Source organism: Danio rerio, chromosome 5 (genome assembly GCF_049306965.1).
Source record: "Danio rerio strain Tuebingen ecotype United States chromosome 5, GRCz12tu, whole genome shotgun sequence".
Taxonomy (NCBI): Eukaryota; Metazoa; Chordata; class Actinopteri; order Cypriniformes; family Danionidae; genus Danio; species Danio rerio.
The window spans coordinates 59,868,939-60,013,117 of record NC_133180.1 but is presented as its reverse complement, the minus strand read 5'-3'; the positions used below and the strand labels follow the sequence as shown (position 1 = coordinate 60,013,117).

Below are 144,179 nucleotides of genomic sequence, written 5' to 3'. Positions count from 1 at the left end.
ATATTCAGCAAGCCAAGTAAGTTATGGTGCACAGTACATTACACCTTAAATTGAGTATACTGTTACTTATGCAATTACAATTACTTATTTAATTTATCAGACTTTTTCCCTGTGCAGATGATAAAAGAGAGAACGATGGGCTTTTTATTTGAACCAGTAAGCCATCACCTAGCAACCACCCAGAGTCAACTGCATAGCAGCACAAAAAGAGTTTATCAACCACATAGCAACATCTTTGCTGAGTATCACTCCATTGTACGTGATTAACCATGGGTAACTAGGGTGGTTTGGTAAAGCGGTTGTGTGAAAAAATGTGAATTGATTATGAGTAGTTCCAAATCCTTCATTTGGGGGAAAGATAGTGAAGTTTTTAGATCAAAATGTTGCGTCGAATTGATTTTTCAAATGACATAATGATATGTGCAGTCATGGATATATTGTTAAATCGTGGCTTGCATCATTAACTGCAATCCATGTATATAAACACAGATGTTTGGCACCTCTTGCTCAATTTAAGTGAGATGTGGCAAATTATTGGTAAATTTAACCTTTTTATATTAAAGAAACACTCCACCTTTTTAGAAGTAGGATTTTCACAACTCCCCTGCAGTTTTACCATTTTTGAATCCATTCAATTCAACAACAGACATGTCACCTATCAGATCGGGCTACCAGTGTAAATCTTGATGTCAAGTGGTGTGATATTAGGCTGTAGTATCACCCTTACACATCCCAGTCATTAACCCCAACCTTGTATCTATTCAAATACTGTGTTGGTAGCATAGTCTGACGAGTTGGCCATGCTACTAACGTCTGCTCTCTAAAATAAAATCTGACAAGTGCCTTTCACATATAAAAGATATAACGTATTATTTCATCCATTCATCTATTTTCTTTTCGGCTTAGTCCCTTATTAATAAGGGGTCGCCACAGCGGAATGAACCACCAACTTATCCAGCATATGTTTTACACAGCGCATGCCCTTCCAGTTGCAACTTATCACTGGGAAAGTCCCATACATTCTCATTTACACACATACACTACAGACAATTTAGCTTACCCTAATCACCTGTATTGCATGTCTTTGGACTGTGGGGGAAAACCGGAGCACCCAGTGGAAACCCAAGAAGACACGGGGGAAACATGCAAATTCCATACAGAATTGCCAACTGACCCAGGCTTGAACCAGCAACTTCCTTGCTGTGAGGCAAGAGCACTACCCACTGTGCCACCCCGTCACCCATATATTTTTTTTTAACATAAGATCGTGGGTGTTTACAGGAGTTTGATGGATAAATATGAATTTGTAATTAAATTGTTAGCAGTGCCAAACAGCATTTCCTGTTGTTTACATTGTTTACATCCTTGCTACAACAAACCATTAACGCTAGACACTGTGCATGTAATAGATCAACTTTAACAAATAAAATTACTCACAGGTTGTGGTTCAAATTTCACAGGTTTGTCTATTATGGTTGAAGCTGCTCCTTCTTTGAGGAGTTTTTAGCCAAATCCAGCACTGAACTGGGAGAGATTCTGGAAGTTCTCCTTTGTCAAATGCTAGCTATATAATTTTTTTTTTTTTTACAAAATCTCTGGAACATAATTAAAATTTTAATTGTAAGCACTTCTTTCTTTGTATAATGTCCTTTGGAAGCAGAAATACAGAAACAGGAAATGGAAAAACTCCATTGTTTAAGTATAGATGACTTTTTTTATCTTTTATGCTACCACAGTGGTGAAGAAACATTTGCTTCTGCTGTTTTATCATGGCAAGAATCACAGAGAATAACTAAAGGCAACAACTCAAACAATAAGCTATCAAAATCAACAAAAGACCAATATGTGACTGCCATGACAAGACCCTGTTGGTCTACACTAGCAAGTATGTGTGTGTGTGTGTGTGTGTGTGTGTGTGTGTGTGTGTGCGTGCGTGCGTGCGTGCGTGTGTGTGTGTGTGTGTGTGTGTGTGTGTGTGTGTGTGTGTATGTATATATATATATATATATATATATATATATATATATATATATATATATATATATATATATATATATATGGACACAGGTTTTGTATATAAAAAATAATTGTAAAATAAAAGAGTGGAAATGTGAAAAGTAAAAAAAGTTATAATTATTATTGATCCAATGAATAAACAGTCATATATTTTCAGAAATAAGCAAGAAGCTAGTGTCGACACAGTAAATTAACTCTAAAGGTCATTCGGTCAGTTCTGCCCTCACTCAGGTCACAAATCTTACAATCTCAACTTCAGATTGATATCAAAATTTTCATTCATTATATATCAATGAGTGCGATGTCTAAGCAGCCAGCACGAATGATGGAATCCTTCATCCTTCAGTCCTTTGTGAATTGATATTTCAGAAGGGCACAACCTCACAAGATTTATAAAACCCAATCCCAAAATGATTCCCATAAAAAATTGCCTTTTCTCTTACAGTGTATTTTGTTCCTATATGTTGTCTTATATTTAAGACTAAAATGTCTTGTAACCTGATGCCGGAGCTCCTCCCATTCATCATCAGCAATGTTTCATTAAAGCAGCTCAAATATTACAGCAAACTCAAAAGATCATGTCAACCAGCTGAGCAATGGGTGCTAATTCAATTCAGTTATCCCCCAGCCTTGACTTCCTTTCCAAAAATGACTTGTTTCCCCTCACACATCCACACCCACCCACACACACACGCACAAAGCAGCACTTATTGATTGGATTCAGTCAATAAAGCCTAGTTTCCTCTACTCTGATCCTAATGCACTTAGGGAGAAGGTCCCTGCCTGCATGACTGCTGCCAGGTTATAACAGAGCTGAATGCAAAACACATCAATTATTCAGGAACTGTGCTTCTGCTTCCATTAATGATGTCACCCAACCCCGTGGAGCCAGACATTGTCCCATGGGAAGTTATGCTTAGCAATGGTGGGGGTGCTGGTCTATAGTACCCCATGCCTATTCTTGTATATAGCTTTTCTACACGAAGGAACATAAAGAAATCAAATACAATCTTTTGAACTTTTAAATATTTAAAAAAATATTTCTGTTTAGAGTTTCTCCTAGGAATTAGAATTAGTATTTCTAATCAGAATCAATTTCTAATCACATGGCAGCAACTCAATGCATTTAGGCATGTAGACATGGCCAAGACGATCTGTTGCAGTTCAAAGCAAGCATTGAAATGGGGAAGAAAGATGGATTTAAGTGACTTTGAACATGGCATGGTTTTTACCAGATGGGTTGGTCTGAGTATTTCAGAAACTGCTGATCTACTGGGATTTTCACACACAACCATCTTAAGGGTTTACAGAGAATGGTTAAAAAAAAAAAGAAAATATCCAGTGAACGAGCGGCAGTTCTGTAGGTGCAAATGCCTTGTTGATGCCAGAGAGAATGGCCAGACTGGTTCCAGCTGATAGAAAGGCAACAGTAACTCAAATAACCATTCATTACAACCGAGGTATGCAGAAGAACATCTCTAAAAGCACAGCACATCCTATAACCTAGTGGTTAGCACACCAACATATGGTGCAGTAGCACGTCAGGGTGTTCTCAGTTCAAATACCACACATTTCCTTATCCCTCCCCCCCACCCCCAACTATGCTTCCGGTCTCAATACTGTCCTATCTAAGAAAGACATAAAGGTAAAAAATAATCTTAGAAAAAAATTAATTGAGCACCTTTAGGATGTAGTGGAACAGGAGATTTGCATGCTATCACTTAATTTGGACCAAAATCTCTAAGAAATATTTCCAGTTCCTTGTTGAATCTATGCCTCGAAGGGTTAAGGCAGTTCTGAGGGCAAAAGGGGTCCAACCCTGTACTAGTAAGGTGTACCTAATAAAGTGGCCAGTGAGTTAGTACATATTATTTTTTCTAGTTATATTGTAAGATACAATATGGTTGATTAGGCAAGTCATTGAACAACAGTCATTTGTTCTGTAGCATTAAAAGTAGTACAAATTACATCTGTAGGTCTGTCATGCTCAGAGTTCTGGGAAGTCAGCTGAAAGTATTCTTCCTGGACATGGAAAATCAACACTGAAAGAAAAAATATTTAGCCTGGAGATTTTGCCACTGAATCAGAGAGCCCCTGGATTGCCAGGCAGACATTAAGGGCTCATAACCTCCAAATTATTGGTTTAACCAGTGAACCATGTTCTTGTTTATTATCAGCAGGAAACCCTGGAACACTTTTTTGGTTTTATTTTATGTGACATCCCACATGGACTGTTTATATGTACACATCATTTTCTTTCACACCATCTAAACTGATTAAATTGTAACTTGCAGATGGAATTTCAGAAATGTCTCAAAACTTCAAAGGAAATGTTCACACTGTACACAGGTTACTACCCATTTCATTCATGCCATGTGGATTTAAAAAAAAGCTACAAATGAATACTTTTCATAACGCATGCTATGAAATTTGCCTAAATAATTTGAACATGAAATGTAAGAAATAAATTCAGACTTGCCCTTTACTGTGGAGTTTGTTGCCTTGTACTGTGCTTAGTAAGCTCAAGTGAAGTTGTTTTGATGGAATTGTTTACTAAATAATGCATCGATATTATTACAAAAAAGCTTTTTTAACAAAAAAAAGTAGTAATAAAAATTCGGTTTTCTGAAAATTTGTAATTTTGTTGTTTTTATACTGAAAACACACAAGTTCATTCATTCATTCATTTACTTGTTGGCTTAGTCCCTTTATTAATCCAGGGTCGCCACAGCGGAATGAACCGTCAACTTATCCAGCAAGTGGATGCCCTTCCAGCCGCAACCAATCTCTGGGAAAAAACACACAAGTTGTACTGTATTTTACATTATAAAAGAATGTTTAGTCAGCATATCAGAGCATTATCAGGAATTTTCTGTTAAACAGCTGTAAGCTGATGAATACTAATAATAAGTTATTGCTTTGGTCTCAGGCCATCGCAATTAGAATCATTTGTACTTAGTATTCACTTAACATTAGCCAGATTTGAACAATTGTTTATTATTACTTTCCTAGAAAGCTCGACATTTTCCTTCAAGGAGACAGATGAATAACAGAAGAATAAAATGTTTCCAGATGTCAGATTTTCTTTTTAAACCGTAAAAAGGGTATAATTACTTACAAAAATGTAAGGCCTTTTCCAATGTAATTTTCAGTCATTTTACATGCCCTGGTGTTTAAGTTATCTCAATACTCAAACTTGTGCTGTGATGGCATTTTTGCAAATCGTTAATTCAGCTTTCAAACTCAATTTATTTACTTATTTTAATGTGCATCTCGAATTTTCAGGTTTCTCTTTAGAGATCTAAGAATTTACACCTAACCAACTAAACATTAATCCTGATATTTAAAACAGCTCCAGTTATCACAAAGTCACCTCAAAATAATAAAGTGATAAATGCTGAAGTCACATACTGGCAAGAAAGGGTTTTTCATGTTTGCTGTTTATCAGTGTAGTGGAAATTTGTAAATCGTTACAAAGGTACAAAGAATTTCCAAGGAAACAATACAATTATAGACTTGCAATTGGTTTCTGCACAATAAGGTGCAAATTGGGTTTGCAGCTGACTGCACCTGAAATTATTATTAAAAACACCCCTTAATCCTCATTGCACAGTGCTCTATAAACAACTGTTCATTAGTATGCCCGGTGTTAGTATTTCTATCCTCACCCTCCACTGTGATTTAGTCACACACAAGAATAGAGCTACCCAACCATGTATTTTACCTTGATAATCAAAGGTAATCAAATTCAGATTTTTGGTTGTTATTACTCACAGCTTGATTTTCAAAGAGAGAGAGAGAGAGAGTGTGTGTGTGTGTGTGTGTGTGTGTGTGTGTGTGTGTGTGTGTGTGTGTGTGTGTGTGTGTGTGTGTGTGTGTGTGTGTGTGTGTGTGTGTGTGTGTGTGTGTGTGTGTGTGTGTGTGTGTGTGTGTGTGTGTGTGTCTGTGTGTCTGTGTGTCTGTGCATAATACAGCACCTGAGGAACGAGACAGGAAGGTGCAGGAAACTAAACAGACTCTTGGACTTTTTTTGGACTCTTTTTTTTTTCTTCACTTTTTTAGATTCCCTTAACATTAATAGGACTGCTTTCCCAATACTGTCAAGTGAATGGTTAAGGTTATCATATTTTAAAATATGTTGTGGAATATTTAGCAGTGTTTATTATAAAATACTATTGTTAGTGAAATTTAGCAATTATTTTCAATAATTCTTTGAAGATCATTACTGTAGCACATTAATGTTATTATGCAAATAATAAAACAGAAACTTGTAGTAAAAATCTTTTTAATCCCTATTTTTTACATTTATGGGTCTTCTTCCTCTGTTTTGTAGCCTTCTTTTCTCATACTCAGGAACAACAAACAATAGCTTGATTTTTAGAAGTGGCTTAAATGAAAGGCAAAGGCCTATAGATGACGCTTATTTTACTAAAATAAAATATCTTCATGCCTTGATTTTAAATTATTTAATTAGGACAGTAAGGTTTGAATTTGCTTAGACAAAAGTCTTGTCACTTACAGAAATAATTTAGAATATCGAAAATAAAGTCATGTTGCAGTGGAAAAAGAATTAATATTGTGTATGACTCCCATGAGCTTGAAGGACTGCATTCATGACTCAAATAACTCACCAAATAATGAATAAAGTCATCTGGAATGGCAAAGAAAGTGTTCTTGCAGGACTCCCAGAGTTTGTCAAGATTCTTTGGATTCATCTTCAATGCCTCCTTCTTCATTTTACCCCAGACAAGCTCAATAATGTTCATATCTGGTGACGGGGCTGTCCAATCCTGAAGCACCTTGATCTTCTTTACTTTAAGAAACTTTGATGTGGAGGCTGTAATATGAAAAGAAATGCTATCATTCTAAGAATCTCTTCTGTGGTTTGTGATGTATTGGCCATGCAGCACAAATGCAGTATGTATGATATTTGGGATGCAGTTCAACAGATCACTCGCATACCCCAATACTGAATGTAACCCCAAACCATGATTTTTCCTTTATCAAAACTGACTCATTTCTATGAGAATCTTGGGTCCATGCGGGTTCCAATAGTTCTTTTGCAGTATTTGTGATAATTAGGATGCAGATTCATTTGAAAACATTCTGCCACTTTTCCAAATGATCAACTAGAAGTCAAGTCATTATTTGTTGCTCTTACAACCTGGATCAATAACAAGACTTTTGACAGCTAGTGTACATACACACACATTTCTGTCACGATTATCAGCTACAGTGCCTAGGTGACCCACTAGAGGGCACTCCATCTGTGTTCATCTTACATACCACCTCTACCACACCTCCCACAATCCCTTGCTCTCATTACACATGCACACCTGAGACTAAAGATCTAGCCTTTGATTACACCTCACAGCTGCAGGAAATGAATTTTATGTGCAGACACACATAAAAGCACCACACACACACACACCATTTCTTAATAATTTCTGTTTATGATTTCCCCCGTCCATGTTTGCGACCTTGCAATCTTCATAGTTTATGATTGTTTGCTGCCTGACCTGACGTCTTTGCTTGTCTTGTGGATTAACCCTTATGTTACTTGTTTGCTCCCGCTTGAGTCCAACCCTTGCCTGTTTTGACCAATCTTTAAAATAAATCGAACAGGAAAATCATTAAAGTCAGAATTATTAAACTTCCTTTTTAGCCCCCTGTTTAATTCATCACACAATTTCTGTTTAATGGATAGAAGATTTCTTTAACACGTTTCTAAACATAATAGTTTTAATACCTAATTTCTAATAATTGGTTTATTTTATCTTTGCCATGATGACAGTCAATAATTTTTGACTAGATGTTTTTCAAGACACTTCTACAAAGCTTAAAGTGACATTTAAAGGCCTAAATAGGTAGGCAGGTTAGGGTAATTTGGCAAGTTTTTGTAAAATGATGGTTTGTTGGTTCTGTTAATGGTTTGTTCTTCACAGGGGCTAATAATATTGACCTTAAAATGTTCAATGTAAAAATTAAAAACTGTTTTTTTGTTGTTGTTTTTTTAGCCGAAAATAAAACAAATAAGAATTTCTCCAGAAAAAAAAAACATTATCAGACATACTAATAATTAATATCCTAATACTAAAACTAATATCCTAATAGTTATGATTTCAACAGTATAATTTAAACTTTTGTCTGGCTGACCCTTCATATCATATATGCTCGATATAGTCAGCTCAAACTTTGTTTATGCCTGTCATTAAGTCTCAAATGCACCTGACAATTTTTTTTTACTACTTTCTACTTTACAACTAGATCCACACAGGTGATTTGGACAAACCACCCTGACCGAAACGAAAAAAAAAATCCACAAGAAAACAGCTGTTGGAACTTTGTCCTGGTTAGCTTCACTTTACACTTTACTCTGCAGGCTCTCAAAATAAGTAAAGTATCGGCTCAATGATCACTGCAGACTGTATCAAATCTATATTTAATTTATTGATGTACATAATGCAAATTGCCAACATAAGATTTGTAGCAGAAAGAGGTAAATCCTCATAACAATGATTTTCTCTCTCTCTCTCATCATTCTAAAACACTATCAAGGTTGGGTGTCTTCTTTTACTGCCTGCATTTGACAGGATTAGCATTTCAACACAACACGCACATAAGGATGGCTATCCCCTGACCGTTGCAGACATTTTAATTAGAAAAATGTACAAGGTTAATTCCCCTCTAGGTAGCCTCCCTCAAGGTCACACACAATTAACTGTGATAAAAGGCTTTGAAAGTCTTAACTATGAAAGGCTCTTAAATATGTACTGTTTACAGTCATTTTTAAATCTAACAGCGTTTCTTCATAAAATCTGTTGGCTATTGATTAAAAAATATCATTGTATTGGAAAAAGGTAACATGAAAACACACCGAAATTCAGAATGGACAAGAGAAATCAGAAATTAGTAAATTATTAGGGCTATTTTTATACAAACCAAACTCCTATCACATCACTGCTCCTGGAATTTTGAAAAGAAAAGTTATAGACCACTCAAGGGTGGGGGTCAGGAGGGTCAGTTGTCTTACACAATATGTCTCCTTTGCATAATGTCGATCAGATCATTGTGGCCTGTGGAATGTTCGTTGTCCATAGCATACATCTGCCCATACCATAACCCTGCCTCCACCATGAAACACTCAATGTTGACATCAGAAGACCGCTCACACATATGACTCCATACATGCTGTCTGTACAGTGCAACTCACGATTCATCCATGAAGAGAACACTTCTCCAAAGTGCCAGAATCCGTCATATGTGAGCTTTTGCCCACTCAAGTTAATTATGGTGATGAACTGCAGTCAGATCAAGACCCCTACAGCTCTATTAAACATTTCTGCAGTCAGCATGCCAATTGTGCTCTCCCCTTAATATTTTCAACATTGTGCTGAGTGAGAAAACTGCATATTTTAGAGTACCCTTTTATAGCCAACCTAAAGCACACATGTACAATAACCATGCTGTCTTATCAGCAAGAAGTGAATAGTGTTTTGTGTACATAGAAATGATTAAGTTCTTTGAATTAAAAAAATATATAATAATTAAACAGAAAACATAAGTGTTGCATTTATATTTTTGATGAGTGTATGTTGTGTATTACGCCAACTTGTTGCAGCTAAACATCAGCTTCAATATAAACAGCCCTGGGAGTAAGTAAGAATGTTGTGTATTAATAAATATATATGATATATTCTTATAGAAAAATGTATAACACATGCTTAAAAGTACATTGATATTGCTATAAAGGTATAGTTCATACGTCACACAAGTGTCTAAATATCCTGTACACATTTATATTATGTGTGGCAAAATGCAAATTGTTACGGTTAGCTGGAGTACCCACCTATTTACCAATTCCATTCACCTGGACTACACATCCCGTTGTGCTTTGCATCTCACAGCTGAAACAGTTTCCTAATCTAGACACTGACACATACACAGCTGCTGATCAGTGACACATTACATACAGCATTACAAACACCACACTCACTGCTTTATTGTGGGATATTGTGTATTTCTTTCATGGACTCCTAGTGTTTCTTATTTTCTAGCCACTTTGATCCTTGAACTATTTCTGGTTTTATGATTGTTTGCTTGCTGCCCTGACCTTTGCCTGTTCTGTAGATTATACTTTGATTAACTTTAATGTATTGTTTTGCTCCTGTTGTAAGCCCTGCCTGCTGACCATTTTTTATAATAAAAGCTGCACATGTAACTTCATCTTTGCTGCCAAGCTTCATTACATCACATCTTTATATGCAATTTTCATTTTAAAAACTCTCCATTCCTTACAATTTAGAAGACAATATTAAAGTTAGATCTGTCAATATCCTTTACTATTTGAACACTGTTTGTGTTTTGACCAGAAAAACAATATATATTCTTTGGGACTTTATTGCAAAATTGCACAGCATCACTGAAACATGTAAAAAGCCTTTACTAATATTATATTAGTTGTTGTTGTTCATATTTAATCTGCCTTTGTTGTTATCATTTATTAAACATAAACTGCTAGTAACAGAGGTAATCAAAGGAGACATAATATTCCTCACTGTTGTGTTTGACCGCTAACCAATGACAGGAGACAGGAAGCACAAATTAAATGGGTCACATATCAACTAAACAGTTGAGAGGGCGGAAGGAAAAGTAATTGGAGGGACAGAAGTGTGGCACTAATCAAAGCCATAAGGTTAAAGCAGTTAGCTAAGAGCTTGTGAGGGAAGGGAAAGGCGGAACAAATGCTGCCAGTAAGAATAATACATTCCTGTTAATGAAGTATGAAGGGGCACTGGCAAAGGTTAATTTTGTTTTTGTTGTATGGAATAAGATGTACTCACAGAGAGAGTGCTCATTGTTTTCTTATACATTGTTGTTGATTTCTTTTTAGGTTATATGTGAAAAGTTTTGCAATTTGAAACACTGTGTAAATTCAATTCACTTATTGCCACAAACTTGGACTTACATTTTCCTTCAAAGTGTAATCATAACGTAAACTGACTTCTCTGCTTGATTGTAGATTAAATAGAGACATGTATGGCTCTCAACTGAATGAGTCAAATGTGGTCATCTTTGGCCAAACAATTCATTTTAAGAGCTTAGATTATACACTGACCAAAGTCTTGTCGTCAATTACTGTTGTAAAAGCAACAAATAATAACTTGACTTTAAGTTGATCATTTGGAAAAATAGCAGAAGATAAATTTTTTCCAATGAATCTGCATCCCAATCATCACAAATACTGCAAAAGACTTATTGGATCCCGCATCAAGATTCTCATAGAAATTAGTCAATTTTAGTGAAGAAAAAAATCATGGTTTGGGGTTACATTCAATATTGGGGTATGCAAGTGATCTGCATCTTTGATAGCAGCATCTACAGCTTGAGGTATCAAGACATTTGTGCTGCCCATTACATTACATTACTTCAGCAGGATAGCGCTCCTTCTCATACTTCAGCCTCCACATCAAAGTTTCTGAGAGCAAAGAAGGTCAAGGTGCTCTAGGATTCGCCAGTCCAGTCACCAGACTTGAACGTTATTGATCATTTCTGGGGTAAGATGAAGAAGGAGACATTGGTAATGAATCAAAAGAGTCTTGATGAATTCTGGGAGTCCTGCAAGAACACTTTCTTTGCCATTCCAGATGACTTTATTATATGAGTTTTATTTATGAGTTTTTTTGAGTCGTTGCGCCACAGATATATGGATGCAGTCCTCCAAGCTAAAACTTGAATAGGACGACAAGACCTTTGTCAGGTAGTGTATATTATGTATTATATATTTTACTAGTGTTTCTCAACCACGTACCTGGAAGACCACTAATACTAGATGTTTTAGATATCTGCTGTGTCTGTCCCATTACAGGTCTTTCTGTCTCTGCTAATGAGCTGATGATCTGAATCAGGTATGTTTGGTTAAGGAGACATGGAATATGTGCAGAGCTGCGGCCCTCCAGGAATTGAGTTTGAGACCATAATGTAATTCATATAATTCAGTAATGTAACTATATTAATTGACAAATAAACTTTGCATTTAAATACAAAATAAATATGCATGAGCTATAATGCTTTTAAAATCAATGAGACAATGCCTATTGATTTATTCTTAGTGAACTTTTATCATTTTTTTTAATTTAGTTGATTCATTGGCAGTGATATACTGTAGATAGATATCTTATGTCATAACTACAGTTATGTTTTTTTTTTTTTTTAGTCACTTTATTAATCCGGGGTCTTAACAGCGGAATAAACCGGCAACTTATCCAGCACGTTTTTACGCAGTGGATGCCATTCCAGTCACAACCCATCTCTGGGAAACATCCACACACACACACTACATAACATTCATACTCATACACATCCACATGTCTTTATACTATGGGTAAACGGAGCACCCGGAGGAAAGGCAGGGAGAACATGCAAAGTCCACACAGAAACGCCAACTGACCCAGCCAAGACTTGAACCAGCGACCTTGAACCACCTCACCTTGCTTTTAGGTGACAGCACCACCTTCTGCGCCACTGCATCACCCCACTTCCAATTCACACCTGCTTGATAGTTTCTAATAGTAGAACACCTTGATTATTTTTATCAGCTGTGTTTGATTAGGGTTGGAGCAAAACTATACAAAGAGTTCAGATTCAAAAACCTCTAAATGCCATCTGAAATTTCTTTCAAAAACAAGCATTTTTCTCAACCTCCTGTGTTTATGTTCAGTTTTTTCACTTTACAGCAATGGAAATAGCCTATTTATCAACATATGAAATATCAACATATGAAATTACTAAACTTACACACAAGAGTATCGGAAAAATGCTAATTTTAAGAGAAATTTTTAGATGGCATTTAAATGTTTTTGCATCTGAACTCTTTATATAGTTTTGCTCCAACCCTTATCAAACACAGCTCATCAAAATAAAAAAAGGCGTTCAAGATTACTAGAAACTATTAAGCATTTGTGAGTTGGAAACGGTTGTAGCTAAGCTATATATATATAATAGCCATCTAAACGTAGAATGTTAGGCTTAAACAAAGCTAAATTTGGGCTGTCAGTGAAAATCGACATCTAAGAATAGCTTAAAACTAGACTAGTCGTCAAATATACAGATTAGACATACTTTATATGTGTAGTCATTCATTTCTGTTTATTTGATGACTAGTCTAGTTTTGGCCTTTTCTTAGATGTCTACTAGATTTTCACTGACAGCCCAAATTTAGCCTTGTTTTAGCTAACATGACTATGTTTAGACGTCTATAAGACATCAATTAGACATCTTTTAAAAAACAAAAAATAAATAAATAAATACTTGCTGGGTACTGTTCAATGACTTGCCTTATTAACCTAACTTGTCAAGTTAAACTAATTAACCTAATTAAACCTTTAAGCTGAAAAGTAAATAACTAGTAAAATGGTATGTACTGTATGTCATCTTGGTAAAGACAAAAGAAATTAAACTATTATATTTTTTAGAAGTGTTGAAAAGCTCTTTTCTCCATTAAACAGCACTTGGATACTATTTTAAAAAGAATAAAAAATCATTCCCCTTAAAACTGTACACTGGAACTGCACACTCAATACTGTAATATGCACCACAATTTCATTAAAGTGTTTATCTAAAGTTTCAACTGTTTTCACTAAACACAAATTATTGTCTAAAGTTAATATTTTTACATGGCTCAAGACCATGAAAATAAAATGAAATGAAAATAGCTATGAACTATGGCAATTTAGCATACAGGCACACTTATGGTTCTTTCTGCATAAATCAAACATTTTAAAAAAAAAACTATTTTATGTTTAATTAAACATTAGCCAAAACTATTTATTGCTTTTACCTGTAGTCAGAAATGTGTGCTATATGAGCATTGAGCATAACCTCAGATCACATTATTAAATGTTTGAAAATCTGAAAGAAATGCTGACAACAGAACAGAACATGAACAGACCCGTGTACTTTAGAATAATGTTTTCAACATTTAATTGCAAGATAGAATTCAGATAAACAGCATCAAGTTGTATATTTTGTCTGAGTAACACTGGATAAGAAACAAAGAATCGTCAACCGCTTCCATGTCTTCCCAGAAGTCCTACACCTCCCAGCATGGCCGATACACTCTTCCCACCATGCACCTCATGGTGTCCCTTCTGATGATGGCAAAATTCGGACTCAGGTCTGAACCAACTTCTCTGCGCTCTGTGCTGAGAAGGCTTTCGGGTGCGTTGAGATGAGGGACTCCTCTGTTCAGAGATGTCAGGGTCCTCAGGAGATTGGAGTCAGCCACCACGATGATCCTGGAGCCACCTGGTGTAGATCTCAGAGAGTTCTCTTCCAAGGACTCGCTAAAGCTTTGCAGATCTGGCTCGATTTCCTCAGATTTGGTCATCGGAATAGCAGCTGTTTTAAAGTAGCACTCAGACAAAAGTGCAACGGTGATGAGGACGGTCCCAGCAGAAAGCTTCATTCTTGATCTTGAGCGTTTGCTTTAGCGGTTTGGCTGCTGTTTCCTGTCTTGTCTTGCTTGCTAGACTGATGTTTTTGGTGCTTCGGTTCATTTTTATAGGCCTACCAGTAGTGGTCTTTGTGCCACGTTACCTCAGATTCATCATTGTGAGGCTATTAATAAAAACACAAACACTCATTCAGAACCCAACAAGACCACTGACAGAGCTTAAGGGTTTTGTTTGGTGCAACACTGATTAAGATTTCCTTCAGCGTGGCTTGTGATCAGTGTGCAGACCCCAGGGTTCCTCTGAATGGCCATTTCAAGAGGGAATGTAATTTCAGAATCCACACACTTTGAAACAATATGAGAGGATGTAACACCTGCTGAAGAGTCCAAGTGAAAAACATCTGCTTAAATTGTGAATCATAAGGCAAAGCCATCTAAAGAGACTCAAACCCTGGACGCCCAAAATGAAGATTAACACCCAGCAGGAGGTTATATCATTTCATTTAGAAATGCTCTGCTCTTTGTTGACAGTGCCAGCACTTCACTTTGTATCAAGCGTCATGTTAACACAGCTGAAATGATGCTCCTACTGATAAATGCTTCTTGATGTAGGAAAAATCTGTACATTCGTCATACTCTGAATAGCCCACGGAAATGGGTGACATTAGTTTTATATTACATTCAATAACTCTATGGCAAAGGTGATGTCTGATGCTTATGTTGTTTATTTTTACCTCATACTGCATAAAGTCGTTATATCCTTAAACCTAGAGGTTCTGCTAACCAGAACTGCTTGAAGATCAGGTTATGCACAATTGATGTGCACAAAATGGTAGACAGATTGGTTAAGCAAATCTCCTCAAGATAGCTTGACAGATGATGAACAAATATACAATATAATTTTACAGAATACTTAAGTATAATGACTCTTGTTAAAGGGATAGCACACACTAAAGCCATTTAACATTTTACCATCCACTTGTACATCCTTTTGAGCTTCTTTTTTTCTTTTTAAACTGAATATATATATATATATTGATTTTACAGATTTTTAAGTGCTGGTACCTACTAAACTTTTTTTCTGCTGTGGATATCAGAGGCTACTGGTTTCCAGCATTTTTTTAAATATCTTGTTTTGTATAAGATAAAAACATGAAACAAGTCAAGGGTAAAGAAAGGGTGAGTCATTTTTATTTATTTATTTATTTGTTTGTTTGTTTGTTTATATTTGTCATCATATCCCATTGCTATTTTTTATTGTCTTTACATAGAACATTTATGGAGGTTTTATTTTCTTTTAAGAAATAATCAACAACTATTTTAAGTTGAACAGGTCTTATTTCAGAGAAATTGGATGCTTATTGGCTCTAACCTACTTTGTGTATGTCCATTTATAGACAGAATTATTATTAGTTAGCTATTAATACGCTATATGGCAGTACAAACGGTACAGCAAAATGTGTCAGTGGATAACATATATAACTTATAAAGTTGAATTTGATGTGAACTACTGTAGTATTCCTGCACTGCACACTTGCTCTCTCTCTCTCTCTCTCTCTCTCTCTCTCTCTCTCTCTCTCTCTCTCTGTGTGTGTGTGTGTCTGTGTGTGTGTGTGTGTGTGTGTCTGTGTGTGTGTGTGTGTGTGTGTGTGTGTGTGTGTGTGTGTGTGTGTGTGTGTGTGTGTGTGTGTGGTTTGATTATTTACCAAATAATCTTTCCTCTAAGGTGAGCACAGAAAGCGATAGAGACACAATAATGGGGTTAGAGACAATGGAAATACAGCAGTCGTGGCTAGTTTAAAGAAAAAGAGAACTAAATTGGAAAAGCATTCTGGGCTGTTTTAGTAATATGCAAACAAGCTCATCTGGTGAATGTTATATATCCAGGAACAAGGTGGGTGGATTTTACTGCTGTATGGTCTGTGGGCTCTGAATGTTCTTTCCTCTTGTTTTTAAGAAGTTTGAACAAGGCTGAACTGTGTCACCACATTTCCCTTCTATTGGTTTCTGAGAATAGGAATATGATAAATGAATTATGCCTCTATATAAATAAATAAGTATATGCAGTCAAAAATTGGAAACAAAGCTACAAACAATTGAATATATCAAAGACGTAAAAAAAATATTTAGTTAGAAAGACTTGTATACATTTTACACTCTTAGATATAAAGATACATGAGCTTGGTGGAACCTTTTCAAAAGGTACACATTTGTACTTAAAGGGTCCATATTTGTATCTCAAAAGTATATATTAGTGCCTAACATATTTAGGAGGAACACATTTGTACTTTTTAGGTATACCGTTGAGGTATTGAAATGGACCTTTTAGGTACAAATTTGCACCTTTAGGTACCACCCCAGTGACAGCTCACATACTTTTATTTCTGAGAGTTTAGTATGCTTCTTGTTGAATCAAAAATGGATATTATAACAATGAGCAATTATAATAACAAATTTCATTGTCGTTTACAGACTACTTAATAAACTATATATATATATATATATATATATATATATATATATATATATATATATATATATATATATATATATATATATATATATATATATATACACACACACACACACACAGTTGAAGTCAGAATTATTAATTCATTCATTTTCCTTCAGCTTAGTTAATTTATTTATCAGGGGTTACAACAGCGGAATGAATCGCCAGCTTATCCAGCATATGTTTAACACAGTGGATTGTAAGAATAATATATTGAGGTTTATTATATTATCTTTGGACACATGCATAAATGCAACCTCCCATCAATAAAAAAAATGTGGCAACCCTCTACAATACCATAGTAGTCACATTTCAACACCATAGCAATGACCCTAACATGATTTGTTTTGCATGGGGCAAACACTTCACATTTCTTTCCAAAATGTAATAATCTCGTTCAAATAGCTCATTTGTCTGATAGATTTGTTGGTTGTAGAGGTTTACAGGTACTGACCCCCGTGTATCAAGACATGCTATGGTTACTGTTGTCACAACAACACTCAGTATGTTTAGGTTTTTAGTGTGTGTGTGTGTGTGTGTCTTGGGCAGGTGCTTGTGAGTCGGTTTCTGGTTATTTAAGGACAGCTGCAGGCCATATGCTCATAACAGAGCTGTTTCTACAACTATAAATTGAGGATGGAACAGTTGAAGAATTTTAACCATGCTCCGTTTGTCTATCTCCAACTGGACTGTAACCGTTTCCCTGTTGAACAAGACTGAAAGCAGGTCAATGCAAAAATATTGCAATACCGAATGTGATGTTGATTTTAATTAGTGGTTTTCAACCCTGGTCCTGAGGAATCACAGCAGGACGCATTTTGTATGTCTCACCTATTAAACACCTGTTCATGGTGGGTATTGAAAGGTTGCACACATCATGAAAGTAACCCACAGACATTTTTTGCTGTTGTTTCAAATTAGACAAATACTAGTTTGTCTTTCTCAGTTGTTTTTTGTATTTGCTCTCCTTGGCACCCCAAGCACTGTACGCAGCAGAAGATGTTTGTGTGTTGTTGAATAGCCCATTAACAAACTTACCTCTACACCTCACCATCCCAACATGAGAAAAGGGTTCCCGAGGTTGTAGACTCCTCTCTGAAATGTGCACACCAGCTGACCATACCAGTAGTTGCCAAGCAAAACATTAAACCCTGGCTCAGGGGCCAGAGGAAAGGCAACTTAGCCTCACTTGGAGAGAAGACAGTGCTTCTCACATAACCTGAGCCACCACTTGGGCCGAGGCAGCAGAACTTTGTTTAAAAAACCTGAAGAAGCGGGCTGCACCGTCGTCCGAGCTAAAGTGTTATTCTACCTAGTTAAATAATAGAGCTCTCTTCTTTGTGTAATGAATTGACATATTAACAGCCACAAATTCAATTATGTTCTTGGAATCCATATGCAGCAGTTGACTAAAAGCCAATAAGGACTGAATTCAGTCTTTTAAGTGTTTATTTCACTATATTTCTGATCATATCTGAAAACACAATAAGCAACAGAATATAGTGGAATCCAGTTCCTCTAAAATAACTAAAACTAAATATCCCCCCCCCCCCCCAAATGGATATTCTCATTTTACATAATGTTTGAATTCAAGATTATTTCATTATTATTTTTTTTTATTTTGTACAGCAGATATATCATATGTATTAATGTAAATGATTGGTTTTAAAGATGCACAGATCTTGTATATGTTAACATTTTAAATATTGTCACTGTTGCATCAAGTTTTACTGGCAAGTCCCTGGCTTTATTCTTGGTCTGAATGATTGAGGCTGTGTAAATAAACCATCATTTGAGCCGAAATGAAGTTTGTTTGTTTTTTGTCAGTATTAAGAAAAGCTCCAAATACATGCACACGCTCTGTGCTTTCATCCTGAGACTTAAAAAGCACAGAGTGGACATATTCACACAAGCCACAAAAAGTGTATGCGTTGTTGTAGCCCTTGAGGCCATGTTCCATGTCCGAATGTTCCAAGACCATGAATATTTCTCAAGACAGACTACAAGATCCTTTAAAATGCAGCATCAAAAGAACTAACGCCTTATAAAATATGTGTCAAAGCAGCTTACAAACATTAAAAAAAATAAAATAAAATCAGCGGTTATGAAACAAACTAATGCTGACAGTAAAGCAGCATTACAAAACACAATATTTAGTGTTAGTGTCAAATTAGTTTTATGCTAATTACAATCAAATAATTAAGACTGTCAATGTTACAATGTGAGTGTCATCATCCAGCTTAAGTCTAAAATATGCACTTGTCCAATGACATTAATAATAAGCTTAATTAATAATATTTTTTTATTATTAATTCTATTGTAAACTCAGACTGAGCTAGTGTTGGGGAATGTTACTTTTGAAAGAAATGCATTCAAATATTTAGTTACTCCTCAAAAAAAAACTAGTTACATTGATTAGTTACTTTTTTCCAGAAAGTAACGGTTTATGTTCGGCACGGTGACTTAGTGGTTAGCACTGTTGTCTCACAACAAGGGGGTCACTGGTTCGAGTCCTAGCTCAGTCAGTTGGCATTTCTCTGTGGAGTTTTTATGTTCTCCCCGTGGTGGTGTGGGTTTCCTTTGAGTGCTTCGTTTTCCCACACAATCCAGAGACTTGCGCTATAGGTGAAGTGAATAAATTAAATTGACCGTAGTGTATGAGTGTGTGAGAGAGTGTATGGATGCTTTCCAGTACTGTGTTGCAGCTGGAAGGACATCCACGGTGTAAAACATATGCTGGATAAGTTGGCGGTTCATTCCACTGTGGCGACCCCTGATTGATAAAGGGGCTAAGCCTAAAAGAAAATGAATGAATGATTAATGTCAAGTTTTAAAAAGGCATGTAAAGCATACAGCTGCGGCCGGAAGTAATTACTTGTATTATTTATTAAATTACCCATAAATCCAACCATCATAGGAATGTATAAACACTAATTATACAGAATATTAATATTATTATATAATATACGAAACTTTTGCATTACTATTTCTTACCTTTACCAAGGTTTGTGTTCTTTCAGAACTTTGAGGATTTTTTTTCTTCTTTTTTTAAATAGAGGAGCTCTTTAAATAGAGTTACCTTTAAAAAAAAAAAAAACATTAAATAATAATAATAATGTAAAGCCCAGAGGTCAACATGCCATATAGAGATTAATGAAATGTAAAAGCAATGTGTTTGAGGCTTTCGTACTTTTTGTCTTATTAGTGAAGTAAAATGAGCATTGAGGCAATCTCCTTTTACTTTGCTTCCATGCGTTTAGAATAATGAGAAAACGTGCAGTGCAGAAATGTAAGGATCTACCATCATGGTTTCTGTTTGTTTCTGCAGGGAGAAAATTCTCTCATTAATTTCGGGATTCAATGTTAATTTTTTTATTCAGCAATTTATTTTTTTAGAAGCAAATGAATTAAAAACTTGCATTACATTTTTTATAAATTAACAAATATTATGACTTAATATTTTAATAAATGCATTACTTTACTCGTTACTTGGAAAAGTGATATTATTACATAACTAATTATTATTGAACTGAGCAAGCTAAAGGCTTTATGTGTAAAACTAATTGCTTACATCAACTGTTCATAAAAATTAATGCAGCTTTATTTCCAAACATTTATTAATATTGCTTGCTTATTCTCTGGCACACTATAAAACATATTGTGATGCATTATAGTGATGCATTTTGTGTGGTTCTCAAATCTTCAGAAAGTGAATTCATTTAAATTAATCTGTATTTCTATAGTGCTTTTACAATGTAAATTGTGTTGAAGCAGCTTTACACAGCAGTTCTAGTGAATTGAAACTGTGTCAGTCCAGTGTTTAGATGTGAAGTTCTGTTTAGTTTAGTTTAGTTTCTTGTTATAACATGTGTTTTTTCAAAAGAGGATTAGCCCCTGTTGTAGCCGCTGGTCAAAATAATTACAACCAGCAAGACATTCGTTATTAAGCAGTGCACGTTGTGAATGTATTTGTGTGTGTGTGTGTGTGTGTGTGTGTGTGTGTGTGTGTGTGTGTGTGTGTGTGTGTGTGTGTGTGTGTGTGTGTGTGTGTGTGTGTGTGTGTGTGTGTGTGTGTGTGTGTGTGTGCAAAAACAGAGTACAACAAGGCATGGAAAAAGGGGGTCTGGTGATGAGTCTTTGACTTGTCTTTCTATAAGCAAGAATTAATTAAAGTTGAGTAAATTTGATCCTCAACCAAGTCCTGCCAGCGTGAATGACTACACATAAGACATATGTGAACTCTGGGTGGGGAAATGTTGTTTTAAGCCGCTGGAGCAATGAGTGTTAGTGATGGTGCAGTTTGAGAAGCTCTTGCTATTTTTAAACACAGGTGAACAGTAAAAGCGTTGAAACCTCACTGTTTTTGGAGGAAGAAGCTAGCAAGAGATTTATTGACAGGTTTGAGAACTTGGCTTGAGAGTACTTGAAAAGTTTTATTAAAGTTAAATTGTTCTACTGTAGATGCTATGTGATAGAAAAAGTTCAACTTTCCTGAGACAATGCCATGTTTGACAAGTCATGAAATTCCATCAATACACACAGCCACTAAAAATACCAAGAGACATGGATCTGCCAAGACATTAAGTCAAGCAAAAATGTGGAAAAACTAAATAAAAAAGTGTAGAGCCATCAGAAATAGTTTTAACATGGGCTGTTTAATACTATTCTCTCTGTTCAGGAGTTACAAATCAGCTTCTTCACTTTGCACACACTCTCGAATTAGTCCTCTTTCCCTTACGAAAATTTCAGATTTTTAGCAGACATTGCATTAACTACAAATTTGTAATGTAATGCCTGATTTTTAGTTAAACCCATCAAAGTGAATGATGTTAATTGTGTGTCTGTGTAGATAATTTAATTCATGTTTTTGGTGCTAATGCTTTAGCTGTTACTGTAAATTGAGCAAATTCATTGCTATAAGACTCTGGATAAGTTGTAACGGCAATAGTCTGAGTCAGTTATAACAAACAAAACTCATAGTTAGTTGTAAACACCAGTGATGCTACAACGAACCCCAAGCAAATTATTTGTACTTGCATATTTAAATTTCAGTATAGGTAATAAAAGTGAAAGACCTCAAAGCCAAAGAAGTTTGGCACACACACAATAAGCCTTCAAATTACATAACGTTAAACAATTACATAACATAAAATGTTGCATTTCACCCCTAACACTGACTATGGGATGAATTGTTACATTTCATTCCTCCTTTTTGAACTAAACTGTGAATTTTTCTGTTTGTGGTGCAAAGATAACATGCAGTTTAATAGCAGACACCTTTAACTAATTTGAATCACATTTTGAACACACTGGCTTAAAAGATCTTTAAGATATATAAAGGAAAATGCAAAGCATATTACAACGATTGCCCATCAACCCATATTGTTTTATTCAGGCCTTTAATTTTCATAACGTTTTTAGGGTGCGATATTAGGAAACAAAATATATATTTGTACATGATTCAATGTTTATACTCAAATAAAACAATGACATCTTCAGAGTGAGAGATTTGAAGAAATTTCTGATCACTACAAGTGACTAAGGTAGAAATGTCAGGATCATTGCTGTGCTTTGATTTGGTGGCTTTGTTTGGTGTCTTAAGTTTCGTGAATGTTCTGATTGCTTAGTTAGGACCATATAAATGACTTCCCACAATCTTTATAAAAGCTTTAAGTTATTCAAGTGAGGTTAAATGAGGACACGTTTGTTTTTTGGTATCTTGACCATAAGACCTTCTCAAAAAACAATACTGTTTCCTCCAGCTGGTAAACATATTTCTAACATTCCTCAAATGCATGTTAGGAGATTTCAGCAGGACTTCTGCAATAAGTCTCTCTTTGGTACAGTCTCTTTAGTGAGCAATAGCTTGTCAAACAGTGGACAAACATAGATGGTGTTCACAGGCACAGCAGGATCTGATTTTTCATTTCATTTTTGACCTTGAGAAGTCCAATTGGAGCAACTTTTATATGAGGCTATTTTGTGTCCAAGTTTTCTTTTTTTTCACTAGTGTATAAAATTATCTTTAGAAAAAGAAAAAGAAAAAAAATGACCCCAAAATGTTTTCAGATTCCTAGAAGCATTTCCTAATAAACATTTTATTATTCTATTTTCTGGAAAATAACTTATTTTCATTCATTTTACTTTGGCTTAGCATACCATTTTAGCTGCAACACAGTACTGGGAAATCCTACACACTCATTCACACTCAAACACTACAGCCAATTTAGTTCATCCAATTCACCTATAGTGCATGTATTTGGACTGTTTGGGAAACTGGAGCACCCAGAGTAAATCCACGTTTACACAGGAATAACATGAATAACATGCAAACTCCATACAGAAATGCCAACTGACACGAACCAGGCCACAGTGTCATACATTTTACATATAATACAGATTTTAATTAACTTTAAAATATAATATATAAAGTTAAGGTGTAGGTAAATGTAAAAGCACAAGAAACACTAAGACGAGTTAAAACAACTTCCATTAATTCATTATCCATGAATTGTATTGAATTAACGTCTATCCTTACCACAATCCTAAACCCCACCATCATAGTAATGTAAACGCTAATTATATCAAATATTATTTATATTATTTATTTATTAAACACCCCCACTCCAAACCTAAACCTAGCTACCACTGGCAGTAATGTAAAAATATCAATTATTGTTGTAAAGTGTCACAGAAATGTTTCTATATTCATGTGAGTATCCGCAGCTGTATCCCATTTGGACTTTACCAATGGAAAGCGAGACCACAACGTGTGTTTGTTTACGTTACCGTGGCTACCGAGGCAGATTCAGCGATTGTAGGACTTGAGCTCAGATGAAATGTTTACAAAGAATAATAGCCCAGCGTAGCAGTTTTCACAAGGAACTTATTTCACCTGAAGTCGACGTAGCCTGACGTCATACCACAAAGATGAGTGCAATTGTCACAGATGTTGAGGAAAATAAACCGGGTAGAAAATGTTTACTGGGAAACTGGGTTGAGGAGGTAAGTTTCTCAAAACATATTTACTATCATAGTACATGCTGATGTTTGCATATGATGGTACACTTACAGTTGTCAACATATTTTCTGCCCTTGTTATGTCTCATCTCACTTAATCAGTTTCTCATATGCACTTCAGGGGGCTACTGCGCAGCTAGACAGTTCCAGACCTAGAACATGTATTCAAAAGCACGGACACACAGGCATTCTTACGATAGACGTGGCAGCTAAAGTGCAGGGGACCAGCACATTCAGAGCTGCTTTTAATGCTCCTACAAGCCTTAGGATGCGACAAAGAGGTAGGTTAAAAATTACGTTATAAATTTACTTTAAGATAAGCACATTTCTCCTGATACTTAAGATTCGTGTTTTCTCTCTTGGTATTTACACTATCCAACCTTATCATGTGATATAAATAAATATTTTGGGTATTTATTTTTATTTGTTGTATTTGTTTGTTTATTTTAGTTTAGTAATGGTTAATTTTAAATAAAAAGTTAACAATACTTTTTAATCACATTTAATCACACCGACTCTTAAAATGCATTATGCATTAATATGCAATAAATACAGTTAAAAATGGAGCACGTGCTTTATTCCATTAAATTTACATTTAGTCACTAGAAGTACTAATTATACAAAGGTACTGTCAGAGCTCAGAGAATTAAATGCTAGATTGAGGAGGGGTCAGTGGGATTATTTATTTATTTTTTTTAAGAAAGAAGAGTATGGGTGTTTTTTCAAGCCCACTCACCTGTGAGTAAATAAAGGAAGAAGCAACTTTAATCCAAGTCAATCATATCTTAGGGTGCTGTCACACCTGTGAATCGATTCAGTTGTTCCGAAACAAGGATAAAAATTGTTTCATTGTTGCTCTTTGCTCTTGGCGTGGTTCGCTTTCACATGGCTAAGTTTTTAAATGGACCAAAAGCCCAAAACCAAGATCAAAACAAGTCACGTGTTAGTAAACTCTTCTCACATTGGTCAGAGTTTTACGGTTTATTTTGCTGAGTCCCGCTGTCAGGGGAGAAGGTGGTTTGGTGGTGATTGACAAGGTGCGCGGGACGTGTCTAAAGAACGAGGAGGGATGCGGTGGGAAGGGGTGAGAAGGGTGCGCAACGTATTTGAGGACTGGGAGGAAGACGAGTGATTTTCAGGAGATTATAACTCGTTGACGGGCATCTTGGAGTCTCTGTGCATTTGCGAGAGACTCCTGAAACTTTCGGGAGACTTGGGATGTCTGTAATGATCTCCTGCCTTACTCATAATTCTCTCTTCATATCGCAGTATGCCTATTACATATCCATAAAACACTGATATATCAGGGCTCGGATCGTATCACTGTCTCACTACAATGGATCTGCTCCAGAGTTTGTTTCAATCGAGCAGAGACCACCTCATTCAAGCGATCAGGGAGGGATTATTTTGGCACGCATCCGATATCGATTGGTGGATTCACATATGCCAAATGAACTGCGCTATATATATATATACTAAAGTATTTTTGAGCACATCTTCAGAAACATCATCTTTAGAAGTTATTGCATCATAGCATGTACTCCTCAAGGTATGGTCACAAGGAATCCTGCTTCAGAAATAACTTCTCTCCCTCAGTCATCTTTCCATCAAGCAAGTTTCGGTTGGTGACGTCACCAACCAGAGGTAGCATTAACGTACCAAAAACTTAGTTTGTTGTCGAACACGGTAAAACAGGAAGAAGAAGAAATAGTCATTCTCGCCATCATATGGATTTACTTTCATTGGCTAGAAATCGGCCTCACAGCTCCGTGAATGTGGGTGTTGTCTTTTATTAATTCGCAATAGGTAAAGGTAGCTTGTGTGAACGCTACTGTGCTACTTGACAAATAAAATAGCTTCGCTACTAAAAAGCTATTTGATTTAGAAAGTAGCAACGCTACCGCCACACCACTGAGAAATGTAGTTAAGCTAGTAGCGTCACTACATGTAGCGACGCTACTGCCCAACACTGGGAGAGACAGTGATAGAGCCAGTTAAGTGCATGGGGATGATTAGGAGGCCATAATCTGTAAGGGCCTATTGAGGGAATTTGGGCAGAACACAGGGGTTACACCCCAACAATTTACGAGAAGTGCCACAGGATTTTTAATGACCACAGAGTGTCAGGACCTCGGTTTAACATCGCATCTAAAAGACGGTGCGCACTGACAGTATAGTGTCCCCTTCAATTTACTGGGGCATTAGGACCCACACAGACTGCAGGTTGAACACCCTAGAAACCTAGTTTTCCCATTCAGGTACTGAACAGGCTCAGCCCTGCTTAGCAAACCGGTCTTGGGCTGCAGGATGGCTGTGTCAAAATGAAATGACATGTACAATTTAACTGTATAATTCACAAATATAGTTATATTCACAAATATAAAATGGTGAACTGTCAACTGACCCAAAACTCTTTTACACAGATGAGCATTTTTTGAGCATTGCAACAGTTTTTCAGATTTTACAAAGAAGTTCCTTTTGATTCTACAAGTAATAAAGTTCACATAGCTCATTTCAAACAAATGTCCAACCATCTTTCTGCTCCATACAGTAAATACTTTAAAGTAAATTTCACTGTGGTTTTCATTTTAGGAAGACGGACTGAACTTCTGGAAAACGACCTCATCAAAAGAATAAGGTAGTTAAATAAACAAGCATTTACTTTAAAGTTTAGTGTCCAATGACCTCATCGTGTGTAAAACAGAAATTACATTTTATTTTACTCCTGCATTTCTTGTTTTTATGTGCGAGAGAAGGAAACTGGAAGAGAACTGATGTAAGAACATTTTTGTGCCACAAACAGATTCATAGTTCAATTAAATAATTTTGAAAAATTATTTACAATGCCGCTGTCTGCTTTATTCTTGAATGTAACCTTGACTACAAGTCTCTGTCGTCAAAAAAAAAAAAGAAAGAAAGACAAAAATGATAATTTGTAAGAGAGACACCTCATGTCCTTACTTCTGATTTTAGGCTGAGGAAAGGCAAAGCAAAATGGGGTCAGATCCTCTTTAATGTTCTTTACATTCAAAACATTTTGTTGATTAAAAATTAATTATCATTAAAAAGTTCATTAATTAATATTTAAATCATTTCAGATAACATGCTTCACTTTATAGGGAGTCATTCATCTAAAGGTTAATGTGGTAAAATGTATGGTTCCATTTACTTCTTTGTTTATGCTCACTTTTTAAATCTTGCATTTATAATTCCATAAGTAATTTATTTTTATGATCATTAACATGACTCTTCTTTTGTGTCAGATTGTTATCAGTCTGAATGCATGTCAGACAGACATGCCTAAATATAATTGTTTTGTTTCAACCATCTGTTAAATTAGAGGCAATCCTTCTGTTGCGCTCAGTCATGAGTCATTAACTTCTCGTCTTCACACAGTGACTGTGTATTCTAAAACCATTTTCAACAAAATGAGCTTTATTAAACATTTGAAATGAGATAACATGTCATTGCAAACTTAAATCTTGCTTCCCAAATACAGCACGGCAGCTAAAAAATTTTTTTATAGATACTATACTGTTAGATTATTTATTCTGATCGGTAATATATTATCCATTCATTTATTTTCTTGTCAGCTTAGTCCCTTTATTAATCCAGGGTCGCCACAGCGGAATGAACCGCCAACTTATCCGGCAATTTTTTACGCTGCGAATGCCCTTCCGGCCGCATCCACACACACTCAGACACTATGGACAATTTAGCCTACCCAATTCACCTGTACTGCATGTCTTTGGAATGTAGGAGAAACCGGATCACCCGGAGGAAACCCACGCGAATGCAGGGAGAACATGCAAACTCCACACTGAAATGCCAACTGAGCTGAGGATCGAACCAGCAACCTTCTTGCTGTGAGCCGTCAGCACTACCTACTGCGCCAATGCTTCGCCCGCCCGTAATATATTATACTATTAGTAAACCTGCAACCTATTGAACTTATAAAACAAACAAACAAATGTTGAAGGCTTGCTTTTTTCACTAATCTACACTATGATGACCTGTGAGTAGCATTGGATTGGAGAGCTGAGAGAAGAAAAGGAGAAAAGAAAAAGAGCACTAAGTGGAGCATATAATAAACGTTTATTATATAAATTCAAACCAAATGAGTCTACTGACAGTAAACCTTTTTTATTGTAGCCTGTACAGTCCTTCTTGTACAGTGGTGCAATGGAAAAAGAATGGATATTGTGTGTTACTCCCATGAGCTTGGAGGAATGCATTCAAACATCTCTGCAATAACTCAAATAACTTATAATAAAGTCATCTGGAATGGCTAAGAAAGCGTTTTTGCAGGACTCCCTGAGTTCATCAAGATTCTTTAGATTCATCTTCAATGCCTCCTCCTTCATCTTACCTTAGACATGCTCAATAATGTTCATGTCTCGTGACTGGGCTGGCCAATCCTGGACCAAATCTTCTTTGCTTACAGGAACTTTGATGAAGTATGAGAAAGATCCTGCTAAAGAATTTGTCTTCTCCTGTTGTTTGTAATGTAATGAGCAGCACAAATGTCTTGATACCTCAGGCTATTGATGTTGCCATCCACTATGGGGATCTCTTGCACGCCCCCCATACTGAACGTAACCCCAAACCATGATTTTTTTCTTTACCAAACTGATTTCTGTGAGAATCTTGGGTCCACATAGGTCTTCTGCAGTACTTGTGATGATTGGGATGCAGTTGATTATTCATTAGAAAAATCTACTTCCTGCCACTTTTACAAATGATCAAATAGAAGTCAAACTATTTGTTGCTCTTATATCTGAGTGCCATCTTTTGCTTTAAAAGCAAGCTTTATAAACCTTTCACTAAAAGGTTCATCATTGGCCGAATAACATTGCTGTGCAAATAGAACCTTTTCATTTCTGTTTAGTTTGATTATGACTTAAGTCGGAATCAGATAATCAAAAATCGCTGTTTACGTGTTAAACTCTTAATCAGAGTACAGTCTTTAAAATCCGACTATTGGTGTCCATGTAAACATACTCACTCAACCTATTTATTAACTTATGTAAATAATTATTTATTACGTTTTTATATTAATTTTAGCAATATTGAATAATATGTACATTTTTGGTATATGTACAATACAGTTTGTAAAGAACTATTTTTGGTTTTGGTCTTTTTGGTTGTTACATGTATTATTTGAGAGACTTATTTGTTTACCAAACAAATAGTTCTGATTGGATTTCCATTGCAAACCCTAAAAGTATAAAGTTATTTTTATTTATTTCATGTGTTTAGTTTTTAATTACTGTACTCTCAAAAGCATTCCACATAAATGTATAGAATTTGTAAATAATTATATGCAGAAATGGCTAAACAAATGTCTGCAGATTCTGTCTGGGCCTGCTTATGCATACAGAACACAATCAAGTAGTTAATATTCAAAGAGACTACTTGATTGAATTAACAAATAAGCTACAGTTTTAGCATAACATTTTGTTCTATTTTACAGGGATAAGATAAATGCTGACCTGAGCGCAGATCCTCCAATCACAGAGTTGTCCTCGGTAACAAAAGCAGACTACAAGGTGGAGGGCTTCAAATCTGTCCGTGCATGTCCAAATTCAACCATGGTGTGTCTCATTCTACTGTAACCTTTAGGAGCTGATATTTGACATTTGCCTCTAGAGCAATGCGTTTCATTTTTAAGTGAAAAAAAAATGTGATGGTAAATTGTTATGAAAGCATTTTGTGACATATAAATCATTATCCCTTTGAGTATATAATTTCATATATGTGCATTACAGGCGTGAATTTACAGGCATCTCAATTTTCTTGTTTCTTCCAGGGTCATGAATATACAACCGAACAGGCCATCACATTTTGGAGTGATAACTATCAGAAGATTCAGGTAAGCCTTTTTAGAACTGTGAGGTTTTAGATACATTCATCTTTTATTGTATCATCATTTTAATATTAACATTTTCTTTTCACATGCAGGGCATGACAGCAGTTACAAGGAAGGACAGTCCATTTAAAAGAAATGCCACCTTTAGTACACCAATCGGTGAACAACTAGATCAGCTGGATGACACAAATGTTGTACCCATCAGAAAAGGATGTTCATTTGTGAGGAATTAACAAATGTTATCGTTGTATCATAAACAGCAAATGGTAGGAGTATATTCAATGCTGTGAATCTAAATGCAAGTCTATAAATAGCTGTTCATCTTACTCATTTTACAGTTCACCTTCACCACCTCAAATCAATCTTTTTCCATTAATTTAAACTAAGTTTTTAAATAGGTACGTTAATCATCATTAATCAACAGGGAATTAAAAGTTAACACTCTTGTCATCTGTCAGAAACAGCCAGCTAAATGTATGTAATTTACACACAGGTTGTTTTTTTTTTAATGTTTAATGGAGACTTCTTATAGATGTAATGACTTCTATACTGTAGTGTACAGACTGTATAATATCAAACTCTACACCTAAACCAAACTCTTGCAGAAAACATTATGCAATTTTACATTTTCAAAATTCTGCAGGATTTATGAGCCGTTTTCCATATGGACACCCAAAAAAAATCCTAGAATTTATTTATCCCAGAAGTTATTACCTCTAGTTGGTGACATTTGATCCTCAGAACCTAGTGATAATTCAAAGAAACACATATTTATCTTTCTATCTATCAATCTATCTGTCTATCAATCTATATCTATATACATGCAACAGACTGACAGTTTTCTCTGGATAAATGTGAAATGGTAAATTTGGTTGCACCCCAAAACCATCTGCCTTTTTTCACAAAAAGGAGAGCTCTAACCATTAGCTAAAATCGACTGCTGCTGTGTTTCTTTGGATTAGGATGGCTTACTTTCACACAGCTGTGCTGCCAGTCTCAGAGCTGCTCTGTCGCTGCAATCCTCTTTCATGCTTTCAGCAGGGATTAATGTTGGGTAGCTATGGCAACAAGTAATTTTAGACTTCATTAATTCAGTTTCCATTTGTTTTTACAAAGCTGTTTTCTTGGAGGAATGTGACAAAGTTTTAAAACTATTCTGATTCCTGAAAAGATTCATCTTGTTACTTAAATACAAAACTATTTTACATGATTGTTGCAGCTAGATCTATTATGAAATGTTTTATATGTCTATCCACTATTCAGCTCTTAAACAGCATCTATGTATTTGAGACTTGATTTTTACTTCTAGTAAGGGCTCCTTTTTTCTATATATTTATTTTAAGAAACATAATTAAATACGTAACTAGAACAAAACAAACAGTCAAACATGTGTGCTACCATGTCAGTTTGTAAGTATAATAGTATAAAGCTTTGCAAATTGACCTCTGGCAACAGGAGTAACTGTGACAGAGCTGATAGTGGGCAGTAATTAGGAATCATGGGGGTGAGAAGCAGCTGTGAACATGAGTGCTGACACACAGATGCATTAAAGGCACAGATGCCAAATGGGTTCCTAATGATCAAACTATGATGTCATCCCTATTTACCACTGACTGGAGTGAGCAGTAATGACCTAAGGATGTTCTTCAATGAGCAGACATTTTGTGGTTTAATAGAGAGAGTAAAATGAAATACTTCACGTTCAGTTGTTTAGTTTTTAGGACAAAAGTATCTCCAGCAAAAAAAAAAGCTATCCAAAAATGTCAATTTTAGTTGTAAAGAAATAAATGTTTTTGAAACTGACAGCAGAAGTCCATAATTTATTTGTATTATTTAGCCTGACATGTTTACGGTTCTAAAATATTTAAAATGTTTCCCAAAATAAAATATATTGTGTTTAGTGGGGGGAAAAAATTAAATTTTTACCAAGACATTTTAAAGATAATATTTTAAAGCAGTGATCACAATACAGTGAAACCGTGATATTTATATCCAAGGTTATCATACTGTCAGAATCTTATACTGGCCTAGTCTTAATAATACTTTGGTTCAATTTTCTGAATGGAAATGTAAATACCTTTTTACCCTATCAAAAACACCTGTCCACAGTGAGCCATTTTGATTCATGTCTCTTTAAATGCATATAAGCTGCTGCTCCCCTGCCCTTTCTTTAAGGGGACGACCACACCGAACCCGCTTTTTGCGTTGAGGGGCCTTTTTAAAATTATTTACTAATGGCCCAAGAGCATTTTCGCGCTGCTTATGCGCCCTGCGCACCTCGCATTTTAACGGCCTGCTGTGCCTCGAATATTCGACGTTGCACGCTCTACTCTCGCAGTTGGAAAAAAATCAACTTTGAGCAGAAAAAGTGCATTACATCAGTCGCGTCTGTTTCATTCTCCAATCAAATGATCAACCCCTAAGGCTGCAAGATCATAAATGGTGATTCATTTGTTTTGAGAATTTTATTTTTAAAAAGACATGCATCTTTCAGACAAATGCTTCATCTTTTAAATATAGTTTCCAGCTTTGTAAATTGCACTAGGTCATAAAACAGTAGTGTGAACAAGATTTTGAACACACAAGCAAGTTTTGTCCACTCTTTCTGGGACATTCCCTTTATATATAAAACGAATAAATTTTGCTGTTGCCTTTTCTGAAGCTGGGAGCCTCTGCATTTGAACAGAGAGACTGCATTGTAGGATCACTTCATTGTTAAAATGGATAAAAACAAATGGCACCATCGTTAGTCCATTTGCTGTCTGTTTCCAAATGTCCATATTTTGCAGACACGTGAAGGTGTATAGCCGGTTACATCTAAACTAATACAAAAACACGTCAATGTTAGTAATGGTACATAAATACACTCTAGCATATCTTCTTTTCAACTTGTCTAAGGGGCTGATCACACAGAACACGTTTATATATATATATATATATATATATATATATATATATATAATTTTTTTTTTTTTTTTTTTTGCGTTGAGAGGCACCTTTTTTAAATGATTTATGCACTCTGCGCGCCTCATGTTTTAACCACCTGCTGCGCCTCGCGTTTTCGCTATTGTGCGCTCGCAGTTGAAAAAGTAAATTCATTGTAAAAAGCACATCTTTTTTAATCTCCAATCAATTGAAAGCAGAGGCGGGGCTTCCGTTGAGGAAAAAGCAGTGTTTGTGTTAAGATGACTACGGAAACTTTTAAAGACAGAGGAGAGACTAGGGATTGCTGTTTTGTGTTATCCGGAGCTGTATGACTTCACAAATCTTGAATATCACAATATTATTGAATATTAAAATTATAGCAACAGCAACACTCGTGCACAATACCCAACTGATTTAGTTGTTGCCTAGTGACAAAAAAGTTCACCGCATTTTATTTTTCTTGTCAACAAAAAGTTTGCTGTGCGCCACGCATTTTTGCAATTAAAAAGTGCTTTCGGTGAGATCGGCCCTTAAGCTGGCAAACAGCGAAAACCTAAACAGAACCAGAAACTAAACACAAAACAGTCTTCAAAATTAAGGCTTATTCCAATGTCACCTTTAAATATATTGTGAAACAAAATCTTGAAACTACTCCTTTGGCCCTTTATCAAAGAGCTGTTTCAATTTTTTAAAGGTTTTAGCATTCAAGTAATAGATGAAGTCCTATTTCAATTTTGGATAATGTTTTAGCTGACCTGAATGACATGAAATACAATGATGAGGGAGAAAATGCAGTTTTGAGCATGAGAGTAGCCGCTAATGGAAGTCTGTGGAAGACTGAAATGTTCATGCGCAGTTTTATCTTTTTCTCTTGTGCTAATAATCCACAAACCCATTTGGGACTATGTGTTGACTGGAAAAGAGCCCTTTAAGAAGGATTTGTTAATGTTCTCTATTCTTCAGAACTGTCGAGATATTTACGATTTGATTAATCATGACCACGCCAGAAAATGCTTTTAATTCAGTTTATTGAACAAAATATCTTACAATGTCTTGGATATACATATGTACAAATATTACATTATGCTAAAACTTCACTCTGTCCTCATTCTTAACAAACACCATCCATGCACTTGAAAGAACATTACATCACATCACTTGTTTCCAAAAATCTGAATATAGAAAGCACAAAAATAGGAATTTCACCTGGAAATACATACTTGTCAGCACAGGAAAACTTCATTGTAAAAAAACAAAAACAAATTGTGTATACAATTTTTGCAGTTTTTAAGCAGGTATGAAATATACCTGAATTGACCTCCCTTAAAAGGTATTATAATGTGTTGTTCCATGTGAGAGCGAGAATCCCTTTCAGACACAGAACAAGTAAGCAGTGGCTCTGATCCTGGTCACTTCCTGGCATCAACAGTGCTCTCAGATAACATAGACATCTGTCTTCTCTCCCAGAAGCCAATATGTTCTCATTTTGCCTTTACCCTGAAAGAGAGGAACAGCAGCGATCAATAGCATGCATCAATGAGCACTCAGACAGCTTGCAGGAGGAACTAATCAACAATGGCCAATATGCTCTTTCCTTAATGAAAAAAGACACATAGACTGAGTCCGAGCTAATATCATCCTTCACAGAAAGGTGCTAAAAGTTGTTTATCTCTATTGATTAAGTCATCATAATTCACAGATTGACATCAAAGTTCAGAGTTCACAGGACTTATTGTAGTATTGAACATAGAGTATAGAAAATATGACAGTGATGAGAGCTTATTTTTTATTATGCTTAACTATTTGTTTTAAATACTGTCTATTTAAATAGCCACAAAGCATTTGGTAAGGATATAAGAATAAAAAAATGAAAAAGAATTTAATTAAAAGACATGCATTTATTCTTGCAAGGTTAAATGACCTTTTTCAGAACTCCGTTATGGCTTTAACACCACACAATTGCAGAAATCTAATGTGTAATCACTGCTGATTACTGATTTGCCAGAGAAAATCATCATAACCCGCATCATTGGATGTTCTACATTAGATGCAAAACCCGCTAGACTTAAAGAGCCCCTATTATGGGTTTTTGATACCTGCCTTACATGCAGTGTTTAACACAGATCTAAGTAAATAAAAACATGTAGCTGAGGATTAAATCTGAAAGTGCACCGTGTTTAAAATGATTCATTCTTAAGGGAAAGAGTCAACCCAGAGTCGAATGATTTGTTTTGTGTACAAATCTTTTTGCCTGTTCGTATAGATATCAACACGCGACCGCCAAATATGAAGTGCTGCATCAAGTAAACCGTGAACGCGTCTTTCCCTTCAGACACTAGTGGAGCTCAGAGAATCATGGAATTTTCATGACCTGAAAATCAGGGGCGCCTGCAGGATTTTATTCAAAGGTACACACATATCCAGCACCACCCATCTCATCATCCCTTATTTTTATTTCAATCTCAAAAAACACTGATGCTTGCTGTCAAAGGCTACATTAGGGCATTGCTGCGAGTGAGAACGAGAAAATAAAACCACACTATTGTATCTTTATTTTTTTTTTCCTTTTTTTTTTTTTTGTGGTCAGTTATCTACTAGATAAAAAAGAATACCGAATAATCTGAGGTGAAGTCTCAAACTCTTTTGGAAGGGTGGGAAAACTCAGAAAATTGTTTTGAGAAAGGAGATGTCTGCTTATTTGTGCCAGTCTGTCAGATAAAATAATTTAAAACATCCTGAATGTAGTGGGTCCATGCGAGGAGGCTGCGCAGCCACAGGCTGGGCCTGGAGTTCCCCCGGATCAGGTGCTGATGAAAGGTATCATGAGCAATATTTGTCTCATTAGTTTTAGGCCTTTTAGGCAAATGTCTCAATTAAGTTTAGCTGTTTTAAAGAGAGTTTACTCATTTTGAACCTTGTTTTAAACAATAGCTATCTGAATTGTAAGTTTTAGTGTGCAGAAAAACTGCCAGCAAAACTAAAGCCAATAATTTCTTTACCCATCTCCCACCAAGTGCATACTTTAAAACACACAAACGCACACCTTTATTTATTCTCATTCTTTCTTGCTTTGTCAGTATATCATAGTGTATACTTTTAAATAATCCATTTGAATGATGTGAAAAATAAATAAATAAAAAAGCAGCATTAATTCACATCCGGTAGGCAAACACAGTGCGTACACCTACGGCTGGCAGCAGGCCACTGCTGAAGATTACCATTACTGAGAAATGGCCATATATGCGATTTGTATATATGATTTGCCAGCTATTTGTTATTAAAGAAAGGACCAGCACAGTCTAATAACATATGGAACTTTTCAGTAAATGTTACATAGTTTGTATGGACCAGTTTCTTCTTCCTCCAGATCCTGTGAGTGTTTCTCTTTCTTGCACAACCTGTAAGTGTGATTAAAATGGTTGCCTCGTTTTCTGTAGTTTGCAAAATATATGTTTCGTAACTTGTAATCTTTCTGTGTGACTTGAAATCACTTATCTACTATAAATCAGTGCTTGTAATGTATCTTACATGTTAAATCTTTATAGGTCTGTTCACATATTGCGTCTGTGCTTGATTCCCTACATATTATCTTTGCTATGGCCACTATCAGCTGTTTCTCACAAGCGTGGCGTGGTCTTTAAAATAGTTCAACATTTGCCACTGTGTATATTAATTCTGAATGTGTGCCGTTGTTATTACTTGAGGTTACGATTAAGAATAAAGCAATATTGCACAACTGCATTGGGCTCACACCAATCACAACAGACCTAAGTTGTTTCTCAATATGCATTCTTCAGCGATTTTGCGACCTTGTTTTCTCGTGTAACGTCATCATCAACTGCCAAAGTTTAGTTACAATACTCAAGACGCGCGCGTACTCAAGAGCGGTGTTGTCGCGCGCGTACTCAGACCGGGACCGAGGGTGTGCCGCATCGCGGGGGCACTTTTGATCATTTTGGAAGGGCACTTTCTATCCAAGACTAAAAAGGGCATGTGCACTTTTGAGTGCTTTCGCCTCACAGCAAAAAGGTTGCTGGTTCGAGCCCCGACTGGGTCAGTTGGCGTTTCTGTGTGGAGTTTGCATGTTCTCACTGCGTTCGGGTGGGTTTCCTCCGGGTGCTCCGGTTTCCACCACAGTCCAAACACATGCTGTACAGGTAAATTGGGTAGGCTAAATTGTCGGTAGTGTATGTGTAAATGAGTGTGTGCGGATGTTTCCCAGAGATGGGTTGTAGCTGGAAGGGCATCCGCTGTTTAAAAACATGCTGGATAAGTTGGCGGTTCATTCCACTGTGGCAACCCCGGATTAAAAAAGAGACTAAGCCGAAAAGAAAATGAATGAATCAATAAATGAACGAACGTGTGAAGGTCACATGACCATCAGGAAGAATGCAGCATCTCATTTCTCACAGGACGCGTTCTCTGTTCTCTCGGTCTCCCGAGTTCGTTCTTCTGAAGTTTACCTGGCAAGAGCGGTCTTCACAAGAACGCAAGTCCGTTCTTTTTGTTCTTGGCCTTAGTCGGACCAATCAGTGCAGATTAGCTTTGCTTTAAGTAGGGGTTTGTGAACCTATGAATCACTAAACAGATCATATGGGATCGTTGGGATAATTAGGTAAAAATAAATGTAACTTTTAAGACAATGAAAGTGCTTTTTGACCTTGCATGCATATCAGCCTGTTGTTGGAGGCCCCGAAACCAAAATATGACCTTTTATAATGCATAATAGGGGCTTTTTAAATAAACAGTCAGCAATAGATGCTGTATAACAGCTTTTTAACATGTTGTGATCAGCAAATGAGCTAATGTTAGAGATTTTCCTCTCATTGTAAAACGTGTTTGTGTATTCATAATGAGATGAAGTATGAGAGGTTAGAAGAAAATATTTAACTATTCCTTTAAGACACAACAAACAGTCCTACACATCTAAATAGCTTTTGTAGTTCAAGGCCAAAAATACACATAGACTATATGTGAAAAGCAGGGTACAAAAGTATATAAACACTCTTACGAACATTAAAAGAAAATGAAAATGCAAAGTTAAAGGGCACAGTATGTATGGCTTTTTTCATTAAAATTTCCAACCCCACTAGAACAATTTTCTATATTTTGTTGACTTATGTACTTGTATTATCAGAAGTTTCAAAGCATGTTCAAATGCATCTCAATTTTAACTAGAAACATGCTAATGATCTCATATCTCAGATTTCTGATTTGGTCTTTTAGAAAACATTGATGCACCAAAGATCAAAGTTTCTTAAGACTTCACTGTAAAAGCAGAATTATAACAGAACTTGAAAAAGTATTAAGTTGTTAAAACAGTGCTTCTAGGGCATCACGGTGGTGCAGTGGGTAGCAAGATCACCTCACAGCAAGAAGGTTGCTGGTTTAAGCCTCGGCAGTTGGCATTTTTGTGTGGATTTTGCATGTTCTCCCCGTGTTCGCGTGGGTTACTTACGGGTGCTCCAGTTTCCACCACAATGTCAAAAACACGTGGTATAAGTGAATTGAGTAAGCTAAATTGTCTGTAGCGTATGTGTGTAAATGAGTGTGTATGGATGTTTCCCAGTGGTGGGTTGCAGCTGGAAGCATCTGCTGGCAGCATCCACTGCGTAAAACATATGCTGGATTATTTGGGGGTTTATTCCACTCTGGCGACCTCAGGTTAATGTAGGGACTAAGCCGAAAAGAAAATAAATGAATGAAAACAGCACTTCTTTTTTCCTACGTTATCATGAGCACAAAAGCTTCACTGCTTTCATGCAACATCACACTCGAGGGTGCTTCAGCAGTCTTTTTCTGCTTCTATGGCTTTCAATCTTACTCTGCTCTATACTACTATGACAATAGGTTGTAAATACATTAGCTCATCCATGAATGAACATGATTTCTGCAGGAGTTTGGTAGGATGTAATGAAGATGGCAACTCCCACAATTCCATACTCAGACATGGCCTCATCAAACTGCAACTTTGTTTGTTGTGAATACATGTCCCCTAGTGGCACAAATGATCAATTTTTAGCTGATAATTTGCCACTGCCACTAATAGCCTTTAACCATTAGTGGCAGTGATCTCTCCCTCTCCCCATGCATGTGCACACTAGGCTACATAGAGAAAATCTACACAATGTCTACACATTAATGAAACACAACTTTAAAGTATTATATTGAGTATCATATTGAATTGGAGGCAGTGCTTTTATTTTCATTCTCTCATAACAAACTGAGAAAGATTGCCACCCCAAACATGGAAGCAAATCCTCAGACTTTAAATGCAGCAACCTTTTTTTTTTTTTTTCGTTTTGGTGGAATAACTTGCATGGATTAATTGTTCACCTATAGAATAATGATGTGTGCTAGCAAAATAAACATTTTAAACATATAAACAATGTAAATTTCACACCAACTTTAAATTAAATTTAAAGTATATTTTATAGCATTTTATAGTATCGTATGTTTTTTTATAGTATGGTCCTCAAATTTTTCTATATTTTGACAATCACTTCAGAAAGCAAGTAAGACTCCATACCTTCATCTCCACATCTCCTCGCAGCTGGAGTTCGAAGTAACCGAACTCATCCAGAACCTCTTTGGTTGCTGAGGACATGTGTATCCTCAGAGCTGTTGAGAGAACGGCCATCACAAACAAAGTTCATGAGAAATATTGAAATAATCTCATCATTTACTCAACCCATTTTCTTCTTGAAGTAGTTCTGTAGTATGTCAAACCTAATGCAACATGTCACTTATGTTATACCTAATGTATAATGAACAGCTTGCCACTATACACTCACCGGCCACTTTATTAGGTACACCTGACAAACTGCTCGTTAACGCAAATCAGCCAATCACATGGCAGCAACAATGCATTTAGGCATGTAGGCATGGTCAAGACGATCTGCTTCAGTTCAAACCGAGCATTAGAATGGGGAAGAAGGGTGATTTAAGTGAGTTCACTGTACTCAAATGGCCTCCACAGTCACAACAGCTCAATTAAATAGAGCACCTTTTGGATGTGGCAGAATGGGAGATTCGCATCATGGATGTGCAGCCGACAAATCTGCAGCAACTGCATGATGCTATCATGTAAATATGGACCAAAAATCTCAGAGGAATTTTCCAGTACCTTGTTGAATTAAGGCAGTTCTGAAGGCAAAAGTTAGTCCAATCCTAGTAAGCTGAACCTAATAAAGTGGCCAGTGAGTGTATATATTGTGTCTTTAAGACCCTGGTCACTGTATGTTTTCTACAAATACTCCCTGTTCATTTTTTTTTTTTTTTTTTTTGCGTTTTTGAGTCTGAGCTATCTTTTCAGGGGCCAAAACTAATCAGTGTAAGTGCACAGCTGTGAGTGACAGATGACACCATGCTTGATAAAAGATGATCAAGATTCAGAATGGTGACATGTTGCACATATGGAGCCTGACGTAATGGGTAATTTGTCCTGTCTAAAAGAGGCTACATAAGGTGTGGGCTCCTTGCAGCTAAGTGTGCATTAGGCTCCAACCAGCTGTAAACATATTATTACATGTTATAAATCAAACCGGAAACATGTTGAGTGTCCTTGTCACTAAGTATTAATAATGCAAATGTGCACAAAGCCCACATCAGGAAGTGGATCGTCAGTCGATACATGTGGGAAGTCTCATGAACAGCAGTTGCTGCTTGTGAATGGGTGAAACGCATATTAAAGTTTTATACAGCACAACTCAGTACCACATTAGGGATGCGCTGTCATTGTCTGCCATCTACACCATCTAATGGATTATCCTAACCATGACGCAAAAGCAATCTGTATAGATATGTGCAAGTGAATTGTTTGCTAGCTGAAAAAGTGAGTTTGCTGCTAGCATGCTTGTATAAGCATCTTTATTTTTTATTTCTCCTTAAGCTATAAAGTGACATTAAAATTATTCTAAAATGTTTGTTGAGCATATTATATTGTTGAGTACATGAGAATGGTTTCTGAAGAATTATGTGACATGTGAGAATTTAGCTATAATTGCCCTTTCCTTTGATTCATAATTCCACAAATGCTGTAAATGCAGACAGTCGCCGCCTGCAGAGCAAATAACAGAACTTACAGTAGCACCTGATTCATTGTTATTTTGTTTTACACTCACTATTTTCTGAAGCTTTGGAATGTTTAGTACATTTAAAATCAATGCAGCCCATGACCCTTTTTTAACAAACAGCATTTTCTTTAAATATGTCAATCACAACACTCATATGCTATTTAAACTTCAGAAAAATTTAAACTTAAAAGCAATAAAGACTTAAAATTATACTTAAAGACGTAAAGTAGTAGTTCACCCAAAAATTAAAATGATGTTATTAATTACTCACCCCGTGTTGTCCCAAAGCCCTGGGACTTTTGTTTATCTTTGGAAAGCACTTTGAATTTCCATTGTGTATGAAATGTGCTTTATAAATAAACTCGCCTTGGCTTACCTTGCCTTTGGAACAGAAATTAAAACATTTTAGATGAAATCTGAGAGCTCCCTCATCTTCCATAGACAGCAAGATTGCCGACTTTTTCAAAGCCGAGAAAGGTACCAAAAACATCCTCAAAACAGAATCCTTTTATGTTCAAAATAAACAAACAATAATGACTTTATTCAACAGTGTAGTCCCCTCAGTGATGCACACTCTACACTGACACCGAGGAGAAGAAACTCTTGAATGTTTCATGTGCGCACAAAAGAAAAGGATTCTCGTATCTTGATAATATTCCAATTGAACCACTGACGACTTATGGACTGTTTTGAGGATGTTTTTTGGTACCTTAATGGAATGAGTTAGGAACTTTGCTATCTATGGAGAGTCATAGAGTGCTCAGATTTTACCTAAAATATCTTCAGTAGTTCACACTTAGCTGGCGATTGATTATAAAGCGTGTTTGGCATGCTGTCCCGGGAGAGAGCCCATTAGCTCAAGATTCTTAAGCCGGGGGCAAGAGGGGAGTTTAGAACTCACCTGCTTATTTATGGCTAATGGCAAATTAGGGATTGCTATGGAGAGATATACTGCTGGTTAAGAACTCATCTATGATGCCAATTTTGTTTGGTCAATTCGCCTATGTCGCATGTCTTTGGACTGTGGTAGGAAACCAGAGAACCCAGTGAAACCCACACGAGCATGGGGAGAACATGTAAACTCCATACATAAATGTCAACTGGCCTGGTAAGGATTGGAAAGATTTGAGGCAACAGTACTAACCACTGGGCTGCCGTGCCTATCAAGGAAAATGGAGCAGGAGTAGGGGTGAAAGGGCTATTCTCCAATATGAAGATAACTGAGGTAAGGAACTCTGGTTATTTATAGTGAGTTATGAATCATCTGATTTGTGAATTATGCATAAGCTAATGTGGGACCAGCCGTGGTCAATCATAGTCACATGATCCTCTTGAAATTAGTTTATAAATAAACTTCCTTTAATATGTGCTCTAAGGATAAATGAAGGTCTCAAGGGTTTGGAAAGACATGTTAATTAGTAATTAACATACTACACACGTGTGTATTAACTGTTTATCATGCTGTATTGTCCTACAAGTGGAAAAAAATTGAATTCCCAACGAAAAATAAAAATGCATTTTTGTCACCAACCTTCTCCTGTAGACTCCATACGGGATGCTGTGTTGACGGTGTCTCCGAATAAACAGTATCGGGGCATCTTCAGACCCACTACACCGGCACATACAGGCCCTGTTCATCACGTACAAATACAGCAGAGAAAGAGAGATAATAAATCACTGTACATATGCAGATTTTAAAGTTGTTATTTCGATAAACAATGTGAAAAATGGAATTTGTTTTAGAATTTATTTTAATATAAATGCACACTATTCTCTTCAAATTTTCTCAAAACCAAAAATCGAAGCTATGAGCTTAGTTTTATGTCTTGATGCACGCTAACATTTGAAATTTTACAAGGAAAAGTTTTCTTATAGTTTACTATGTTATTGTTTGTAAATGATTACTTGGACTTACTAGGATTTTCTCAATACCATTAATAAATATCAATAACATGAATGGATTCAAACGTATTAATATTAATAATGAAATCTGACAAACGATAATGGTACCTGTGTGAATTCCTATCCGCAGTCGTAGTTGATCATTTGGTCTGTGTCTGATTTTGAAGGTTTTAACCTGCTCCAGTAAAGCCAGTGACATGCCGGCTATCTCACGTGCATGTAGCTTCCCATTCCGCACAGGCAGACCTGAGACCACCATGTACGCATCACCGATTGTTTCCACCTAACATTAAAAGAAAATGCATGAAACCAAACATGATTTTGCTGCCTTCAAAAATCTCATAGAAATTAAATATCTTACTGAAACTAACTTTTATCTTTACACAATATTATCAAGAGCATATTTCAATCTTAACATCACATTTTAATTCATTAATTTTAAAATCAGCTATAGCTGTTATAACTGCGATTACAATTAAATCTGAAAATACACAATGATATCAAATAGATAGAATGACAGCACAGTTTATAAAATAACACTTACCTTATATACATCAAAATTATCAATGATGGCATCAAAGCATGTGTAAAGATCATTCAGCAATGTCACCACCTAAAGAGAGTGTTAAGAAAACTGTTAAAAGAAGCACCGTGCTGTATTAAAACATAAAGAGAAAATTATGTATTACATCATCTATAAATATATTATGTTAACTATGCCTTATTAAGCAGTATTTTGACAATAGGATCAAAATGACTGCACATTAAGAAGATGCTGCCAAATTAAGAATAACCACTATCATTCGAATCAAAAGGTCTTTTGCAAGTGCTTGTATCCATATATGAAAATATATACTGTACTATATGAAATTAGCCAAGATACACCAACGTTTTGCTTCCCCGAGCATTAAATAGCATTTATTAACTCTTTAGAAGAGACACTCAGACTTTCTCCATTTTTATACACCTTTTTGGTGTGATAATCTGACAAATTATCAGGTCTTCATTATCATTCATTTATCCATTTATTTTATTTTTGGATTAGTCCCTTTATTAATTAGGGGTCACCCCAGCAGAATGAACCACCCTTCCAGTCACAACCCAACACTGGGAAACACCTATACACTCTTGCATTCACACACCAGTTGAGTTTATTTAATTCATCTATAACTCATGTCTTTGGGCTGTGGGGGAAACCGGAGCACCCTGAGGAAACCTACGGCAACACAGGGAGAACATGCTAACTCCACAGAGAAATGGAAACTGGCCCAACTAGGGCTCAAACCAGCAACCTTCTTGCTGTGAGGCAATCGTGCTACTTACTGCGCCACCATGATGCCCGCTTAATTATCAGAGGCCCCAAAATTTATTTTGAACTGAATGTATTATGTCTAGGAAGTGTTGCTAGGTCAGATCGTTCGAAGAAAGTTCAGTCTAACCCTGAATGTTTTATCTGAAAATTTGCCCTAGAATTTAGAGAAAATTTGAAAGCAAAAAAAGGTAACTGTTTATTATTTTAGGTAAGCACTGTTGTCATTTACTGCATACAGTATTAAAGAAACTGAGCATGCTGAGTTAATATATCTAAGTGCAGATGACAGAGATTGAGAAAGCTGGACGGTGTCTATTGTTTGTCGTATTAACCTTACACTGAGGGTGATCTAATTTCACCCCACTGTCATTTGGCATTTTAGGTATATGCAAAAAAAAAAATGGCATTAATAAAAAATATATATTCATAATATTATTAAATAAGCTTTTATACAAGTTAACACTCCAGTTTGAAGCGGATAGTGCCTGCCCCATTTACAGTAAACTAGCCACAACACACTGTATCTTTTATTTTGATTTTGAGAGAAATCCCTGCAGAGTTTTCAGTCACTGTTAGAAAAGTGGTTTGAGAGAGTTTGAGTATGAACAGAGCTTCTGTCTGCTTTATATAAAGCTTTGGGGTGATTGCAGATTATATCCTAAATGTTTTGGTAGTTGATCATCAGCAGCAGCCTTTTAAACAGTTCTGTTGTGTTGTTCAAAATGGGAAATTCAGATACTTGTTTTGACACCCGCTTCGAATGTTATCACTCGACTGAATGGGCGTTATCAGTGGTTATCAGCTTATAGATATGGGCCATTATGAGCCTTCTGTACCTATAGGTAGGCTCAGAAGGCTTTTATCATCCATCCACATAGTTAATCAGCTATACTAACAGAGAAGACTTCAGATCCAGATCTGTTTTTATATTACTGTAATGTTGAGTTTAGGGTAGGGGTAGACATTAATAAAATACAATTAATTGGAAATTTAATAAATAATACAAATAATTATTGTGGTTAATCAGCTTTACTGGAAGACTCCAGATCTGTTTTTACATTACTGTGACGGTTGGGTTTAGGGTTGGGTTAGGGGTAGACGTTAATAAAATTAAACTAATGGGAAATTTAATAAATAATATAAATAATTCTCGTTAACTTCCAACCACAGCCGTATGTGATCTATAGCTGATTAACCATGTGGATGGATGATAACAGCCTTTTGAGCCAACCAGTAGGTGCAAAAGGCCCCTACTGGCCCATATCTATCAGCTGATAACCACTTATAATGCCCTTTATTCGAGGTTTAACATTCAAATCGACTAGTTTTCATCTTTAGCAAAATAGTTTTAGTGATGATTAGGTATCTTTAGTCTAGTTTATACAAATCCATATCTGCTTGAAAAGATACAGAAGGCTTTATAGCTAATAATAAAGAATGAGAGTCTTATTTGGGATCATTCATGCAAATATTGTGTTCTCCATGACTATAGAATGAGCTTAGATAGTGTATATGGCTATGTTTATTTAATGTATTATGATTTAACTAAACTTGTTAAAATTTAATTGATTAAATCTAAAATTCTTCAGAAGATAAAAAATGAAAACTCATAGCTAAAACTAATGGAATTTTACTAAAAAACAAGCCTGTTCAAATGTATATTTAATATAATTTGTCAATATTATTTTGTATAAATTTAAAAGTTGATTATTTAATTGTATTATTCAGATAGTAGAAAAACTTATTATTATTTTTAATTGATGAAAGTATCAAAAATAAGCTAACTCATACAATAATACCAGCATAAATAAATTATGATATATAGCACAACAATAATCATGCACAAGCTTAAAAAAATTCTAAAATGTTATGAATTTAATAAACTCCTGTTTAGTAGCAATACTTGGAAAAAATGGGAGGAGTTAGAAGAAATGGAACTAAATGAAGTTGTATAAAGCGGTATAAAAATGCTCTTACAAAACATATAGTTCCTGCTTACCCCTTCCCCTCATTAGCCACTGACGTTTTCAAATCCTAGCAATGCCCCTGATTACGTCTATTGTGTCTGCAGCCCTGCATTGTTGTTGACTGTGAAATGACTGCTACGATGTATTTCTGCTCGAACTCCCAATGGTTCGCTCAAATTAAAATACTTTCTGCCCTCCTCCCCACACTCCCCCCTTCCATCCCATCCTTCTGGATGTACGCCCAGAAAGAGGCCTTACAGAGCCGATATATTTGCATAAATAGAAAAGATGATAAATTAAACATCCAGGACAACTTCATTATGAGGATATCATAACCTTATAGCCTTACATTTTGACTGATTTTACATCTGTTTGAAAATTATGACTGTTCAACTTTTGTTGTCAGCATTTGGTCACATTCCAGAACAACTTTCCAAAATCAGCTGGTCTATGAGTTCAGGTCAGACAAATGGCCTCAAATGCCTGACTCTTATTTGAAGTGCAAGAAACAGAAAAATACAGAAATGAAGCTAAAGAAATCTGTACTTTTCAAAAATGTATTTCAAGGAGTAATGACATAAAGCGATGACAACTTTGCATTGATCTTTTGAGATCTTTGTACCATTAAAAAAGCCTAGAAAGTTCATAGGTTAAAATATACTCCTCATATTAAAGAAAGCATTTACTCAGTCAAGATTTAAAAATGGCTCATTTGGCGAAGAGGTACCATGACATGACAGGGCCCATGCATGTGCATTTACACTGTATGCATCATTATACATCATTGAACCGTAAGTACGATCCAGCCCACTGGTGTTTAGTCAGTTAGCAAAGGTTGCACACCATGCCACAACCCAAATACCAACTTTACTGTTATTCCCAATCCAGGCTCATTCAAAATAATTTCCTTTGTCTAGATTTTTATGAAAAGTACATTGTGTTACACATTTCAGATCACAAATACACTAGATGGTGCAAGTCAGTACATGCCCTTTTTGTGGATGTTCTTGAGAAGGCCTTTAATTTCATACAGATCACCATGTTAATTACTTAAACCCATCCCTAAAGCCAATCACTAATGATTTTAAAAGCAAATGTAAAATAAAGACCATCACAGTATACAGTATCTGGATTTTACATGGAAATTATATCTTTATTGTGGAACTGTGCTTCACCAGACAATAATCCTGTGAGAATACTTAATTCTGATTTGTCAGTCTCAACATTCCACTTGACTGACAAAATTCTTGTTGCCTTTCCAAGATTTAGGAACAACAAATGATAACTTGACTTGGCTTATATGAATGGCGAAGGCCTCTAGATTAAACTTATTTTACTAAAATAAAATATGTTCATGCTTTGATTTTTAATTATTTAATTAGGACAGTAAGGTCTGGCTTTGCTTAGACAAAGGTCTTGTCACTTAACAAAAATAATGTACAGTATAAAATATTAAGTCATGGTGCAGTGGAATTGAGTATGACTCTCATAACCTTGGAGGACTGCATCCATACATCTCTGCAATGACTCAAAGAACTTATTAATAAAGTCATCTGGAATGGCAAAGAAAGTGTTCTTGCAGGACTCCCAGAGTTCATCAAGATTCTTTGGATTCATCTTCAATGCCACCTTCATCTTACCCCAGACATGCTCAATAATGTTTATTCTGGTGACTGGACTGGCCAATCCTGGAGCACCTTGACTTTCTTTGATTTCAGGAACTTTGATGTGGAGGCTGAGTTATAAAAAGTGCTATGCCGCAGAAGAATTTGCCCTCTCCTGTGGTTTGTAATCTAATGAGCAGCACAAATGTCCTAATACCTCAAGCTGTTGATGGTGCCATCCACTCTGCAGATTTCTTACACACCCCTATACTGAACGTAACCCCAAACCATGATTTTCCCTTCACCAAACTGATTTCAGTGATAATCTTGGGCCCATGCGGGTTCCAAAATGTCTTCTTTGGTATTTGGGATGATTGGGATGCAGTTCAGCAGATGACTCATAGGAAAACTCGACCTTCTGCCATTTTTTAAAAGATCAACTAGACTACAAGTTATTATTTGTTACTCTTACAATTGGAATCAATGACAGGACTTTTGTCAGGTAGTGTATGCTATTGCCAGATAACAACTGTCCGGGAATCATCCTGACCATCAGTGAATAGGTTGTATGTTTGTTTGTAATGCTGCTGTATAATGCATGCTCCTTCAACTGTTTTGAATGCTTTGCATTCAATTTAATAATTAAAGACAAATAATTGATAACTGCCTAGATCTACTTCATCCCTTACATAGCCCTAGAAACAGTCAAAGATTTTTCAATCAATATTTAAGCATGCAGTAGACCAGATTATCATGTAAAAATATATATATATTTGAACTCGTAAGCTAACAACCCAGGCTCATTGTGGATTGTACAGCTGTATACACTTCTGGAGAGCACTAAATACAACGCAGGAGGTACTTTTGTGTAATTTTCACGAATCAACCTGAGGTTGCTGTGTATGCTTTTTCAGATCTCAAAATTCTCTAGCAAGTGCCATTCGCACCTGTTGTTCTTCTGTAAATCCATAAGAGGCTGATGTCAACTGACTATCCAACCGACCGAAGGATCCCCCCACCTATTCAATCGATAGTGTTTTCAAAAGCATTGATTAGCCTGCCCACCACCTTCCCTAAACCCAACTGACAGCATTTTCAAAAGCAATCAATAAAAAGAAAAGTCTTTGCGGCTGCCTTATTTTTATCATGTTTCAGATCTTACAGCACTCTCACTCTGGTATTTTAATTTATTTTTTGCTTTTTGTTTTACCAGCTTTCTTATTATTGGCCAGACTCAAAAAGAAATGTAGACTCGGTTACATATTCACAATGAGCCTTTGTTGCAAGCTAACCAACTTCACTATTATAAACACCCTATATCATATTAAATAATTGAATAATGGCATGTCTGCTGCTGGGAAACAAGACAAACTGAAATGTGAAAGAAAGCAGAGAGTTTAAACAGCTCGTTTAGACTTTAGAAAGATCCTTTTTTACAGCATTTGACTGCAGATCTAATGTGTTGTGAATGATGGTTTTAAAGGACATTGTCAAAACAATCTCATGCACAATAGCAGGATTGTGTCTGTTTACTGACAAGCCTCAAAGGACCCACTCCATAAAAACAGACTTTTTCACAAAGAGGGAATGGGGCTTGAAAGTAATTATTTTTTTCACATATATTTGCTTTTTTTTTCTTTTTTTTTCGAGAAAAAATATATTATTAATAATTCTAAGGGCAACATTTAAAAGAATCCATGCGATGACATGTATTAAGTCATATAAAATCACAATGAGGTTTTATTCGTAAATTATATTCTCCATTGTGAATGATGTATTGAGAGCATTTAACATAATGCCATGCCTTGATCTAATCTTCAGCACTATTCAAACAATATCTCAGCCAAAATTACATCAAAATATATATCAAGATTTATTACTTATATAAAAAATTTTGTAATGTCTGGCAGTAAATAAATTAATACAATAGCTTTGAATGAGAATATATAACCATCTAGGGGCAAATATTTGCAGCCTTTCATCAAACGGTGATCATCATGTTAAAACGCATGGGAACATGGTGTAAGGAATGTCTTCTCTGTGGCTTAGAACAAATAATGACGCAGTCATTTATATCTCTTTAAGACATTATGAAGGACAGATAGGTTACTTGCAAAAGCAATGATGAATAGTGCTTGCACAATCAAACAATGGTTTCAGAAAGTTACACTAAATATGGTCATGACAGCTCCAACCATACATAAACAAAGCAGCCAGGTTATTAAATATGTGCAATGATAACTTCTTTCACAGATTTTACTGAGTAAACATTCCCAGTGAAATATACCAGATCAATGTATTCTACTACACTGTGCTCAACCTAGCACTAATTCCTAGTGAATTGAATATATATATATATATATATATATATATATATATATATATATATATATATATATATATATATATATATATATATATATATACACACAAAAAGAGCTATGTTTATTCCCATACTGCATTCCCCACATAATTTTACTTTAAAAAATATTTAAGCTTGGATCTGTTATGTGTGTTATTTAAGCTGAGATCTGTTATTTGTGTTATGTTGCAATATTTGGGCTATAGCCAAAATGCATTGTACGATAAATTTTTCAAAAAATCATTCGAATTTTAAGAAATCTTTACTTAATGTTTCATTAAGACTTTTCAGACTGTAGATATTTCAAGACTCAATTTTGCATCAGTAATATGATTGCTAAAAGAACAATGAAGATTTTAAAAGTTTAACCAAATATTGCTATATCTCAGCAGACCATACATTTAACGAAAAGATTATTTATTAAGCTTTCAGGTGCTGTATAAATTTTAATTAAAATAAAGACATTTATGACTGGTTTTGTGGTCCAGGGTCACTCATTTTGCAGTGGAGCATTTGTAAGTTTTAGGGCTCTATTTTAACAATGTAGATGCAAAGTCTAAAGCGCCTGGCGCAAAAGCAAAAGGACATGTCCCAATCCACTTTTGCTATTTTAAGGACAGATAAATATGGCGCATGGTCTAACAGGGTTGTACTCATTCTCTTAATAAGAGTTATGAGTGTGTTTTTATCATAATGTGCATTAAACCAATCTGAGTCTCATTTCACATACCCTTTAGGAGTCATGACGCATTCGCTATTTACATGATGGACTTTGTAAATGGAAGAACCGAACGATTCACTAGCAAGAAAACCATCTGCAGTGTTAGAGTAAAGAATGAGTCTGCTCTATTCAGCCCCTTTACTTTAGCTTTACTTTAGTTTTACTCTTTACTTCACTCCTTTACTTTTGTAGAGTACGGAAACAGTGTTGCACGCACTCCACTGAAGACATTCTTTTACATATTTAATTTTGTTTGGGCAAAGATTTGTTTTGAAACTATTTTTAAATTCAGTTCTAATTTCCATCCAACAAAAAAAATCAACAAAAATAATGAAGTGTGGTCAATGAAACGAGTTGGACTTTTTAGTTGGTCAATGGCGCGGTCTATTTCAGTTCTTCAAAATAGCAAAGTGCAAACATTGCACCTTAACAGACCTCCTTTTTAGACCGGAATGCCCACGAGTTCACAAAGTGGTGCAAATGGATTTGCTATTTAAACAACGTGGTGCAAAACGTGAAAATTAGGGTTGCGCTGGTCTAAAAATAGCAACAAATCATGCCAAACACGCCTTATTGCGCTAGAAATAAAAGAAATTGTAATGCATTTTTTAATTATCAAGATCATTAATCTCACATTTTTGGAGCCCTCTGTTAATTTATTTACTTTATATTTATTATTATCTTTTACAGACCTGTAATGGCGTACTTTCAGCAGACATTGACGTGAAGCCCACTATGTCACTGAAATAGATGGTGACGCTGTCAAATGCTTCTGCTTGTACGGTCTCCCCTCGCTTGAGCTGCTCCGCCACTGAACTGTCAGGAGAATTAGGTTACAATGAAGTGAACCATGAAGTTATTTTCCATACACATGTCCAAAAACAATAGCAGGCATGCAAGCAGTGGCAGAACAATCACTTTAATAATTCACGGTAGAAATAAAAAAAAATACATATAATTTCATACATTATCTGAAAAAAACATTAAGTTATAAACAAATCCAACATGGTTTACATCATGCTAAAATATGAGAACTTTGACTTGCTGAGATTCTCAGCATTTCTTTTAATAATTAAAAACAAGATCGCTCTTGAGATCAATTAGTGATAATTCAGTTAATTAAAGAGTGAAATAGCTTGGTTAAACCCCATCTATATTCTATAATTTGTCAGCTTGTCAGCTTCATCTTAAGCTGAATTTAAAAGTTCTCACTGCTTGCATAATCCTCTCGGAAACAGACTACGCTCAATGCTAATAATTAGCCATTTTTAGATCAAACAGAAAATATAGCTCTATACATTCTATCACACGCAAGTTAGCTAGAAATAAGAGATTTCTGAAGTAATTGCTTCCACAGTCCCTAATCAAACATTTGGAAACTTCATAGGAAACATTGCACAACATGATCTCTTACTGTGGAAGGATTTGGTAAAGAAGATTTTCAGCTTTTCGTTTTTCCTCGAGGTAGGCTTGTGTTCGCTCCTCTACCAAGTTCTCCAGGTTATTGGCATACTGTTCCATTCTGGACAACAAGTTATTGAGAATACTGGTGCTGCCTTCTCTGCAAAAAAGGGAGAGGGGGTGGGCGAGGGTTAACAATAATATAAGTAATAACTGTTAAAAATACAAATTTAAAAATACACATATATAAATTAGACACCTGCTACTATACATTTGATGCATTATTATGTTATGTTTTATATATATATATATATATGTTTGTGTGTGTGTGTGTGTGTGTGTGTGTGTGTGTGTGTGTGTGTGTGTGTGTGTGTGTGTGTGTGTGTGTGTGTGTGTGTGTGTGTGTGTGTTTAACAATCCGTTTACAGTAAACTAGTGAACTGAGATCAATTGTAAGTAACCCATGAAAAGACTAGGTGAATAAGAGACATTATGGCATATTGGTTATGAAAGCATGAGAATTTTACTGAAAATGGGTAACAGGAAGATGTGCTGAGATCTGTAGTCCTCTATAATGCAGTGTTCTTCTGAGGGTGTTATGGCATAGATGAACCTTATGATGCTGTAAAAGGCAGCACTTATGATGAAATGTGGTCGATTCTGGCTGATTCATGTACTGCTGGTGTGTGGTTTGCTGAATCATATTGTTCTATTTAGGGGTCAGATCTCACTCCTACATACAGCACACCCATACAGACCTGCTTGAATGCATTCATCTAGAGCCACACTCTTCATGCAAATACATATAAATGATGACAATGACTGCGAATGTAATCATTTTTAAAAGCAAATATAATTTTAAGATTTATGAACTTAACATTATAGTATTGCAAAACTATTGATATATTTAACATTTTAAATGTAGCAAGATCTATTTATTATTATTCTATAATTTTCTATTTAATCATTCATTTATTTTTCTTCGGTTCAGGGGTCGCCTCACTGCCAATTTTAAATGATTATTTATTTACATAAAATACAATGGTGATCCTGTTTAAGATGATGATAAGGAAGAAGATAGTGATGTAAAATGAACAAACAAAAAAAATTAAAAAGTCAAAGACTTATCTCTAATGTGATCCTCTATGAGATAAGCACAGGAGCAAGAAGCTAACTACAAAGAACAACAATCATGCATAGCATTATGACCACCCTTAGCCAAAAGCAATGACTGCGTCAAAGGTGCAGTTTACAGTATATATATTTAATTATATATATATATATATATAGTTTCAGCTTGGCGCAAGAGTCATTTTGACGTTTTGCGCCACACTATTTAAATAGCAAATGTATTTGCGCTCATATATAGTCTAAAAAAAGAGGCGCTTTGAGGCGCATTGCTGGCGCATTGCTATTTTGAGAAGCTATAATAGTCTGTTCTATAGACCTAAACAAAGCCGGTCTATTGTCCAGCGCAGAGCGCGTTAGTTGTGCGCCTCGCTTACACACTGCTTAATACACACAAGATGCGCAAATATCCTTACATATAAAAAATAACTAAAATATTAAAGATATATATAAGATATAAATATAAATTAATAAATTTAACAAAACATATTATTTTCTAGCCTACATGAATATAAAAACCATATATTTTAATGCCTTCTTCATTTTCTTGTCAGCTTAGTCCCCTTTTATTAATCCAAGGTCGCCACAGCGGAATGAGCCGCCAACTTATCCAGCAAGTTTTTACGCAGCGGATGCCCTTTTAGCCGCAACCCATCTCTGGGAAACATCCACACACACACACTACGGACAATTTAGCCTACCCAATTCACCTGTACCGCATGTCTTTGGACTGTGGGGGAAACCGAAGCAACCGGAGGAAACCCACGCAAAGGCTGGGAGAACATGTAAACTCCTCACAGAAATGCCAACTGGTGACCAGTGACCCAGCAACCTTCTTGCTGTGAGGCAACAGCACTACCTACTGCGCCACTGCCTCGCTCCCATGGCAATTTGCTTTTGTATAATGCTATCATTATTAGTGGTATTATTTATTACATCCATATTTATATTTGTTTTATTAGAAACCAGCTTAGATTTGCCCACCTGTCAGGACATAGACCATATGGGGCACAGCATGTGTATTTGGATATAACTCACTTTTTTTAACACTTATTACACACTTGTTATTATTGTTCATTTATTCGTTTGCTGGAAATTAGAACTTAATTTAGAAATAGTTTTGAAACAAATCTTTGTGCTTAACAAACTAAATTAATTATTTGTAGGCTAATTGATTTCTAAATCACTATGCTAAAGTACGCTAGTACGCTAAATTCTGTACGCTAGTACGCTAAATTCTGTGCGTGCAAGGTTTTCCTATCCACAAGAGCGAAATTGAAAGTAGATAATGATGTGGCCTTATCTCTCATTCTCGCGCTGCAGATGCTCTGTTTCCCTCTAGTGAAGCGTTCAGTTTTTCCACTTACAAAGTTGCCATATAAATAGCAAATGCACCATGGCGCGACGCAAGTGACTCTTAAAAGGAATGGGAGATGAGACTCTGATTTGTTAATTGCTATTTGCTTACGCACTGCAGAATATGGTCAATAGAAACAATAAAATAGATAGCTGGAATGAGTCAAATGGTTTAATGCACAGGTAGTACTAGTCATCAGCATTTTGTGCTGCTCTCACTGACACGCGCACATCACTTTAACAGATCGAAGATTTTGCTGTGCACGCATTTATAGCTGTCAACACTGTGACTTTTAATAATGTAATAGCTTCAGATACTAAGAGAGATACACAGACAAAGCCAGGTAATACATACCAGCAACTTGTATCGCTCTCTTTCTCTCTCAATATCTAAATAAATAAATTGTATATTAAATTGCTATTGAAGGGGGACTTTTTAAAACCTGATACAGACAATGAATCTGATTTTAGCTTTTTCCTAATCACTAACAATTCTTCACCATGATGCATTTATGTAATGAAATCTGGGCTTTAAGGTTATTTTTTCCATAAGGCATATGAGCTACTTTAGAGGACCTTTATCAACGCCTGTCAAATCTGACTTAAGTGCCCCTGTGGGGAATTAAACATGGAGCTTTCACTCACATCAATATAGACTGTTTATCAATGAGCTGTCAGGGACCAGGACGGATGCAGCATTCAGTTTAAAGATACAACACTGCCTCTATTTCATTAAGTAAGCACAATCTGGGCTTTGTTTATCTTTATGTAATAAAGCATTATGCAAGAGTTAATTATGAATAGATTTCTGAAATTCTCATTTGTGTTTAATAGTTTATCATACAACAATGAATCATTTCAATTGGGCTTTTAGGACTATATTTTAAAGATCTAGGTACAAAGTCTAAAGCACATAGTGCAAACGCTTTAAGGGCGAGTTTAAATCTACTTTTGCTATTTTTGCTATTTTCATCTTCCATTCCCTTTAAAAGTCATGAAGCATTTGCTATTTATATGGCAGACTTTGTGGAAAAACTGAATGCTTTACTAGCGAGAAAACAGTTAAAGCATCTGCAGGGCAAGGATGAAGAACAAACCTCCTCCATTCAACCTCTTTTCTTTCACTTTCTCTCTTTCGTGAATAAGGAAACAGTGTTGTACACACTCTACTGAAGATTAACCCACATAACTATTTTCTTTTGTTAAGCGCAAAGATTTGTTTCAAAACTATTTCTAAATTCAGTTCTAATTTCCAGCAATTGAATAAATGAACGAAGTGTGGTCAAACAACTCAGTTACTGTATATCCAAACACAGGTGCTATGCCCCATATGGTCCAAAACCTGACAGATGGACAAGTCTAAGCTTGTTTTTAATAAAACAAATATAAATATGCATTTAATAAATTATACTAATAATGATAACATTATACAAATGCAAATTGTTATGAATAAACTGAAAAAAAGGAGATGAAGAAGGCACAGAGGCATTGGTTTTAAAATTTATGTAGAAAATTATAATTTTTGTAATATTTCAATATTTTAATCCTTTATTTTTTTATTTGTAAAGATATTTGTGTATTGCTGTACATCATGTGAGTATTAAGCATTGTGTAAGCATTTAAGGCTATTTTAGTTCTTCAAAATAGCAATGCGCCAACAACATACCTCTTTTCTAGACCGACACACAAAGCGGTGCAAATGGATTTGCTATTTAAACAACTTGATTCAAAGTAGAAAAATTACTGTTGCGCTGGTATGAAAATAGCAACACATTGTGGCAAACACATCTTGTGTCTTATTGCACCAGGTGTATGATAGGGCCCTGTTAGTGTTAGTTATTTGTTGTAATTGATGATGTATTTATTTTAGTGATGCAATGCAGGGTTGGAAATGAACAAAGACTTGAAGTAATATTGCCATTTAAAAGAAAAAACACCCCCTAATTCAAGACAGCAGGGTAAAAATGCCCATGCAGAAAAAAAATTTGTATTACAGCCAGGGGCGGGTTTAACTAATAAACAAGGTAAGCGGCCGCTTAGGGCCCTGGGAAATCTGACGACCCCGAAATAAATAACTAGAAGTGTAAATGATACCTCTACAATATATGCAACATAATTCCTCTATCATATTTTGTATGGTGAGTGTCTAAAAATGTCAAATTAAATGTAATTATTACATCTGTGCAAATGTGTCCCCCACCTTTAATCATGGAGCAGTCGAGCTGTCAAATCAGTAAACATTTAGTTTTAAAAACAAAATAGTTCATTCATAATTTTGAGAAACCAATCGTTTCAAAATCATTTTTACAAAATGCTTTACATGTTATTATTATTTTGCATTAAGATAGAAATGTAGAAATCAGAAAATCAAATCAGTAAATCAGTAAGTCGGCCCATTACAGCTTCTTCTATTGAATATAAGTGAAAACTTATGATTAGTCACATTGTGCCATTACATTTAAACACATTTACAATTATAACAATCGTACAAATTCTGTTGAGCTCATAAATGCAGTTGGCAATTAGTGATTTTAGTTAGTTTCTCGTAAAAATAGTGAGCTTGTTTTTTAAATAAAGTGTTGTATTTCATGCTAATGTGCTAAAAAGTGTGTTTCATGCAACAAAAAAAATGTAAAATTTTGATTCTCTAACCTTTAAAACACTTTAAAATAAGGTTTTTATTAGTTAATGCTCATTAATGTATTTACTAACATGAAGTACACTATTGTTGTCTATTGGAAGGAATGCGTCAATAGAGCCGCCATTTTAGTACAGGGTATCGCTCCTTTGAAATGACTATGGGACCAAGGTGCAGTGGCAGACTGGCTATCCGGAGCCAGAGATATATACACATGTATACATATATCTATGATTGGAGATCAGTATGTAAATATTTTTTTGTTATTACGAAAATGATCATTTTACATCACTTTTCTATATCGATGGACAAGTGATTGCATGGGCATTGCTGACAAAAAGCATGTGTTTGTGTGCATGGAAATGTATTATCCTCTCTACCTATTAAATTTAATCTGTGTCCTGAAACACACACCCTCTCCTGCTTTTTTAATTCTAACGCAGGAAGCATTTCATTTGTGAATGAATCTTCGCGTTATGAACAACTCGTGTGAACCATTATCCCTGCATCTCAATGTGCACATCCACCTTCCACAGGGGAATGAACTGCCAACTTATCTAGCATGTTTTTACGCAGCGGATGCCCTTCCAGCCACAACCCATTTCTGGGAAATATCTACACACACACACACACACACACACACACACACACACACACACACTCATACACTATGGACAATTTAGCCTACTCAATTCACCTGTACCACATGTCTTTGGACTGTGGGGGAAACCGGAGCACCCGGAGGAAATCCACACAAACGCAGGGAGAACATGCAAACTTCACACAGAAATGCCAACTGAGCCAGGGTTCGAACCAGCGACCCAACAACCTTTTTGCTGTGAGGCGACAGCACTACCTACTGCGCCACTGCATCACCTTTATTATTTGTTCATGTTAGTAAGTGTATTAACTAATACAACCTTATTGTAAAGTGCTACGAAAAAATCTTAGCTTGTATTCTCTGTGTAGCCAGAATATGGTAATACCTCTTACGTGTTCTGTTAATCATCATCAGTAACCATTACCACAATATAAAGAATATAATCTATATTAATGATTTTGTGTTCAATGACTGTTAATCTGTTAATTCATGATGCTTACTTTAGCATCAATAAATGTCAGTTAAAACAAACATTGTTGGTCTTTTAGATATAGAACATGTTCCATAATTTCAATAAAGATGTTGATATCCATCATTTAAACATCTGCAGAACTTTCAACAATCAGAATAATCTTATCTTAAAAATGTAAATAAAAGCAAGACTAAAAACTGATGCTCCCAAAACCTTTGTGAACAGAAAATGTAAGTGTATGTGCAATTACTTGTTATGGTGTGCTTTGTTTTCATTTCTTTAAAAGGTGTGCAGTAATTACTGCCTGCCAGGGCTTAAATGTCAGCAAGGGATCTGCTAAAGGCATAAATGCCCACAAATATATATTCACTATGGCATGAAGGATGAATGAGTAAATGAATCCACATATCAAAGGAGAATTTGAAAATGCTCTGCGCCTTCACAAACAGCATAAATGAATCAGCATAATGCATCTTAACAGAGCTGAATGCTGTCAAAGTAATTATCACTTGCCCAATGCAGCCATTTGGTGCTTTGTCAATAAAGTTTCTGGGTTAATTAACCCACACTGAACTGAACTACTCTGAACTGAAATTTTGAAAACTGAACTGACAGTTTCAATTTACTATAATCTTCTATGTTAAGCTGCTTTGACACAATCTACATTGTAAAAGCGCTAGAGAAATAAAGATGAAATAAAGTTTCCAATCAATTTTAAGACTTGCTTATTCAAGCATGCTATCAATTTTTTTTTCTAAATAAACAAATAATTACTTCAAAAAGCATATCTTGTTAGTATTCACTTTTTGTCAGTTATGTCTTGAATGAACATGAACAGAAAATGCATGCTTTTGACTGCTGAACAAAATGTACACATTCATTCTTAAAGTGACAGTAGCCTATACCTATAATATATAAGTCATTCATTCATTCATTCATTTTCCTTCGGCTTATTCTCTATTTTAGAGGTCATCACAGTAAAATGAACGATTAACTATTCCAGCATATAATTGCCCTTTTAGTTGCAACCCAATATTGGGAAACACCCAAAACCACTCATTCACACACACACACTCATACACTAGGGACAGTTTCGTTTATTCAATTTACCCCCAGCAGGCACAGGATGTCAACATGACATCAGTTTCACGTTGTGCCCCAAACGTGTGTTTGCTTTCCATCGCAACCTAAAAGCAACAAAATATCAACGTCTAATGATGTTACAGCTTGACTTTGTTTGGACGTTACCAATATGAAATCTACCAGACGTTGGATTTTGGTTGCCATACCTGATGAATAAATGTCAGTATATGACGTCACTATGACGTTGGTTTAGGATGTTGGCTTGACAGTGGATTTGGTCACTTTCTGACAAAACCTAAAATCCACGTTATCAACTAATTAAACACCAAAAGACAAACAAACAGCTCACTTCTGAATCACTTTTGTACCATTACAAATTTTCTGTATTAATTCATATGGAAAACACCAGTGTTTTATTTTAGATTTGACTATTAAAATACTATTCAATTTCCCTTCTGTAGCATGTAAAGTCCTAGCTACAGCTTTTCTATGCATTAAAAATAGCACAAATATTTTTCATTTAATTAAAATGACTTAAAATTGTAAAAAAAAAATTTAATTAAAATTTTTGAAAATCTGTTTCGTAAACTTTTTTGCATACTATAATACACTAATAAAATGACTATATTTTATAGACTTGTTGGACAAACTATTAAAAGGCACAAATGTAAATATAATCAGTTTAAGTGCTTACTTGTTAAATTTTGCAATGAAGACCTTAATATGGCTGAAGTCGGGTCTTTCTGCAGGATCTTCAGACCAACAGCCTTCCATTAAGATGGTCAGCTCTTCACAGTGCCGGCTGTTGTCTGTAGTGGGCCTAAAGTATGGTTTCTGGCCATTCCGCACCTTCTGAATTATCTCTGTAAAAAAAAAATAGACAAACAATGAAATTAATTCCCGTCAGTGGAGAACACAATTATTTCAATACATTTATTTTTGAGCTTTCACCTTTGGGACTAAGATCCATTCCTTCAACATAAAACGGCCCGTTCCGGAGTGCTATCTCTTGTAGTATTATCCCAAAACTGTACACATCTCCTTTCTGGGTCCCTTGGGGTGGATGCCTATCATATATCAGCAACTCTGGAGCTGTCCAAAGCTTTTCTGGAAAAAAAAAATGGTTTGGTAGGCAGAACTTTATAAGCAATGGTCAATGTTTAGTTGAAGATTTCACCTTAAAACATATAATTTCAAAAGATTCTTACTTGCATACAGCGCATGTGAGTCTTCATTTTCACAAGACGAACGGAAGCTTGCCAGACCATAATCTGTGATTTTCAAAACGAAGCGGCTATCCACCACACAATTAGATGATTTCAGATTGCCATGGGAGCCAATGTAACTGTTGTGTAGATAATTCATTCCCTGGCAGCACAGACATTAAACAGAACATTATGTCTTTCCCCACATTTTATATGGCAAATGGTGCAGTTTATACATGGACCACTGAAAAGTATTATACTGGAGTGCATAATGGTTTCACGAAGAGTCATGAATCGACAAATGTTAAACATTTAAGTAAAGAGAACTGAATAATGATATACTGACTTTAAAACAACCTCTATTGCAGGGGAAGGGAACCTATGGCTCTGGAACCACATGTCGCTCTTTGACCAAAAAAATGTGGCTCTCCAGCTGACTCTCTTCAATCATATTTTTTAAGTTTAAAAATACAAGACAATTACAATTTCTTTTTATTGTTTTTTTTTTTTTTTGCAAGAAAATGAAAAAGAATTCAGTTTACAACAGGACTTTTAACCAATGCATGTGTGCGGTGCTGTGGATTAACTTGAATCGCGACACTAAGGCCGTACTCACATTAGGTACAGTTGCCTCAAACCGGGCCAAACCACGCTTGTCCCCCCTCCCGTCTCCCCCGACGGCCCGCACTCACACCACAATTGGGCCTTGGCATGCTTATGTCATCAATGCTGTGCTGTTCAGTGAGAAGCAATCTCACTCGGCAGCACAGAGGAGATTTCTCGAGTTATATCGTATCAGTCGTTTGATATGCAGTGACATGCAGTCAAATATTTCGCCAAACAGTCCTTAGGGATGCAGTGACACGCAGTCAGATATTTCGCCGAACATAGTGTGCATAGTGTGAGTAGGCCCTAATAAACATATCTAAACATGTCTTTTCCATGATGTCAGTACATAAAATTTTACTCTTTATTTTGCAAGAAATTACTATTCAGCTTAAAATACAATTTAGGTTACCAAGTTAGGTTACAAGGTACATAATTAGACAGTATATATATATATATATATATATATATATATATATATATATATATATATATATATATATATATATATACAGTGGAGCTGGAAAGTATTCATAGCGCTTCCCTTTCTCCACATTTTTCTTTGTTACAACCTTAATCCACAATTTTGATCCTCAAAATTCTACACACAATACCCCATATAATGACAATGTGAAAAACATTTTTTTTTTAAATTGTTAAATATTTATTTCAATAAAAAACCTGAAAAATCACATGTACATATTTACAGCCTTTGCAGTGAAGCTCTAAATTGAGCTCAGGTACATTCTCTTTCCACTGATCATTCTTGAGATGTTTAAGCAGCTTAATTGGAGTTCACCTGTGGTAAATTTAGTTGATTGGACATGATTTGAAAAGGCATACACCAGTCTATGTAAGGTCCCAGGGTTGACAGTGCATGTCCATGCACAAACCAAGCATGAATACAAAGGAATTGTCTGTAGACCACAGTGACAGGATTGTCTAGAGGCACAAGCCTGGGGAAGGTTACAAAAAAAATTCTGTTTTGAGTGAATGTCAGGCATTAGGTTTGGAGAAAACCAGGCATTGCTTATCACCAGGCTGTTACCATGGTGGTGGCAGCATCATGCTGTGGGTTGTTTTTTAGCAGCAGGAACTGGAAGACTAGTCAGGATAGAGGAAAAAGTGCAATGTCAAAAATATAAGTGGAGTGGCTTCACAGCAACTCTGTTAATGTGCTTGAATGGCCAAGCCAGAGTCCAGACCTAAATTCTATTGAACATCTCTGGAGAGATTTAAAGATTACTGTATACTATCGCTTTGCATCCAACCTGATAGAGCTTAAGAGGTACTTAAGAGGTATCACACATAAGCATACCTTTTAAACTTGACAAAAACTCTCGACAGCCTTTACTGTCTGCTGTGTCTTTAATGTGGTGTAAATATTATCAAGTGTAATTGAAACATCAAGGAGGATGCAGCAAAGAAAAGTCTCTTATAAATTAAAGACTTTATTATTTTATACAACAGCTTTACATTTAAAAAGGGTAACATAAGTGTGATCATAACCAAAAAGACCCGTATAGCCTATAAGGCTATATGTTTTCTTTCCCTTATTTATTCATTTGTTTGGCGCATGTACTCATGTGCGATAGGAAAGCTAGTGTAATGACGGCATGCCATATTATACAGACTCTGGCAAAGTCTGCCTCTCCTTTTACTCTGCCCCGAAGCCCCAGCTGGCTTTTTTTGGCCCAAGGTATTCAGCGGGCCGAAATAGGCCAACCGCTGGCCCTGAGAAAAGCCCCGCTTTGGCCCGATCAGGCCCCTGAAGTGAAAGTGGAAACGCAACTGGCCTTGGCTCACCCTGGCTCGCTCCCTTTAGACACGATAGTGGAAACGTGGCAAATGATGCCAAAGGTGCATCAAAAAAGTATTGAGCAAAGGCTTTGAATGCTTATGTACATGGGATTTTTCAGGTTTTTTATTTAAATTTTTATTTTTTTTCACATTGTCGTTATGGGGTATTGTGTGTAGAATTTTGAGGAAATCAATGAATTTAACCCATTTTTGGAATATGGCTGTAACATAAAAATGTGGAAAAAGTGAAGTGAATACTTCTATATATAACTATATATATATATATGTTACAGGGATAATAATATTGACTATTGACCTAGCAGTTTATTCCAGCCAAGAAATATAATAGGAAATACTGTGGTAAAATCCCTTTCCCGATCATAAATTAAGATATATGTGAAACATGTTTATAAATTAATCATTCTTTTGGGTAAGACTACACATTGCATTGCAACTACATGCCAGTTACTTCTCATTTGACTATAAGCAGACTGTCTGCTTAATATCTGCTGATTCTGCCTCTTCAACAGACATTTAACAGACTATAAGAAACTTTGCAAGTACATTTCAATTTGCACTAACCCTAACCCCAACCTAACTGTCAACTTATTATCTATTGAGAATTAGTTGGCATGTAGATGCAGTCTAACTTAAATTCAACAATATGTGTTAAAGGGACCATCAAATTAAAGTGATTCCTCCTTTTGTCTAAAAATCTTGCCTGTAAATTTGATTGTGTTTTTCATCAGAGCACCACATACGAGTGAACTTTTTACCAACATTTCTTAATTAAACTACTATAGAAAGAGTTGGTTGCCTGGTTAAGGTTACAAATGAGTGTACATGTTATTGATTTTCTGAGTTGGATGTGTATTGTCAGGACAACAAGACAACCTTGTCCAAACATTGATGTTAGTCATGTAAGTTTTGGGCCATACAAAATTCGGGTGACAAAAGAAAATGGGAGAAATATGATGTAAAATATAAGAGACTTCCAGGAAAAAAGAGTGTGTTGACAGGTATATATTGAACAGCAACTTATTTGTTACAATACCAATTTTATTAACTAATCAACTGAAGGGAATTATGTCTGTCAATAATAAAATTCAGGTGGCTGTAGTCTACAATTTTTTTTTCTGATAGACAAGTTCTATTCTAAAACAAACTATGGTTTTTACATATCAAAAAAGCAATGTGTGTTTAATTGTAATTTACTTTATTGTAGTTGCAGGCAAATTTTTAAGCAAAAAATGCTTTTATGAGTATAGGCACTCAAGTACCTTGACATTGAACAAAAGATTGCTTTAAATTAATGGAGGGAGAATTCAGAAAGAAATTATTTTTCAACATCTTTTCCACAAAAAAAAAAAAACAGTCATGTGCTAGTACATTTCCCTTTACTAATGGAGCTCCTATCTGAAACCAAATAATTAGCCCACACTTCAAGATTCTGCTTCCTGTCTGAATTTTAATGTATTAAAAGAGGCATGTTTTGTTTATAGGATGCATTAAAATAAAATAAAGTTTCAATATTAAAAATAAAAAGTGTATTAAAAGAGCTGAAACAAAAAAAGCTAAAGTGTGAGTGATATGACTAAACAGAGCTTATTCTGTACAGCATACACATTTCTAAATTTGTCCACAGTTTTTCTTACAAACCTTCACAATGTCATTGATCAGTGAGTATCGGAACATCCAGTCCAGGTTGATGCTCTCATTTTCAAGGATGTCCTGTGCAAGAAAAAAAATGAATGTCAACACTTAGAAGCATCTAAATACAAAGACTTTTTGTCCGATTTGTACATTCAAACAAGGGATAAGCACAACCAATAAATAAACAGAATAAAATGCACCACAACTACATTAGCAGTACAATTGTATTAATGACAAAACTAGATATTATATAGTAAGTAGTTAACATTAAAGATATTTTAAGCCGTTTACCTGTAGACTTCCCCGGGGGCAATATTCTGTCACAATGCAGATGTTTGGTGGATCGATGCAAGCGCCAATAAACCTTGTCAAATGGTTGAACTGCACATCTCTCATCTATACATATAACAACAAAAGGAGTTTCAAATTACAATATGGAGGATGCTTATAATTGGGTTTCTACATGTACAGAAAATCTCAATAAAATAAAATAGACAACATTTGGTCATCATGCATAACCTTTAAACTTTCTAAGAATGAGAGGAAAAGAAGGTAAGTCTCATTGATCCCTATCTGTCTGGCTCATTCCACTAATTCCACCACTAACCAGTGGTGTGCCTGAACTACTATAGTACGGTGTGTCATTCGGTAAATAAACTATGCAATGCCAAGGCAAGTCATTTACAACTTTTTGACATGATATGCAAAACACTGCAGAAATGTTGCATATATGTACAGTACAAATATAAATTAAAAACATTAACATACATGTTTTTTCCCAAGCTTTGGAAATGTAATAGATTTTCAATGTGAATCTAATTTCTTCATGAGCTATGGCTGTGTTCAAAACAGCATAAATGTAAAAGATCATTAAAACTGAACTGTAATTTATCTTTGTAGGCAAACTACATAATATGTGAGCAAGACAACTTTAATATTTTAAAGTCAATAATAAGAGAACAGTAAAGTGTTTGAAATGTATAAGAAATTAGGGGGGAATAACTCAGAATGGAACACAACCAGGAACTATGCTTGACCACAAATCTAGAGATGCGATTCCAACCACATAAGACTGCAAAGCTGTTTGCAAATATGTGTTAGAAACCCTGGATTAAGAAAACTTCAAATCACTGAACAATGCTCGTAATGAAGGAATTGAGATCTAACATTAGTTTTGGGAAATGCACTCCAAACCACTAAGCTCACTGTCTGAAAGGATAATTTAGACCAAGGGTGCTCAATCCTGTTCCTGGATATCTACCTTCCTGCAGATTTCAGTTATTACCCATATCAAACACACCTGAACCAACTAATTAGGACCTGAACACCACTTGATAATTACAGGCAGGTGTGTTTGATATGGGTAGCAACTGAAATCTGAAGGAAGGTAGATTTCCAGGAACAGGATTGAGCACCCCTGCTTTAGACTATTGCTTTACACTACATATCCCAAGCCATGCAACCCAAGATTCCCATCAAAGCTGAGCAGGTTAGAACTGGCCAAAAGTCAGCTGGTCTCATCAGCATTCCCTCAGGATAAGGCCATCCAAATAAACACAGGCTTCATATAAGGCTGGTATGGGAAGCTTGTACTCACTGTATGTTTATCTGGCTCAGCCTCATCACAGTGGTCTCAAATGACAGACATTGTATGAACAGCAAATCATTCAACAATGTCATTCTTAATAACTTTGCTGCATATTGTGTGAGTTCTCCATGAACACAAAAATACCCAGATGATGTACGTTGTGTGCCAAAATAGTCCTAAATCCTAGTACTAGTACAAAGTACGGTATCCCTCAATGAAGCACACTTATCTTTTTACTGACCAAAAATTCATCCATGACAACAAATTTCATCTATGACTTTGTGGTTTGTGGTGAACACTGATGTTTTAAAAGTGTGCCCTCCATTCTGAATTGCAAAACAATATCAACACCACTCTTCATATATCCATATATTCATCCAAAAATTACACAAAGAATGAGATGCAGCATTGGCAAACCAATTTACAGTGTTCTGTGATGTCTGTCACAGTACCAACTGGCAAATAACCTTTTATGCTCATAGAGTGTTGTTTTAAATATGTTGTTGGTATATTAAAACAATGGCCAGTAACAAGCCTACACTATGGAACTTTTTATAATTTTTGTTAACTTGAATTTACTAAGCCTGGGTCATTTAAACCATGGGTAAGCAGAATCCTGGCTTATCTGTATTCAGATTTCATACTGCATACCATACCTGGGGTTAACTGGTAATCGTGGGTAATCATTAACTAGTGTTTTATGTTGTACATTAACCATGGCTTAAAGTTCTTATTTGCATATTTGCAATGTCCCTGATTTTACAAACAGTAAACAACCCATCTACGTGGCTTTTCTTTTGTCTTGCCAGTTATTTAAAAAACACTTCATAGGTAGTTTTAAGCCTCATTAGATGCATAAAGGCAGGAAAACAAAGACAAAGGAATGAAAACAAGATGCCATGCATGCAAATATTTCTTTAAACTTCCTTCATTGCAGCTAAACCAGCAATCGCTAATGGTGGAGGAGAAAACCCGCATGGTTTTAAAAATACTCCTTCACTGTGTCACAAAATAAAGTTTTAAAAGTTTTCAAGCGAGAATGTAATCGTTTTATTAATCATTCTTACTGTTCAGTGAACGCAAACTGCCGTAGTTTATTAAAGACAAGAACTCCTCACAGCACAACAGACTCTGACTCCCAGCTTACCAAAGGGAGCTTCGTCATCACCTCCCCCGCTTAGAGCAGCTTTACTTTGGCCAGTCCATCTCGGATGTACCGCTGGATCTCATCTTTTCATTGTAGTTAAAACATGATATTTAATAAATCTTGTGTATATCTAACGGACAGTTTTTGGTCTTTTAAATCTATTATTTGTTATCAGGTGTATTAATTTAGCAGTGTTATTTTGGTACCTTATTAAATTCAAAGCAGCTCAATTGACAGTTTCTGCAGTATCATTGTTATGAACCCTCTGGCATCAGAAAACTTAAAATCTCAGGGAATACTTGCCTCACAGACACATCCATGTAAAGCTTTAGGTCTCTACCTAAAAAAAAAAACATGAAACACCAACTACACATCTAAACAAATGTTCTCTGGTTTTGTAATCTCTATGAAACGAACAAAAGGTACAGTCCATCCTGTCCTGCCTCTGTCATTCAAATGCATATCACATGAATATACTTGAAAGCCCATAAACTTGTAATCAAAGAAGCCAGTCTTTTGTGAGGAGATTTGCCATCAAGTTGGTAATTACTTCAGAAGACAAGCATGATTATCATACAGAGGATAAGATTGTGCAACAGGTAAATGAGGTTGGTGTCGTGATCTTGTTCTGTGTTAGAGCGCATAGAGCTGGAGTTCATGTGTAAATTGAACATTTATAAATTACATTTAAGAGACTGTTTGCGATTCCAACTATTAATTATAATTGTATTGGAAAACTAGAATGGCATTTCAAAGATAACTGCTGAGTGAAATGACTTGCCTTAAAGAGATTTGACTAATATATAGTATATGATAGAGATAGTATAACAAACTTAATGGTAAATAAATAACAATTACACTTCACATAATAATCAGTATGTTTGTGTCATGTAAACAATTTCATTATTGGTGTTCATATAAACAAAGCCATATGCCTGAAGTCAGTCAAGCAAAAACACCTTGTAAAATCCAACCACTCTGCCTTCCCCGACCTCTGCGCTTATAGCCTCATAATGGCTTCCCAGCCCCCTCCAAAGAATGCATGCATGTCTGTGTTTTATATGTGTGTAGAAATGGGGTGGGGGTGCTTTAACCACCTTGGATAGCAAGGCTGTCAAGTGGGGTCAAAAATGATGGGCTAAACCCACACATAACAAGCATGCCTTCTTTCCTCTACCCAGATACAGACAAAGATGGACATTTACACGCAAATAATTAAAAAGACAGACATTAATTCTCTGTTTCATTTGATTATTTGTCTTACATGCTTCAATTCAAACAACACTTGTCTGGTGAGCTCAATCCTCTTCTTGTTCACATGCTTGATGGCCACCAGGTTGCCCTGTTTTGAAAAAAAATAGATGTTAAAGAGAAAACAACTAAATGTAATTCTGAACAGTCGCTAAAAACAGACTGTTGGAAAGAAATGTCATTTTTATTTACTTTACACTGAACAAATAAGCATAACACAATATGATACTCCTATTTCATAGCACATGCATTTTAGAAGAAAATATCCTGACTCTCCTCAGCTATGAAAATAATCATAATATCAATAACAAAATAAATAACACTAATAAGGTTTTATTTTTTATATCTTTGTAAAGACAAACTAAGAAAACACTGGACGAATAATGACATGCACAATAATGAATTTGATCAGTGGCTTTGTCCTTGTCAGTGGCCACAGTGGTAGCAGAAATATTCCGCTGGCTCAGTGGACATTTGATGCCTCAGTGTCCTTTTCAGCTTACACTGCCAGACAAAGAGGTGACAGTGACTTCTTTGTTTATTCAGTGTGCATCACACTTCTTTACACTAATCAGCTCCTTTGGAGAATAAGCTCTTGTTGGGTGACCCAACAAATTTATTTCATTTTCCTTGGACATGTGCTGCTTAAAAATCCGGGAGGCTTGTAGCTTTTTTTTTTTTTTTGCTACTGTATATGCATGATATGTTGTATGCGTTGCTTAAAGTGGGTTGTCTGTGGGGCAAATGCAAATATTGTGGTCTTAAACAGATATTTGACAATTTTATGCAAATTTTGTTCTACTTTTTAAAAGAAAGCTAAATATTTCAATATAAGAATTTCAATTAAATTAAATTCAAAAACCACCTAGCAACGGTGTAGTTGGACACCATCTTGCAGCATCGCACATAAACAAGGTATACCTTAATGAGGTATATAATAGGTTTACAGTATATATACAGCTGAAGTCAGAATTATTAGCCCCTCTGAATTATTAGCACCCCTGTTTATTTTTCCCCTGATTTCTGTTTAAGTAGAGAAGATTTTTTCCAACACATTTATAAACATCATAGTTTTAATAACTCATTTCTGATAACTGATTTATTTAATCCTTGCCATGATGATATTATGACTCGATATATTTCAAGACTCTATTCTATACAGCGTAAAGTGACATTTAAAGGCTTAACTAGGTTAATTAGGGTAGCTAAGAAGTTTAGGGTAATTAGGCAAGTTATTGTATAATGAAGGTTTGTTCTGTAGATTATCAATATATATATATATATATATATATATATATATATATATATATATATATATATATATATATATATATATATATATATATATATATATATATATATATATATATAGCTTAAAGGGGCTAATAATTTTGACCTTAAAATGTTTTTTAATAATTAAATTAATAAGAAATAAAATAAATAAGACTTTCTCCAGGAGAAAAATATTATCAGACATACCGTGAAAATTTCCTTGGTCTGTTAAACATCATTTGGCAAATATATAAAAAAATAATAATTCAAAGAGGGGCTAATAATTCTGACTTCAAATGTAAGGTATAGTTTAGGGAACACACCTACAACTGGTGTAGCTTAGGTTAAGCTTATATCAACCCTTGCTTAAGACACCTCCACCTACTCCAACCACCCAAGCCATAGACATTTCTCTCAGCTACCCTAAGGCAAACGGTTCCGCAGCATTCGGTCACGTACCAGCCGACTAAAGGAAAGTTTCTTCCATCAGACTATCAGGCTGATGAACACTTAAAACACCCCCCACAAACTATTCCGTACCACTCACACCATCAATATGTAGCATGCACTTTAACCAATCCATACTTAAAACAATACTGCCTACAACTATGTTCCCACCTATTCATTGTACATATCGGTGTCAATATTGCCAATTTTACATTGTCCTGTTTTTTGGGAGTATGTTGTTGTATTTTGCACTGTCTGCATTTTGCACTGTCGTTGTATTTGCACTGTCTGTATTTTGCACTGTCTGGAGCCAGCATCTAAGCTTTTCACTCATCATAGCACAAATGCTGCTGCTGATGTGACAATAAAAGTGATTAGATTTGATTTGATTTGACCTAGGTAACATTCATAAAAAAACTCTATTTCAAATGAACCGCCAACTATTCCAGCATATGTTTTACACAGCGTATGCATTTCCAGCTGCAACCCAGTACTAGAAAGCATCCATACATTCACCTACAGCACATGTCTTTGGACTGTGTGGGAAACGGGAGCATCCGCAGGAAACCCACACAAACAAGGGGAAAACAAGCAAACTCCACACAGAAATGCCAACTGGCTCAGCTGGGACTTGAACCAGTAACCTTCTTGCTTTGAGGTGACAGTGCTAATCACTAAGCCACATAGGTAACATTTCAAAATAATATTCCATTAACCAATACCTTGCAATCAGAAATACGTTATTTACAGCAGCATCTTTGTTAATATTAGTTCGTAATATTCCTAATATTAGTAATATTAGGAAGTATTGGAAATGCCAACATGGAATTGCGTCATGAAGCACATGTAAAAATCAGTTTAATAGACATTATCACATAGTATGTGACACCATGACAAGGATATATTTGACATGACATATTTGTCTTAACAAGAGTAAAATAGTTTTTAAAACATTATCGAGTTAAATAATTTCTGATGCACAGTTTCAAAATTACATTTTTTCAGCTACTTTTCAGATAACTAATTTATTGGTGAAAGTCTGGCACACGGTTATAAATTCCATAAATATCTGACAAAACCTATTCAAATGGCAGCCAAACTTTTCAGTTTACACGGCTAATTGATGAGCCATTCTAAAACAATTGAAAGATTGATAGAAATCTAAGATTTCTATAATATTGCACTTTTACTATGTAACTAGTTCCTTCATGTCCCCCAGAAAGATTAGTCATTCATGAAGGACAATTGCAACTCAGAACACACCAGAGACTCGAGATGCTGGTTACCTTAGAATGGAAACTGCTGCCAACTGCTCTTTTGGTAGACTCTGACAGCTGCCTAGACTAGTGTGATACCCTCTGGTCTGATCTTTTGAAATCCAAATCTTTTAAAGAATTGTTAGTCAAATAATAATTATGGGGAATTATAATGAACACAGAAAATATAACAATAATTACGATTTTCATTCACCACATATTGTGTGACAAGATGTTTTTTTCTTGATTGTGTATATGAGGTTTTATCAATTTGACATGGATTCCACCCCATGGTCCCTGTTTCTGATGTTTTAGCTGTGCTTCATCATTCACACTAGAAAAACTGTCATAGTTGTTAACATTACCATGATGTTATAAACCCCAGTGTTGTATGAGTTCCATGTAAATGGAATAGCTCATGTTAAGACTGTAACCATGGTTCCCTGAGAACATATGAGACACTGCATGACCATGCCATACTTCTAGCATTGTGCTACAGACTTTGACATTATTTTGTTTGCGTGAGCTTTATAGTAAAGTCCCAATATCATACTTCACATCCTACATCCCATCACCCAATTTGATTGATTTCACACATGCTTCATGACACACAAGCACTTCAAGTCATAACATAAGACGTTAACATTATCTTTTAACTGTTAGTTTATGTTGGCTATGGTCGATTTAATACTATATATTTTTTTTTAAAAGTACCTAATTACAACATTTTAAAATACAATTAAATAAATATTATCTGTAAAACTTAATAGCTTTAGAAATGTGTTTCATGCTTAGTTTATGTATATACAAACTATTGAATCTTAACTGCCATACATAGTGAATGAATGAATAAATGAATGAATGAATGAATAAGCAAACAAATGAACATTTTTAGAGATAGCTTAAGAGTTGTAAGCTTAGCAACATAAACCACCACATACACATACAGTCCACCACAACCTCCACAACCACATACAGTCAATGTCACAAGGCTTAATTAGTAAAGATTAGAAAAATAATACGCCTGTACACTCCAAACTCTTTCTATCGTCTTCAATAGTGGTATTTTAAGACTGTGATCCACTTATTATGGCATTTAAACACACAACATGGTGATTTACCTTAAGGAGCTGTAAAGCTGCATTAAAGTGTGATCTTAAAGCAACACATTGAGTTGGTAGTGCACCCACTCTCCATTTCTCCAGTGAATACACATGTGTGTGGGTGTGCAGCAGAGGGAGGAAGAACTCAGCCTTACCTTAAAATAGCCTGTTTTTGCAAATAGCTGATATTTTCCATGAGCTGTTATCAAGGAGCCATAGCTGGAACCTCTCTGGAAAGGAAACACAGAAAGAATGCAACACCATTAGACACAGGGATCTCATGTCTGAAAATGCATTTTAATGCTTCATAAAAAGATTTCTCTGATGATTTTACCTACACATGACAGCTTGACTGAATCAAAGTGCTCAAAACAATCACCAATACACCAAATAAAAAACACATTAAATATTAATGAATTAGAAACAACTGTAAGAGGAGAAGAAAAGTATTAAAATATAAATTTAAATAACAGCAGTGGTGTAGAATGAATCATACATTCAGGCCAATGATGTGGAACATATTAGAAAGGAGTTCCAACATTTTAAAGGGAGGGGGCTGGGTTGGGGGAAGCAAAACGAATCTGTATGTTTGCTAATAACCCATAGCAAATCATTATGATTTCAACAAATAGGAAAAAAAAATAGCATCTTCTTGGACCAATTATGACGATATAGACTGGCATTTCAGCAGAGCAAGATTAGTAAACAGAAGCAAACATTTAATGTTGGTATGAATTTGAGAACCAAATCAAGCTACCATTTTTGACCAGACTAACTGACTAAGCCATCGCTGTAATTCCCCAAGGAATGGTTGTTTAAATGGACATGGCAAAACAGTGCCAGGAATTACTGCCAAGTCCAAAAAGGCATTTTTATTAGAGAAATTAAAACCTTATGCACAAGGGCTGAAACACACTCTAAAAAAGCTGGGTTTAACTGGGTTAAAAAATTTAACTTGTGTTATTTTCGCTAGGTCAAAAATCCAGCACTAAAATCTAAGTCACATAAAGAGATTTTTAAGCAAAACATTTGTAATCATTTTAGATTAATACAGGTATAATTTATATCTATATGATATTACATTTAAACCCATTTTACAGCCATTGCAGAAATAAGTTTAGAAATAGAAATATATAAATACATTTAAAAGTAAGACACTTGTTTTTTAATCACTGAAATGATACTGATGCTGGCAAACTGCTGAAATGAGCAAACAATGGCTTGATGTTCAGCACATCAGACAGCAGCATCTTGCTTTGCACTTTGAGGAATTTGTGCTCTGTATTTGACCCACAAATTATTCCAGCAATTATCTGTTGAATATAAATTTCCTTTTAAAAGAATTTACATTTGTCAACGGGAAAACTAATTAGAGTTACTAATTAGACTATAGAATACACAAGACATGTCACTGATATAGTTTTGAATGGGGAAAAATGTAACGGTCAATTTGGAAAATGAAGCCCCGCCTATTAGTACAGGAGCCAATCATCGATTGCTATAGATCGAGGAATCTCTGGGGAAAAAACTTAAACGTGTGCTTTTACAACAGTTTGTTGATCAATAAACGCGCTGGAGTCTCAGCGAATACTTCCTTCACAGAGATAATAAATACACCAAATAAAGCTTAAAATTTGTACTTTTAAATGAACCAAATGCACTTGAAAGCAAAAGTTTTTTGGTTTTGTAATCTGTATGAAATGAACACAAGGTATAGTACGTCCTGTCAAACGCACATCACAATGGGTCGTTTTCAATGCAATCAGATGATCATTATCCAGATCATTAACTCATTTAAATGAGGTTGGTGTCATGGTCTCGTTCCTTTCGAGTGCGCATACGCATTAGCTTGGGCAATCTGAAAATATGCATATTTAGTTTGATTCGGATGTTTAGAATTGAAACTTAAGAGACGGTTGTTGTTTAATTTTATTGGTGATTCCATATGTAATGTGTAATGTAATCATAAACTTGGCAAACAGTTTTGAAGAATTTGATGTCTTTATCCAAGATATGGACACAGTGGTGCAGTAATAGTGCTGTTGCCTCACAGCAAGCAGGTCACTGGGTCATTGGTTCGAGCCTCAGCTGGATTAGTTGTCGTTTATGTGTGGAGTTTGCATGTTCTTCCTGCATTCGCGTGGGTTTCCCCTACAGTCCAAAGACATGTGGTACAGGTGAATTGGGTAGGCTAAATTGTGTGTGTGAATGAGTGTGTGTGGATGTTTCCCAGAGATGGGTTGTGGCATCCGCTGCATGAAAACGGGCTGGATAAGTTGGTGGTTCATTCCGCTGTGGCGACCCCGGATTAATAAAGGGACTAAGCCAAAAAGAAAAAGAATGAATAAAAAGATATAAGAATATTCTTAAGAATGATATAAGAATGTACCTGAGAAAGAGTGAGGCGGCTTCCTGCACGCTTGTGATATTTGTTGGGACTTTCAAACTGGAGTTCCTCCCACCGTATCCTCCAAAGCATCCCAGCTAACTCTTTTTCCAGCTTCAGTTTCCTAAAAAAGAGCAGAATGTATTAAAAGAATGGACAACCAATGCAAACAGAAAACCAAGTTGTTTTTGTGGTTTTTTAAATAATAAGTGCTGTACTTGGTTTTTACACTTTTCAAAGTGTTAATATGTGAGTGCAAACATGCCCTCTGCAATATTACAATCTCTACATGCAGATCAATTCAACCTTTAATGACTATGGAATATCATACACAGGTGTGACAGAATGTTTAGTTTATAATTTTGAAAAAAATTTATAGCACCAAAATGTTTTGAAAATGCTATTTCATTTCGCACAATTAGCTTAAATAAGCCTTGGACTAAAGGCTCATGGCCATGTGAGACTAAACTAAGGTGGAAACAATTTTTGCAGTAGACTGCGTTGAAGTTTGATGAGACGATAAAATGTAAGCCAATCTTAGGGTCACTGTTGTTGTGCCATTTCCAGCATATTATTTTTAAACGCAAGTAAACCAAGCAGTCCAGCTAGCCATGTGGATAAATACATGGGCAACTTCCAAGTGAATCAACACATCTGGAGGAGCTCTCTGAGGACCTGATATTTCTCAACAGCTTCTATTCACAGTGAAAAAATATTGCTCTTTTTTCATTACAAATCAATCTCTGAATGTTTCACGGATGTGGTGCTAGGGTTGCGAAAGCAGGATATCAATGGAGAGGATTGTAATTACGTTTCAGAGCAATCAAAACAAAGTACAAGAAAATAAAGCAACCCCCACACATTCCACTACAATCTAAAAGGTGTAAAATACTTCCAGATGGCAGAGTGCAAGTACTGCAGCGTCTGCATTTCGACAGAGTTTTGCTCGATTTTAGAGCCACCCTGGTTAGCCCCAAAACAAGCACCTTCATTTGTTTTTGTAGACCAGATTTTGGAGTCAGAGTGGTGGAAAAAACCTCGGCAGGGTCTTCGTGTTAAAGAGCCAACATTTGTGCTCAGCTGTCTGGCCAGGGAAAATGCTCTTTCAAAATGTCAAAAAAATCATATGCTGAAAACTCTTTAGATGAGTTGGAAGAAAAAGTCAGGTTTACAGCAGTATGGCAAATACTGTGTATACTAAACATGAAATACAATAAAGTATTAAAAATCCAAAACAAAATATTACTCTTTTGAAAGCTATTGCATTTGATGTGCTAAAGACTTTAAGATTTTGTATTATTTTCCTGGTGAAAAAAAATGTTAAAAATTTGAATTTCAAACGTGCTTTCTTTTTCAAAAAGTGCACAGGAATAATACTAACAAAAATTGTACCATCCTTTAAAAGTTTTAAAGGAAAATTACATTAACATCATGCTACTATTACGAAACTTTAAAGCCATTGTAATTTAGTAATTTAGTTACAGTAGTTTTATATATATATATATATATATATATATATATATATATATATATATATATATATATATATATATAAAAAACTACTGTAACTAAATTACTAAATTACAATGGCTTTAAAGTTTCGTAATAGTAGCATGACTACTATGATATATATATATATATATATATATATATATATATATATATATATATATATATATATATATATATATATATATATATATATATATATATATACTATGATATATATATATATATATATATATATATATATATATATATATATATATATATATATATATATATATATATATATATATATATATATATATTAGTATTATTAGCCCCCTTCGATTTTTTTCTTCTTTTTTAAATATTTTCCAAATGATGTTTAACAGAGCAAGGAAATTTTCACACTATGTCTGATAATATGTTTTCTAGAATAAAAGCAGTTTTGAATTTTTTATGAACCATTTTAAGGGCAAAATTATTAGCCCCGTTAAGCTATATTTTTCTCGATAATCTACAGAACAAACCACTGTTATATAATAACTTGCCTAATTTCCCTAACCTGCCTAGTTAACTTAATGAACCTAGTTAAGCCTTTTAATGTCACTTTAAGCTGTATAGAAGTGTCTTGAAAAATATCTAATAAAATATTATTTACAGTCATCATGATAAAGATAAAGTAAATCAGTTATTAGAAATGAGTTATTAAAATTATTATGTTTAGAAACCTTGTCTCCATTAAACAGAAATTGGGGAAAAATAAACAAGCTGTCTAATAATATATATATATACACTTAAAACATTGTTTATTTAAAACTATACATTTAATTTCTATTTCAAACTGCATACTTGAAAGTGTCATTTTATCACTATTATAACTATGATTTATCATCATTATAACTATTATTAAAAATATACATTTAATACCCAGAGTTTGTATTATATTTTAAGTGAAATTAAATTTAGTTAAGTGATTTTTTAAGTGATGTTTAGAATAAACTTCAGCAGTTTTTTTTTTTTCCGAAACTTTGTAAATATATGCTAGTAAATGGTCACGCTACAACATATAAGCTCATAACGGCTATATAGTTTATTAATGTCTGTTCTTTTAGTTCAAGTGGCTCTCGGGATGCACTTTAAACTATTACCAAATAAAAGTGCAGGGGTTTAAACCCTTGTCAATTTCCCATGTGAACAGGCTTGCTTTTAAAATACAATTCACTTCCACTTCGAGGTTATTATTACTGGTTCGCTGAGTTAACCATGGATTTGGAGTTACCAAAATGTTATTTGTGCTTTATTTATGAATTACTGATAAAGTGTATTACAATTAAGAATATTACCATTGAGATAGTTATTTGCAGGAAAATATATTGTGAAAAATTTGATACAGTATATGTACATTTACTGCAAAAATATAATTTTACAAATATATCATGTAGTTTACAAGATAAACAAATGAACATTTTACACAAAACCTCCTAGTTCTCTCCTAGTTCCTAAAACCTAGTTCTTTACAAATTATTGATTAGTGACACAGTGGCTGAGTGGATAGAGCTGTTGCCTCACAGCAAGAAGATTGCTGGTTCGAGACTTGGCTGAGCCAGAACTTTGAATGTTCTTTTTATGACAGTGTGGTTGTTCTAGTTTCCTCCAGCTGGTTAATAGAGTATATTAAGTTGTTTATAAGTGTGAGTGAGTCACAGCCCTGGTCAAGTAGTTCTACTCAAAGTGGATCCTGTAAATGTGTGGGATTCATACTAAAACTAGGGACATTTTAATTCAAGAATGTGATTTGTCCCTTAACTGGCACATACTTTCTGTACTAAATGTAACTGAAATGGCCATACTTCAGTGCATTGAATATACTTATAATAGTGCTTTGCTTTACTTTTAAAAACTAAAATAGCAATATAGTAAAAACTGCTAAGTTGATTTAACTAGTACTTGTACTTGAAGTACACTGACCATTCTGTTTGCAAGACAAGTTCATTAAACAGCATTTGAAGTTAATCAAAAATGTTTAAGACAAGAATAGCTGTTGATAAATAATGTAAGGGCAACTTTGATGAAAGGTTTTAATCCACTAAATGTTTCCTACTGTACACTGAAGTGCAGTAAGCCAAAATGTAATTTATTAATAATATACAGTGCTCTGCATATATGAGTACACCGCCACAAATCTCTCATTTTAATTATTATTTTCTAGAGGATTCATTCATTTATTCATATTTTTTTTTCAGCTTAGTTCCTTTACTAATGCAGGGTCATCACAGTGGAATGAACTGCCAACTTATCCAGCACATGTTTTATGCAGCGGATGACCTTCCAGCTGCATCCCATCTCTGGCAAACATCCACACACACTCATTCACACTTATACACTTCAGACAATTAAGCTTGCCCAATTACTCTGTACCACATGATTTTGGACTGTGGAGGAAAACCAGGAGGAAACCCACACAAAGGGGGGAGAACATGCAAACTCCACACAGAAATGCCAACTGACCCAGCCGAGGCTTGAACCAGCAACCTTTTTGTTGTGAGGCGACAGCACTACACTTTACAATAATATATTTGTGGATATATTATTATATAATATTTAGGATAATATATTATTAGATAATATTTTCTAGAAAAGTTAAGTACAATTTTTCGAAAATAGAAAAAAATGTTTAAAAAAATACAAAACTATTTACAATTTTGTTTGAATGTTTTAGTTTGTAATTTTTTGCCTCATTTTTCAAGCCTTTAAATGTATTATTTTTCCATTTCTAAATATGTTCTGTGACTAAATATTATTTTAATAAATATATCTGTTAAGTAAATGTGTTTTGTTCAAACGCACCAATATATATTACCTGTATTTACTGGATAAAAATATCAATTTTCAAAATGGGGTGTACTCAATTATGCTGAGCCCTGTATATTACTCAACATTCATCTTTATCACTTTAATATTGCTTTTGTGAAAGTTTTTCCACTTCAAACACTGGTTCATCAATACAAACTTATCTAAATAGTACAACTTACTTTTTGTGGAACACAAAAAGAGACATAAAACAGAACCACGTTGCTATGTTTGAGAGCAAACAAGTACCAAGAACTGTCTTACTTCAAAAGTGATTAAAAAGCTCCCCTAAATCTCACATTCCGACTCTTGTGAAATCATACAGTTGCCTAATACATAAACAAACAGTAATACAATGTGTTAATCATTTTTACTGCTTGTAAATTAAATGTATAAAAAAAGGAGCAAAAGCATTTCTAAACTCATCTGTCCAGTTCAGTCACATTATTTTTTAATGTGTGATTAAAAAATTTCCTTTAATTTATAAAATATTTGTGGTTAAAGTTTGCCTTAAGTGAATTATCATAGTAAATAATAGAGCAAGTGCACTACATTTAAAGTGATCAGCTATAAGTAATAAGTAACAATATTAATTACACAGTTTATCTGTCCTATTTGGTCAGAATTTCCATGCAAAAAGCATCCTCTTATTATCACAGTGTGACAGTGTTCCTGTTAAATGTTAGCATCTCCCTGGCCGACATTAACTAAAGTTTGAATGTTTTGAACAAATGCAATTTGTATGCATTGTGTATTAAAAATTAGCATCAATGTAGGGTTACATCCATGTTGTTTCTTTTCCAAATAAATCAAGTGGACAAATCATAGCAGCAGTACAAAGTTCCATTGCTCTTGCTTATCCAAAGCAGAATAATGTCGATCAGCTTGTTTTCCTCTCACTCTATTATTTTCATTTTGGCTATGTTTGTGTTTAGTGTGCATTGTAAGTGAGCACTTAAATTCTTACACATGATTTCCATTTTATTTTTTTGTTTTAATTGAGTTAAAAGGAGAGAATGGCTGGTCCAAGAATAAGTCTACCTCTGCTGCAACTGCAGTATTTATTCTAGTAGCCATGAGGAGCTAACATCAATATTTGTCTCAAAGTGTTGACTATACTGGACTTGAGCCCATTATATAACCCATGAGTCAGCTTCTACAATTCCCTTTTCCACAAGATGTCGTTTCAGACTGTTCAGTAGTATCCTCTTGAACTTTAGTATAGAAAAAAAACGTGTGTTTTAAAAAGCCGACATGGTAACACATATATAAATAAAAAAGTTCTTTGACCAGCCTGATATCAGTGAGAAACACACAGCTGATAATTGTGACAAATAAAAACAATCATTCTTCTCAAATAATCATGTTTGCACAGATTTTGAAAATCATTAAACACCATAAGTAATGCACAAGCATTTAATACGCTGATTTCAATTATGTAACAAGGCTTTATCATAAATTGCTTCCTTGTATGTACATTAGACTAATAAATAATTAATAGAAATAACTTTAAAATGATTAAACATGTCTTGTCTGCAGCTTCCTGCACATTTGATTTCAGTGCCTCCATGAATTTACACAGAAATGGCAACTTTTATTAAGCTTTAAAACGCTGAAAAAGATTAAAGAGCTGTCTGCATGGTTTAACATATTTCTCAAATCCAATACATACAATGCCCCTGATTTTCTACAAATATCAGTTCAGAAAATGCACCGTCCGCAAATTCCATTTGGTTCTAGTCATAATTGAAGCAACAGGGTCAAAAGCACAGCCTGAAATTTGTTGAAAATATCAGCTGACCAAGTAAAACAATGAATTATTTAGACCGAGCATCAGCATTTGCCTCTGAAACAGACGTACTTTCCAGTTTTCACTAAACAACTGCTGAGCGGTTGCTCTGGCAACAATCATGTAAATTCCTCTCTGGCACTTATAGAAGCTCTTCCCGAACATCCACTGGAAAAAGAAGCAGATGCAGGTTCCAGCATGTCCTCTTTCTGTGAACCCTTAAACAACACCTCTCCCGTTTATTTCACAGGTTGTCAATGATATGAAAATGAAAGCAATTATTGTAAAACGATAAAAAAGTGCGTACCTGTAGATTAGAAAACTGGAAATTCCGAATATGATGAGGGCCAGACCAGACCCAACAGCCACTATTCCAAGAACAGGAAGATGATCTGGGAATGTGAAATGGAAATTACATTAAACTAGACACAACAACTGATTTGGGGGGGGGGGAATATATAATTATCAGGCCTTTTTGTAGCAATTATTTGCAAACATGACCTGCAAAATAGCAGCCAATTCACTGCCCATAACATATGTGTTGAATGAAGCTTGCACTATGCAATTCCCAATTCTGTAGGTGAGTTTTGAGTGCTAGGTTGTAGAAGGTACAGCAGACTGAAAGATCATGCTTTCCTTGGGATTGTACTGCATCACTCCTATGCTTTAATCCAGTCATCGCAAATGGTCTATAAGTGTGTACTCACACAAGGCTAAAAGAACCATACCCAAGCTCATTTGACCCCCATTTCCCAGTTCATTTGATAAGTGTAAGTGCTTCAAATTGGGCCAGGCACGGTACAGTTAGCCAGCTCTGGCCCAGTTGAAAAAGGTGTGCAAGAGCGCAGTTCAGTTGGTCTTTGGCATAGTACATTTGTAGTGTGAGTGCAAAGCACACCTGAGCTCAAAACTCAAGACCCAATGCCACTGTTAAGGGACTGTGTCATATGGATTTATTAATCACTCTTACTTTTGAATGAACACGAACTGTCAAAGTTTATTAAAGATACAAACCACTGTGCTGCACAAGGACTTTCATTAAAATTTATGAGCGTCAAAAGTGGTGGATCTGTTCAGCAAAATATTTGACTGTGTGTCACTGCATGTATTAAACAACTTAAAAAAAATACAAAACAATAGACCTAAAGCAATGACTATTGTACGGAGCGAGTACCACACGCTTCTCTTCTGTTAAACTTAGCAGTTGCATCATAAGCATGTTTTTCCAAACTTTTTAACCAAAACTCTCTCCTTTTCCATGGCTGTTGCAATTTCTAGCCAAGCATTATTGATCATTAGGTTATCTCTATGATCACAGATCGTAAAGATGTCTGTACAGGTGTACCTGTTTCAGACAAAATCTCTTCAAAGAATTTTTATATTCAGCTCAAATCAAACGCGGCAGCATGCGCACTGTTCGCTCGAGTCACATTCGCCGTGCACACTTAAGCGAACAAGCGGACACGTCGAGTATAAACCAGGCTTGAGAAAGCATTTCAGATTCGCAAAAAAATTACCAAGCACCCTCTAGTGGATTTATCATCTTAAACATGCAACAAAACAAACCCGAAGCAAGGTATTTTGACATTTCGCAAAAAGTCCAGGCTGAGGCATTAATGCATTTCAATGAGTCTGGATTGGTTTTGCAATATAACCTGAAACCTGTTTCATTAGCAGAAGCAAGAGTTGCATTGTTTGCTCTCTTCTGAATGCTGAAAACATCCTAAAATAAAATGGAAATAAAACCTATTTGTTGCTTTTAATTAAAGCAACAAAGTCAAATAATTGGTTCCATCAGCTAAACAATGTGTTTCTTATTTTCTAAGGGGACAGACGTTACATTTTACACTAGAAAGGTATCTACCTTCCTTGCATGGAGAGAATCCACAGGGTGGGTAGTCCAGAGGTGGGCAACCCTTTGGCCATTGAATCTTCTCTGTTGGGGACCACAAGATTTCTTTACTGGTCCCATTGTAGTGACCAACAATCTGTGAAAGAAAAAATCTGTGTCAAAAGCATGTTAGATTTAGAGAATTGGAAAATTATGACAATAACTCACTTTATTATCCATTTATCCACTCGTCAAAGCATCGGGGACTATTTTTATTTTAGTTCATGGTAAAAAACAGCTTATTACTACACCTGAGATGTTTTCCCAAGTATGTGTATTTCCCATGCATGTGTATATGGCAATCTTGTATAAGCAGATGAAAAGAAAGTGTGAATATATTAATAGCATAACTATGGGTAGCTATGGCAACAATGTGCTTTGTTACCTTCAAGACAATCATTCTTTTCTCATCTTTTTTCCCTTTTTTACTTATATTGACAGAGCTCTCTGAATCAAACCAGGCACACATACATTTATGAATGAACACGTCAAATTGAAAAATTAACAAAACCATAGCAAGCTTGTGAACAAATGTTTTAGATTAGAAGAGAAGTACCAGGAAAGGATTTGATTTTGCATCATATTATTCAGTATCCTAAGCCACTCAACCACAGCCACATTTACAGTAATTATGGAGAATGTGGCATGTGGGTTAAATTAGACTGTTGTTCTTCATATGCTTGACATTTTACCCATTATTATTTATTGTCAGCATGTCTGACAAAAAGATTTTTTTTTTTACCAGCTACACTATTCATAATGTTACAGATTTCTGTTGTTTGCTAAGGCAGACTGTCAGATAAAGTCCTATTTGGGAGCATGGACATTTGGATTCCAATGGTAAGCTTCTAAATATATATATATATAGAGAGAGAGAGAGAGAGAAAGAGAGAGAGAGAGAGAGAGAGAGAGAGAGAGAGAGAGAGAGAGAGAGAGAGAGAGAGTGTTTAAGTCAAAAATATTAGCCCCAATCTGGATTTTTTTTTTTTTTTATGTTTTTAAAAATATCCCAAATGATGTTTAACAGTGCAAGGACATTTTCACATAATATTTTTTGTCTTCTGAGTTTTATTTGTTTTATTTCAACAAGAATAAAAGCAGTTTTTAATTTCTTAAACACTATTTTAAATGTCAGAACTATTAGCCCCTTTGAGCAATTTTTTCTTTTTGATAGTCTACAGAACAAACCATCATTATACACTAACTTGCCTAAGTACACTAACCTTTCTATTTAACCCAGTCAAGCCTTTAAATGTCACTTTAAGCTGTATAGAAGTGTCTTAAAAAAACATCTAGTAAAACATTATTTACTGTCATTATGGCAAAAATAAAATAAATCAGCTACTTGAAATAAGTTATTAAAACTGTTATGTTTAGAAATGTGTTGAAAAAATCTTTTACACAGGCCTTATAATTCAGGAGGGCTAATAATTCTGATTTTAACTGTATATATAAATACTGTATATAATACATGCACATACATACATATGCCTTTCTATCCAGAAGCAATGAAACAAAACCATATGTTAAGTATATTTTCCAGATATAGCCAAAATGCATTTTTATTTTTTTTATCATAAGAATATTAATTAAAGATCCTATATATATATATATATATATATATATATATATATATATATATATATATATATATATATATATATATATAATATATATATATATATATATATATATATATATATATATATATATATATATATATATATATATATATATATATATATAAACGTAACATTTTATTGGTAATATGACTTACTAAAAATATAATTTCTTCAACTTTAAAAGGATTTGCATAATATTTGCATTCAGTTTAAACCCTCAGTCCACAGATTTTTAAATAGTTGTATCTCGGCCAAATATTGTTCTATCTGAACACAAACCATACATAAATGGAAACCTTATTTGTTTCCAAAAATTTACCTTCATGACTCTTATGGTTTTGCGGCCCATGGTCACATTTGAACAAAATTAACTATATTTCTCAAAACTGTCATTCTTGTTTATGTATGAATAACAATCCAATTGTTTTGTTTTGATGGCTTGACTGACGGCTCTACTTACTGCGTATTGTCCACTTTTAAGGTTTGTCATTGCCCAAAGGCTAAAGTCCGTGAATCTGGCATTTTTCTGATCTATGCTTACAAGGCCCGTCACCCCTGTGGAGAAACAAAGACCAGTTCAGGGATCAAAATAACATTTCTATCTGAGTGTTGCTCTTAAAGCTATAAAGCAAAAGAGTCATATATTGTCTCTACTTTGCTAGCCAACAATAACATTTAATACATGGGAAAAAAAATTATGAAAGGTAGTGCTTTCAGTTCTTTATATTTCCAAAAGATCACATTTGTTTTACATTTGAACTGTGCCTTTTTTTTTTTTTTTTTATACGCAACATATATAGGATAATGAGATACCCTAGAAATGGTTGTGCATGAAAATTCCAGTAGGTTAGCAGTTTCTGAAATACTCAGACCAGCCTGTCTGGCACCAAGAACCATGGCACGTTCAAAGTCACTTAAATCATGTTTCTTCCCCATTCTGATGCTCAGTTTGAACTGCTGCATTGTCTTGACCATGTCTACATGCCTAAATGCATTGAGTTGCTGCCATGTGATTGGCTGATTAAAAATTTGCATTAACGAGCATTTGGAAAGGTGTACCTAATAAAGTGGCATTTCAATAATTCAAACATTTCAATAATACGGTCCCATTCAAATTAAATTGTGACAAGGGCAGCATTATACTGGAAAAATTTGCAACATGTATTATCGTTGTTGAATATTGGGATAACGTTATTTAATACGATATACAATTTTCAGAGAAAAATGCTGTTTTTATTGTATATTTTTTACAATTATTTATTTATTTAAAGATGTAAAAAAACAGGTAAAATATATTTTCAAATCAAGTTACTCATAATTAAAACAACAACAAAAAACTCTTTCACAGGGTATATGCAGGAATCCTAAACATAATTTCAATACCTTTTTAAGACTTTTTAAAGACCTTCTCAGAATATCATCGCCACTTTAAGTTCTAATCATTATCAAACCTTTAACTTAAACAGTTGTTAATAAAAAGCTGTATTTAAATAAATCAATGGAGCACAATCATGAAACAGAACTCATATAAGCTTGGAGGAAACAAACCATGAAAGAATAATTTATGCGATTGTTTTTAGCCACTGTTTAAACTCGCCTTTCTTCAACCAGGAGTACACAAACTTACATTTTCTCATTTTGGTGTCTGTTTCACTCCATGGTTTTGCTTCATGTGGATAGTGTCACATCACCTTCCCACATTTGTTGCAAAGAAGTAGCTTTGCTGGATGCGCCCTGGCCTGAACCAATCGCGTGGATTGAGCACGCCGTTGTTAATATTAGGATAAAACTATATAAGTGTTTGCTTTTTTGGAGTCAAACATTTAGACAACGCTTGCATAAAATTTAAGACCTAGTAAAAACGCGATTAAGACTCTTTAATACTTTTTAAGACAGTGGTGGGCAAACTCGGTCCTGGAGGGTCTGCACAGGGGTGCGTTTCCCAAACAATAACGTTACTGTTGGCTGAACAATCATAGTACGATGCATCGTTTGGGAAAAGAACTGTGTAGTGAGGAGTGTTTCCCAAAACCTGTAGTTTCTCTGTCGTAGATCCATCGCTTGAACCACGTTAGTTATAACATAAAACGGCCACCATGATGCTCTAAACTAGGTGGAGTAACTACTTATTTAGAGAAAAACCCATAATTATTTGTGCAGATTATATTGTTTTACACGCACATGCATTTAAAATAAAATCCAATATTAGATTTGGTAAAAACATGCACTCGCTTTCCATATTTACTGAAATATATGTAAATGGCACATAGGCCTATGTTTGCTTTACTAATATTATTGAGAAGTTGAACACTACATATTCTATTCTAAAACATATCACTTACAGAAGCTAACACATATTCTAATATCGTATAATCATATAAACAAGTAAATAAATAAGGAGGCTATTTATTATAAAATGAAATTTAATATTCATTATTTATTAGAAATTTAAAAAAATCATACTTTAATAATATTATTATTGATGATGATGATGATGATGATAATTATCATTATTATTATTATCATTATTATTTTTTTTTTTATATATAATTTTTATTTGTTTGAAAAGTCTACTTTTACAATTTGACACGTGTAAACCACTGCAGAAAGTTCTAACCAGCAGGCTCATGTCATATACAGTGCAGGTACATAATAAATAACCTACTATAAATTAAAAGAATTAACATATGCTTTTTGTTTTCACAAGCTTTGGAGACGTAACATAAATTCCGCTTGTAAATAATAGGTCACCTATAGCTTTCGCCATGAGGCTGTGATTAAAATGACATCCATGTTTTCAAAGTGCACTGCGAAGGAAGCACAACTGTAAACATGAAGATCGCTAAAACTGAACTGTAAAAATATTTTAAAAGCAAATTACACCTAAAAGAGATGACCTAATTTTCTCAAATTGATTTATCAACTTTTAATAGTTTTAAAGACCCCGCAGACACCCTGTGTCAGGGTGCAAACATTTATTCTTTAAAACACTTTGACCGAGTGAAAATCTCAGCATATATTCTGTCTATTTATTTTCAGCTCTGGGTTTACTCCAACCAGTAGCAGGACAGCAACTATTGGGCAGGTGAGAATAAAGATAGTAATAATAACCCCCATCTGATTGGTCAAATTTAGATAAACAATCAATTCATTGTCTGCAATGTGTATATTGCCTTTTCTATAATTGCGATAATGATAATTCTTTGATTCCCAGCTAGCAAAATTCATGTGGCTCAAATCCGGCCCACACCAGACACTTACATCTGGCTAACATATCACATGAAATGACTGCACTTGGGCAATCTGCTCCTGTTTGCCAGATCTGGGCCTCAGTTAAACCATAGCAATATCACATATCAGCCAGAATTTAACCAAATTAACCAGAACTGACCTTATTCTGGGCCACAGTTTGCTTTTATTCTTGCCCAGATCTGGCTTACACCTTACACTTGCTGGGTGTGGCAAAGTACAAAACTCCCAGCATGCATTGCAGTATGAATATATTATATAGCTTTATGAGGCTAAAGTTATTATTATTTGCTGTTGATTTAGCTGTTTATGTTAACGTTTTTGAATTTGTTACTTTTAGTATCTTGTTTGTGATGTTTGTGAGTTTTGTTCATTTTGTTAATTGCCACCGTTGTTGAGGTTCATATGTTGATTATTGATGTCTCTGTGAGCAGAAATTGAACCATGAAACTGTTTTAGCTTATAAACCTTCATAATTCTGTGGCATGTGCAAGCATGTTATTATGTTACTTCTAATAATAGATTAAACATTGATTAACACCAGTTGATTATATTATTTCATCAAAGGTTGTGCCTCACTTAATTGTATTGTTTTTTTTGTTTTGTTTTTTTCTCTTTCTTTTTTTTTTTTTTGGCTTGTTTGCTGTAATGAATAAAATTTCTTAAGCAAAGTTCTTAAAAGTTACAGCAGCCCAAAAGAAAATGTATCTTAAGAGTTTTAAGGCTATAAAGCAAACACTTTCTCCATGGTGGGAGACTTTAGTCTATGTGGTCCACATAAAAGATAACATTTAACACATTTAAGATAACTGGTTCACATTTTCCATATCTTCTCTGGGTCACTATAAGCTAACGGCTGCATTAGCCAGAGTTTACTGTGCCGAATATTTGCCAAACTGGCCCACATTTGTTTTAAAAAAACTGGACCACATTTGCCATATTTTCTCTGGGCCACATTAGGCTAACAGCCGCAATAGCGAGAGCTTACTGAGCCAAATATTTGCCAAAAGTGGCCCACATGTGTCTTAAAATAACTGGGCAACATTTGCACTTACACGGGTGAGCCACTTTAGGTTTAGACCCAGATTACCCTTAAATGACAATGCCACAATTTTGCCAACTGTGGCCCACATTTGTCCTCCATCATTTGGGCCAAATTAATCATTTTCCACATGGGCCACATTAAGCTCACATTTAGACTACATTTTGCCATAAGTGCCAAATTGTTGCCTTAAATGGCCTATAACTGCCTAAAGTGGCCCACATTCGTATGCTATCTGGGTTTATTGTGCAGTACTAATCCGGAGCACATTTTATTTAACACAGTTCATTTACACATATTTCGTCACACCATGGTAACATATTATTTCTCTTCTTCATTGTAATAACATCAAATGCAGGGTTCTTCCTAATTTGTCTTGTTTTTAGTATGTTTTAATATTTTAACTGGAAAAAAGTAAAAAAATAAAAAATAAAAAATAAAAAAAGACAGATTAAGAAAATGCTTTTTTTGCAGGGCATTCAGAATTTGGTCTGTTGTTTGGCACAATGTGTGAAGCATGCTCCAGGGAGCGGGCTCAGCAGATGGGTTGTGTATTAGAAACAGATTTTCCATCCACAAGCTAGTTGGGACATGCTTTAAATCAAGGACTCTGACCTCGACATTCCCCGCAAGAGAGGCTGCTAGTTTACCAACATCGACCTCAGAAGAGCTCTTACAAGCTCTCAGCTCACTTTTAAAAGAATCTGAGAGGAAACAGTCCAGCTGCCATTAAAAGCCAGTGTCATGGCATCCTCAATCTGTAAAGGGTTTAAATGTTGTGACCATCCTTTGGTGTGAACATGTTTTTTTTTTCAACTTATAAATTTGCTTTTATTAACCAAGAACACTCAACTCACCCCAGAGCCTGCGGTTTTGCATTCTCGCAGTTATGTTGATTCCATCGTTCTGAGACACGCCGTCTGCTAACGCTTCACTGAGGGCTTTTGCATATAGCACAAAACCATCATGGAAACAGCCAGCAATAAAATCCATCTGAGGAATAGCAGAACAGAGATTTCTTACAGGGGAACATCAAGAAATCGAAAACTGCACATCAATCTGCACACCCATGCAGGGAGTAGGGTAAAGCATGCCAGCAGTCCTCTAGGGATGAAGAAATGAGGTGATGTCAAACCAAAATGGCTGCCTATTGATGAAAACTGTAATTTAATTAATTATTAATTTGCCAGACCTAATTTAAAGATTTTCTTATCAACTAAATTCATGACAAAGAAATATGCTTGTCTAAATCTAGTGCCACTGCTTGCTCTATATTTAATATAAGGGTTTATTATACAACACACACAGCATGGTGGTGGCACATCATGCTGTGGGGATGTTTTTCAGTGGCAGGAACTGGAAGACTAGTCAGAATAGAGGGAAAGATGAATGCAGCAATGTAAAAAGACATCCTAAATAAAAACCTGCTTCAGAGTACTCTTGATCTCAACTGGGGCAACAATTCATCTTCCAGCAGGACAATGATCCAAAGCACACCGCCAAAATATCAATCAAATCAAGTGGCTTCACAACAACTCTGTGAATGTCCTTGAGTGGCCCAGCCAGGGCCCAAACCTAAATCTTATTGAACATCTCTGGGGAGATCAAAAAATAACTGTACACTGTCGCTTCCCATCCAAACGGATAGAGCTTGAGAGGTACTGCAAAGAGGAATGGGCAAAATTTCTAAAGACAGGTGTGCCAAGCTTGAGGCTGTAATTGATGCCAAAGGTGCATCAACAAATATTGAGCAAAGGCTGTAAATACTTATCTACATGTGATTTTTCAGGTTTTTTTTATTTTTAATAAATTTGCAACAATTTCAAAAAAAACAAAATTCACATTTTCATTATGGGGTATTGTGTAAAGTATTTTGAGGAAATAAATCAATTTAATCTATTTTGGAATAAGGCTGTAACATAAAAAAAAATGTTGAAAAAGTGAAGCGCTATTAATACTTTCCGGATGCACTGTAAATAGTGTTTAAATAGATTTTGGAGCAACTGTACACATACATAATGTATAATGAACAACAGGTTGGAAAGTAATATATTTAGTCTAAGCATACTTTTCATTTATACATTTGTCTTAATTGCAATCACTTTAGTAGGTACTCAAAGGAATGTGTGTGGATCTAGCATTTCAGGGAGTTGTTTCCTACTTTTGTCAAAGTTTACAACTGATTCAGGAAAGTAGGACTGACACGAGGAAGCCAAACTTATGATTCAAGCGCTTTTAAGTGTCATATCTAATTTTGTGGTAAAGGAAACACAGTTTAGCTCCTGAAAGCCTATAGAGCTGAACAGAATGTTCAATATTTTCAAGACAGTAATAAAAAGCCAAAAGAACTACGCTAGTTTGTACAAATGTTCTGATTAAATCTGATGTGACAGATGGCTATGCATAAATGCCAAAATCTGCTCTTGTTTATGAGCAACTCACCATCGAGGGTTCCAATTGTACATTAAAGTCTTGTATTGCTCTTTTGTGGAGTTCTTTGCGGAAAGCGGTATACTCAGGGCTGTCTGGCTCCTGGTATGTTACAACGAACACAGACTAGAGAGATGGAGAGAGAACACAACACAATCTTCTTAAACCAAATCACTAAAATGTTGCAAAACTATTTAAGATACTCAGATATAGTCATTCTATTTACATATATTTGCTTACAAAAAGAGATGGTTAAATATAATACAAATTGTGTCATTATATACTTACCTTAACACTGTTTTAATCCCATTTGATTAAATGACTTGTATATTTAGCAAATTTCACACTTAGGGCTCTATTTTCACGGCCCATGCGCAGAGCGCAAAACGCAGGGCGCAAATGCTTTCAGGGCGTGTCAGAACGCATTTTTGCTACTTTAAGGACGGGAACATCCGCTTTGCGCCGTGGCGCATGGTCTAAAAGGGTTGAGTTTATTTTCTTAATGAGTTATAGGTGTGTTTTGAGAATAAACCAATCACAGTCTTATCTCCCATTACCTTTAAGAGCCAGCTGCGTTTGCTATTAACATGACGTAAAGTAAGTTCACTTTCGCTTTTGCTCTCGTGGATAGAGAAACCTTACCGCACAGACATCAATTAGCTTATAAATAATTAATTTCGTTTGTTAAGCGCAAAGATTTGTTTCAAAACTATTTCTAAATTCAGTTCTAATTTCCAGCAAACGAATAAATGAACAATAATAACAAGTGTGGTCAAAATACTGAGTTATTTCCAAATACACCTGCCATGCCCCATTTGGTCTAAAACCTGACAGGTGGGCAAATCTAAGCGTGTTTTTAATAAAACAAATATAAATATGGATATAATAAATAATACTGCTAATAATAATAACATTATACAAAAGCAAATTGAATGAACTGAAAAAGTCTCTCGAGATGAAGAAAGTAAGGCAGTGGTTTTTAAATTCATGTAGGCTAGAAATTAATGTTTTGTAATATTTTAATCATTTATATTTATATCCTATATATATATATATATATATATATATATATATATATATATATATATATATATGTGTGTGTGTGTGTGTGTGTGTGTGTGTGTGTGTGTGTGTGTGTGTGTATATATATATATATATATATATATATATATATATATATATATATATATATATATATATATATATATATATCCTTATTATATATATCCTTAATATATTATATTTTTTATATGTAAAGATAATTGCGTATTGCTCTGCATCTTGTTTGTAGTGTGTAAGCCAGGCGCACTTTGCGCCAGACAATAGACCGACTTTGTTCTGGTCTAAAGAGCAGACTATTTACAGTTTCTCAAAATAGCAACGCGCCAAAGCACGCCTGCTTTTTTAGACCAGAACGCCTATGGGCGCACATATGAGCGCAAATGCATTTGCTATTTAAACAGTACGGCGCAACACCTCAAAAAGACTATTGCGCTGCGCCTTGCGCCACATTGCGCCGGGTGTATGTTAGCAGTTAGGTCAAACATATATAAGTCAAACAGATATTTCATGGCACCTTATTTTTTTTTAAGTCCTATCCTGCTGATGAATTTGCCCTCTCCTGTGGTTTGTATTGTAATGGGCAGCACAAATGTCTTTATACGTCAGGCTGTTGATGTTGCTATCCACTCTGCAGATCTCTCAAATGCCCCCTTACTTAATATATTCTCCCACACCATGATTTTTTCTTTGCCAAACTTGGCTGATTTCTGAGAGAATCTAGGATAGGTTCCTGTAGGTCTTCTCCAGTATTTGTTATGATTGAGATGATTGTGATGACAGTTCAACAGACGATTCATCAGGGGAAGTTAACTTCTGCCACTTTTTCAAATGATTAACTAGAAATTAAGTTATTATTTGTTGCTCTTACAATCGACAACAAGACTGTTGTCAGGTAAGTGTACAAACAAACAAATATTTATAATGTTTTTCACAATATACATGATTAAACTTAATTAACTAATATTCAAATGTATGTCATTGTTGGTTTTATACGTAATTTATTTCATTCTCTTATAACAAAGAACAAAAAATGTACATTTGAATCATTATGCACAACTTTAACCAATTAAAGAACCAATAAAACATCTGTATTGTATCCAGAAAACACGTTATAACTTGCTGATCACTTTAAGATCTTGTGTAATACCTATTAAACTGCCAAAAGGAACAACTCCAAATCAAGTTTAAAGGCTCTCTCTAAATGGTCCCTGAGCCATTTGACTCAATTATCTGTCAATAAAGAAATTTTAAAGACTGAATTTAACAGCTTGATAAGACAGGATATATTTAATGGCACAAAGAGACTTTGACGAAAACTTTAAAGACGGTAGAAGAAAAGCAAAATGACAAAAAGTATTTTGACAGTTAAATCAAATTAAAAATACCAAACAACATTTATTTTTATTTTTTGTAAATTAATATTACTTTTTGCAAGTATTATAATTTATTATTTTAATAACAGTAAAAGTAATTATAATGTGCTAAAATAATATTAATTTAAGATTGCTTTTATTTATTTAAAAAATCGTAACCGAGTTTTATATGTGCACCGAGTCTTTATATATTAAATGTTTCCTGTTGCTGCATTAATCAGCCTTTTAAGAATTACTTTAAAAGCAGACACACACACACACACACACACACACACTCATTTAAGTAAGTGGAAGCTTAATGGATTATTCACAATCAAAGCATCGAGGAAGACTTTTTAGCTAAGTGAATATTAGCCAAATTAACAAAACCTGTCAAAACAAGAAGTACATTAACATCAAGAAAATTGAAATCATATGAATGCTTAAATTACAATGGATGTTAGAAAACAAGTCAAAGAATTTAGCAACTGCTGAACATAAAAGAAAAACAGAACCTACATCAGTTCTAATGTAATGGATGAAGCTCATTTGTTATTATGTAAATTTATAAGGATACCTGAAATAGCTTGATGGGGTCATTCCACTGGATATCTGAACCCTGCCAGGGCATTGGAACATCACCACTTAAACTCTCTGCAAACACGTCAAGGTAAAAGATGGCGTAGTCCTCTGGGCTCTTCACTTCATCCTCAAAGAGCTTCATTATTTGGAAGAACGTCGGTAGAGGGCCGCATATATACACAACTATGGTGGAATAAAAAAGATACAAAAACTTTAGACACAAGCTAACTTTTTACAATTTCTAATGAAAAATACAAATCAGCACCTTAGAATTATAGGGTTCTCTCTGACATTTTTGTCAAAATGTAGTTATTGATATATTCTTATTAAATACCAACTCATTTACATTATGGCAAGTTGTTTATATTTTAAGACTTAATATTTAAACAAAAAATGTTACACACGTAGTGTTTGCTATATGGAATGCAAAAACTTGGAAGCTCAATATCTCAAAATCATTCAGAACGCAGATAGAACCTTTTGATTCCAAGGTGACAAATTGTCGTTCTTATGATACTGTGATGAACTCTGATGAACAGGTGTTTAACCTGTTAACTGTCATGTCCATTTTTGAGTGAAAGCCTGCAAAGATAATACATTTAAAATTGAAATTAATTTAATTCTAGAACATTTGAAATAAAAGTCATAAAACTAAATGCGTAAATTCGAAACCCTGAAAAAAAAATGTGTTGTTTTGTGATGATGATGATGATGATGATGAGGACGATTACTAAAGATTATTTAGTTAGCACTTTACATATTCATTTTCAATCATATTCTCAATACTTGGAGTAAATAAATTCTCAGTTGGCGGAAACACTTTATTTTGATGGTCCATGAGTATCAATAGACTGTGTGCTTAATATCTGCTGACACTGCTTATTCAACAGACATTTAACTGACTAGAAACATTGCAAGTACATGACAATTTACACTAATCCTAACCCCAACCCTAGCCCTAACCTAACAGTCCACTTATAATCTAATGAGAATTAGATGGCATGTAAATGCAATGTAACTTAAATTCAACAAATGGATCATCAAAAAGTGTGTGACTGTTAAACTGTAACATTAAATCCTGGATGTTTGAGGCATGTATGTGTGGGGAAGAAAAATCTTTTCAGATTAATCTGTATTTGTTGTACTTTGTGTTTAACTTGGCAAAAAGTAATAAACAATGCAACAAATAATAATAAAAACACAAACTCTTATTTTACAATGATTAAAAAACATTAGGAAACAAAATACCTCAACCTGTTTACAATTTTCAATTTTGCACTGCAAAACCCCATGAATGTGAGGTTCAGGGCAGCATGATAAGAAAAAAACTGCAGAATATTGCAATATGCATATAGTTTCCACTGATGATTGAATAGCTCTATTCAGGAAAATAAATATATTTCATTATATATATATATATATATATATATATATTATATATATATATATATATATATATATATATATATATATATATATATATATATATATATATTATTAATGGTAATAGTAAAAGCAATAATGACTCAATATATACAGGATATATACTATATATGTACGGTTGAAGTAAGAATTAGCCCCACTTAGAATTTTTTTTCGTTTATTAAGTATTTCCCAATTGATGTATAACTTAGCAAGAAAATTTTCACAGCATGTCTGAAAATATTTATTCTCCTAGAGTATTCATTTTCTTGTCGGCCTTGTCCCTTTATTAATCCGGGGTCGCCACAGCGGACTTAACCGCCAACTGCAAGTTTTTACGCAGCGGATGCCCTTCCAGCTGCAACCCATCTCTGGGAAACATCCACACACACACTCATACACTACAGATATTTTTAGCCTACCCAATTCACCTGTACCGCATGTCTTTGGACTGTGTGGGAAACTGGAGCACCCGGAGGAAACCCACGCGAAGACAGGGAGAACATGCAAACTCCACACAGAAACGCCAACTGAGCCGAGGTTCGAACCAGCGACCTTCTTGCTGTGAGGCGACAGCACTACCTACTGCGCCATGCCTCGCCCTCTCCTAGAGTAAGTCTTGTTTATTTCGACAAGAAAAAAAAGCAGTTTTAATAATGAAAAAAAAAAAGAATATCTTTAGGTCAAATTTATTAGCCCTTTAAGCTATATATCTTTCGATAGTGTACAGAGCAAACAGTCATTATACAACAACTTGCCTTATAACCCTAACCTGCCTAGTTAACCTAGTTAAGCTTTATATATATATATATATATATATATATATATATATATATATATATATATATATATATATATATATATATATATATATATATATATATATATATATATTGGAACCACCAGGACTCATTGGATGTTTGGAGAAAACCAGGCACCGCACATCACCAGGCTAATATCATCACTACAATTAAGCATGGTGGTGGCACATCATGTTGTGGGGATGTTTTTCAGCGCCAGGAACTGGAAGACTAGTCAGAATAGAGGGAAAGATGAATGCAGCAATGTAATAAGACATCCTAAATAAAAACCTGCTTCAGAGTACTCTTGATCTCAACTGGGGCAACTATTCATCTTCCAGCAGGACAATGACCCAAAACGCACTGCCAAAATATCAATCAAGTGGCTTCACAACAACTCTGTGAATGTCCTTAAGTGGCCCAGCCAGAGCCCAAAACTAAATCCTATTGAACATCTCTGGGGAGATCAAAAAATGACTGTACACTGTCGCTTCCCATCCAAACTGATAGAGCTTGAGAGGTACTGCAAAGATGAATGGGCAAAATTCCTAAAGACATGTGTGCCAAGCTTGTGGCATCATATTCAAAAAGACTTGAGGCTGTAATTGATGCCAAAGGTGCATCAACAAATATTGAGCAAAGGCTGTAAATACTTATGTACTTATGTGTTTTTTTTTTTTTCCATTTATTCATTTTCTTTTTGGCTTAGTCCCTTTATTAATCTGGGGTCACCACAGCAGAATAAACCACCGTAAAAAACTTTTGAGCTACTTTTTCATACCTTCTTGAGGCTGATCTCTTAGAACTTGTTTTTTTTTTATGAGAGGAACTCTGCAATTAACAACACACTGTATAACATTCACTTACCTTTTAAAACACATAACACATCAAAAAAATATTTTAGGATGATGTTATCTTCTAAAAACTTCCTGACCGCAGAGCTCTACGTGCCATATTAACAGATTATTGAAAGTTTTAAGCAATGTGTTTGATACTATTTGTCTTAAGTAAAATCACTGTGCATTGTGACTATAATCAGCTATTCTTTTACTTTGATACATCAAAAATAATGAACACATTCTCTCATTGACTGCCTGGTTCATGTGGTGACTTTCGTTTTAATTCAGCAATTAATTTTTTTAAAGCCAATTAATTAAACGAAGAAGTAACTCAAATATTATTACTTAATTTTTAAGTAATGTGTTACATTACTCATAACTCATTAATACTCATAATTCGATAACCCCAACACTTGTCATAACTATATCCCTGACTCACTGCAGATCCTGCAATGTGACTATTGCAGATGCACACATCATGATATCGATGCCGAAACAATATCTTGTGCTGCCCTAAAAAAATATCGCCATAAAAGAAAAATACGATAAAAACACACTGAAAGCAGAACTGAGAAAGATTTTTGGGTTGCTGCACAGGATTGAGGTGTACTGTTTCTTTCTGCATGGCACAGCATTGGTGTGCACATGAAATCTTCTGCATATGTGTGTATGTTTTCCTTGGCATCTACGCTTTTGGCCATTATTTCCATTAGCCGTGTCTTCGAGCGTAGCTTTTGCCAGCTCAGGGACCAGACTCTAAGTTAGCAGACATTTCCGTGTTAGACCAAAGCCTGCCCCGTCTGCCTCTCAGCCCCCAAATCCTCAGCTCTTCCAGCCTAGCACAGACAAACTCATGCCAAGTAGTCCTGCAGTCTCCTGGACATGCTCCAAGACAAATGTGCAAAAAAGACAGGGAAAATGTTCAGCGGTGTTTTTATTTATAAGGATCTGCATGAGCCTGGCTGATACACAAAGCCCATGAAAACTGCTTGGGAATATTTTCTATGACGAGGCTCTCAATTGTGCTTGTGCTGTTTTGCAATTTGTTGCATGTTTGCGCCAAGTCATTTTGTTAGTCATTTGCTTTGTGAACCGCACAAAACATGCTCAGCTGTGGGTTGTTTATTCGTAAGTGTCACGACTGGTGAATGATACTCATGCTTTTGTCTCTTTGAAAGTAATTGATATCAATTGAAGAAAATAAAGATGTTTTATTGATTCCCTCTTTCTTCTCAGACAGCCTCATCTGCCGTGAGTCACTTTTTCAAAAGGGCTATGTAGTTTCGTAACTGCTGTCTTTTCAGGAACAAAACATGCTGCTCTATTGTTTGTGCTTTGGTTGTTTATAAAGCATGTGGTGCTATAGGTTTTTTAAAAGTTTGAGAGAAACTTTTTTCGCATCACACCTTACTTTAATGTACTTTCAATCATCTGAGAGGCAAAAATATGTCAAGTTGAAAGTCATTTTTTACATCTAACTTGTTTAGACATGTTTTGAAAAAACACATTTAAATTCATTCATTTTACTTGTAATCATCCCTGTATTCATCAGGGGTCAGAGTGGAATGAACTTTTCCATCATTTGTTGTATGCAGCGAATGCCCTTCCAGCCACAACCCAGTACTGGGAAACACCCATACACACTCATTCACACGCATACACCACGGACAATTTAGTTTATTCAATTCACCTATAACGCATGTCTTTGGGCTGTGGGGGAAACCGGAGCACTGAAGGTAACCCACGCGAACATGGGGAGAACATGCAAACTCTACACAGAAATACCAACTGGCCCAGCCGGGACTCAAACCAGCAACCTTCTTGCTCTGAGGCGACAGTGCTAACCACTGCATTTAAACTATGTTTCAAATACAGAATACTTAATAATTTAGGTTTTAACAATTAAATAAATTAGCCAGCGGCCAGCTGAGAAATTAAAATGGTCGTGCCCAACTGAGTCTGGTTCCCTCAAGGTTTTTTTTCTTCACTCCCATCAGGTGAAGTTTTTTTCCCTCTCCGCTGTCGCCACTGCCTCGCATGGTTCAGGATTGGTAGAACTACGCATCGATGAATTTGCTCTTCAGTGTTTGAACTCTCAGTAATGATTAAATCCCAATGAACTGAGCTAAACTGAACTGAACTGAACTTAAACACTAAAACCTGAACCACACTGTTCCAGTTACTATGACCATTTATGTGAAGCTGCTTTGACACAATCTACATTGTAAAAGCGCTATACAAATAAAGCTGAATTCAATTGAATTGAATAAATTAATGGTTGGATTAAATGTTGGCATATGCTTCCTCATTTGGGCTGAAGAAACTATTGATCAACCAAACTGTGTGGCTTGTTACCTTCAGGTTAGGGATTTTTGTATTTTTGAGCCAGTAGCAACTACTTAGCAACCACCCCAAACAGCCTATAGCAACAACACTAATAAACCAACAACACCAACATCCTATTAGTCAAATATAACCACAACATAATAAAAAACACACACAGAATACATAAGCACAAATACTGGCATACAATATTGTAAGCTTTTCAGAAACAAGAACTGTCACTCTTTCCTTTATCAGTTAGTAAGAAAGCCTGATTCCAAAAGGTGGTCAAAAATATAAACAAACTACTAAACATGAGTATTTATATATTCAAAATTATATATCAACAAATCGAAATTTAAACAGAATATGTAATTCATTTATTAACTATTCCTTTTTATTCATGCCTTTCCAGCTGCAACCCAGTACTGGGAAACATTCATACACACACTACGGTCAATTTAGTTTCTCCAATTCACCTATAGCGCATGTCTTTGGATTGTGGGAGCACCCAGAGGAAACCCACACCAATGCGGGAAGAACATGCAAACTCCACACAGAAAATGCCAACTGGCCAAGCCAGGACTTGAACCAGCGACCTTCTTGCTGAGGCGACAGTGCTAACCATTGAGTCACCGTGTTGCCTTAATTAGAATTTAAAATTACTGAAACATTTAATTTTGTATATGGCTTCCACATACACTATATATACACAAACTGTTTAAGATGTAAATAATATTGAGTATTAGTGTGATCATTTAATGTTTTACATAATGCACAATTTCACATGTTAATCCCGTTGATGAGCTCATGATCTTAAATTGTACATTTTGTTGTGAAAAGCTTTGTGATGTCAATGGCAAAAAGCACACACTGTATTTATCCAGAGGCATCAGAATGTCTCTCTCTCTCTCTGCTTCCTGATTGAATTGTTGCTATGACCCCGAGGTCAGATTAATTTGTGTCTTTTGTTATTGTTGTTTGGACTTGTTCAGTTTGTGAACTTGCATTCCATGCATTGATGAGATAATAATCAGCCTTGAGGCTGTGAATTGTCACCACAACTTCCTTTTTTTAGTTTTTTTTTTTTTTTTTTTGGTTTTTATATTGGTTAGACACACAGTAATGAGAAAAAATATGATCAAACTGTGTTTAGAAAATGTTGCATGCTGGATTGAAAATGTCATTGTCCACATTAGCACCACTCATTTTGGCACATCATATGCACTAACACTTTTCATTTTCCTCTGAATATGGGAAAAAGTGACTCAGTGAACTCCCGACAGAGGCTTTTTTCTCCTTATGCGCTGCTCATATTGTTTATATGAAGGTAATCGTACATAACATGTACAGCTATTTGTGTGTATGTTTACAGTATACACTTGAAGTTTACATTATGAAAGCCAACCACTCTGAAGATGTTACATACAGAAGTTTGTGCCTGCATTATAACAAAACACTGCAATTCCAATATGTGACCTCACAACCATTGAAATGAAGATTTATGAGATGAAAACCAATAAGCTCTGCATCGATATATACTTTGTTATGATATGGCATATGGCGTGTATAAACTATTTGACAATCGGGAATTTGAGGGTTCAAAAAATCTAAATACTGGGAAAATCATCTTCATTCATTCATTCCTTCATTCATTTATTTTATTTTCGGCTTAGTCCCTTTATTAATTTAGGGTCGCCACAGCAAAATGAACCGCCAACTTATCCAGCAAATGTTTTACGCAGCGGGTGCCTTTCCAGCCACAACCCAGTACTGGGAAACACCAATACACACTTGTTCACACTGATACACTACAGACAATTTAGCCTACCCAATTCATTTGCTCTTGACATTTGTGAGGACATACGTACATCTCTAGAGTGCATGCATTGCACAAATTGTTTTTACCCTTTTAAAAGTAATCATGTAAAACCAAAAACTTACAAGTATAAAACAAAAAACAATTAATGAATCATATTCCATGCTGCACATTTCAATTTACTTGATTTTACTGCAACAGGAGGTATATATGTAGAGAAATTTAGAAAGGTGTGGGATGCAATTTAACTATTTCATCCCAATTATTGTTTTTTATAATCACGGAGCATGGAGGCCAAAATCAAAACTGAATTTCGATTAATTGCACAGCCTTGGTTTATAGCATTATAATGTACTCATAGCAATGTAGGTTACTAAGGGTTGACAAAGCATTATTTTATTTTGAAGTTGAATCAATTATTGGTAGGGACATTTCAGTAATTGGTGGATACTGGTGGGGACACAACCCCTCCATCCACGCCGATTCTACACCCTTAGCATGATATTTACTTATAGTAAATTGATAGTTCACCAAGTGCACGCAAAAGAAGATATTTTAAAGGAAGTGATCCACTGTATCCACTGACTTCCACGGTATTTATTTTGACTATGAATGTCATTGGTTACAGGTTTACCTTTTACAGATATCGTCTTTTGTGTTCAATAGAAGAAAGAAACTCATAAAGATATGGACCACAAAATAGTCCCTTTAAAGGTACTGTACCACAAAATTAAAATAAAATGTTTTAGATGTTACTATCAGGATGTTAGTTTTGAGGATATCTCTAAGCTAATGTGGTACAAAACAGTGACAAAATTCACAATTTCAAAATTATAAAACTGATATGAACAAACAAGGCCTGCAGTTTGGCACTCAGCCTAAAGAGACCATCGTTTCTTTTTTCCATGTCACCTCATATTTCAATTTCTCATCAAATCTTGACCAATCAAATGTTCTTTGGTATCTGACATGTCCCACCCCCTCAAGACGCTTCTCGTTTGCTTTTTATTTGATGCGCTTGTGCAACATAATAAAGCAAAACACTATTGGCTGTTGTTTTAAAAAGGGAGAAGTTCCCAGCCTGTTTTCAGCTGATATTACTTCAAGGTCGAGTAAAAAAATAAACAGTTTAAAGTACTTCACATATTAATATTCTAATGATTTTGCAATAAAAAATGTTGATAATTTTTACTCATACAATGCATTTTTAACCGTTTACAAAAATATACCCTTGCAAATTATGAATAGTTTTGTTGTCCAGGGTCACATGTAGTAATAGTGTTTGTTTCTTGTCAACAAGCTGTATGCTGTTTGAAAATGCAGTGTAACATGCAGGGGCGGACTGGCCATCTGCCAGTTCTGGCAAATGCCAGAAGGGCCGGACCATTTTTTTAAATGTGGGCCAGTATGCTATTTTTTAAATGACTTTTTTTATATGTATTGTTTTTATATGTTTTTCTCTTGCAAGATGTGAATATGATGATGATAGTAATAACAATAATAATAATAAATGTTAAGCGTTGGCCCAATCGGCAATGGTTGACTGGTTTTGAGATGGGCAGACCCAATCAGAGGTTACATGGACGTAATCAAAATCTGGCAAGAATGTCAAACAAACAGTAAGTGCAACACAAGCTAATTGTCAGAGATGGACCGTTAAAAAAAGAAAAGGCGGTGCCGAAAAGCCCAGAAAACGTCAAAAATTGCTCTAAAATCAGATGCTGCCAAATGCATAACATTAACTGAAATAGACTGGAAAGGACACTGTTGACAGCAAGAAGGTCGATGGTTCGTACCTCGGCTGGTTAGCTGGTGTATCTGTGTGGAGTTTGCATGTTCGCATGGGTTTCCTCCCGGTTTCCCTCACAAGTCCAAACACATGTGCTATAGGTGAATTGGGTAGGCCTAATTGGCCGTAGTGCATGTATGTGAATGTGTGTGTATAGGGGTTTCCCAATGATGGGTTGCAGCTTGGAGGACATCAGCTGCGTAAAATATGGTACTGCTTACATTGTCACCATCTGTACAACAATATAAGTAGTGAATGTGCGTGTCCGTGGATGGGGCTGTGTCGCTGTGGTAATGTGGGCTGGTGTGGCTACAGTGCCAGGGCTGATTTTTAGTCCCAGTCCGCCCCTGGTAACATGCCACATCAAAATAAAATTTGCAATTTGAGGTGGGTTTTTACATTATGCCATATTTTTTTGTAATTGTTAACATGTCTGTGGAATTTTTCATTCATTCATTCATTTTCCTTCCGCTTTGTCATTTATTTATCAGGAGCAGCCACAGCAGAATGAATTGCCAACTATTCCAGTTTTACGCAGCATATGTCCTTCTATCCGCAACCCATTACTGGGAAACATTCATAAACACTCATTCACACACACACATACACACTACGTCCAATTTAGTTCATCCAATTCATCTATAGAGCATGTGTTTAGACCAGGAGTCTCCAAACTCGGTCCTGGAGGGTCACTGTCCTGCATAGTTTAGTTCAACTTCTTTTAACACACCTGCCTGGAGGTTTCTAATATACCTAGAAAGAGCTTGATTAGTCAATTCAGGTGTCTAATTGGGGTTGGAACTAAAATATCAAAAACACAGGCACTCCAGGACCAAATTTGCACATCTCAGGTTTAGACTATGGGGAAAACCGGAGCACCAGGAGGAGAACATGCAAACTCCAGACAGAATAGCAAATGGTCCAGCCAGGACTGGAACCACAGATCTTCTTGTTGTGAGGCGACAGTGCTAACCACTAATCCACTGTTTTTTTTAAACGTATTCTAAACTTATTTTTACCATATTTTATTATTCAACATACGAAGATGTTTTACTTTCAGATTACATTAATTACCATAGCAATACCTCAAGCTAAATGCAGTTAGAAATGGCACAGCCTCACTCTTGAAATATGTTAATAAATTAATCTTATGAGCGAGTCAAAGACGTGGATAATCAGGATCTGCGAGCAGCCAATCAAGCCAACAGTAAAACGGCAACTGCAAGCAATTAGCTATAAAAGCGCTCTAAATGTTCACACACTATTACAGCGTAGTTAAATGTCAGAACAATCTAGACATGCTGAATGGCTCTCAAAAGCTACTAAACGATTAAGTCAGTATTATCAGATGAAGGCCATGTGTTGATGTTATCGCTTATTTTGGTGACATACTTATTTTTGTAAAGAGAGGTTATGAAACTGAAAACCAAACAGAAGAACAAGGTTAGGGAAAGAGCAGAAATCAAGCAGCAGCTTAAAACCAAACCAATCATAGCTTTTAAAATGTTGAAATTCCTCATTTAGTGGCTTTGAAGGAGCATGCTGGAAGCATTATTTAAAGAATACTGTCAAAGACAAAACCGTAATCAACCTTTAAATGTCTTTGTGAAAAGCTTTAGGCATCAAGGGACATTCGTTGCATTTTCAAAGGAGACACTGGAAGACATGGATTTTTGTTGCCATGGCAGTGTGGATTCAGCTATGTGAACCATTGATCTAACTAAGGGATGGTGGACAATTCTCCCAAATGACATGAATATTACTCTTACGATGAATATATTTCTATGGCAAAGATCATGAAACTGAAAATGTGCTTTTCCTAATTGGATTTGTAATGTTATAACAATGATAACTCAGACAAACATTAATGTTGCACAAATCTAGGTTATATACTATGAGGAATTTCAACCCATGAATCATCAAGTTCATAATTTGTCCAGGGTTATGACATTTCCAGATATGTCATGTAAAACTGTGGCAAATATTCTGCAATCAGTCAGGTATTTATAAAATCCCATTTTTGGAACAGAAATACAAATGGGAAACAGTGGGAACATCTAACCAACAAATGTGGTCAGACTATACTGAATAGGTTGCATCTTGCTTGCCAGCTGCAGCTGTTTTCAGCCCTTAACTAGACAAAGCCTTCTGATTTTGTGTGTCCCTAAAATCACACTCAGCTGAATTGTATCAAGACTACAGCTTTAGTTTTGCCTCAACCACCAATAAATATTTGTCATCACATAGAATCTGCCCATATGCAACACATGCCGGCCCTCAGAAATGCACAAAAAAAAAAAAAAAAAACCTCTCAGTAATTGCCTTAAAACAGTGCACTTTATAGGTTTATGTTCAGTTTTTAAAATGACAAGCAGCAGACAACAGCTGTTTGGGTCAAAGAAACAGTGTCTCATAATTATAATTGCCTTGGTACTATGAAGAAAAACTGATCTGATGATCAGTAGGGATGAAAATGATAATTTCACTGGATTTTCTGTAAATGTATCAAATTAAAAATAAGAAAAAAGAAAACATTTTGAAAGAATAAACTTGTTGCAACATTCCTTTGTTATCGAGTGTTTCACTGTCTGATATCACTCTAAAATAAAATATTCGCTGAAGAATTGTTGTTTATATAAAAAAAAAAAAACTGGGGGGAAACATTATTTTCTTGACATATTTAAATCTGTTATGGGATTTTACCCTTTGTTTTCTGTCTCAGTACTTGAAAATTTCAGAATCTGGACCTCTAAGAGCTAGACCTCAAAGCTGAAGTATTACTCTGACTAACGGTATGCTTTCTCTTTTACTACACAATACATTTTATAAACCATATCTTAATTAAAATGCTGTAATGTATTGTAATGCATATATTGTGCTATACGAATCTTCAGGGAGTTCAGTTAAAAATAATGAACTAACAGGCAGAGTTTAAGCACAAAGACCTCTGTGACATTGCAGTACGTGTTCTTCTCATTCCTAGCATTATTCCCCTCCTGCCATAATAATTGTGTTTGACAGCTCATTGGGGTTATAAGAATGTCAAGCACTGTAACAAAGAATCGAGCTGCACTCCAGAAAGTAACATGTTTTAGGGGTTCTCTGTACCCGCTTAAAGTTCAACATCAACTCTTCTGATCAATTATCATTTGTTTCAAATAACATTTAAAGTTTCTGATAATGTCCCTAATGAAGAAAACTAGTCTCTGAAGTATTTGAATCAGAAGTTTATATGTATTTTTGAAAGCAACTTTTAAAAAAATGTTTTTAAGTTATGTTATATTGTCTTTGATTTATTTTTTGCTTAATTTTAGCTTTTTAATTATACAAACACATTTTAAATACTATAAGAACATCCAACAAACTGTAAAATTGTGTGATTGGCAAGTATATGAACACAAGGTGTCCATAAATGTTGACAATATTGCTTTATTAACAGTAAATAGAGTGTGTGCCCTCCTGTTTTGCCGGTGCTGTAAATAACTCACCCAGGGCACCACAGGGCCAAAAATACAGCCCGGGGAAACACAGGTGGTGTCTGCCCTAAACCAAAGCTATCAATGCCTCATTGTAATCTTCAGATTTTAGATGTAGTGAAGCGAGAATATCAGTGTTGCTGCCATGGAAGGATGCTTTGAACACATGTTAATTGTGCGGGTGTGGTTTTGGGGGAGAGGACCAAACCATAACAGTGACAAATCCAGATGGCAATATCACAGTATTTTGATATGCATCTTAAGTGTTATATATTACAGCAACTGCTTTATTACACAAAGATATAACATCTAAAGGGAAACATGCCTCATTCTTTATTTTTAATTTTAAACGGTTACTAAATTATGTACAGGACTCTTAGGGGAATAGTTTATTGTACTATTCAGGCATCTTAATAATTTAAAAAACACGATCATAAGGTTTTTTTGTTTTGTTTTCCTGTAGTCATTATAAAAAGAGTAATTCGAGTGAAATATAATTTAGATTCATTGAAGCTACAACAAAAAAGAGCTGTATTGCAATTTGTGCTTTTGCCTTGAGTTATTGGAGTAAAATTATATGCTTTTTAAGTACCTTGGATACTAGTGTACAGGTAAATTGTAAACAAATCACCATTCAGTATTTGGTATATCAAAACACCACTAAACTCAAAAATGATTTTGACTAAAACTTATTTAAAACTAGTTAAAACAACACAATTCACGGTTTATTTTGGAACAATTTAACTGTTTTACGTTCAGTCCGCTTAAATAATTAAAATATGAAGTTAACTTAATCGATTTTTGTTGGGACAACATGAAGGAATTGTGTGGAACCCAGCATTTTTTATTTCTAGTAGTAAGGGCATATGGTAACTTAAACTAAACTTACTTCTGCCGTTGTCCTTTATAAATGTGATCATATCTTTATAATTATAAGTTTGTTCGTCTTCATAAGGGAAAGCCAACACTGTAATGTTTTCCTCGCGCAGAACCGTGTAAATGCCCTCGGAGAGAAAGTAATGCGGCCGGTCGTCCTGTTTGAGGTCATGAAAGATCATTAACGCGCGAGAGCTCCAGTTAAACTGTCCGTGCAGATAATTGACAAAATCTCCGAGTTTCTTGGTGGTCGGGCCCGTCCTGACAATAGTTTTAAACTCTTCCCACTTATCAAAACCATACGCTGGTCCTCCCGCGGTTATCAAAGGGAGTTTCCAGTGGGACGCGAACCGTCCGACCGACGCCACCGAATACGTGCAGCCGGGTCCGATGAACGCATCTGGTTTGTGGTAAAGTTTTGTGTCCACAGCGATAATTTGCGCCTCGTTTTCCGAACAAGAACCTGAGGAATCCTCTGTGCTAAAGTTAAGAAGGTTGATTGTGTGTCCCCTTAAAAGTCCGCTTTTCTGAATTTTCTCTTGCGCCATACGGATAGCGGGGAGGACGCGCGGCGAAGCCCAAGAATACTTCAGGTTTTCGGGCAGCATCACCGCGACAGTAATATTGCCTTTTTCTGCTCTGCATTCCAGTACGACCATGCGTGTAAGCAGCACAATAAAAACACGATATCCCATCTTAAGTAGCGATCCCATCTTATGTTGGCAAATGAATCGTAGTCTGAGCGCGCTCCAGGTAAAGCAATTTCCTTCTCAAATAAAGCTTAAAAGAGAAGAGTCGGGTTTTAAACCAAAAGAACAATCCATCAGTTACGCATTTTCCACGTAGTCCAACTAAATCGCTTGACAGTCTCCTTATGCTTTTTTAAATTGACTTCACGAGTCTGACTCCTCCGTCGTGAGACTCAGTATGTGTGTGTATGTGAACATCCAGATGAGCGCAACTTCACCGTGCGCGGCCCTTTCACACACAGCCTCAACACGTCATGATATACTAACCCATTCACGAGTTAACTGCTCCCTCTGTCTGCAGGTCAAATATAGGCTACTCTCACAGCCAGTTAGGGTAGATTGCAATTTCATTTTAAATTCCCCAACTGCTCGTTTGATTGCTTGATAACGTTGTTATGAGAATATAAAAATGGTTGGTAATGAGTCAAATTATAACATATGTAACTAAAATCCATACATACTTTGTTTTAATGTGGCAATACTATAAACTAAATTATTAACATTAATTAACTATTTGACAATCTGGAATCTTAAAAAAAATAAATATAATAAAAATAAAAAACTGCCTTTAGAGCATAAATTAAGTGCTAAGCAATTCAAAATACAAATCAAAGATCAAGTATTGATGTTTACAACAGGACATTTACAAAATGTCTTCATAAAGCATGATATTTACATAGTAAATTTATAGTTTACTGAGAGCAAAAGAAGATATTTTGAATAAAGCGGTCCAATGTGTCCACTAATTTCTATAGTATTTCTTTTATCTACTATGCCAATGGTTACAGGTTTTCTTATTTTACAGATGTTTCTTTTGTGTTCAACAGAAGAAACTCATAAAGATATGGACCACAACATAGGCCCTTTAAAGGTACCACAAAATTAAGGTAAAGTATTTTAGATGTTAGTATCAGGATGTTAGTTTTAAGGATATCTCTAAGCTAGTGTGCTCCAAAACAGTGACAAAATTCACTTTTTTAAATTATAAAACTGATATAAACACCTGAAGCTTGCAGTTTGGCACTTCTGTTTAAATGGAACGTTTTTTTCTTGTCCTCTCATTCTTCAATTTCTCATCAAGTCTTGAGCATTAAAAACTGTCTAGTATCTGACATGTCCCATCTCTTTAAGACATTTCTCAATTGCTTTTAATTTGATGCAATTGAGCAAAATACATATTAAAACAAAACAGTATTGGCTGTTATTTTAAAAGGGGAAAAGTTCCCAGCTTCCCTTCAGTTTGTTTTTTGTCAACAAGCTGTATGCTGTTTGAAAATGCATTGCAACATCCCACATGAACTAAAAAAAAAAGCAGTTTGAAGTGTGTATTTAAATTTTGCGATATTATTTTGTTATTTTTGACATATCTCTGTACTTGTTCACTTATTTTCCTTCAGCTTTGTCCTTTCTTTAAATGAGGGGTCGCCACAGCGGAATGAACCACCAACTTATCCAGCATATGTTTTACACAATGGATCCCCTTCCATCCACAACCCAGTACTAAGGAAACATCTATACAAACCCATACACTACGGGCAATTTAGTTTATTCAATTCACCTATAGGGGGAAACAGAGCACCTGGAGGAAACAGCTATAACACATGTAACTAAAATCCATTTTTTGTTTTACACGAATAGCCAAAATAATTATCTGGGGACCTGAAAATTTTGGCAGCATTTGTAGATAATTATAGTAAAATAAACCACAAACATCAACAACGCTGCAACGTGCTGCAGACTGCAGTACAACACTACCTTCCCTGTAATGTTCAATCTATTCAATCAGATGTTGAAATCACATGTGAACTACATGGAACACATGTAAAACACTTTTTTTTTTGGAACATTTTCATGTGTAACACTGGAACTGTCATTTTATATGTTTCCATCAGAGATCAGGCAATTACAGAGGGAGGGCCGCTACCACCAGAGATTGATTATTCAATCTATAAAATAAAAACTGGAAATAAAAAACACACTACAACTCCTAATCCAACATTCACAGTGAGATTAGCCTCTTCACTTCATCTTGTCTTTAAAGAATTTTTAAAAATCATCTCTATGATCCAGGGTCAACAAAAACTCCATGGAGCTGGAAACTACAGTGTGGTTGCCATGAATCTGCTTTCATCAACGTCCAACATAGAAGCATAACATTGTGTCAAGAGCTCAATATTAAACCCTGAGCAATGGAAGAAAAAAAACACACAGTGTGGTCAGACGAGTCAGCTTTCATCCTATTTTACACATTCAGGAAAAGAAAGAAGAGGCCTTTTGTTCACACGTTGACCTTCTACAATGCTTCTCCAAGAATTGCCAGATTAAAACATTTGACTCGTTAGAGAAACTTCTGGAGCACAGAGTGCAGGACAGATGTACAGTGCAGGGTCAAGGTTAAAGCAGGGGTTCACAGTAACTGGTTTCATGCTAAACATGAAATGGAGAGCAAATCCAATACCAGTTTTCATTCAAATGTGCTATTCTTAAAGAGAGACAAACTGAATATTAAGACATTGTGAGCATAAGAGGCTATTCACACCTTTTGAACAGTAGGCTATGTTTTCACAAAGGCTGAATTATTTGGTTAAAATAAAGTAAAAAAAAAATCTTATTTGTATAAGACTACTTATCCGTATACAGTCAGGTCCATAAATATTGAAACTTCAACACAGTTCTAACATTTTTGTGCTCTATACACAAACACATTGTATTTTAAATTAAATTAACTAAGCATGCTTTAACTGCAGACTGTCGGCTTTAATTTGAGGGTATTTACATCCAAATTAAGTGAACGGTGTAAGAATTACAACAGTTTGCATACGTGCCTCCCACTTGTTAGGGTCCAAAAGTAATATGTCAGTTGGTTTCTAAGCTGTTCCATGGCCAGGTGTGTTAGTCCCTCATTATCCCAATTACAATGAGCAGATAAAAGGTCCAGAGTTCATTCCAAGTGTGCCATTTACATTTGAATCTGTTGCTGTCAACTCTTAAGATGAGATCTAAAGAGCTGTAACTGTCAGTCAAGCAAGCGATCATTAGGCTGAAAAAACAAAACAAACCCATCAGAGAGACAGCAAAAACATAAGGTGTGGCCAAAACAACTGTTTTGTGAGCTCAGCAACACCAAAAGACCCGGAAGACCACAGAAACAACTGTGGTGTACGATTAAAGAATTATTTCCCTGGTGAAGAAAATGCCCTTCACAACAGTGGGACAGATCGAGAACACTCTCCAGGAGGTAGCAAAGCATGGTGAGCCTCAAAAACAGGAAGGCCAGATTAGAGTTTAACCCGGGCATGTATGGCTACCAATGCAACTGGTTCTCTTGTTTTTATTGATGATGTGACTGCTGACAAAAGCAGCAGGATGAATTCTGAAGTGTTTCAATGGCCAATATTAGCTCGTTTTAAGCCAAATGCGTCATAATTCATTAATGCAGATGGACAATGACCTAAAGCATACTGCAAAAGCAATCAAATAGTTTTTGAAGGGTAAGAAGTGAAATATTAAGCAATTACTAAGTCAGTCTCCTGACCTGAATCTGATTGAGCATGCATTTAACTTGCTGAAGACAAACTGAAAGGAAAATGCCTTAAGAACAAGCAGGAACTGAAGACAGTTGCTGTAGAGGCCTGGCAGAGCACCACCAGGAATGAAAGCCAGCATATGGTGATGTCTATGTATTCCAGACTTCATGCTGTAATTGACAGCAAAGGATTTGCAACCAAGAAGTAAAAAGTGAAAGTTTGATTTATGATAATTATTCTGTCCCATTACTTTTGGTCCCTTAATGCGTGGGAGGCACATATGTTGTAAATGCTACACCATTCACCTGATTTGGATGTAAATACCCTCAAATTAAAGCTGAAAGTCTGCAGTTGAAGCGCATACAGTATAGTTCTTTTCATTTAAAATCCATTGTGTTGGTGTATAGAGCCAAAAATGTTAGAATTGTGTCAATGTATCACTATTTATGGACCTGACTGTATATATATTAATATGCAATATATTCATGAAATGGCAAAGCTGCATTTTTGTGTCTTCAGTATCCCATTATAATGTGCTAATTTGGTGGCCAGTTATCATTGGTCAGTTATAATGTTCTTATAAAAAAATATAGTTTGCATGTTATAGAGTTTTTTTTTTCAAGCAGTAACATTTGTTTAAATTTATATTATATAGTTTTCAATTTGAAACTGATGTTTTGGTGAATTAAAAATGTACTTTAGGACAGTATTGATTTCAAATATATTTATTTTATCTTTGCTGAAAAGACAAAGGCGATGCACTGGCGCAGTAGGTAGTGCTGTCGCCTCACAGAAAGAAGGTCACTGGTTTGAGCCACGGCTGGGTCAGTTGGCATTTCTGTGTGGAGTTTGCGTATTCTCCCTGCGTTCACGTGGGGTTTTTTTAGGTGCTCTGGTTTGCCCCACAGTCCAAAAACATGTGGTACAGGTGAATTGTGTGGGCTAAATTGTCCGTAGTGTATGAGTGTGAATGAGTGTGTATGAATGTTTACCAGAGATGGGTTGCAGCTAGAAGGGCATCCGCTCCATAAAACATATGCTGGATAAGTTGGCAGTTCGTTCCGCTGTGGTGACACCAGATTAATAAAGGGACTAATCCAAAAAGAAAATGAATGAATGAAAAAACTAAATAAAAACTACCTTTCCACAAAATATAGATTTTTTTAAACGTATTCATCAGCATAACATCAGGATCACATGATAATAATAAAGTCTAGTTTACTGGCAGCTAAAAAGGTTGATTTTCCATTACGAGAATAATTGCATTTTAAAATAGTTATTTTTTATATTTTTTGATCAAATACATGTAGCCTTGGACTTCCTTCAAAAATATATATTAGCCTAAAGAAAAAAATCCAAACATGTTATGTTTTTATTCATTTTCAGATTAAACAAAAATGTTTTGACATAAGATAAACTTCATTTTTTTTGTATTCTCTCACTTGTTCCTATTGAGGGTTATTCTGTTGACTACTGAGTGATCTTTGGTAGCCTGTAGACACCAGTGGACACAGTAAGCTGGTGGGCTCTGACTTTCTTCTGCAGGAAAGCCTGCAATTCATTCACGTCCATCTCAGTGACTCCAGGCCCGGCGGCCACAAACATTCGCAGCATGGAGTGGATCCTCTCTAAAGTCATGCTCTCCAGGTTAGTCAGCATGGCCTGAATGTAGGCCCAGAATAGCTGAGAAATAAGAAAAAAATGATTTAGTATCATCTTTATTATAAAGTAATTCCCTTAACAGTTTTACATTAATGCAATGTGACTGTTAGGAGAGTATATATAACCTGCAGCTTCTCTTCTCTCTGCTCAGATTGTGTTGCTGTGTTGGAATCTCCCTCCTCATCACTGTCTATAAGCATGACACTTCTTTCAGATCTCTCTTTGCAAGTGCTGGTCTCCTGCACAGTATATCGGCCACCGGCTTCCTCCCGCAGCACACCCTGCTGCTGCCACAGGGCCAGCTTCCTGCGCACCATCTCCTGGGGCACTCCTAGGACCCCACTCAACTCTTCCAATGTCCAAGTGCCTAATAATGGGAAAACAAAGAGTATTGGCACTTCAGAAGCACAGTTTTATCAAGAATGCATCATTCATGAGCATAGTGGATGGTAGTTATGCTAGCAGCTTGTAGAACCTTAGAATGCTGCAGGAATTGCATTATTGTAGGCCAAAACCTTTAGGGATAGTTCACCTTAAAAATGAAAATAGCAGTATGTAGAACTGGCAACCTATTGGTTGACATTGATATTGCAGTACAAATTCAAAATATTGAAGTGAGCTTTTCCACCAGACCCTTCCTCCGACAACAACACAGGTTGCTAAACTGACAGGAGCGAGCATGCCTGATGACTGAGCCGTAGAATTTTTACAATTACAATATTTATATTATTATTAAAAATTATTAAAAACTCATTGAGGTCGCATTTTAAGCAGCACCTGCATATACAGTATGAAAGCAGCCTTCATGACTGAAATGAAATACGCAGTGTTTTCTGAAAAACACAGCTGAATAATAATTGGATATACTTACAGTAGGCGGAGTTTAACAGACCAAGACAAAAGGGACCTATTATCAGTGTTGGGGAGTAACTAGTTACATGTAACGACATTACGTAATTTAATTACAAAATAAATTTTAATAACTGTCCAGTTACTGACAAAAAATGTGTAATTAAATTCCAGTTACTTATAAAAATGTTAAAGATTACAAATGGGGTTACATCTAAAAATATTCTTTAAAGATCTGGGATATGTTGAATAATAATTATCTGTTACTTTGCCTGATATGCAAGATGCCTTCTGCTAAGGCCAAATATAAAAGCGGTGCTATTCTGCTATAAATACATTTATCAGTAGCGTAGCGGTAGTGTCGCTACTTTCTAAATCAAAAAACTTTTTAGTAGTGAAGCTTTTTTTTTAGTCAAGTAGCACAATAGCGTCCACACATCATCAATAAGTGACAGCACCGACATTCACAGAGCTGAGGCCAGTGTCTAGCCAATGAAAATAAAGCCATATGACGGTGAAAATGACAAATTCTTCTTCTACCTGTTTTTCAGAGGTCCACAACAAACTTTTTGGTGGGTTACTGCCACCTCTCGCTCTGGTCAGTGATTTCACCAGCCAAGGCTAACACAAAATTTTGCTTGATGGAAAGATGACTGAGGAGGAGGAGGTCTATATATATAGTTTACTCTAGTAAAGGCTAAAGTAAAATATGGTAATTACTATTAGTTCATGATAGTTACTACATTATGTAGAGTGATTTATTAATGAAGAGTTGTAAATATTTATACAATATAAAGCTCATTTCTAAATATTTCCCTTTACTATAAATTATCATAGTATTTTAATTGTGTAACACCTGGTTTTATTGGATTATTTGTTTTAGCTGTTATATACTAGAATTTGTTTCTGTTATTACAGCATATTTACAGTACATAATTTAACTGAACAATTCTGTTTCAAAATGTTTCATTACAGCAAAAAGGTTAGTGGTTCGAGCCCCAGCTGGGTCAGTTCGCGTTTTTGTGTGGAGTTTGCATGTTCTCCCTGCATTTGCGCGAGTTTCCTCTGGATGCTCCGATTTCCCCCACAGTCCAAAGACATGCAGTACAGGTGAACTGGGCAAGCTAAATTGTCCATAGTGTATCAGTGTGAATGAGTGTGTATGGACATTTCCCAGAGATGGGTTGCAGCTGGAGGGGCATCCGCTGCATAAAAAAACATGTGCAGGATAAGTTGGCGGTTCATTCCGATGTGGTGACCCCGGATAAATAAAGGGACTAAGCGGAAAAGAAAATGAATGAATGTATGTTTCATTGACAGTGTTATTGATCACTAAGATATGATTAACTTGGATTTAAGTTGCTTCGATTTAAAAATGAAAATTGCGAAAATAGCTTAGATGTTTTTTTTTGTTTTGTTTTTTTGCAAATGCCACAAAAATCACCCTGCACAACTAACCAAAATTTTGATTTTGAAACAACAGTAAACAATTTTTTTGTTATAAGGTCTGGTTTTGTGGTGGCTGTACTTTGGGTACGTAGGGTAATTTGTAATCTGTAATCTCTTACATATCCAAAGTAACCTCCCCAACACTGCGTATTATACACCTAGCGCAATGAGGTGCAAGGCAGGTATTTGTTGCTATTTTTATACCAGGGCAGCTCTAATTTTCATGTTTTGCACTACATTGTTTAAATAGCAAATCAATTGCAGAGGTGTGTGTAAAGGCACATTGTTGGCATGTTGTTATTTTGAAGAACTGAAATAGACCGCTGCATTGACCAACTAAAAGCTAGACCAAACTCCAGTGCAAAGTGCGATAGTTATGCGCCTATGTGGGTTCAAATGCCTACACATTGCTTAATACACACAGGATAAAGAGCAATACACAAATATCTTTAGATAAGAAAAAAAATTAAATATTAATATATTACAAAAATTATTATTTTCTACACAAATATAAAAAACCACTGCCTCCGACCATGCATTCTTGACATTTAGGGTTTTGGAATCCGGCTCTTATGTTGTCTGTTTACTCATTCATTTTGCATTTGTATAACGGTATTATTAGTAGTAGTATTCATTTTGCATATTTATATTTGTTTTAATAAAAACAAGTTTAGATTTGTACACCTGTCGGGTTTAGGAGACGTACGAATCATCATATGGAACAATAGAAAGTGTGTTTGGATATAACTATAAGTTGTTTGACCACACTTCGTTAATATTGTTCATTAATTCGTTTGCTGGAAATTAGAACTGAATTTAGAAATAGTTTTGAAACAAATCTTTGCGCTTAACAAACAAAATTAAATATGTAGGCCAATGGATGTCTACATTGGAGTGCGTACAACACCGTTTCTTTACAAAAGTAAAGTAGTGAAGTAAAGAGTAAAACTAAAGTAAAGAGAAAGTAAAGAGGCCAAATGGAGGAGGTTCATTCTTTATACTCACTGCAGATGGTCTGTTTAACTGTTTTTTGTTAGTAAAGCATTCAGTTCTTCCACCTCCAATGTCCACCATATAAATAGCAAATGCACCATGGCGCAACGCATGTGACTCTTAAAGGGAATGTGAGATGAGACTCTGATTAATGTATGTTATGCTCAAAACACACCCGTAACTACTAAGAGAATAAGCACAACCCTGTTAGACCATGCACAAGGATTGCAGAGCTTATTTTTCCATCCTTAAAATAGCAAAAGTAGATTTGGACATTCCAAGACTTTGTGCTTTGAACATTAAAATAGAGCCCATAGACAGACATTCCAACACAGAACACACATTATAAGCAAAGAATAACTGACATTAGCATGTTTTTCAGATAAACCCAGACAACCACAGCATTTTTCCTAAAGCACCAAATTATCATATAATGGAATGGTATCATGAAGAGCAATGTATTTTTGGTGAACTACTTTACCCCACCTTTGTCCTGGAAGTGTAAAATAATTGCAGCATGGATGGGCGACACTGTGAGATCTGTGATAGTTCTGTCCTCCAGCTCTAGATCTAATGTAACAGAACCCAGCTGAGGTTTCCACCTCAGAGTCCTCATGGCCTGCATAAAAAAATAAGAAAAGATATGGCTTAAAATATTTCCAAAAGAGTTTGGAAGACAAAGACATATTATGAAGAAAGAATCTAAAGAATTTGACCGAACTCTTTTTGTGCTGCGTGCCAATAAAATATGTGCCAAAAAGTAAAAAATGTACTAAAATACCTTGAGTTTCTCAAAGCGGTGTGTGTAGTCCTCCATGGCTTTAGAGGCGACTGCAGGGAGTTCCATCTTTTCCTCCTTCAGCTGGGGCCAGAACTCAGATGAAATGATCATGGCAGACAGTGGTAATGTAGGCTGCTCTTCTGCAGGAAGACGACGTTCCTCCTCGTGGATATTAGAGTTGATCCGCCTAGAGTCTGCCACATCCTGCAGAGGAAAACGCAGACGTTAATTATGTGTAATATTGTGGTTCATTATTTGATGTCTTTTAGTTTTGTTTTCTGTTTTATGCTTAATGTAGAGCTTTGGGTGTAAGAAAAGTGCTGTATAATAATTTATTATTATTAATATGTTTTTTATTCAGTATAAGAAACACATAACGCAAGAAAACCCATTCGAGGTTACATAAAAAGCAATGACATGATTATAAGATGACATGAATGACATGATAACAAGAAAAGTGATTTGGTGAAGAGCATACCTTCAGCATCACTTCACAATAATGCATATGGGATTCGCCAAACCTCAGTTTCAGCAGCTCAACATTGCGAATCTCTCTGTAAACACAAAGAAAGAACATTTAAGTACAGAATTTAATACTTAAAACCTGGTAAATAAAATCCTCTTCCTGATCTCTTTTAACCTTAATGTCATGAATATTTGCCTTATCTTTTGATAATCTTGTTTTGAGATACAGTAGAAACATAAAATATCTGCCTTTACTCAACTGTTTTAAACAATATCTAAAATCTTTTTTTTTTTTTTTTTTCATTTGCATCTATGAAGCTTATGCATTTAATTTGTAACATTTATGTGGAAATACAATTTATAATGTTATGAATTTGGGCTGCACAGTATATTGGTTTGGCATTGATATTGCAACATGTGCATTCAATAGTTGCAAAATATCACCAGATAAAACTGATCAGATTAGGCAAGACCAATAAGGTCTGGTCAGATTATATCAAATTCCCAGGTCAGCCATTTTAAGCATCTGCCATTGTAAATTGTCAAAAATTGCTATATTTTATGAACACATTGACATAGTGTCACAAAACTCTGCATGTGTCTTTGGGACCATGAGGTGCTAAAATATTGTATGGCAGTGGCACAAAAAAGTTATCATAGAATTTAAAGAGGTGGTCCAGTACGATATCATATTTTGCTGTGTGGACATAAACAACATCTCTGAATGTAAGATGCTCAAAGTTCAAACTTAAAGGGAGACATTGGCTTTTACAAAGTTAGCTTAGCAAAGCCTACAGTAAACAAATCTGGGGACTACAAAAAAAAATACATCCAGGCTAATGAGATCACAAACGATCCAGGTTATGCACATCCACTGCCCACACACCTTGTGCAGCAAAGGGGCATGGCCACAGACGTGTTAGTAGAGAAAGAAAAATGCAGTCCAAATGCTGCTATTTTCATGGATCTTGTTCTGTTTCACTATTTAGCCTTCCGAGGGACAAGACACACAGAGAGAAGTGCTTAAAATTCATTTTTAATTATATTCCAGATTATTACAAAAAATATATAACTCTGTGCAAAGCATTTTACAAAGGACAGTGCTGGATTCAGCCTATGATAAAAGAAAAAGCTGTGTATTGTGAGCCACAACCTGTACATACTTCTGTTTGTTAAAAATTATACCTTACATGCATAGTTTCTAGTGTTCATTGTAGGCTATGTTGTAGAAAGGACATAAACAAGGATATGAGCAACGAGAAACATGGTTTGTCACTAGCAATTATTATTAGCAATTTAGTTCATGCCTGCCAACATTTGTGCCCGATTTTCCCGAGAACAGGGGGTGTGGGGGGTTTGGTGTGGTGGTCTCTGTGTAAGAAAGTTGAGGCTGTGAGTATGTGGTGTTATCAACTGTACCATGTTTTCACTATCGTCACCAGCGACTGCAATGTACCTGTATGCATCAGCATTCCGTGAGTTTTACATTTGAAATAATGGGTAATACTATGTACAGACATCTCAAGTCTCCCTGAGGCGCTGCCACACCATTCAGAAACATCTCACAAGAGTCGCATTTGCATGGGTTCAGCTTTGTCCTCTTCATGTTCTGTGTCTGAATTAGGCGCAAACTGATACAGACTACCAAGGAATAGCAGAATAATAAAAGATAAGTATATGGAAATGGCATACTGTAAGCCTCAGACACCAGTTTCCTTGTTTTGATGTAAATTCCACAAGTGTAAAACCCTGGTGGACAACAGACCAATGAGAAGACAAAACAAACTGTGAAGAGACTCACGGGCCATGCCCTCGCATTTGCATTTTTGCCATTAATATACATGCCTCATGCAGTGTATGATAAGCAGCTATAAAATGTTTTACAGTGAGAAAAAATTATGATTTTCCTCTATTAGATATTTTTAAGTGTACATTTCACTTATGAGGAACTTTAATTTTGAAAACGTGTGCACCAAATTGTTTACTGTGCGTTGCTGGTCTACGACATCACAAGGCACGTTCAAACTGGCCTCAGGACGCAAAATGCACAATTTACATATTATACATTTATACAAGTTTAATTATAATTTAGCCTTTATCCACAACTCATTAGCGGAGCAAACAGGTTAGCGTTACTCTGGTTGGGTTTATTTTTAACTTTGTTCAGCATACATCATGCTGTATAAGAGTGCATGTTTTTGTAAGAACGGCACGTCAGAATGGAGCTCATTAACATTCACGACACAAGCCATATATAGTAAATTATGGACTTTCTGATTTTATAGATATTTTATTTAGTAATAAATAAGCTTATTAAACTGTTTATGAAGTTTTTTTTTTAACTTACCGAAGCCATAAACCTACTATGTAGATTTCAGAGAACAATTTAACTTATTAAACCAATGCAGTATATGGCATCCTTAACTTAGTCCAACTAAGGCTAAAAAGCTGTGTAAAGAATTGTGCCATCTTTGAACAAATGTCCTTAAGCAGTAACTATTCCTAAACCTAAACAATTGATATAAACAAAATAACAAAGGGGATAAAATTATCCTCAAGGCTCCCCAATATTTACTTGAAGCTTAAAGCTTTCAAATGATTGGTTAGAGAGTTTGTGGTAAATGTGAAACAAATATTTTATTAAGTGATTTTTAAAAAGAACTGACATTAAATCATTTTGAAATTGAATAAATTATAATCTGACAGTTTTAACTAAGCCAAGCTAATATGATTAAGCTGATTCAAGAGCATTAAGCATTATGTGGATACAGGTTTACATATGTATGTAAGGTGGGTCACCTGGCTGTGTTGTAGTTGAGCTGATGCAGAAGTCTGTCAGCCAATACAGTCTTGTATTCATTAACGAAGATCTCTTTACTGCCATAAATGCTGACCAGCAGACTGATGATGTCAGAAGAACGTCGCTTAGACCCAGTTTTATCTACAGTGAGAGAAAGAGGGAGAGAATACTATTAAATATAAAATTGCAATGCAAGACCTGAAAAAAAATCACAAAAAACAATAATAAAACTAGTGGCAGTGATGTTTAGGGATCTCAAAAAAAAAAAAAAAAAATCAAGATTTCTCTAAATGGGAAAAAAAAAAATTTAAATTATGAAAACAAACATTTGTAAAAACAGAGGAACCCCAAATGACAATGACAATTACCACTAATATATATATATATATATATATATATATATATATATATATATATATATATATATATATATATATAAAGAGATCCACAAGCACCTGAAATGCAGAAGCTCTTACCAGGCTAAACTCTGCAGTGACAGGAGCAGTATTTGCAGAAGAGCACCCTTTAATGGCTGCTACTTAAACTACAGCCAATCCAGCAAAGCACACTCAGGCTCAAACTAACACATCAGCCAGATATAAAACAAACAAAATCTGAAAGATGGAACTACAATACAACAGAAGATGTAACTGTATTTGCTCCTGAAAAAATACAGCAAAACAGCAGAATATCTAAGCTGTATAAAAGAACACAAGATTAAAAAGGCACTACTGAACTGCAGACTAACCAAACACTGTCTGCATTCTAAAAATTGATACTCGTTTGAATTGAGAAAATTAAATTTGATAAAAGATTAATCTATTTTTGGCCATCTGATATTACGCACACACATATTTTTTAAGATAAAGATTTTCAAATGCAAAACAGCAATCTGTGAGCATTTATCAGTACCATTTATTGAGCCCTGCCATATGGACTGAGCATATATATATATATATATATATATATATATATATATATATATATATATATATATATATATATATATATATATATATATATATATATATATATATATGTATGTATATATATATATATATATATATATATATATATATATATATATATATATATATATATATGTATATATATATATATATATGTATATATGTATATATATATATATATATATATATATATATATATATATATATATATATATATATATATATATATACAGTTGAAGTCAGAATTATTAGCCCCCTTCAAATTTTTTTCTTCTTTTTAAGTATTTTGCAAATGATGTTTAACAGAGCAAGGACATTTTCACAGTATGTCTGATAATATTTTTTCTTCTACAAAAAGTCTTATTTGTTGTGTTTCGGCTAGAATAAAAGCAGTTTTTAATTTTTTAAAAGCCATTTTAAGAACAAAATTATTAGCCCCTTTAAGCTACTTGTTTTCTTGATAATCTACAGAACAATCTACTGTGTGTACAATAACTTGCCTAATTACCCTATCCTGCCTAGTTAACTTAATTAACCTAGTTAAACCTTTAAATGTCACTTTAAGCTGTATAGAATTTATTTATTTATTATATGTCCGATATCACCTCCCCGTTTAAAAAGAACAGCCAAAGGGTTTTGTTTTATCACAGCTTTGCCAGTGAGAGTGGTTCAGCTTAAGTGCATCAAATGAAAAACAAATGAAAAGCTTCCTGAAGGGGGCGGAGCTTGTCAGATGCTTTGAATGGTTATGATGTGATGAGAAACTGTAGTTTGAGTTGACGTGAATAAAACCTTTGGTCTGTTTGGGCAGAAGTGACAAACTACAAGTTTTCCATGTTTATTTCAGTTTTATATCTTCTAAATGCAAATTTTGTCACTGTTTTGGGGCACACTAGCTTATAGATATCCTAAAAACGAATAATACTGATACTAACATCTAAAAAAAACTTCAATGGACCTTTAAATATTTTTTTCTAGTACACATATTATTGTATACATTTAATTGTATACAGGGTTCAACGCTGAGGATTCCCCTTCGGGGGGAACTTCAGCACTATAAGTGGATTTGATTTGTAAAATCCACGCATTGGGAGGATTCGGATCAGAAGCCGCTTGTCTGGAGAGTATTGAACGGGCCAATGAATGAAATTAATTGGCAGCGTAAGCTTGCGCAGGTGTGCGACATCTGCAATTATCTCAGCATATAAGCACACCTGAAGCCAGCAGACGCCATCCTTTTCGCTTCAGATCCTTTCTGAGTGAGTCGATGAGGGTTCCTCTTGCTGATCAGCACTTCAGAGCGAACGAGTGTGTCTCCCGGTCCAGAGTGGGTCTTCGCGGTGGCAGACGGTCGAGCTGGGTTACTCCCTTGCCTGCGGTTCCTTGGGTCCGGTCCTCCAGAGCGGTGCGTATAGTTGCAACTTTCCTAAAAGAGCAACACAGTCGTGCAGCACGTCCTTTTCAGGATGGCGCTCCGACTGTGCGTTTCTGGATGCGGGGGTTTCCTGGCTCCGGATGATGGACACGATCACTGCATTGCATGTTTGGGGGTCCAGCATGTTAATGCGGTGCTCGCGGGCGGTTCATGTCGTCATTGCGATGCCATGACCGTTGCACAGCTAAGATCGCGGCTAACTTTCGCAAGAGAGCGAGCCACCCCAGTTGCCTCCTGTTCTGAAAAAGCAGCGGGCGCTCGGGCAGATCTGAGGGTTTCAGCGGGAGATAATCCGCCGCCCACGGGCTCGCGGACCTCTCGCTCCTCACGGCGCTCCATCCAAGCTTCGGGTGGTGAGAGTGATCCGTCTAACCAGATGGTAGCTCTCACACTCGCTGACACCGGAGATCAGATGTCCTCCGCGGCATCGGAGGGTGGGCTTTCACTGTCCGACGAAGATCCGGACCCGCTCGCCCCCTCCGGGCAGGTGAGCGCTGTCAAATCGGATCCTGAAGCGGACATGTTAGCCGTGCTTTCCCGGGCTGCTTCGGCCGTGGGGTTGGAGATGGTTTATCCCCCAGCTCCGCGGCCGGACCGACTAGATGGGTGCTACGTAGAGGACCAGAAGGCGAAGCCTTCGAAGCCTCTCGTCCCCTTCTTCCCGGAAGTGCACAGTAGGCTCACGCAGTCTTGGAGGGCACCTTTCTCTGCCCGTGCTGCGTGTGCCTCCGCCCTCACCGCCCTTGACGGCGGAGCTGCCAGGGGGTATGAGGCGATCCCGTCAGTGGAGCGCGCTATCGCGGTCAATCTTTGTCCGCGCGGCGCCTCTACGTGGCGGGGTTTGCCCCGCCTCCCGTCCAAAGCCTGTAGGTTGTCTGCCTCCCTCGGAGCCAGAGCTTATAAGGCTGCGGGCCAGGCTGCTTCTGCTTTGCACGCGATGGCCACCTACCAGCGCTACCAAGCGCAGGCGCTGGCCGAGCTGCACGAGGGCGGGTCCAACCCAAGCTTATTACATGAGCTGCGCACCGCGACCGACTATGCTCTTCGGACTACTAAGTCCGCCGCGTGTGCGCTGGGGAGGACGATGTCCACACTTGTGGTTCAGGAACGCCACCTCTGGCTAAACCTGGCCGATATGCGCGACGTTGACAAAGTTCGCTTTCTTGACTCGCCCATATCCCAGGCTGGCCTGTTCGGCGACACCGTCGGTGAATTCACCCAGGAATTCAAGGCGGTGAAAGAGCAGTCGGATGCGATGGGCAATGTCATCTATCGGCGTGGCCGTAAGCCCGCTCCGCCCGCCGAGCCATCCACCTCCGCTGTTCCTCGCCGAGGGCGCCCGCCAACGAGTGCTGCCTCGAAAGCAGGCAGCCCCTCCTGCCCAGGGCGCCGTTAAGTCCGGTAAACGGACCGCGAAGCGTCCCTGAGACAGGCCATCCGGAGAAGAGGAAACTTGCTCTTTCCCCGCTGGAGGGCGGGGCCCCGATAACAACGGTACTTTTCAGTGCCACCAAAACATCAGTAAAAGAGCACTTTTTCCCTTCCCCGGATGTGACTGCACGAGTTCTGCCAGTCCGGGACGCGCTGCCTTCCGGCTCGCAGACTCTACGTGCTTCGCCAGTGGCTCACGAGCGCTGGGGGGACGGTCTCCCTTCCCTCAGCCCTCCAGCCCCCTCTCCGGAGTCAGGGTGCGGAGCCAGAGCGAATCGCTCTCCTCCAGCTCTTCCGCGGGACCCTCGTGCTTCCCGGATCAGCACACCCACTCCGCGCTGCCCCACCGCTGGTACGTCAGCGATTGTAGCGATGACTCCATTAGCGAGGGCTCTGCCTGCCTGGTTAGCGCGGGCCAGCCCCTCGCGGTGGCTCATACGCACAATCAGACTCGGTTACGCGCTTCAGTTCGCGAAACGGCCCCCCAAGTTTACGGGCGTGTATTTCTCCAGGGTCAACCCCCTGTCCGCCCCTGTCTTGCGAGAGGAGATTGCTGCCCTCCTGGCGAAGGGTGCAATCGAGCCGGTTCCTCCAGCCGAGATGGAGAGTGGGTTTTACAGCCCATACTTCATCGTACCCAAAAAGAGCGGTGGGTCAAAGCCAATCCTAGATCTGCGCGTTTTGAACCGCTGTCTGCACAGGCTGCCGTTCAGAATGCTCACGCAGAGGCGCATTCTCCAATGCGTTCGTCCTCGGGATTGGTTTGCAGCCATAGACCTGAAGGACGCGTATTTCCATGTCTCCATTCTTCCACGCCACCGCCAATTTCTGCGGTTTGCGTTCGAGGGTCGAGCGTGGCAGTACAAGGTCCTCCCCTTCGGGCTCTCTCTGTCTCCGCGGGTCTTCACCAAACTCGCGGAGGGTGCCCTAGCGCCCCTTTGGCTCGCGGGCATTCGCATACTCAATTATCTCGACGACTGGCTGATTTTAGCCCACTCGCGGGAGCAATTGATTATGCACAGGGACAAGGTGCTTCGGCATCTCCGCCTACTGGGGCTTCAGGTCAACCGAGAAAAGAGCAAACTCGCCCCCGTGCAGAGGATTTCTTTTCTCGGGATGGAGCTGGACTCGATCACCATGGTAGCGCACCTCTCCGAGGAACGCGCTCGCCTGTTGCTGAACTGTCTGAGGGAGCTCGACAGCAAACTAGTGGTCCCACTGAAGTTCTTTCAGAGGCTCCTGGGGCATATGGCATCCGCAGCCGCCGTCACGCCGCTCGGGTTGCTCCATATGAGACCACTTCAGCACTGGCTTCACGATCGGGTCCCCAGACGCGCATGGCACGCGGGCACACACCGGGTCTCGGTTACTGCGCTGTGTCGCCGCGCCCTCAGCCCTTGGAACGACCCCTCGTTCCTACAGGCCGGTGTGCCTCTAGGACAGGCGTCCAGCCATGTTGTTATTTCAACAGACGCTTCCAACACGGGTTGGGGGGCCGTGTGTCGCGGGCATGCGGCTGCGGGCCTCTGGAAGGGTGCCCAGCTGCATTGGCATATCAATCGCCTAGAGCTGTTGGCAGTGTTCCTCGCTCTCCACCGCTTTTTACCAGTGCTGGAGCGGCAACACGTGCTGGTCAGGACGGACAGTACGGCGGCGGCGGCGTATATCAACCGCATGGGGGGTATGCGCTCTCGCCGCATGTCTCAGCTCGCCCGCCGTCTGCTCCTCTGGAGTCACCCGCGGCTGAAATCGCTGCGCGCCATTCACGTACCAGGCACGCTCAATCGTGCAGCCATAGCGCTCTCACGACAGCTGTTACGCCCTGGAGAATGGAGACTCCACCCCGAGTCTGTTCAGCTGATATGGGCGCGATTCGGGGAGGCCCAGATCGATCTGTTTGCTTCCCCCGAGAACGCTCACTGCCAGTTGTTTTTTTCCCTGACCGAGGGCTCTCTCGGCACGGATGCACTGGCCCACAGCTGGCCTCGGGGCATGCGCAAGTATGCGTTTCCCCCAGTGAGCCTGCTCGCGCAGTTTCTGTGCAAGGTCAGGGAGGACGAGGAACAGGTTCTGCTAGTTGCGCCCCTTTGGCTCAACCGGACCTGGATATCAGAGCTCTCACTCCTCGCGACGGCCCTCCCCTGGCGGATCCCTTTGAGAGAGGACCTACTCTCTCAGGGACAGGGCACCATCTGGCACCCTCGCCCCGATCTTTGGAACCTCCACGTGTGGTCCCTAGACGCGAGGAAGACTTAGGTAACCTACCGACTGCGGTGGTTAATACCATCACTCAGGCTAGAGCCCCCTCCACGAGGCGCGCCTACGCCCTGAAGTGGAGTCTATTCACTGAATGGTGCGTCTCTCGCAGAGAAGACCCCCGAAATTGCCAGATTAGTGTTGTGCTCTCTTTCCTTCAAGAGAAGTTGGACAGCAGGCTGTCGCCCTCCACTCTCAAGGTTTACATGGCCGCCATCTCCGCTTATCATAGCGCGGTAGCTGGCGGCACCGTGGGAAAGCATAACCTGGTCATCCAGTTCCTTAGGGGTGCTAGGCGAATTAATCCATCTCGCCCCCCTCTCATGCCCTCTTGGGATCTCGCCCTCGTTCTCACGAGTCTGCGATCCGATCCCTTTGAGCCACTCGAATCAGTATCTCTAAGATTTCTGTCCCTGAAGACAGCTCTGCTGGTTGCGTTGGCCTCCATCAAGAGGGTCGGGGACCTGGAGGCATTTTCGGTCAGTGACTCGTGCCTGGAATTCGGGCCGGATTACTCTCACGTCATCCTGAGACCCCGCCCCGGTTATGTGCCCAAGGTTCCTACCACCCCCTTTAGAGATCAGGTAGTAAACCTGCAAGCGCTGCCCCCGGAGGAGGCAGACCCAGCCCTTTCTTTACTTTGTCCAGTTCGCGCTCTGCGCATTTATGTGGACCGTACTCAGAATTTTAGATCATCTGAGCAGCTCTTTGTCTGTTATGGCGGTCGGCAGCAGGGAAGTGCCGTATCAAAACAAAGATTATCCCACTGGATTGTGGATGCCATTTCACTCGCTTATTTGAGTCGAGGTCAGCCGTGTCCCCCGGGAGTTCGTGCACACTCCACTCGGAGCGTTGCATCCTCTTGGGCGCGTGCACGCGGCGCCTCTCTAACAGACATCTGTAGAGGTGCGGGCTGGGCGACACCCAACACATTTGCAAGGTTTTACAATCTGCGAGTGGAGCCGGTTTCCTCAAGGGTATTAGGTAACCCTTTGGTGATTGAGGAGACAACTCGGTAGGGTGTTGAAACACGCTTGCTGCGCCATTCTCCCTAACACGGAGGTACGTGCGCCTTTTCTATCTGTCAGTAAAGTTCCCCGTCAGGTGAGCCCTGCAGATTCCTCCGTGGCCCCCAGCACTGACTCAGCGGAGGAGTCACTTGCTGGCCCACTACGTTGTAGGTCTGCCCGCTGGTCAGCCCGCGTTTTGGGTATAGGTGCCTGCTATGCGTGATCCCCACTAGGCGATCCCATATGCTTATTCCGCCACGGTTAAGTCCCCCCCCTGGGCGGACCCGTGTCTTCCCTCTCCGCTAACCACTCTTTGCTATGCGTACTCCCCCTTTTTAGGGCTAGTCCATATGTAAATTCTGCCATCTATCCCCCCCTTGGGTAACGAATGGCCTCCGCAGCGTCCTCCCTATCGGGATTGCACGCTTCCCAACGTACTGTCGTATTTCCTAGAATTATCTAGATGCTCACGACTTCCCAAAAAATATATCTAAATCCGTAAAACTGTTGAAGTAGGATAAATTAGGGCCAGGGACACGTTGGAGGACCGCGCCCCCCATGATGTGGGTGCGTCACGCTTGCTTGACTATCTCCTCATCGGGGGTGTTGGTAAGGTGCAGTCATTATGGCGCTTTCAATGGGCTCCCAATGCGTTGATTTTACAAATCAAATCCACTTATAGTGCTGAAGTTCCCCCCGAAGGGGAACGTTCGAGGTTACTAAAGTAACCCTTCGTTCCCCGAGGAGGGGAACGGAAGCACTATACTCCGTCGCCATAATGACTGTCCCTTAGCTGTTTGAAAGTCTCTTCAGCTTAAAAGGATGGCGTCTGCTGGCTTCAGGTGTGCTTATATGCTGAGATAATTGCAGATGTCGCACACCTGCGCAAGCTTACGCTGCCAATTAATTTCATTCATTGGCCCGTTCAATACTCTCCAGACAAGCGGCTTCTGATCCGAATCCTCCCAATGCGTGGATTTTACAAATCAAATCCACTTATAGTGCTTCCGTTCCCCTCCTCGGGGAACGAAGGGTTACTTTAGTAACCTCGAACGTTTTTTCTACAAGCCCAATCGGACCAGTGGTTCAGATCTTTACTTGCCCTGCCAATATTTTCACTGGCCCTACAAAAAAAAAAGTTTACAGCTATTTCTTAGCCACAAATTAAAAACAAAAATGTGTCAAAATGTTTGTAATCTAGAATTTAAATATTTAAAAAAAAGTTAATAAATGTATAATGAGCAAAATTCTAAGTGTTTTGCAAACAAAAGTGGCTAAACCGCCAAACTAACGGCAAGCTGTACAAAACATCATTTCATTTTTTTTAGTTGTGGTGTACCCTCGTAAATGTCTGCTTCCAAGATGTTAGAAACAAATGTTTTCCTTAAGCATCATAACTTGATATTGCTGTCTCTTTGCTGTACTGGTTGTTACGGAAAAAAATAACGTGCTCACAACATCCAATCAGATAAGAGGAACCAAGAACAACATTTGAAGGCTTAAAAACCCAAACTGTTTCTTCATTTTGACTGTATTTGCACGCAACTGACAAATAGTCATGGGCAAACTAAAATTTAGGCAAACTAAAAATTACTTTCATGGCAAAGAATGATGAAAAAGTTTTTTATTCTATACACTAAACATGCAGCAAAAAGAAAATTCCTTGTTGAAGCTTAATAACTTATAATATATAATAAAACACTTGGCAGAAAACACCTAACATGTTGTATTGTTTTTCTAATTTATTTTGTTAATTTTTCACGAAAATAATGGTTTTTAACTTTTTTGTTGCGTTCATAAAAACAAATAAATAAAAATCAAACAGAAAACAACTATCTAATTAAATGCTGCAAGAATGTACCATACTCTTAACTCTTACAAAACATGAGTGCATTAAAAAGATCGCAAAATAGGGGATGAACCAACAACAAATTACCAATCTTTCCAAACAGGTATGAATGAATGTTTTTTCGTCCATAAATTTGATGATTATGAAAAAAAAATATATGCGTTTTATAAAAACTACATAAAAGGATAGATAGCTATCAAGAATGTTTCAGAAACATTTTACTAATTTTGAGATCCGTATGATCACCATAACCAAATTCAGAAGCAAATGCTATAACCTTGGCATACATATAGACTGCAAAAAAAGAATGTTTCCTTTAATTAGATTCAAAGTCCTGTCTTCAGGCAATGCTTTCCCTTAGAAATGATCATTAAGCACTAGTTAAGACTGATCACAAACGTCTAGAATGTTTACTCCAGGATGACACACAGTTATTTAATACTTAGATCTAGGGCTGGGTGATATGGCGTTAAATTGAAATCTCGATTAATTGACCATTTTAACTCGATTACTAAATTAAGCGATTTTATTTATTTATTTATTTATTTATTTTTTGCTCTCATAGTTTACTGACAGGTTTCGTACAGTAAATATGCTCACATATTACAAGAGAGAGATTACTGAATGAAGTGTGCATAAAGGGAAACACACTACTATCTGTGATTTTTTGAAAATAAATAACCTGCACTTTTGGAAACAAAGTAAATTATAAAAAAAAATTTATAGTTAAAGTAGACAATAAACAGTATTTCTTCTAAAACAAATAACTCTTGCATCTTGGGTAAATAATATTTTAAAAAGTTTTTTGCATCTTCTGTAAAGAAATATTTTAATATAAATAATAATTTTAATGTAATGGAAAATATGCCGTCTCAAGGCATCTCAGCGCAGCTTTTGAAGCGCAAAGAAAGGCTCAAGAATGGGTCCATCATACTACTTGACCAGAGATCAGATGTGGCAGCAAAATGGCCACATAAATAAAGGCTTAACAGAGCAGGGACACGTGACTCCACACTTAGTAGGGAAAAACTGAAAAAAATTGACCTGTAAAAATTAAATCGATTATATTTCGTAATGTTGATTTGGATTACTTTTTCGATTAATCGCCCTGCCCTACTCGGATCCTACACATATCGTACCACATGCTATATTTGTAAAAGAATTTTAACTGTCAATCATGCTTTATTTGATTGTGTTAGTATTAATTCTGTAAGAAATGGGACAACTAGGTTGCTGTTGGAAGTAGTGTATATATTGAAGGGGACACTATACTGTCAGTGAGCGGCGTCTTTAGGATGAGACGTTAAACTGAAGTCCTGACATTTTGTGGTAATTAAAAATCCCATGGCACTTCTCGTAAAGAGTAGAGGTGTAACCCCAGTGTCCTGGCTAAATTCCCTCTCAAATTTTTTATCGAATTTAATTTTCTCAATTCAAACGAGTAGCAATTTTTAGAATGCAGACAGTGTTTGGTTAGTCTGCAGTTTAGTAGTGCCTTTTTAATCTTGTGTTCTTTTATACAGCTCAGAAATTCTGCTGTTTTGCTGTATATTTTCAGGTGCAAATACAGTTCCATCTTCTGTTGTATTGTAGTTCCATCTTTCAGATTTTGTTTGTTTTATATCTGTCTGATGTGTTAGTTTGAGCCTGAGTGTGCTTTGCTGGATTGGCTGTAGTTTAAATGGCCTCTCAATCATACCCATCTACTGAATTGGCTCAATGATTATCTTTCCCCTAGACCTATAGCTGGTGTGTGGTGGGTGCCATTGTCCTGTGGCTGCCTTCACATCATCCAAGTGGATGCTGCACACTGGTGGTGGTGTGGAGAGATCCCCCTCATGATTGTGAAGCGCTTTGGGTGTATGGCTATACATGATAAATGCCTTATATAAATACATATTACATTAAATAGAAACCTTTTTGTAACACTTTATTTTGATAGTCCATTTGAGTATTAGTAGACTGTCTGCTTAATATCTGCTGATACTGCTCCTTGAACAGACATTTGACTGTAAGAAACTTTTCAAATACATGTCAACTTACACTAACCCTAACCCCAACCTAACAGTCTTATTATAATCTAATTAGAATTAGTTGGCATGTAGATGCAATGTAACTTAAATTCAACAATCGGACCATCAAAATAAAGTGTGACCACCTATTTTATTTAGTTCATTCTTTTGAAGCAATTTTTAACACTGTAATACAAATTAATTTCAATCCAAGTAGATTTTTAAATCAAAATAGATTAAGCAACAATACATTGTAAGTGAGAGAATTTTGAATTTATTGTCATATTTTTTTTGCAATTTGGGACACCATGACGGCCCTAGTGACTGAGTAAGAGGGGTGACACTGGACACCTTCGACATCCGATAGGACAGCCAGGATTCTACGACATCATTTTATTTGCTACTGATGCTGCCTGACATCTCATTTGCTGAAACATTTTGGATAACAAAAGATAAAAATCAGTTTGACCATATCATCAAAAATGGTATTATATGATAAAGATTTTTCTGCCTTTTCTAAAAAGCTTTCTAATTACTCTAAAAGCTAAAATTACTCTGTTCATCAAGGCGGCATTTATTAAATGTAAAATTAAAAAAAATATTGTTAAATATTAATAAAAATAATTAAGGAACAGCTTTCTTGTTGTACGTAGTTTAAAAAAATAATACTCCAGTCATTATTATTTTTGTTACTATTACCATTATTAGTAATAATATTAATAATAATATTAATAATCATAATAATTAATATTAAAGTAATTTCTAAAGGTTCGTGCGACTATAAAGTATGGGGCATTGAAGCTAAAAATTAATCTTTAAAATCACTGGAATAAATTATTAAATTAAATTATAACCTACTTTTGAACAGTTATTTTAGAGTGATATTATTTCACAATTTTACAATGTGTACTGTATTTTTGATGAAATAAATGCAGTCTTGGTAAGTAGGAAAAGCTTCTTTTAAAACATTTAAAAAATCATACTGACCCCAAACTTTTGACCGGTTGCGTATGCAAAATAAAACTTATTTACTGGGTTCCTTATGTTGGTGTGCTCTGACAGTTACCACCAACCTGTGAGTGCATCGGTGGGATCTGGAGTCCAGTCCTCTGGATCACTCCCCTCATCTTCACTGTCCTGTGTCTCCAGGGCAACAGGGTCAGCTCGAGAAAGCTCATTAGCCAGATCAGTGCATCCCTCCGAATCCCCGGTCAGACTGCCCACTATCTGGCGCACAGTGTCCTCACGGGTTCTATCATTTTCAACATTACAAAATACAATGAAACGGTTTGTTATTAAAAACTAAAAATGGAACTGGTGTACAAAAAAAAAGTTTCTCAAACACAAACCTGAGATATTTACGAATGGGTTGGCAGGCCACTTGCAAGATGACCATGGAGGGGTCAAGCTCTCTTAAAGCTTTAATGGCAGAGATGTAAACAGTAATAATGTCAGATGTGTGGACACCTGTAATGAGAAAAGGACGCATGATGAATGTATTTACACAAGTTTTTTAATTAGCAAGTGTGAAAACCATCTGAATCCCAGACCTGGGTGCAGCAGTCGTGTTTCAAAGGCTGATTTGAGGGAGGCAAGAAGCTGCTGCCTCTGATTGGTCCTTTCCAGACAGAATTTAAGATCCTCAATGGCAGGAGTAGATTCTGGAAAATCTACAACAGTAATGAAAATAAAATTATTGATGGATAAAATAATGAAACAACCAAGATGAAATAACATGCAGTATGATAAATAAATGGAGGTTATTTCTTGCCTCGTATGATGCTGAATAGCTCTTCAATCCTCATGTTTACATAGATGCGACAGAAGAACTGATGCATGTGGCAGTGCCAGCGCTGGAGGAGTGCATTAGCTGGTTGACCCATCTTACCATCTATGGGTGTGATTTCGCTGCCCACGTCATCCGCCTTACTGGAAAACACTCTGCTTAGCCATCCCAAAACCTGTCCCAACCACTGGAAACAAAATTATTTGTTATAATTAGAAATTATAAATGACTTTTTTTTTCTTTTCAAGAGTTCACACTTAGGTCGGCGCCAGTGGTGTAGTGGTTACTGCGTCGACACATGCACTCAGGTGCTCACTGCGACCTGAGTTCAATTCCCGCCTCGCGGCCCTATGCCAATCCTTCCCCTCTCTCTGCTTCCATGCTTTCCAGTAAATACTCTCTACTGTCCTATAAGAAACTCTGGTTATTTATAGTGAGGGCGCACTCACACTATGCTATTTAAACCATGCCCAGACACGGTTCTCGATTCGTTTGAGAAGTGTGAGCACTCTGAATCAGGCTCAGGCACGTTCAGTTGGGATTTGGCGCGGTACGCTTGTAGTGTGTGCAAAGCGCGCCTGAGTCCGAAACTAAAGAAGCGCATCACTTTCTGGTGACTATTTCATATGGATTTATTAATCATTCTTAATTTTTATTGAACGCAAACTGTCGTAGTTTATCAAAGACGCAAACCCCTCACTGCACATCAGCTGCACCTTCAGGAAACCTTCTAATAAAGTTGAAACCAGAAGTTTACATACACTTCATAAAAAGGCACATAACCATTTTTTTTTAAAAAAGTCAGATGTTATTGTGACTAAAAAACTTCTAACTAAAATAAAAATTATTTTTTAGGCAAGTTAGGATTATCAAATTCCTTTCTGTTATGATTGATAGCAGAATAATGAGAGAGATTTTTTTGAGAAATTGTTTTCTCGAAAGTCTAGTACAATAAGATTATTATGCCTCTGAAAAAGCTCAGATGATGGTGTCAAGGTTTTGAAAGTTTCTAATTGGCTAATTAACAACATTTGAGTTATTTGCAGGCACAACTTTAGAATAGTATTAAAGCAAAACCTCAAACACACTGCTCCCTTGTGTGACATGGGAAATCAACAAGCCAGAATCAACAAAAGAAAAAGCCAGATTACAATTTGCTAAATTACACCGGGAAAAATAATAACTTTTGGAGACCTGTCCTGTGGCCTGATGGAACTAAGACTGAACTGTTTGGCCATAATGACCAGTGTTACATTTGAAGGACAAAAGGGGAAAGCTTACAAGCCTAGGAACACCAGCCTAACTGTAAAGTATGGGGGTGGCAGCATCATGTTGTGGGGCTGTTTTGCATCATGAAGAAATTATGTAGAAATACATCAGCCAGGGAATTAAAACTTGGCCACAAATGGGTCTTCCAAACAGACCACAGCCCTAAGCATACTGCTAAATAAGTTAAAATGTGCTTTAAGGACAACAGAGTCAATGTTTTGGAGTGGCCTTCACAAAGCCCTGATCTCAATCAAATAGAAAATTTGTGGGCAGAGTTAAAAAAGCTTGTGCGAGCAAGACAGCCAACAAATCTGACTAAGTTATTCCAATTCTGTCAGGAGGAATGGGCCAAAATTCCTTCAAACTATTCGGAGAAGCTTGTGGAAGGATACCCAAAACATTTGACCAAATTTATACAGTTTAAAAGCAAAGCTAAAAAAAATACCAAGGAAAAGTATGTAAACTTTTGACTGTCTAGAAATTAATAAAAAATTATCAAACAAAATCTCTCTCATTATTCTGCCATTTAGCAAATGTAAATCATTTAGGTAATCCTAACGGACCTAAAATAGTAAATGTTTAGTATGATTTACCATCAGACAATTTTTTTAAAAAGGGTTACGTTCCTTTTTTTAGAGTGCATGTAAACTTCTGGTTTCAACAGTACCTGCAGCACGAGGACTTTTATGATAATTTATAAACGTCAAAATTGGTAGATCTCTTCAGCAAAGTGTTTAACTGTGTGTCACTGCATTCCAAATGCCAAAAAATAATACAAACCAATATAACTAAAGCAATCTTTGTGCCGAGCGAGAGCGATTCTCTTCCTGTTAAACTGAACAGTTGCATCATCGATGATGTAATTGTGCTCAGGTCCGGTAGGTAAAAAATGCCTACCGGAGTGCAGGCCAAGGGGGAGAGGGGATGGGGGACAATCGTGCTTTGGCACGGTTCAAGGCAACTGTACCTAACGTGAGTTCGCCTGGAGTTAGGAATCATCCAATTGATAAATCAATCATAAAGTTAATGTGGGACCAGACGTGGACAATCATAAGCATGTGATCCTCTTGAAATAAGTTTACAAATATACTTCACTTAATGAGCACTTTAATAAGTTCATACACTTTTCAATAGTTCAAATTTCAACAAAAATACCTGCCTTTAGGTAAGGTAACTAACCATATGTTAATCTAGATGGATTAATTTGCACATTGTGGATTCATAATTGCATTTTGTTTAAATCCATGAGCATAATGGGGTATATATGCACAGGACTTTTGACTTTCAGTAAGTCAGCTTCGGATGATCTATCGTGCCCATACAAAAATCACTGTGTTTGAGATCTGTCTCCATTAAAATTCAGTGAACTTCACGGCCTGATCAATATACGATATAAAGTGGGTCTCAGACCAGACAAGAAGCACTGTTTTAAATTCCATTGATCTGTGCCATGCTTTTAAAATATGAACATTTATAAACAACAGTATTTTCAATGGAGTTTCAAAAATCGCCAGCTGCTCCTGAAGGAAAGATGTTTTTTTTAATCTCATTTTATGCCTGCTCAACTAAATAAAAGCCTATTTAGCTGTAACACTAGCTGTGCATATAACCTATTCTATACATCAAAACGTGCAATCGTTTTAAAAGGATAGTTCACCCAAAACAATTACTCACACTTTACTTGTTTCAAACTGGTTGAATTTTCTTTATTTTGTTTATATTTTGAAGAAGGCTGGAAACCTGCTATCACTAACATGTAAAGTATTTGTTTTTTCCTACTATGGAAGTCAATAGCTGTGTTTCTATCCAAAAATGCAAATTTAATTTATGCCAAAACTGGAATATCGCACTTAAGACATGAAAATAAAGCAGCGTTTCCATTCAAGTAGTCAAAAAGAACAAAATCTTCACTTCCTGATTAACTGGCGCCAAATATCAACAGTAAAAATGGAATTTGCTTTAGTAGAAGCTGCGTCAATATTTTCCTTATTTAATAAATTAATTGCACCTCAGAAGAACACATGGTGATGTTTAAAGGCATTTTGACAATTCTGGAGATAATTAATAATACAACACTAATACTGAAATGGGGGCGAGGCAGTGGAGCAGTAGGTAGTGCTGTCGCCACACAGCAAGAAGGTCGCTGGTTCGAACCTCGGCTCAGTTGGCGTATCTGTGTGGAATTTGCATGTTCTTCCTGCCGTTGCGTGGGTTTCCTCTGGGTGCTCTGATTTCCCCCACAGTCCAAAGATATGCAGTACAGGTGAATTGGGTAGGCTAAATTGTCCATAGTGTATGAGTGTGTGTGTGAATGTGTGTGTGGATGTGTCCCAGAAATGGGTTGCGGCTAGAACGGCATTCGCTGCGTAAAAACTTGCTGGATAAGTTGGCGGTTCATTCCGCTGTGGCAACCCCGGATTAATAAAGGGACTAAGCCGACAATAAAATTAATAAATGAATGAAGACTGAAATGGTTAAGGTGTTTTAGAATGACCAAAACAACATTTTAGATGTTTAACAATGTGCTCAGCCTGTTGGTTTATCACACACAGATTTTTATCATCACATGATCTCCAACAACAAAATCACATCACTTTAATGCGCATAATGGAATTTGTGCAGTAAAAGTGTTACCATCGTAGTTTATGCGCATCTTTTCTTATCGAATAAAGTGTTTATTCTACTCAGTTCTGCGCATGTTTTTTATGCGCAGTTTCAAAATTCAGGTGCATCATGACGGTTCCATCAAATGTTTTTTCATGCGCATATCCAAAATGCACATAAAAATAGGTGGATGGAAACATAGCTACTGTTTACAGTTTTTTAGCTTCCTTAAAAATATCTTCTTTTGATTCATTTTTGGGTGAACTATGCCTTTAAGCAAAGAACATAAAATTAAATGATGTTTTCTGGTCTGTAAATGGATGAAAGTTACGTACATCATTGAAGTCAGTAAGAAAAGAGCGTTCATATTCTCCTCTATAGCGCTGCTCCATTCTCTGCTCTATTAGCTGGTGCAAGATGCTGGTCACAGCCTCTGAGCTCACGCGTTCCAACAGCTGTAGTCTGGACCTGAAATCACCAAACAAAAAACTTCAAAATTTATAGTAAAAGTCAGAATTATTAGCCCCCCTGAATTATTAGCCCCCTGTTTATTTTTTTGGTGAGAAAATATTTTCAAAACATTTATAAACATAATAGTTTTAATAACTAATTTCTTATAATTGATTTATTTTATCTTTGCCATGATTACAGTAAATAATATTTTACTAGATATTTTTCAAGACACTTCTATACAGCTTAAAGTGACATTTAAAGGCTTAACTAGGTTAATTAGGTTAACTAGGAAGGTTAGGGTAATTAGGCAAGTTATTGCATAACGATGGCTTGTTCTATAGACTATCGGAAAACATATAGATTAAAGGGGCTAATAATTTTGACCTTAAAATGTTTTTTAAAAATGTAATAACTGCTTTTATTCCAGCCGAAATAAATTAAATAAGAATTTATTCAGAAAAAAATACACAGAGATATTGTGAAAATTTCCTACCTCTGTTAAACATCATTTGGGAAAACTTTTTAAAAATTAAATTAATTAAAGGGGGGCTAATAATTCTGAATTTAACTGTATGTCAGTGCTGTATTAAAAGAAGCAAATGGGACAATTGGAATGTAAGACAACCAAAGTACTATTTTTAACCACATTTTATGATAATAATATAATAATGGTTGTTTCAGTAATGTGCAAATATGCCATATAATAGTATAAAACAATCCTTGAAAGTGAATGCTTTTTTATGATTCTAATTATTAGAATGCTGTAGGAATAACCCCAAAATTAAAAACATGGGGCAAAAAATGGTAGTTTGCCCAAATATTTTAATGCTGCATTTACTCATCTGCCACTTGTCTCAAACCTGTTTGACTTTCTTAAGTCTGTATAACACAAAAAATGGTACTAGTAAAGGATGATGGAAAAAACAGCCATTGACTTCCATAGTACTTTAAGTTCCTATGGATGTCAATAAACGCTTTTTTCCAACGTTCTTCAGGATATCTTATTATTGTGTTCAAAAAATAAAAGAAAAAATAAGAAATAAATTCATTAAAGTTTAAAATAACTTGAATGTGTGTAAATGGTAGGGACATTTTCTATACCTTCAAGATACAGGTATATAGTAAATTATATTATTATGAAACATCACAAAGCAACAGCTGTGCTTTTGCTAAATATGAGTGGAGACTGCAAACGTGATTCTGATTTTACACAACAGTTCATAGCCACAGTTCAATTTAAACATATTAGCCAACTGACACTACAAACAGCAATAGTATGCAAATAGTAACCAAACAACAGTGGAGCAGCTGCATTTGCAGTGTTATTATTCATCACAATGGCACTTGACTTTAACTCACAGTATGTGGCTGAGCTCTTGAAGCTGCTGTAGAGCTTCCTGACACCAGCACAGGTGAGGGAGGGTGGCACAGCCCGAGCACAAACCACCTTCATCAGTATCAATGGCTCCCTCCTCAGCCTCCACAGCTTCCCCTGCCTGACTCATGTGCACTGAGAATGTTCGGCTATAAAACTCCAACATGCGTTCCTGCAGGACAGGTGGAGGCGAGAACAAAAGAATGGCACGAATGACAGAAAAAGCTCTCTCAATCAGACCATGGGGCCCTGGACCACACAAATCCCCACAGCTCTCCTCCTGCCATGAGCCCAGTTTCTCAAGACCACCTTAAAGGAAAAAAGGGGAATTGCATTAACACCATTAATTAGCATTGTACACTCAGTGGGTTAAATCTAACAAATAAATATGAGGTTCACAACACCCAAAATCCAACAGAAAGAAAATCATGCATCAGAACTTTTCAGATTTTGAATTGTTCTACCAGCTGTGTATAAATAAGGCACATTTTAAAGGGATAGTTCACCCCAAAATTTTTCTTCTGTCCATTTACTCACCCTTCGCTTGTTTCAAACCTTATTTGAGTTTCTTTCTTATGTTTAACACCAAAGATGATTAGGTCTTTATTTTTCCTACAATGAAAGTCAATGGTTACAGCTTTTCAGCTTTCTTCAACATATCTTCTTTTGTGTTCAACAGAGAAAAAAAAACTGTAAAAGTCAGTAAGTTTTTTAGGGGGTGAACTATCCATTTAACTACAAAACAAAACTTCAAGTTTAAATGTAGAAGATATGGTAATACTAAGCATGAAAATTATGTTTACTTTTTAGAACAGTGGTTCTCAACTAGGCTGAAAAGGCTCAATTAGCCACCTCAGCACAAGTTCAACTAGGGTCATTCCTGTGTAAATATCACAAAGTGCTCATATTTAAAGAACATACAGTAGGAAGATGGTTACTTTTGCAGTTTGGCTGTTTCGGGTCAAACATTTGTGAAAGGCACTCCTAGAACATCTTTATTTTTAAGGAAAATACTTTATTTCTTCTTATTGTTACTTTTCTGTAATCTTAAATCATAGGTTACTTATGATAGGTGGACAAAAGTTGCATGTATTATCAGTCGTTATTTTAGCTAAGAAACTGGACTAGTGAAAAATCGATTTGTGCATTTGTTATTTCTTTAACAACCCGATTGAACAAAAAGGACATCTATATCTACAAGAACATTTATGCCTTTTGAAGCTTCTGGTGAAACCATTGCAATCACAACACATTTAAATTACAATAGCTGCATTCCAAATGGAACACTACATGTACACACTAATGCACTATGTACTTATGCACTTACACACTTAACAGCATAGTATATGAATGTAGTGTCATCCCAAATAGAACACTAACGTTTCTTTTTATTAAGCAGAAATTGAAACCGTTTCCCTGATGACATTTGACGAGTCCCAAATTAGTGAAATAAATGACCAAAGTACCAAATGCCATGAGTATAACGCATTCACAATCGGGAGGCGTATAATCACTCTTGTAGGAGAATTTTGCCTCCACAATCCAAAATAAATAAAGTAATAAAGTACAGAGTGTGTGAAGTGCTGGTTATTTAAAGTTCATACTACAAAATGGTGTAGAATAGTGCATAAGTATGCAATTTGGGATGCATCTAATATATTTAGTTCTTCTAAAAAAAACAATTTGTAAATTTAACAGCTGCAACACAATGGCAAAATAAACTAATTCAAAACTCATTTACCTCTAATATTTTTAGAAAAGCGTAGATTGTGTAAAAATAAAAAACAACAACAACAATAACAACAGCTGTTAAACAATAGGGTGCAACAGCTTTACCAAGGAAAGGTTCCAGCTGTTGTAGAAGGTTTCTGAAAGCGTCCAGTAAGGCTTTTGCCCTGTCTCTCTCCTGTGAATCTCCCTCTGGCTGCTTGAGCCCTGTCCAGAACTCTGGAGCAACAGATGTAGTCAAACGAACCTGCAAAGTCTCCAACAGCCAACCCTCCACATACTGACCCAGTCCATGCTCGGTCAGCAGGGACAAGGCATCAGAAAGAGCCTCAGCTGTAGACACATTCTGTTGCACAGGAGAGACCTAAAAAATTGGTTGGGTTACATGTTTGATACTTTAAATACATAGAAGTGTAAAAACATCAGGCTCTATTTTACGATCTAGGTGCAAAGTCTAAAGCACATGGTGTAACAGGGTTGTGCCAATTCTCTTAATAGGTTTTGGGTGTGTTTTGAGCAAAACGTGCATTAAACAAATCAGAGTTTCATCCAACAATTCCTTTAAGAGTCAATTGCAATGCGCCATGGCACATTTGCTATTTACATGGTGTGTAATAAACATGAATTTGTAAGTGGAAAAATTGAATGCTTTACTAGCAAGAAAATGATTAAACAGAACACTTGCAGCGCGAGGATAAAGAACGAGCCTCCTACTCATCTTTACTTTCTCTTTACTCCTTTACTTTTGTGAAGTTAGGAGCGGTATTGTACACACTCCAAAGACATCTATTAGACTACAAATGAGCAAATCAATGAAAATATCAACCTTGCCATGAAAAAAATCCAAATTACGGAAAATTCATATTATGGTTTCTGGGTTTTTTGGGTAAGCGAGTATTTTACAGTACTTTAGAAATACTCAAAAATGAATCCGTCAATTTTTTCACTTCAGATCATTTTGGAAGGGCACTTTCTATCCTAGACTAAAAAGGGCATGTACACTGCACAGGCTGAGCCCTATGTGTGCACGTTCCTGATCCAGAACACTAAACAGCACGATTTGATTTGTATCTTTGTTCTGTTGTATTCATTTATGCTTTCGATTTGTTTATTGTACATTGTAATAAACACACTCCCTACACAAATATCACAATATTTTAGATTCTTTCCTAATAGTTTTTAATTTAAATCATCTTATGAAGTGACATTAAAATCGTAATATATTTCATAGAACACATGATATTGCAAAATCAGTTCTTGCAAAATCGTGCAGCCCTGTAAAAAGATTATTTTTGATTTCCAATTAGATGCTTTAAGAAGCTTTCTCTTTCAGCATTCTAGCGCCTTTCACCTTATCGTTAGCATTACACGATTTAAATTATGTTTAACACTCACCAGAGAAGATGTCACTGTGTCCCAGGCTACTGACAGTCCCTGCGGCACAGACTGCATCTCGTTCATTAGAGCGCAGATAGTAAACAGCAGTTAGGCTATGCTCGTTGCACTTATCCGTCCATATCCCGTTACTCCGTAATAAACATGTCTAAAATATACAATAAAATATTTCATGCACTGAGAAAATGTAGCGCTCTTCTTCAAACTGCCGTCGCTCGTCGATGACGACATTGATGTTACTTTACCGGATGTTGATAATCGTAAGAAGAAGACGAAAAAAAGATAATCGTTCATTGATCCAGTTGTCTGATACCAAATAAGCTTATAAAACCTTATCTGTTTGCAAATTTTTTTCCCAATGTTTAATGAGTAACTTTTGCTTTTTTAGTTGTTTTTAGTTGTATTTTTCTTCACTGTTAAAGATAATTATTTAGCCTATTTGTTGTTGTATGTATAGTCTTATATTGTATACACTGCTTAGGGGCTTAAAATTATTTTTAAAATAATAAAAATAATAATTATAAGAAATGGCAACGTATAAATACTACTACTACTACTACTACTACTACTAATACTACTACTACTAATAATAATAATAATAATAATAATAATAATAATAATAATAATAACATTTTTTTCTTTTTTCATTATGTTTTAATAAAATTAACAATAAAATATAAAATAAAATAGTAAATAGTACACAGGCAAATTATCCAATTAAATAATATTTACAAAGTAAATAAAAACTTTGTAAATAAAGACAAAAAAATTCACAGTTTTAACACTTTTTGCTGTAAACTTTTTGTAAAGAATAATAATAATAAAATGATGATGATGATGATGATGATGATGATGATGATGATGATGATGATGCAAGTTCTTTGCGACTCTCTCATGAATGATTGTTTGCTTAATTATATTTAAAATGATTAACTCAGTACCTATTACACATTTATTATTATGATTCATGCGTTCGTTGTTTTTTATCTATCCTCTATAAATTAAAACTCAGAAGGCCTGTTAGGTGTAGTTTAATTTACTGGAAAGGCATGGGATGTGTTCAGTGTACTTTATTGTCATTGCATTTTCATATTCTGACTGCCTTTTTATTTGTTAAATGATTCATCTTTTTTACAGCTTTGTGCAAATTTATAAAATAAAAGTCTAACGGAAACCGTCATGACGACGCTTCTTTGACGTTTCCGTGGAAACAGGAGGGAGACTTGACTTGATTCACTCGCTTCTGGAATGTTTTCTTTAAACTTACTCCCCTCGCTGATCTGCATCATTTAATACCCGGTAAAGTGTACGGCTTGTTGTTTCAAGGAAAAGCCTGCATCAGAAGGTACAGCAAACTAACTGACTTCACTGTATGAAACGTCTTGAGCGATTAAACTAGTTAAGAGGCCTTTTTGTGTTGTTAGCTAGCTAGCCTGGTGATCAGAATGACCCAACAAGGAGCTGCGCTGCAAACCTACAACAACGAGCTTGTCAAGTGTAA

At 36.1% G+C, this 144,179-nt stretch overlaps 5 protein-coding genes across 9 annotated transcripts in view; 2 read left to right on the top strand and 3 right to left on the bottom strand.

Moving 5' to 3' along the window:
• Nucleotides 1-13,984: 13,984 nt before the first annotated feature.
• pmchl (pro-melanin-concentrating hormone, like) lies at nt 13,985-14,520 on the bottom strand. The gene is given in 1 exon segment (NM_001162488.1): nt 13,985-14,520. A coding segment is annotated over 1 exon segment (375 nt). The 5' UTR covers nt 14,483-14,520; the 3' UTR covers nt 13,985-14,107.
• A 9,234-nt stretch (nt 14,521-23,754) lies between these two features.
• Nucleotides 23,755-31,620, top strand: spag8 (sperm associated antigen 8). The gene is given in 7 exon segments (NM_001386738.1): nt 23,755-23,987; nt 24,124-24,283; nt 26,595-26,640; nt 29,476-29,596; nt 29,812-29,874; nt 29,964-30,060; nt 30,062-31,620. Coding segments are annotated over 7 exon segments (597 nt in total). The 5' UTR covers nt 23,755-23,912; the 3' UTR covers nt 30,097-31,620.
• A 2,187-nt stretch (nt 31,621-33,807) lies between these two features.
• On the bottom strand, nt 33,808-108,785 carry npr2 (natriuretic peptide receptor 2). Of its 3 annotated transcripts, XM_009301825.5 has the most exons (22): nt 107,846-108,785; nt 94,485-94,672; nt 91,506-91,619; nt 89,921-90,056; nt 85,233-85,327; nt 83,124-83,247; nt 81,567-81,651; nt 75,136-75,256; nt 72,902-72,976; nt 68,682-68,759; nt 64,974-65,078; nt 64,689-64,760; nt 60,627-60,786; nt 60,370-60,525; nt 60,113-60,281; nt 52,154-52,300; nt 51,432-51,555; nt 43,318-43,386; nt 42,882-43,056; nt 42,403-42,501; nt 39,326-39,417; nt 33,808-34,293 (listed from the first exon to the last, which is right to left on the bottom strand). In XM_009301825.5, exons 1-22 carry the CDS (start codon nt 108,543-108,545, stop codon nt 34,231-34,233), a joined length of 3,147 nt encoding a protein of 1,048 aa, XP_009300100.2. In that variant the 5' UTR covers nt 108,546-108,785; the 3' UTR covers nt 33,808-34,230. The 3 variants fall into 3 exon arrangements, 2 of the variants coding, with proteins under 2 accessions (XP_009300100.2, XP_073807581.1); XR_012406375.1 differs by lacking the exons at nt 33,808-34,293; nt 39,326-39,417; nt 42,403-42,501; ... (8 more) ...; nt 64,974-65,078; nt 68,682-68,759 and adding an exon at nt 69,354-69,628 and having other exon boundaries at nt 71,110-72,976; XM_073951480.1 differs by lacking the exons at nt 33,808-34,293; nt 39,326-39,417; nt 42,403-42,501; ... (9 more) ...; nt 68,682-68,759; nt 72,902-72,976 and adding an exon at nt 74,658-75,066.
• A 4,677-nt stretch (nt 108,786-113,462) lies between these two features.
• anapc2 (anaphase promoting complex subunit 2) lies at nt 113,463-142,907 on the bottom strand. 2 transcript variants are annotated; one of them, NM_001256746.2, is given in 14 exon segments: nt 113,463-113,791; nt 113,896-114,137; nt 117,548-117,680; nt 117,843-118,046; nt 118,321-118,396; nt 121,107-121,248; nt 133,142-133,320; nt 133,418-133,535; nt 133,619-133,738; nt 133,840-134,041; nt 138,063-138,195; nt 139,540-139,864; nt 141,392-141,647; nt 142,679-142,871. In NM_001256746.2, coding segments are annotated over 14 exon segments (2,409 nt in total). In that variant the 5' UTR covers nt 142,745-142,871; the 3' UTR covers nt 113,463-113,578.
• Nucleotides 142,908-143,862: 955 nt separating this feature from the next.
• ssna1 (Sjogren syndrome nuclear autoantigen 1) overlaps nt 143,863-144,179 on the top strand; it is a 10,058-nt gene continuing 9,741 nt past the window's right edge. Inside the window, exons 1-2 of one of the 2 annotated variants that reach the window (XM_005165496.5) lie at nt 143,863-144,023; nt 144,103-144,175. In XM_005165496.5, the coding sequence (XP_005165553.1) occupies nt 144,124-144,175 (52 nt within the window). In that variant the 5' untranslated portion in view covers nt 143,863-144,023; nt 144,103-144,123. 2 annotated transcript variants of the gene reach the window in all.

What these genes read in the sequence shown, in the direction of transcription:
- npr2 (XM_009301825.5), bottom strand. Translation starts at nt 108,545, where the DNA reads ATGGGATCGCTACTTAAGATGGGATATCGTGTTTTTATTGTGCTGCTT. An exon ending in GCCGCCTCACTCTTTCTCAG is followed by an intron (nt 72,977 to 75,135) that starts GTACATTCTTAT and finishes TTTCCTTTCCAG; the next exon opens with AGAGGTTCCAGCTATGGCTC. An exon ending in AATGGATCTTAGTCCCAAAG is followed by an intron (nt 60,282 to 60,369) that starts GTGAAAGCTCAA and finishes TTTTTTTTACAG; the next exon opens with AGATAATTCAGAAGGTGCGG.